Source organism: Oncorhynchus keta, chromosome 9 (assembly GCF_023373465.1).
Source record: "Oncorhynchus keta strain PuntledgeMale-10-30-2019 chromosome 9, Oket_V2, whole genome shotgun sequence".
Lineage (NCBI taxonomy): Eukaryota > Metazoa > Chordata > Actinopteri > Salmoniformes > Salmonidae > Oncorhynchus > Oncorhynchus keta.
This window is the reverse complement of record NC_068429.1, coordinates 2,616,480-2,760,658: the sequence shown is the minus strand read 5'-3', so window position 1 is coordinate 2,760,658 and position 144,179 is coordinate 2,616,480. Positions and strand designations below refer to the sequence as shown.

The 144,179-nt window shown below is 45.2% G+C and overlaps 3 protein-coding genes and 2 long non-coding RNA genes across 50 annotated transcripts; 2 read left to right on the top strand and 3 right to left on the bottom strand.

The window, feature by feature from the left end:
- The first annotated feature begins 15,081 nt into the window (after window positions 1-15,081).
- On the top strand, window positions 15,082-15,567 carry LOC127931890 (uncharacterized). The gene is made up of 3 exons (XR_008143370.1): window positions 15,082-15,145; window positions 15,184-15,373; window positions 15,412-15,567. It is a non-coding gene; the product is annotated as an uncharacterized LOC127931890 (long non-coding RNA).
- Window positions 15,568-43,621: 28,054 nt separating this feature from the next.
- rassf6 (Ras association domain family member 6) lies at window positions 43,622-83,457 on the top strand. Its single transcript, XM_052524889.1, is given in 12 exon segments — window positions 43,622-43,770; window positions 44,973-45,048; window positions 46,164-46,242; window positions 65,109-65,263; window positions 65,364-65,380; window positions 65,383-65,466; window positions 72,483-72,685; window positions 80,373-80,474; window positions 80,589-80,640; window positions 80,838-80,956; window positions 81,066-81,163; window positions 83,057-83,457. Coding segments are annotated over 11 exon segments (1,029 nt in total). The 5' UTR covers window positions 43,622-43,770; window positions 44,973-45,001; the 3' UTR covers window positions 83,130-83,457.
- A 499-nt stretch (window positions 83,458-83,956) lies between these two features.
- On the bottom strand, window positions 83,957-89,378 carry LOC127931632 (uncharacterized). Of its 43 annotated transcripts, XR_008141967.1 has the most exons (14): window positions 89,259-89,378; window positions 88,571-88,794; window positions 88,315-88,538; window positions 88,187-88,282; window positions 87,707-88,122; window positions 87,355-87,418; window positions 87,195-87,290; window positions 87,067-87,130; window positions 86,939-87,002; window positions 85,708-86,795; window positions 85,388-85,643; window positions 85,291-85,354; window positions 84,619-85,098; window positions 84,408-84,522 (listed from the first exon to the last, which is right to left on the bottom strand). It is a non-coding gene; the product is annotated as an uncharacterized LOC127931632 (long non-coding RNA). The 43 variants fall into 43 exon arrangements; XR_008141990.1 differs by lacking the exons at window positions 87,067-87,130; window positions 87,195-87,290; window positions 87,355-87,418 and having other exon boundaries at window positions 85,708-86,123; window positions 86,188-86,219; window positions 86,252-86,795; window positions 86,939-87,066; XR_008141995.1 differs by lacking the exons at window positions 87,067-87,130; window positions 87,195-87,290; window positions 87,355-87,418 and having other exon boundaries at window positions 85,708-86,251; window positions 86,316-86,379; window positions 86,476-86,795; window positions 86,939-87,066.
- A 6,599-nt stretch (window positions 89,379-95,977) lies between these two features.
- On the bottom strand, window positions 95,978-124,421 carry si:busm1-57f23.1 (uncharacterized protein LOC368621 homolog). Of its 3 annotated transcripts, none has more exons than XM_052524887.1 (5): window positions 124,216-124,421; window positions 119,332-119,469; window positions 97,832-97,983; window positions 97,296-97,400; window positions 95,978-96,295 (listed from the first exon to the last, which is right to left on the bottom strand). In XM_052524887.1, exons 2-5 carry the CDS (start codon window positions 119,435-119,437, stop codon window positions 96,209-96,211), a joined length of 450 nt encoding a protein of 149 aa, XP_052380847.1. In that variant the 5' UTR covers window positions 119,438-119,469; window positions 124,216-124,421; the 3' UTR covers window positions 95,978-96,208. The 3 variants fall into 3 exon arrangements, with proteins under 3 accessions (XP_052380847.1, XP_052380846.1, XP_052380845.1); XM_052524886.1 differs by having other exon boundaries at window positions 119,332-119,451; window positions 124,216-124,420; XM_052524885.1 differs by lacking the exon at window positions 124,216-124,421 and adding an exon at window positions 119,640-119,794 and having other exon boundaries at window positions 119,332-119,451.
- Window positions 119,962-124,208, bottom strand: LOC127931631 (uncharacterized). 2 transcript variants are annotated; one of them, XM_052524884.1, is made up of 2 exons: window positions 120,998-124,208; window positions 119,962-120,941 (listed from the first exon to the last, which is right to left on the bottom strand). In XM_052524884.1, the coding sequence occupies exon 1, from the start codon at window positions 123,722-123,724 to the stop codon at window positions 122,819-122,821; it is 906 nt and encodes a 301-aa protein (XP_052380844.1). In that variant the 5' UTR covers window positions 123,725-124,208; the 3' UTR covers window positions 119,962-120,941; window positions 120,998-122,818. The 2 variants fall into 2 exon arrangements, with proteins under 2 accessions (XP_052380844.1, XP_052380843.1); XM_052524883.1 differs by having other exon boundaries at window positions 119,962-121,025; window positions 121,082-124,208.
- Window positions 124,422-144,179: the final 19,758 nt, after the last annotated feature.

Genomic DNA, 144,179 nt, shown 5'->3' with positions numbered 1-144,179 from the left:
GCCCAGCACTATACGCCCTGCTACAGCCCAGCCCTGATACAGCCCAGCACTATACACCCTGCTACAGCCCAGCACTATACACCCTGCTACAGCCCAGCACTATACACCCTGCTACAGCCCAGCACTATACAGCCCAGCACTATACACCCTGCTACAGCCCAGCACTATACACCCTGCTACAGCCCAGCACTATGCTACAGCCCAGCACTATACCCTGCTACAGCCCAGCACTATACACCCTGCTACAGCCCAGCACTATACACCCTGCTACAGCCCAGCCCTGCTACAGCCCAGCACTATACACCCTGCTACAGCCCAGCACTATACGCCCTGCTACAGCCCAGCACTATACGCCCTGCTACAGCCCAGCCCCTACAGCCCAGCACTATACACCCTGCTACAGCCCAGCACTATACGCCCTGCTACAGCCCAGCACTATACACCCTGCTACAGCCCAGCACTATACACCCTGCTACAGCCCAGCACTATACACCCTGCTACAGCCCAGCACTATACGCCCTGCTACAGCCCAGCACTATACACCCTGCTACAGCCCAGCACTATACACCCTGCTACAGCCCAGCACTATACACCCTGCTACAGCCCAGCACTATACACCCTGCTACAGCCCAGCACTATACGCCCTGCTACAGCCCAGCCCTGATACAGCCCAGCACTATACACCCTGCTACAGCCCAGCACTATACACCCTGCTACAGCCCAGCACTATACACCCTGCTACAGCCCAGCACTATACACCCTGCTACAGCCCAGCACTATACGCCCTGCTACAGCCCAGCCCTGCTACAGCCCAGCACTATACACCCTGCTACAGCCCAGCACTATACACCCTGCTACAGCCCAGCACTATACACCCTGCTACAGCCCAGCCCTGCTACAGCCCAGCACTATACACCCTGCTACAGCCCAGCACTATACACCCTGCTACAGCCCAGCACTATACACCCTGCTACAGCCCAGCACTATACACCCTGCTACAGCCCAGCACTATACGCCCTGCTACAGCCCAGCCCTGATACAGCCCAGCACTATACACCCTGCTACAGCCCAGCACTATACACCCTGCTACAGCCCAGCCCTGCTACAGCCCAGCACTATACACCCTGCTACAGCCCAGCACTATACACCCTGCTACAGCCCAGCACTATACACCCTGCTACAGCCCAGCACTGCTACAGCCCAGCACTATACACCCTGCTACAGCCCAGCACTATACACCCTGCTACAGCCCAGCACTATACGCCCTGCTACAGCCCAGCACTATACGCCCTGCTACAGCCCAGCCCTGATACAGCCCAGCACTATACACCCTGCTACAGCCCAGCACTATACGCCCTGCTACAGCCCAGCACTATACACCCTGCTACAGCCCAGCACTATACACCCTGCTACAGCCCAGCACTATACACCCTGCTACAGCCCAGCACTATACACCCTGCTACAGCCCAGCACTATACACCCTGCTACAGCCCAGCACTATACACCCTGCTACAGCCCAGCACTATATACAGCCCAGCCCTGCTACAGCCCAGCACTATACGCCCTGCTACAGCCCAGCACTATACACCCTGCTACAGCCCAGCACTATACACCCTGCTACAGCCCAGCACTATACACCCTGCTACAGCCCAGCACTATACACCCTGCTACAGCCCAGCACTATACACCCTGCTACAGCCCAGCACTATACACCCTGCTACAGCCCAGCACTATACACCCTGCTACAGCCCAGCACAGCCCTGCTACAGCCCAGCACTATACACCCTGCTACAGCCCAGCACTATACACCCTGCTACAGCCCAGCACTATACGCCCTGCTACAGCCCAGCACTATACACCCTGCTACAGCCCAGCACTATACACCCTGCTACAGCCCAGCACTATACGCCCTGCTACAGCCCAGCCCTGCTACAGCCCAGCACTATACACCCTGCTACAGCCCAGCACTATACACCCTGCTACAGCCCAGCACTATACACCCTGCTACAGCCCAGCACTATACACCCTGCTACAGCCCAGCACTATACACCCTGCTACAGCCCAGCACTATACACCCTGCTACAGCCCAGCACTATACACCCTGCTACAGCCCAGCCCTGCTACAGCCCAGCACTATACACCCTGCTACAGCCCAGCACTATACACCCTGCTACAGCCCAGCACTATACGCCCTGCTACAGCCCAGCACTATACGCCCTGCTACAGCCCAGCACTATACGCCCTGCTACAGCCCAGCACTATACACCCTGCTACAGCCCAGCACTATACACCCTGCTACAGCCCAGCACTATACACCCTGCTACAGCCCAGCACTATACACCCTGCTACAGCCCAGCACTATACACCCTGCTACAGCCCAGCACTATACACCCTGCTACAGCCCAGCACTATACACCCTGCTACAGCCCAGCACTATACACCCTGCTACAGCCCAGCACTATACACCCTGCTACAGCCCAGCACTATACGCCCTGCTACAGCCCAGCACTATACGCCCTGCTACAGCCCAGCCCTGCTACAGCCCAGCACTATACGCCCTGCTACAGCCCAGCACTATACGCCCTGCTACAGCCCAGCACTATACGCCCTGCTACAGCCCAGCACTATACACCCTGCTACAGCCCAGCACTATACACCCTGCTACAGCCCAGCACTATACACCCTGCTACAGCCCAGCACTATACACCCTGCTACAGCCCAGCACTATACACCCTGCTACAGCCCAGCACTATACACCCTGCTACAGCCCAGCACTATACACCCTGCTACAGCCCAGCACTATACACCCTGCTACAGCCCAGCACTATACACCCTGCTACAGCCCAGCACTATACACCCTGCTACAGCCCAGCACTATACACCCTGCTACAGCCCAGCACTATACGCCCTGCTACAGCCCAGCACTATACGCCCTGCAGCCCAGCCCATACACCCTGCTACAGCCCAGCACTATACGCCCTGCTACAGCAGCCCAGCACTATACACCCTGCTACAGCCCAGCACTATACGCCCTGCTACAGCCCAGCACTATACACCCTGCTACAGCCCAGCACTATACACCCTGCTACAGCCCAGCACTATACACCCTGCTACAGCCCAGCACTATACGCCCTGCTACAGCCCAGCACTATACGCCCTGCTACAGCCCAGCACTATACACCCTGCTACAGCCCAGCACTATACGCCCCTGCTACAGCCCAGCACTATACGCCCTGCTACAGCCCAGCACTATACACCCTGCTACAGCCCAGCACTATACACCCTGCTACAGCCCAGCACTATACGCCCTGCTACAGCCCAGCACTATACGCCCTGCTACAGCCCAGCCCTGCTACAGCCCAGCACTATACACCCTGCTACAGCCCAGCACTATACGCCCTGCTACAGCCCAGCACTATACACCCTGCTACAGCCCAGCACTATACGCCCTGCTACAGCCCAGCACTATACACCCTGCTACAGCCCAGCACTATACACCCTGCTACAGCCCAGCACTATACACCCTGCTACAGCCCAGCACTATACGCCCTGCTACAGCCCAGCACTATACACCCTGCTACAGCCCAGCCCTGATACAGCCCAGCACTATAAACCCTGCTACAGCCCAGCACTATACACCCTGCTACAGCCCAGCACTATACGCCCTGCTACAGCCCAGCACTATACACCCTGCTACAGCCCAGCACTATACACCCTGCTACAGCCCAGCACTATACACCCTGCTACAGCCCAGCACTATACGCCCTGCTACAGCCCAGCCCTGCTACAGCCCAGCACTATACACCCTGCTACAGCCCAGCACTATACACCCTGCTACAGCCCAGCCCTGATACAGCCCAGCACTATACACCCTGCTACAGCCCAGCACTATACACCCTGCTACAGCCCAGCACTATACACCCTGCTACAGCCCAGCACTATACACCCTGCTACAGCCCAGCACTATACGCCCTGCTACAGCCCAGCACTATACACCCTGCTACAGCCCAGCACTATACACCCTGCTACAGCCCAGCCCTGCTACAGCCCAGCACTATACACCCTGCTACAGCCCAGCACTATACGCCCTGCTACAGCCCAGCACTATACACCCTGCTACAGCCCAGCACTATACACCCTGCTACAGCCCAGCACTATACGCCCTGCTACAGCCCAGCCCTGCTACAGCCCAGCACTATACACCCTGCTACAGCCCAGCACTATACACCCTGCTACAGCCCAGCACTATACACCCTGCTACAGCCCAGCCCTGCTACAGCCCAGCACTATACACCCTGCTACAGCCCAGCACAGCCCCTACAGCCCAGCACTATACACCCTGCTACAGCCCAGCACTATACACCCTGCTACAGCCCAGCACTATACACCCTGCTACAGCCCAGCCCTGCTACAGCCCAGCACTATACACCCTGCTACAGCCCAGCACTATACACCCTGCTACAGCCCAGCACTATACACCCTGCTACAGCCCAGCCCTGCTACAGCCCAGCACTATACGCCCTGCTACAGCCCAGCACTATACGCCCTGCTACAGCCCAGCACTATACACCCTGCTACAGCCCAGCACTATACACCCTGCTACAGCCCAGCACTATACACCCTGCTACAGCCCAGCACTATACACCCTGCTACAGCCCAGCACTATACACCCTGCTACAGCCCAGCACTATACACCCTGCTACAGCCCAGCACTATACGCCCTGCTACAGCCCAGCACTATACAGCCCAGCACAGCCCACCCTGCTACAGCCCAGCACTATACACCCTGCTACAGCCCAGCACTATACGCCCTGCTACAGCCCAGCACTATACACCCTGCTACAGCCCAGCACTATACACCCTGCTACAGCCCAGCACTATACACCCTGCTACAGCCCAGCACTATACACCCTGCTACAGCCCAGCACTATACACCCTGCTACAGCCCAGCACTATACACCCTGCTACAGCCCAGCACTATACGCCCTGCTACAGCCCAGCCCTGCTACAGCCCAGCACTATACACCCTGCTACAGCCCAGCACTATACACCCTGCTACAGCCCAGCACAGCCCTGCTACAGCCCAGCACTATACACCCTGCTACAGCCCAGCACTATACACCCTGCTACAGCCCAGCACTATACACCCTGCTACAGCCCAGCACTATACACCCTGCTACAGCCCAGCACAGCCCTGCTACAGCCCAGCACTATACACCCTGCTACAGCCCAGCACTATACGCCCTGCTACAGCCCAGCACTATACACCCTGCTACAGCCCAGCACTATACACCCTGCTACAGCCCAGCACTATACGCCCTGCTACAGCCCAGCCCCCTGCTACAGCCCAGCACTATACACCCTGCTACAGCCCAGCACTATACACCCTGCTACAGCCCAGCACTATACACCCTGCTACAGCCCAGCTATACACCCTGCTACAGCCCAGCACTATACACCCTGCTACAGCCCAGCAGCCCTATACACCCTGCTACAGCCCAGCACTATACACCCTGCTACAGCCCAGCACTATACACCCTGCTACAGCCCAGCACTATACGCCCTGCTACAGCCCAGCCCTGCTACAGCCCAGCACTATACACCCTGCTACAGCCCAGCACTATACACCCTGCTACAGCCCAGCACTATACACCCTGCTACAGCCCAGCACTATACACCCTGCTACAGCCCAGCACTATACGCCCTGCTACAGCCCAGCACTATACACCCTGCTACAGCCCAGCACTATACACCCTGCTACAGCCCAGCACTATACACCCTGCTACAGCCCAGCACTATACACCCTGCTACAGCCCAGCCCTGCTACAGCCCAGCACTATACACCCTGCTACAGCCCAGCACTATACGCCCTGCTACAGCCCAGCACTATACACCCTGCTACAGCCCAGCACTATACGCCCTGCTACAGCCCAGCACTATACGCCCTGCTACAGCCCAGCCCTGATACAGCCCAGCACTATACACCCTGCTACAGCCCAGCACTATACACCCTGCTACAGCCCAGCTACAGCCCAGCACTATACACCCTGCTACAGCCCAGCACTATACACCCCCTGCTACAGCCCAGCACTATACACCCTGCTACAGCCCAGCACTATACGCCCTGCTACAGCCCAGCACTATACACCCTGCTACAGCCCAGCACTATACGCCCTGCTACAGCCCAGCACTATACACCCTGCTACAGCCCAGCCCTGCTACAGCCCAGCACTATACACCCTGCTACAGCCCAGCACTATACACCCTGCTACAGCCCAGCACTATACACCCTGCTACAGCCCAGCACTATACACCCTGCTACAGCCCAGCACTATACACCCTGCTACAGCCCAGCCCTGCTACAGCCCAGCACTATACACCCTGCTACAGCCCAGCACTATACGCCCTGCTACAGCCCAGCCCTGATACAGCCCAGCACTATACACCCTGCTACAGCCCAGCACTATACGCCCTGCTACAGCCCAGCACTATACACCCTGCTACAGCCCAGCCCACTACAGCCCAGCCCTGCTACAGCCCAGCACTATACACCCTGCTACAGCCCAGCACTATACGCCCTGCTACAGCCCAGCACTATACACCCTGCTACAGCCCAGCACTATACACCCTGCTACAGCCCAGCACTATACACCCTGCTACAGCCCAGCACTATACACCCTGCTACAGCCCAGCACTATACACCCTGCTACAGCCCAGCACTATACACCCTGCTACAGCCCAGCACTATACACCCTGCTACAGCCCAGCACTATACGCCCTGCTACAGCCCAGCACTATACGCCCAGCACTAGCCCAGCCCTGCTACAGCCCAGCACTATACGCCCTGCTACAGCCCAGCACTATACGCCCTGCTACAGCCCAGCACTATACACCCTGCTACAGCCCAGCACTATACACCCTGCTACAGCCCAGCACTATACACCCTGCTACAGCCCAGCACTATACACCCTGCTACAGCCCAGCACTATACACCCTGCTACAGCCCAGCACTATACGCCCTGCTACAGCCCAGCACTGATACACCCAGCAGCCCAGCAATATCCACCCTGCTACAGCCCAGCACTATACACCCTGCTACAGCCCAGCACTATACACCCTGCTACAGCCCAGCACTATACACCCTGCTACAGCCCAGCACTATACGCCCTGCTACAGCCCAGCACTATACACCCTGCTACAGCCCAGCACTATACACCCTGCTACAGCCCAGCACTATACACCCTGCTACAGCCCAGCACTATGCTACAGCCCACACCCTGCTACAGCCCAGCACTATACACCCTGCTACAGCCCAGCACTATACGCCCTGCTACAGCCCAGCCCTGCTACAGCCCAGCACTATACGCCCTGCTACAGCCCAGCACTATACACCCTGCTACAGCCCAGCACTATACGCCCTGCTACAGCCCAGCACTATACACCCTGCTACAGCCCAGCACTATACACCCTGCTACAGCCCAGCACTATACGCCCTGCTACAGCCCAGCACTATACGCCCTGCTACAGCCCAGCACTATACGCCCTGCTACAGCCCAGCACAATACACCCTGCTACAGCCCAGCACTATACACCCTGCTACAGCCCAGCACTATACGCCCTGCTACAGCCCAGCCCTGCTACAGCCCAGCACTATACACCCTGCTACAGCCCAGCACTATACACCCTGCTACAGCCCAGCACTATACACCCTGCTACAGCCCAGCCCTGCTACAGCCCAGCACTATACACCCTGCTACAGCCCAGCACTATACACCCTGCTACAGCCCAGCACTATACACCCTGCTACAGCCCAGCCCTGCTACAGCCCAGCACTATACACCCTGCTACAGCCCAGCACTATACACCCTGCTACAGCCCAGCACTATACACCCTGCTACAGCCCAGCACTATACACCCTGCTACAGCCCAGCACTATACACCCTGCTACAGCCCAGCACTATACACCCTGCTACAGCCCAGCCCTGCTACAGCCCAGCACTATACGCCCTGCTACAGCCCAGCACTATACGCCCTGCTACAGCCCAGCCCTGATACAGCCCAGCACTATACACCCTGCTACAGCCCAGCACTATACACCCTGCTACAGCCCAGCACTATACACCCTGCTACAGCCCAGCACTATACACCCTGCTACAGCCCAGCACTATACACCCTGCTACAGCCCAGCACTATACACCCTGCTACAGCCCAGCACTATACGCCCTGCTACAGCCCAGCACTATACACCCTGCTACAGCCCAGCACTATACGCCCTGCTACAGCCCAGCACTATACGCCCTGCTACAGCCCAGCACTATACACCCTGCTACAGCCCAGCACAATACACCCTGCTACAGCCCAGCACTATACACCCTGATACAGCCCAGCACTATACACCCTGCTACAGCCCAGCACTATACACCCTGCTACAGCCCAGCCCTGATACAGCCCAGCACTATACACCCTGCTACAGCCCAGCACTATACACCCTGCTACAGCCCAGCACTATACACCCTGCTACAGCCCAGCACTATACACCCTGCCCAGCCCTGCTACAGCCCAGCACTATACACCCTGCTACAGCCCAGCACTATACACCCTGCTACAGCCCAGCACTATACACCCTGCTACAGCCCAGCACTATACACCCAGCTACAGCCCAGCACTATACGCCCTGCTACAGCCCATCACTATACACCCTGCTACAGCCCAGCCCTGCTACAGCCCAGCACTATACGCCCCTCCTACAGCCCAGCACTATACGCCCTGCTACAGCCCAGCACTATACGCCCTGCTACAGCCCAGCACTATACCCTGCTACAGCCCAGCACTATACACCCTGCTACAGCCCAGCACTATACACCCTGCTACAGCCCAGCACTATACACCCTGCTACAGCCCAGCCCTGCTACAGCCCAGCACAATACACCCTGCTACAGCCCAGCACTATACACCCTGCTACAGCCCAGCACTATACACCCTGCTACAGCCCAGCCCTGCTACAGCCCAGCACTATACGCCCTGCTACAGCCCAGCACTATACGCCCTGCTACAGCCCAGCACTATACACCCTGCTACAGCCCAGCACTATACACCCTGCTACAGCCCAGCACTATACACCCTGCTACAGCCCAGCACTATACGCCCTGCTACAGCCCAGCACTATACACCCTGCTACAGCCCAGCACTATACACCCTGCTACAGCCCAGCACTATACACCCTACACTACAGCCCAGCACTATACGCCCTGCTACAGCCCAGCACTATACAGCCCACAGCCTGCCCTACAGCCCAGCACTATACACCCTGCTACAGCCCAGCACTATACACCCTGATACAGCCCAGCACTATACACCCTGCTACAGCCCAGCACTATACACCCTGCTACAGCCCAGCACTATACACCCTGCTACAGCCCAGCACTATACACCCTGCTACAGCCCAGCACTATACACCCTGCTACAGCCCAGCACTATACGCCCTGCTACAGCCCAGAACTATGCACCCTGCTACAGCCCAGAACTATGCACCCTGCTACAGCCCAGCACTATACACCCTACTACAGCCCAGCACTATACACCCTGCTACAGCCCAGCACTATACACCCTGCTACAGCCCAGCACTATACACCCTGCTACAGCCCAGCACTATACACCCTGCTACAGCCCAGCACTATACACCCTGCTACAGCCCAGCACTATACACCCTGCTACAGCCCAGCACTATACACCCTGCTACAGCCCAGCCCTGCTACAGCCCAGCACTATACGCCCTGCTACAGCCCAGCACTATACGCCCTGATACAGCCCAGCACTATACGCCCTGCTACAGCCCAGCCCTGCTACAGCCCAGCACTATACACCCTGCTACAGCCCAGCACTATACACCCTGCTACAGCCCAGCACTATACACCCTGCTACAGCCCAGCACTATACACCCTGCTACAGCCCAGCCCTGCTACAGCCCAGCACAATACACCCTGCTACAGCCCAGCACTATACGCCCTGCTACAGCCCAGCACTATACACCCTGCTACAGCCCAGCCCTGCTACAGCCCAGCACTATACGCCCTGCTACAGCCCAGCACTATACGCCCTGCTACAGCCCAGCACTATACACCCTGCTACAGCCCAGCACTATACACCCTGCTACAGCCCAGCACTATACACCCTGCTACAGCCCAGCACTATACACCCTGCTACAGCCCAGCACTATACACCCTGCTACAGCCCAGAACTATACAGCCCACCCTGCTACAGCCCAGCACTATACACCCTGCTACAGCCCAGCACTATACACCCTGCTACAGCCCAGCACTATACGCCCTGCTACAGCCCAGCACTATACACCCTACAGCCCAGCACTATACAGCCCAGCACTATACACCCTGCTACAGCCCAGCACTATACACCCTGCTACAGCCCAGCACTATACACCCTGCTACAGCCCAGCACTATACACCCTGCTACAGCCCAGCACTATACGCCCTGCTACAGCCCAGAACTATGCACCCTGCTACAGCCCAGCACTATACACCCTGCTACAGCCCAGCACTATACACCCTGCTACAGCCCAGCACTATACACCCTGCTACAGCCCAGCACTATACACCCTGCTACAGCCCAGCACTATACACCCTGCTACAGCCCAGCACTATACAGCCCAGCACTATAGCCCAGCTACAGCCCAGCACTATACACCCTGATACAGCCCAGCACTATACACCCTGCTACAGCCCAGCACTATACACCCTGCTACAGCCCAGCACTATACAGCCCTGCACAGCCCACCCTGCTACAGCCCAGCACTATACACCCTGCTACAGCCCAGCACTATACACCCTGCTACAGCCCAGCACTATACACCCTGCTACAGCCCAGCACTATACAGCCCAGCACAGCCCAGCCCTGCTACAGCCCAGCACTATACACCCTGCTACAGCCCAGCACTATACAGCCCAGCACAATACACCCTGCTACAGCCCAGCACTATACACCCTGCTACAGCCCAGCACTATACGCCCTGCTACAGCCCAGCCCTGCTACAGCCCAGCACTATACACCCTGCTACAGCCCAGCACTATACACCCTGCTACAGCCCAGCACTATACACCCTGCTACAGCCCAGCCCTGCTACAGCCCAGCACTATACACCCTGCTACAGCCCAGCACTATACACCCTGCTACAAGCCCAGCACTATACACCCTGCTACAGCCCAGCCCTGCTACAGCCCAGCACTATACGCCCTGCTACAGCCCAGCACTATACGCCCTGCTACAGCCCAGCACTATACACCCTGCTACAGCCCAGCACTATACACCCTGCTACAGCCCAGCACTATACGCCCTGCTACAGCCCAGCCCTGCTACAGCCCAGCACTATACACCCTGCTACAGCCCAGCACTATACACCCTGCTACAGCCCAGCACTATACACCCTGCTACAGCCCAGCCCTGCTACAGCCCAGCACTATACACCCTGCTACAGCCCAGCACTATACACCCTGCTACAGCCCAGCACTATACACCCTGCTACAGCCCAGCCCTGCTACAGCCCAGCACTATACACCCTGCTACAGCCCAGCACTATACGCCCTGCTACAGCCCAGCACTATACACCCTGCTACAGCCCAGCACTATACACCCTGAAACAGCCCAGCACTATAGCCCAGCCCTGCTACAGCCCAGCCCTGCTACAGCCCAGCACTATACACCCTGCTACAGCCCAGCACTATACACCCTGCTACAGCCCAGCACTATACACCCCTACAGCCCAGCCCTGCTACAGCCCAGCACTATACACCCTGCTACAGCCCAGCACTATACACCCTGCTACAGCCCAGCACTATACGCCCTGCTACAGCAGCCAGCCCCCAGCCCAGCACTATACACCCTGCTACAGCCCAGCACTATACACCCTGCTACAGCCCAGCACTATACACCCTGCTACAGCCCAGCCCTGCTACAGCCCAGCACTATACACCCTGCTACAGCCCAGCACTATACGCCCTGCTACAGCCCAGCCCTGATACAGCCCAGCACTATACACCCTGCTACAGCCCAGCACTATACACCCTGCTACAGCCCAGCACTATACACCCTGCTACAGCCCAGCACTATACACCCTGCTACAGCCCAGCACTATACACCCTGCTACAGCCCAGCACTATACGCCCTGCTACAGCCCAGCACTATACACCCTGCTACAGCCCAGCACTATACACCCTGCTACAGCCCAGCACTATACACCCTGCTACAGCCCAGCACTATACACCCTGCTACAGCCCAGCACTATACACCCTGCTACAGCCCAGCACTATACACCCTGCTACAGCCCAGCACTATACACCCTGCTACAGCCCAGCACTATACACCCTGCTACAGCCCAGCACTATACACCCTGCTACAGCCCAGCCACTATACGCCCTGCTACAGCCCACTATACAGCCCTGCTACAGCCCAGCACTATACACCCTGCTACAGCCCAGCACTATACACCCTGCTACAGCCCAGCACTATACACCCTGCTACAGCCCAGCCCTGCTACAGCCCAGCACTATACACCCTGCTACAGCCCAGCACTATACACCCTGCTACAGCCCAGCACTATACGCCCTGCTACAGCCCAGCCCTGCTACAGCCCAGCACTATACACCCTGCTACAGCCCAGCACTATACACCCTGCTACAGCCCAGCACTATACACCCTGCTACAGCCCAGCCCTGCTACAGCCCAGCACTATACGCCCTGCTACAGCCCAGCACTATACGCCCTGCTACAGCCCAGCCCTGATACAGCCCAGCACTATACACCCTGCTACAGCCCAGCACTATACACCCTGATACAGCCCAGCACTATACACCCTGCTACAGCCCAGCACTATACACCCTGCTACAGCCCAGCACTATACACCCTGCTACAGCCCAGCACTATACACCCTGCTACAGCCCAGCACTATACTGCTACAGCCCAGCACTATACACCCTGCTACAGCCCAGCACTATACACCCTGCTACAGCCCACTATACATACAGCCCAGCACTATACAGCCCAGCCCTGCTACAGCCCAGCACTATACACCCTGCTACAGCCCAGCACTATACAGCCCTGCTACAGCCCAGCCCAGATACAGCCAGCCTAGCACTATACACCCTGCTACAGCCCAGCACTATACACCCTGCCTACAGCCCAGCACTATACACCCTGCTACAGCCCAGCACTATACACCCTGCTACAGCCCAGCACTATACACCCTGCTACAGCCCAGCACTATACACCCTGCTACAGCCCAGCCCTGCTACAGCCCAGCACTATACACCCTGCTACAGCCCAGCACTATACACCCTGCTACAGCCCAGCACTATACGCCATGCTACAGCCCAGCCCTGCTACAGCCCAGCACTATACACCCTGCTACAGCCCAGCACTATACACCCTGCTACAGCCCAGCACTATACGCCCTGCTACAGCCCAGCCCTGCTACAGCCCAGCACTATACACCCTGCTACAGCCCAGCACAATACACCCTGCTACAGCCCAGCACTATACACCCTGCTACAGCCCAGCACTATACGCCCTGCTACAGCCCAGCCCTGCTACAGCCCAGCACTATACACCCTGCTACAGCCCAGCACTATACACCCTGCTACAGCCCAGCACTATACCCTGCACAGCCCAGCCAGCCCTGCTACAGCCCAGCACTATACACCCTGCTACAGCCCAGCACTATACGCCCTGCTACAGCCCAGCCTATACAGCCCAGCACTATACACCCTGCTACAGCCCAGCACTATACACCCTGCTACAGCCCAGCACTATACACCCTGATACAGCCCAGCCCAGCTACAGCCCAGCACTATACACCCTGCTACAGCCCAGCACTATACACCCTGCTACAGCCCAGCACTATACGCCCTGCTACAGCCCAGCCCTGATACAGCCCAGCACTATACACCCTGCTACAGCCCAGCACTATACACCCTGCTACAGCCCAGCACTATACACCCTGCTACAGCCCAGAACTATACACCCTGCTACAGCCCAGCACTATACACCCTGCTACAGCCCAGCACTATACACCCTGCTACAGCCCAGCACTATACACCCTGCTACAGCCCAGCACTATACACCCTGCTACAGCCCAGCACTATACACCCTGCTACAGCCCAGCACTATACACCCTGCTACAGCCCAGCACTATACACCCTGCTACAGCCCAGCACTATACACCCTGCTACAGCCCAGCACTATACACCCTGCTACAGCCCAGCACTATACGCCCTGCTACAGCCCAGCACTATACACCCTGCTACAGCCCAGCACCACCCTGCTACAGCCCAGCAATATACACCCTGCTACAGCCCAGCACTATACACCCTGCTACAGCCCAGAACTATACACCCTGCTACAGCCCAGCAATATACACCCTGCTACAGCCACGCAGTCCAGCACTGGCCAGTCTTCTATACGTATAGTGCTCTGTTAGTGTGTGAGATCTAGGTACTATATACCGTTATTGATGCAAGTACCGCTTCGCATTTTATGACGGTATTTCACTGTTTGATTTGTTAAATGTAATACACAACTCTGGCTGGTATAATGTACATTGTTATAGTTTACTACATACATTACTTGAGTCTCTCCTCCTGCTGCTGCATTCCACTAACCACACCAAGCCCTGCCCCCTGGTACTCAAGGAGAGAACAGTGGCTCGACCAGAGAGTCATGAGCACTTTCTTGTCATTCACTCTATTTGGTCATATAGATCAAGTGTTGGTGACACGCTGCTTTCCAGAAGCGCTCTATAATTACACTTAGTTTTGTGTATTTTGTTGTCTGTTAGTTTATTTTCTTGCTAAAATAATTTGTTAGTCAATAATACTAATCATTAGTTAGCTGGCTAGCTGGATTGATAAATGTACAGAAATTCTGCACTGCCCTCTAGTGTTATAGAAGGTAACAACACCCTGCACTGCCCTCCAGTGTTATAGAAGGTTACTACACCCTGCACTGCCCTCTAGTGTTATAGAAGGTAACTACACCCTGCACTGCCCTCTAGTGTTATAGAAGGTTACTACACCCTGCACTGCCCTCTAGTGTTATAGAAGGTAACTACACCCTGCACTGCCCTCTAGTGTTATAGAAGGTAACGACACCCTGCACTGCCCTCTAGTGTCATAGAAGGTAACTACACCCTGCACTGCCCTCTAGTGTTATAGAAGGTAACTACACCCTGCACTGCCCTCTAGTGTTATAGAAGGTAACTACACCCTGCACTGCCCTCTAGTGTTATAGAAGGTAACTACACCCTGCACTGCCCTCTAGTGTTATAGAAGGTAACTACACCCTGCACTGCCCTCTAGTGTTATAGAAGGTAACGACACCCTGCACTGCCCTCTAGTGTCATAGAAGGTAACTACACCCTGCACTGCCCTCTAGTGTTATAGAAGGTAACTACACCCTGCACTGCCCTCTAGTGTTATAGAAGGTAACTACACCCTGCACTGCCCTCTAGTGTTATAGAAGGTAACTACACCCTGCACTGCCCTCTAGTGTTATAGAAGGTAACTACACCCTGCACTGCCCTCTAGTGTTATGTACTGAACATGTTGTCTTTTACTGACCAAAAATATATATGCAACATGTAAATTGTTGGTCCCATGTTTCATGAACCAAAATAAAAGCTCCCTGAAATGTTCAATGTACAAAAAGCGAATTTCTCTCAAATGTTGTGCACAATTGTTTTTACATCCCTGTTAGTGAGCATTTCTGATTTACCTAGATAATCCATCCACCTGACAGGTGAACATATCAAGAAGCTGATTTAACAGCATGATATTTACATAGGTTCGCCTTGTGCCGTGAACTATAAAATAACCCAGAAATGTGCAGTTTTGTCACACAACACAATGCCACAGATATCTCAAGTTTTGAGGGAGCGATTAACATGCTGACTGGAGGAATGTCCACCAGAGCTATTTTCCATATCCAGCCTCCAACGTCTTTTTCGAGAATGTGGCAGTATATTTCAAAATGGTCACACAACTGCAAACCACGTGTAACCACGGCAGCCTAGGACCTCCACATCCTGCTTCTTCACCTGTGAGATCGGCTGAGACCAGCCATCCGGACAGCTGATGAAATTGTGGGTTTGCTCAACTGAAGAATTTCTGCATTTCACATTCTTAAAATAAAGTGGTGATCCTAACTGACCTATGACATGGAATTTATACTAGGATTAAATATCAGGAATTGTGAATTACTGAGTTTAAATGTACTTGCCTAAGGTGTATGTAAACTTCCGACTTCAACTGTATATACAGGGTGTACCGGTACAGAGTCAATGTGCGGAGAGTCAATTTAACCAGGGGCACCAGTTAGTCACCAGTTAGTCAAGGTAATTAAGGTAATATGTACATGTAGGTAGAGTTATTAAAGTGACTATGCATAGATAATAACAGAGAGTAGCAGCAGCGTAAAGGGAGGGCAATGCAAATAATCTTGGTAGCCATTTGATTAGATGTTCAGGAGTCTCATGGCTTGGGGGTAGAAGCTGTTTATGAGCATCTTGGACCTAGACTTAGCACTCTGCTACCGCTTGCCATGCGGAAGCAGAGAGAACAGTCTATGACCAGGTTGGCTGTAGTCTTTGACACTTTTTAGGGCATTCCTCTGACACCACATAGTTTAGAGGTCCTGGATGGCAGGAAGCTTTTCCCCAGTGATGTACTGGGCCGTACACACTACCCTCTGTAGTGCCTTGCGGTCGGAGGGCGAGTAGTTGTCATACCAGGCGGTGATGCAACCCGTCAGGATGCTCTCGATTGCGCAGCTGTAAAACCTTTTGAGGATCTGATGACCCACGACAAATCTTTTCAGTCTCCTGAAGGGGAAAAGGCTTTCTTCGCCACTGTCTTAGTGTGTTTGTTGGTGATGTGGACACCAAAGAACTTGAAGTTCTCAATCTTTTCCACTGCAGCCCCGTCAATGAGAATGGGAGCGTGCTCGTTCCTCCTATAGTCCACAATCATCTTCTTTGCCTTGATCAGGTTGAGCTGGTTGTTGTCCTAGTTCCACACAGCCAGGTTTTGACCTCCTCCCTATAGGCTGTCTCATCGCTGTTGGTGATCAGGCCTACCACTGCTGTGTCATCGGCAAACTTGATGATGATGTTGGAGTCGTGCCTGGTCGTGCAGTCATGAGTGAACAGAGAGTATAGGAGGGGACTGAGCACTCCAAAGTGGCCCCTGTGTTGAGGATCAGCGTGGCGGATGTGTTGTTACCTACCCTTACCATCTGTGTGGAGTGCAATAGAGATTGCATCATCTGTGGATCTGTTGGGGCGGTATGCAAATTGGAGTGGGTCTAGGGTTTCTGGGATAATGGTGTTGATGTGAGCCATGACCAGCCTTTCAAAGCACTTTATGGCTACAGACATGAGTGCTACGGGTCGGTAGTCATTTAGGCAGGTTGCCTTAGTGTTCCTGAGCACAGCGACTATGGTGGTCAGGTTGAAAATGAAGACACTTTTTAAAAAATGTTGTGATTTAACTAGGCAAGTCAGTTAAGAACAGATTATTATTTACAATGACAGCCTAACCCAGCCAAACCCGGACAATTGTGAGCCGCCCTATGGGACTCTCAATCACAGCCAGATGTGATTCAGCCTGGATTTGAACCAGGAACTGTAGAGATGCCTCTTGCACTGAGATACAGTGCCTTAGACCACTGTCCCACTTGGGAACCCAGTTGGTTAGCGCATGCATTTACACATAGTACACGTCCTGGTGATTCGTCTGGCCCTGCAGCCCTGTGAATGATGACCTGTTTAAAGGTCTTACTCACATTGGCTATAGAAAGTGTGATCACACAGTTTTCCGTAACAGCTGATGCTCTCATGCATGCTTCAGTGTTACTTACCTTGAGGTGAGCATAGAAGTAATTTAGCTTGTCTTGTAGGCTCTCTTGTAGCTTTCAGCTGTGCTTCCCTTTGTAGTCTGTAGTAGTTTGCAAGCCCTGCCACATCCGACGAACGACAGAGCCGATGTAGTATGATTCAATCTTATTCCTGTACTGAAGCTTTGCCTGTTTGATGGTTCGTCAGAGGGCATAGAGGGATTTCTTATAAGCTTCCGGGTTTTGTCCCCCTCCGTGAAAGCGGCAGCTCTACCATTTAGCTCAGTGCGAATGTTGCCTGTAATCCACGGCTTCTGTACATGCGGTCACTGTGGGGACGACGTCATCGATGCAGTTATTGATGAAGCCAGTCACTCCTCAATGCCATTGGAAGAATCCGGGAACATTTTCCAGTCTGTGCTAGCAAAACAGTCCTGTAGTTTAGCATCTGCTTCATCTGACCAATTTCTTATTGACCGAGTCACTGGTGCTTCCTGCTTTGATTTTTGTTTGTAAGCATGAATCAGGAGGATATAATTATGGTCAGATTTGCCAAATGGAGGGTGAGGGAGAGCTTTATATGCTTCTCTGTGTGTGGAGTAAAGGTGGTCTACAGTTTTTCCCCCTCTGGTTGCACATTTACCATGCTGGTAGAAATGAGGTAAAACGGATTTGAGTTTCCCTGCATTAAAATTCCCGGCTACTAAGAGTTCCGCCTCTGGGTTTGGCGTTACCTTTTGATGAACGTTTTCCTGGTTACTTCCTGTTTACAGCTCATTGAGTCTTAAGTGCCAGCATCGGTTTGTGGTGGTATGTAAACAGCTACGAAAAGATGAAACTCTCTTGGTAAATAATGTGGTCTACAGCTTATCATGAGATACCTCTACCTCAGACAGGCAAAACCTTGAGACTTCCTTAGATTTCGATCACCAGCTGCTGTTTACAAATATACATAGACCTCCACCCCTTGTCTAACAAGAGGCTGCTGTTCTATGCTGCAGAAAAAGTTTAAAACCCACCAGCTGTATGTTAATCATGTCGTCATTCAGCCACGACTCGGTGAAACATAAGATATTACAGTTTTTAATGTCCCGTTGGTAAGATAGTCTTTGGATATACTTCTCGTAGTTAGTTTGTTTTACAATAGATTGATTATACGTTGACTAGGTAGATTACCCTCTCGGCGACGGATCCTAACAAGGCACCCGGATCTTTGTCCACGATACCTCCGTCTCTTTCTGCTGCAAATGACAGGGGTGAGGGCCTTGTCGGGCGTCGGAAGTAAATCCCATCCGACTCGTTGAAGTAAAAGTATTCCTCCAGTACGGGGTCGCTGTCCTGATATCTATAATCTCTTTTCGGTGGCAGAAACATTATGTACAAAATAACTTACAAATTACGCGAAAAAAATATACACAATAGCACAATTGGTTACAGGATCAAAAAAAACATTCTCGTTCACGGATGAATCCCTGTTTCAACTGTTTCAACTGTACGGGGCAGCTGGCAGAGTGCGTCTATGGCGTTGTGTGGGTGAGCAGTTTGCTGATGTCAACGTTGTGAACAGAGTAGGGCTGTTATGGTGATGGTTATGGTACTGCCACACCGGCGGTCACGAGTCATGACTGCAGTCCAATGCCATATGACCGTTTAGTCACAGTAACTAGGCTTCTCCAAGCTTTGATGCTGCTGATGGTCATTAGTAGCCTTCCAAACTTGCTAACTGTCTGCTACTCAGCACTCTATTGTCCCTCTAATCACTCTGACATCAATGCAAATGTAATGGAAAATCGAATCAAACACTTCATGAGAACCCATGAGCTCATGTTGCGCAACATTTCTATAGGCTATGCAATTGTGTGATGAAACAGTGATGGCCTCTCTTAAAAAGAGGAGGATCAGCTTTATATAGGCTATGCCTTCTATATTTATTTCTCAACTTTCCTAATATTAAGCATGTTGCTTCTCTTTACAACAGTAGAATAGCTGGCTGGCATGAAAATAAACATCAGGGAAAAGTGTCCTCCGTTTGCTATTTAAGTTTATAGATTACTTTTTGTCCCATCCTGCTCCTGTGTTGATACAGGTGCATGATAATTGGCCATTCTAAATCCAACAAATTTCACACATATATTATTTTGTAATCAAGAATAGTCTGATGGCTGACAATATTAGCCTATCACTTGTGAATTATATACTGTATTATCACTTGTGAATGATGCCCAGCATAAGAAACAATGCCTTTTCTTTGTGATTAAAAACAAATCAGAGTCACACATGTAGCCCAGCCTATAGGCCTACATGTTTTGATAAGGTTTGTATCGGAACTTAACTGCTGAAATAACTTCTTAAAATTATGCAGATTAACCTGCTTTACAACGGGTGTAGAGTCTAACTGGCATACATAGCTGCATGTGAGTTTCAAGTTTGGGGAAATCAATTTCCCCTTAAAAATGCATCATTTTATTAAAAGCATTACCTGCATAATCACATTTTGGTCACCTTTGATAATGGTGTTTTTCTGCTAATGGAACATTCACACTTATAGCCCACTGCCATATGTGCATTGCTGCGCTTATAATGTGAAGAAATAGTTTAATAGTATATCAGCATTTTTAGACAAATGTTCTGATCTGTTGCATCAGGCTCATTGCTTAAAACAGTTTTTTTTTTTACGCTAGTGGGTATAATATGGGGTACCCATATGCCATTTAGCTGGGGCTTGGAGACACCTGGTCGGGGTGGAGACAGTCATGTGTGCATACCATGGGGGGTATGGAGACACCTGGTCGGGAATGGAGAACACCTACCCTGTGGGGGTGTGAGACACCTGGTCGGGGGCCATGCTCTACCAACTGAGCCACAGAAGGACCAATGTGGGGGGGTACCCAGACTATGTTTGAATATTTTTAGAATAGAATAAGGTCAACTTTTGGACTATGGGGGATAATGGATTGACATAGGCTGGGGCTTTTGACTGTTTGTTAAACCTAGTCATCTTGTTGGTGGGGGGGAGACACCTTCCAATAGACACCTGTGCCACGGAATTGGACACCTGAATGTGAGCAGTTGGAGACACCAGATGTGTCTGGAGACACTTGTAGACTGTGGAAAGACCAGATGGGGGATGGAGAGCACCTGGAGTGAGGAAGGGAACAAAAGCAGTACTCAGGGAGACACCTGGTGGGGGGGGAACAACAGCAGGGAGGGGGAGAACAACAGCAAGGAGAAGGGAACAACAGCAGGGAGAAGGAAATTATAATTATTATATTCATCACAATGGCCACTGGCTGCAAAAGGTCTGGATTTTTTTAGCGGACATTACAAACGCACAAAGGGGATGTGCACCAGGACAATTTGGAGGCATTATCAAGTGCTTGTCAAATTGTGAATGAGAGAGACTGATAAAGTGCACAAATGACAGCAGAGCTCATGCCTTTCATGCGTCTTTTTCAAAATCATCGTTAGAGTCGCATCATGCAGCCGTAGAATGTATTAAAAATCCAAACATATGTCCCAACATTTGTATCGCAACTAAAGTTACATACAGTAGATAGTTCTAAAGGGCTAAGGGACTTAATAATATCACAACTCAGGATAAGACCCAGATGTAGACACAGGAAGCAGATGTTTATTACGCAACAGGGGGCAGGCAAATGGCAGGTCAAGGCCAGGCAGAGGTCTGTTATCCAAGGCAGCATCAATCAGGGACAGAACGGCAGGCAGGCTCAGGGCAGGCAGAATAATCAGAAATAGAAAACAGAAACTAGAGATACTGGAAAACAGGAAAATATGCTGGTAGGACTTGACAAGACAAATTGGCAACAGACAAACAGAAAACACAGGTATTAATACACAAGGGATAATGGAGGAAAATGGGAAACACCTGGTGGGGGGTGGAGACACCTCAACCCAGCAGAGAGGTGTGACCTGGCCCCAGGGTGGCACACACACCTGGTGGGGTGGAGGAGACACCTTCATAGAACACTTGGGGGTCCATGGACAGATGGGAGATCAGAATCAGAAAGATAAGTTCAGCTTCAGCACCTAGAACATCAGATTGAAAATGGACTGAGAAGAGAATACAATGAATTAGACATCCTAGAAGCAGTAATCAGAGCTGTGAGCACAGGGTTAAGATAAGGACAGTTATCTGGAGGGAAAAACACACAGTACACACTAAGACAAATCATGAGGACACACCTATGCAGAGACGGACGCCACTGAACTGTATCACCAAGTTGACTAAGGCAACACAAGAGCCGGGAGAGTCTGCCTTGAGACTTCCTGGTCCCAGTGGAGACTCCTGAGACAGAAAGTGTTACAGCCTCAGCTCGTGCCCAGTCACCTGGTATGGCACAGTTAGTCAAGAGTGGAGACACCTGGTAGGGGGGTGGAGACACCTGATTAACAAAATGATAATGTCAGGGCAGAGATTTATTTTTCATTTTTCATTTTACCTTTATTTAACTAGGCACCTGGTTAAGAACAGACCTGGTGGGGGGGTGACACCTATGAACAGTGGGTTAACTGCCTGTGGGGGGACAGAACCTGGTGGCAGATTTGTACCTTGTCAGTTCAGTTCCAGTTACTAGTCCAACGGTTTAACCACTGGCTACCATGCCGACCCCAAATGTGTCACACTCTTTGGTTCTTCCTGTCTGATAACCTTCCCTATATCCAACACCTCTTTGGTTCTTCCTGCCTGATAACCTTCCCTGTATCCATCACTCTCTTTGGTTCTTCCTGCCTGATAACCTTCCCTATATCCAGACACTCTTTGGTTCTTCCTGCCTGACTACCTTCCCTATATCCAACACTCTCTTTGGTTCTTCCAGGTGAAACAGATCAATGTGACAAATACAATTGTATCCATCACTGAAGCCCCTGGGAAATAAATTGAACAGTTTCTGGAGAGGAAGAAAAACAAACCTGCCTGATAAACCTTCCCTGACAGGATCCATTCACCTTTCACTTTGGAGTTTCTACTATAAGCTCTATATCCAACAGGGTAACACTTTGGTTCTTCCTGCCTGATAACCTTGTTGGATGAAATCGAACTGAGTTTTGGACTTTAACTGAGGACAATTTACAGAACCTATATCCATCACTCTCTTTGGTTCTTAGATGACTGATAAAACCTAAGAGTCCCTATATCCATCACAAACTGATTGAAGATTACTGTGAAATTCCTGCCAGTGATCGGAACGCTTCCCAAAAACTCTGCCAGTTGTGCCATCCATCACTCTCTTTGTACTTCCTGCCTGATAACAGGACCTATATCCTCAACCCTTTGAGTTCTTCCTGCCCCTGATAACCACCACAGAGAGAGAGTATATATGACGATTCATAAACACTTTAAAATCCATGGACAGATTCAGAATCAGAAAGATAAGTTCAGCTTCAGCATCCAGAACATCAGATTGAAAATGGACTGAGAAGAGAATACAATGATTAGACATCCTAGAAGCAGTAATCAGCTGAGCACTCTTTTAAGATTCTTCTGAGGGAAAAAACCTTCCCTAAGACAAATCATGAGTACACATTTGGTTCTTCCTGCCACTGAACTGTACCTTGACTAAGGCAACCATCAGCCGGGAGAGTCTGCCTTGGTTCTTCCTGATCCCAGTCTTCCTCCTGAGACAGAAAGTGTTATCAGCCTCAGCTCGTGCCCAGTCACGACTGAAATTCCCAGTTATCCAAGCCAATACCTTAGGCCATTGTTACATGATTAACAAATGATAATATCCATTTATTTTCTTTTTCTTTTACCTTTATTTAACTAGGCAAGTAAGTTAAGAACAGATTCTTATTTTCTTTGGCCTATGAACTGCCTGTTCAGGGACAGAACCAGATTTGTCCCTTATCAGTTCAGTTCCAGTTACTTCCAACTTCCTTTAACCACTGAGGCTAACCTTCCCCAAATCCATCACTCTCTTTGGTTCTTCCTGCCTGATAACCTTCCCTATATCCATCACTCTCTTTGGTTCTTCCTGCCTGATAACCTTCCCTATATCCATCACTCTCTTTGGTTCTTCCTGCCTGATAACCTTCCCTATATCCATCACTCTCTTTGGTTCTTCCTGCCTGATAACCTTCCCTATATCCATCACTCTCTTTGGTTCTTCCTGCCTGATAACCTTCCCTATATCCATCACTCTCTTTGGTTCTTCCTGCCTGATAACCTTCCCTATATCCATCACTCTCTTTGGTTCTTCCTGCCTGATAACCTTCCCTATATCCATCACTCTCTTTGGTTCTTCCTGCCTGATAACCTTCCCTATATCCATCACTCTCTTTGGTTCTTCCTGCCTGATAACCTTCCCTATATCCATCACTCTCTTTGGTTCTTCCTGCCTGATAACCTTCCCTATATCCATCACTCTCTTTGGTTCTTCCTGCCTGATAACCTTCCCTATATCCATCACTCTCTTTGGTTCTTCCTGCCTGATAACCTTCCCTATATCCATCACTCTCTTTGGTTCTTCCTGCCTGATAACCTTCCCTATATCCATCACTCTCTTTGGTTCTTCCTGCCTGATAACCTTCCCTATATCCATCACTCTCTTTGGTTCTTCCTGCCTGATAACCTTCCCTATATCCATCACTCTCTTTGGTTCTTCCTGCCTGATAACCTTCCCTATATCCATCACTCTCTTTGGTTCTTCCTGCCTGATAACCTTCCCTATATCCATCACTCTCTTTGGTTCTTCCTGCCTGATTACCTTCCCTATATCCATCACTCTCTTTGGTTCTTCCTGCCTGATAACCTTCCCTATATCCATCACTCTCTTTGGTTCTTCCTGCCTGATAACCTTCCCTATATCCATCACTCTCTTTGGTTCTTCCTGCCTGATAACCTTCCCTATATCCATCACTCTCTTTGGTTCTTCCTGCCTGATAACCTTCCCTATATCCATCACTCTCTTTGGTTCTTCCTGCCTGATTACCTTCCCTATATCCATCACTCTCTTTGGTTCTTCCTGCCTGATAACCTTCCCTATATCCATCACTCTCTTTGGTTCTTCCTGCCTGATAACCTTCCCTATATCCATCACTCTCTTTGGTTCTTCCTGCCTGATAACCTTCCCTATATCCATCACTCTCTTTGGTTCTTCCTGCCTGATAACCTTCCCTATATCCATCACTCTCTTTGGTTCTTCCTGCCTGATAACCTTCCCTATATCCATCACTCTCTTTGGTTCTTCCTGCCTGATAACCTTCCCTATATCCATCACTCTCTTTGGTTCTTCCTGCCTGATAACCTTCCCTATATCCATCACTCTCTTTGGTTCTTCCTGCCTGATAACCTTCCCTATATCCATCACTCTCTTTGGTTCTTCCTGCCTGATAACCTTCCCTATATCCATCACTCTCTTTGGTTCTTCCTGCCTGATAACCTTCCCTATATCCATCACTCTCTTTGGTTCTTCCTGCCTGATAACCTTCCCTATATCCATCACTCTCTTTGGTTCTTCCTGCCTGATAACCTTCCCTATATCCATCACTCTCTTTGGTTCTTCCTGCCTGATAACCTTCCCTATATCCATCACTCTCTTTGGTTCTTCCTGCCTGATAACCTTCCCTATATCCATCACTCTCTTTGGTTCTTCCTGCCTGATAACCTTCCCTATATCCATCTGATAACCTTCCCTATATCCATCACTCTCTTTGGTTCTTCCTGCCTGATTACCTTCCCTATATCCATCACTCTCTATGGTTCTTCCTGCCTGATAACCTTCCCTATATCCATCACTCTCTTTGGTTCTTCCTGCCTGATTACCTTCCCTATATCCATCACTCTCTTTGGTTCTTCCTGCCTGATAACCTTCCCTATATCCATCACTCTCTTTGGTTCTTCCTGCCTGATAACCTTCCCTATATCCATCACTCTCTTTGGTTCTTCCTGCCTGATAACCTTCCCTATATCCATCACTCTCTTTGGTTCTTCCTGCCTGATAACCTTCCCTATATCCATCACTCTCTTTGGTTCTTCCTGCCTGATAACCTTCCCTATATCCATCACTCTCTTTGGTTCTTCCTGCCTGATAACCTTCCCTATATCCATCACTCTCTTTGGTTCTTCCTGCCTGATAACCTTCCCTATATCCATCACTCTCTTTGGTTCTTCCTGCCTGATAACCTTCCCTATATCCATCACTCTCTTTGGTTCTTCCTGCCTGATAACCTTCCCTATATCCATCACTCTCTTTGGTTCTTCCTGCCTGATAACCTTCCCTATATCCATCACTCTCTTTGGTTCTTCCTGCCTGATAACCTTCCCTATATCCATCACTCTCTTTGGTTCTTCCTGCCTGATAACCTTCCCTATCCATATCCATCACTCTCTTTGGTTCTTCCTGCCTGATAACCTTCCCTATATCCATCACTCTCTTTGGTTCTTCCTGCCTGATAACCTTCCCTATATCCATCACTCTCTTTGGTTCTTCCTGCCTGATAACCTTCCCTATATCCATCACTCTCTTTGGTTCTTCCTGCCTGATAACCTTCCCTATATCCATCACTCTCCTTGGTTCTTCCTGCCTGATAACCTTCCCTATATCCATCACTCTCTTTGGTTCTTTCCCCAGGGATTTATTGGTTCTGCTGCGTTGTTTCTGTTTTGTTCCTTGTGTTATGTATTATTAAATGCACTCCCTGTACTTGCTTCCAGACTCCCAGTGTTATAATGGCGCCGGAGGTGATGGCGTTTTACGGGCTCCTAACCAACTGTGCTATTTTGTTTGTTTAAATTATTATTATTTTTTTAATACTAATTTTGTACACAATGTTGCTGCTACCGTCTCTTATGACCAAAAAGAGCTTCTGGACATCAGAACAGCGATGACAAAGTTTTTTTTCTTTAATTAGTCCGACGTGAAGGATATACTGCTTTTGTCGAGACAAAGCCCTAATCCCCGTCACCAGTATGAAGAAAAGACAGAGAAAAGGAGAGGACGGCAAGGTGCCTTGTAAGAATTTGCCAACAGTAGGTAAACCACCATTACCCTCAATAGTTTTGGCCAACATGCAATCATTGGAAAACAAACGGGACGAAACGATTAAGACTATCCTACCAACGGGACATAAGAACGTTAATATCTTGTGTTTTCACAAGAACGACGACATAGATAATATAGAGCTGGCTGGGTTGTCCATGCATCGGCAGGACAGAGCAGCTATGTCTGGTAAGATGAGTTGCGGAGGTGTGTGTCTATTTGTCAATAGTGCGCAATGACTAATATTAAATACGTCTTGAGGTATTGCTCACCTAAGGTAGAATGTATTCATCTATATTCCTCTGGTCTGGAAAAACGATAGGAGTTTAAGACTTTGTGTTGAATTTCTTTCTTTCTTTATTTTACTGTTATTTTACCAGGTAAGTTGACTGAGAACACATTCTCATTTACGACAACGACCTGGGGAATAGTTACAGGGGAGAGGGAGTGGATTGAACAATAATTTTTTTATATTATTATATATTAAGACTGTTCCGGACAGGCATCCCAAAACCCATATACCCGGAAATACTTGATGGTTTGGAGGAAACTCATGCTTTACAGTTTTACATCAATGAAAGGCATACCAAAGGCTTTGTGGGGGAGGAGTCCAGAAGTCCAGAGGGTTAGGGTTAGGGTTAGGGAGTCCAGAAAGGCATACCAAGGCTTTGTGGGGGAGGAGTCCAGAAGTCCAGAGGGTTAGGGTTAGGGTTAGGGAGTCCAGAAAGGCATACCAAAGGCTTTGTGGGGGAGGAGTCCAGAAAATACACTGCCTAAAGCATTCCTTGGATTTTTTATGAATGGATCAGAATTCTCTGTGGCTTATCAAACAGTCCATCTGCCTTGGAACGAAGCATGGAGGAAAGTCTAGAGGTAAAGGATAGAGGCAAAGTCTAGAGGTAAAGTCTAGAGGCAAAGTCTAGAGGTAAAGTCTAGAGGTAAAGTCTAGAGGCAAAGTCTAGAGGTAAAGTCTAGAGGTAAAGTCTAGAGGTAAAGGATAGAGGTAAAGTCCAGAGGTAAAGTCCAGAGGTAAAGTCCAGAGGTAAAGTCCAGAGGTAAAGTCCAGAGGTAAAGTCTAGAGGTAAAGTCTAGAGGTAAAGTCTAGAGGTAAAGTCTAGAGGTAAAGGATAGAGGTAAAGTCTAGCGGTAAAGTCTAGAGGTAAAGGATAGAGGTAAAGGATAGAGGTAAAGTCTAGAGGTAAAGTCTAGAGGTAAAGGATAGAGGTAAAGTCTAGAGGTAAAGTCTAGAGGTAAAGTCTAGAGGTAAAGTCTAGAGGTAAAGTCTAGAGGTAAAGGAGGTAAAGATAATCTGTACAATATTTGGATGATTTATTTTTATATGGGAGGATGCTCATCAGAGGTCCGCCCCACCAGGAAGTTATATGGGAGGATGCTCATCAGACAGGCTCCGCCCCACCAGGAAGTTATAGAGGATGCTAAAGGCTCCACCCCACCAGGAAGTTATATGGAGGATGCTCATCAGAGGTCCGCCCCACCAGGAAGTTATATGGGAGGATGCTAAAGTCTACCAGGAAGTTATATGGAGGATGCTCATCAGACAGGTTCCACCCCACCAGGAAGTTATATGGAGGATGCTCATAGAGGCTCCGCCCCACCAGGAAGTTATATGGAGGATGCTCACTAGACAGGCTCCACCCACCAGGAAGTTATATGGAGGATGCTCATCAGAGGTCCGCCCCACCAGGAAGTTATATGGGAGGATGCTCACCAGACAGGCTCCGCCCACCAGGAAGTTATATGGAGGATGCTCACCAGACAGGCTCCACCCCACCAGGAAGTTATATGGAGGATGCTCATCAGACAGGTCCGCCCCACCAGGACGTTATATGGAAATGCTACCAGACAGGCTCCACCCCACCAGGTAAAGTTCTATGGAGGATGCTAAAGTCTAGCCCCAGGTAAAGTTAGAGGAGGATGCTCACCAGACAGGCTCCGCCCCACCAAAGTCTATATGGAGGATGCTCACCAGACAGGCTCCACCCCACCAGGAAGTTATATGGGAGGATGCTCACCAGACAGGCTCCGCCCCACCAGGAAGGATATGGAGGATGCTCATCAGACAGGCTCCGCCCCACCAGGACGTTATATGAAGGATGCCCATCAGACAGGCTCCGCCCCACCAGGAAGTATATGGAGGATGCTCACCAGAAGGCTCCGCCCACCAGGAAGTTATATGGAGGATGCTCATCAGACAGGCTCCGCCCACCAGGAAGGTAATGGAGGATGCTAGACAGGCTCCGCCCCACCAGGAGTTAGAGGGAGGATGATCATCAGAGGTCCGCCCCACCAGGAGGTTATATGGGAGGATGATCATCAGACAGGCTCCCCCCACCAGGAAGTTATATGGGAGGATGATCATCAGACAGGCTCCGCCCCACCAGGAAGTTATATGGGAGGATGCTCACCAGACAGGCTCCGCCCCACCAGGAGGTAATGGGAGGATGCTCACCAGACAGGCTCCGCCCCACCAGGAAGTTATAGGTGGAGGATGCTCACCAGACAGGCTCCGCCCCACCAGAAGTTAATGGGAGGATGCTCACCAGAAGGCTCCGCCCCACCAGGAAGTTATATGGAGGATGCTCACCAGACAGGCTCCGCCCCACAGGAAGGTAATGGAGGATGCTCACCAGAGGTCCGCCCCACCAGGAAGTTATATGGAGGATGCTCATAGAGGCTACCAGGAAGTTATATGGGAGGATGCTCACCAGAGGCTAAAGCCCCACCAGGAAGTTATATGGAGGATGCTAAAGGCTCCGCCCCACCAGGAAGTTAGAGGAGGATGCTCATCAGAGGCTCCGCCCCACCAGGAAGTTAAAGGAGGATGCTCACCAAAGGATAGAGGTAAAGTCTATGGGGATGCTCATAGAGGTCCGCCCCCACCAGGAAGTTATATGGAGGATGCTCATAGAGGCTCCGCCCCACCAGGAAGTTATATGGAGGATAAAGATAGGCTCCGCCCCACCAGGAAGTTATATGGAATGCTCTAGACAGGTAAAGTTATATGGAGGATGCTCATCAGACAGGCTCCGCCCCACCAGGAAGTTATATGGAGGATGCTCACCAGAGGCTCCGCCCCACCAGGAAGTTATATGGGAGGATGATCATCAGACAGGCTCCCCCACCAGGAAGTTATATGGGAATGATCTAGAGGCTCCGCCCCACCAGGAAGTTATATGGGAGGATGCTCACCAGACAGGCTCCGCCCCACCAGGAAGTTATATGGGAGGATGCTCACCAGACAGGCTCCGCCCCACCAGGAAGTTATATGGAGGATGCTCACCAGACAGGCTCCGCCCCACCAGGAAGTTATATGGAGGATGCTCATCAGACAGGCTCCGCCCCACCAGGAAGTTAATTGGGAGGATGCTCACCTGACAGGCTCCGCCCCACCAGGAAGTTATATGGAGGATGCTCATCAGACAGGCTCCGCCCCACCAGGAAGTTAATTGGGAGGATGCTCACCAGACAGGCTCCGCCCCACCAGGAAGTTATATGGAGGATGCTCATCAGACAGGCTCCGCCCCACCAGGAAGTTATATGGAGGATGCTCATCAGACAGGCTCCGCCCCACCAGGAAGTTATATGGAGGACGCTCACCAGACAGGCTCCGCCCCACCAGGAAGTTATATGGAGGATGCTCATCAGACAGGCTCCGCCCCACCAGGAAGTTAATTGGGAGGATGCTCACCTGACAGGCTCCGCCCCACCAGGAAGTTATATGGAGGAAGCTCACCAGACAGGCTCCGCCCCACCAGGAAGTTATATGGAGGATGCTCATCAGACAGGCTCCGCCCCACCAGGAAGTTATATGGAGGATGCTCACCAGACAGGCTCCGCCCCACCAGGAAGTTATATGGGAGGATGATCATCAGACAGGCTCCCCCCACCAGGAAGTTATATGGGAGGATGATCATCAGACAGGCTCCGCCCCACCAGGAAGTTATATGGGAGGATGCTCACCAGACAGGCTCCGCCCCACCAGGAAGTTATATGGGAGGATGCTCACCGGACAGGCTCCGCCCCACCAGGAAGTTATATGGAGGACGCTCACCAGACAGGCTCCGCCCCACCAGGAAGTTATATGGAGGATGCTCATCAGACAGGCTCCGCCCCACCAGGAAGTTAATTGGGAGGATGCTCACCAGACAGGCTCCGCCCCACCAGGAAGTTATATGGAGGAAGCTCACCAGACAGGCTCCGCCCCACCAGGAAGTTATATGGAGGATGCTCATCAGACAGGCTCCGCCCCACCAGGAAGTTATATGGGAGGATGCTCACCAGACAGGCTCCGCCCCACCAGGAAGTTATATGGAGGAAGCTCACCAGAGAGCATTAGATCTAGATTGACTAGTCCACCTGTGCTTGCTGACCCAGATTTCCAGGACCCTTTTATTCCGCACGTTGATGCCTCTGAAGAGGGAGGTGTGTTATACCAAGGACAAAGTGGTAAACTGACAGTCATTGGATATGTCTCCTCACCCTGACACAAACAGAGAGAAACTATCACCTTCACTCTGGGAAACTGGAAGCCTTGGCCCTCAAATGGGCAGTGACTGAGCGGTTCTGAGATGACCTCCTTCACGCTCCCTCTGTGACAGTGTACAAGGATAATAACCCCTTCACATACGCTATGTAAGAACTACAGTGAGACTGAATGCCACCGGTCATCGTTGGGTAGCAAAGCTGTCTGAACTTCAATGTCTGAATTATTGTCCTGTAAAGGTGAACAGACTTTCTGTCACATTCTCTTTTTGCTGAACATTACATGGAAGAACAGAGAAACACTCACCTGAGACGATAATATATATAATATAATAATATATGCCATTTAGCAGACGCTTTTATCCAAAGCGACTTACAGTCATGTGTGCATACATTCTACGTATGGGTGGTCCCGGGAATCGAACCCACTACCCTGGCGTTACAAGCGCCATGCTCTACCAACTGAGCTACAGAAGGACCATACCACGGTAAAAGCAACACGCAATAAGGTTCAGGCACAACGGCATGACTGTGTTTCCTGGATGTCCACAGTCCCACTAAAGGCCATCAGTGCAAGAGGAGCTGTCAAGGTCGGGGTGGGGGGGGGAGTTACAGACTGACTGTCTCCATACCATCTCATAAAGGCTCAGTTAAATAATGCAGCTGTATGGAGGGGTATTGGAACTGAAAAGGCGAAGGACTCGAGCCAAAACCAACAGAATGTCAACAGCAGTTGAACAGCCAAGTTAAACAGTTACTGCAAGAGTGGAACAGGCTCCGTGTCTCCACCAGATGGATTATTACACAGGAAAACAGCCAAAAAGGACACAAGTTGACGTAGCATGTCAGTATAGAACACTGATTTTACAAGGAACTTACACACTGAAATGACCCATCTAGGAACAGGAGGAGTGTTGAGCACGAGAAGGCTTTTATTGGCCGCGCATACAACATGACATTAAACACTTTATCACTAATGTGTGTAAGCGTGTCAAGCAAAATAAACCCAGTGTAATAACTCGGGCCCCGATGCAACATGTACGAGCTACAGCTCCTTTTCAGATGATTTCTATTGACTATGTTTATTTGGAGAAAAGCAGAGGGGGCTACGAGTCTATTTGAGTTATTTTAGATCACAGGCCCCCAGCATCAAAAAGCTTTGTGGATTTTTTCCCAGAGTTATTTACTTATTTTCCACCATAATTTGCAAATAAATTCATTAAAAATCCTACAATGTGATTTTCCTAATTTTGTCTGTCATAGTTCAAGTGTACCTATGATGGAAATTACAGGCCTCTCTCATCTTTTTAAGTGGGAGAACTTGCACAATTGGTGGCTGACTAAATACTTTTTTTGCCCCACTGTACCTTAACGTAATCCTGAGGCCCATTGTCGTGCCATTCATCCGCTGCCATCACCTCATGTTTCAGCATGATAATGCACTGCCACATGGCGCAACGATGAAATACTACAACCCCCCCAAAGGGAAGCGATTCCCAAACCTTCCATTACAAAGCCATCACCTACAAAGAGATGAACCTGGGGAAGAGTCCCCTAAGCAAACTGGTCCTGGGGCTCTGTTGACAAACACAAACATACCCCACAGAGCCCCAGGACAGCAACACAATTAGACCCAATAAGAAGATCAATATTTGGCACGTTGGAAAGAATTAACAAAAAAACAAAGCAAACTAGAATGCTATTTTGCCCTAAACAGAGAGTAGACAGTGGCAGAATTCCTGACCACTGTGATTGACCCACAAATAAGGAAATCTTTGACAATGTACAGTGAGCATAGCCTTGATATTGAGAAAGGCCGTCGTAGGCAGACATGGCTCTCAAGAGAAGACAGGCTATGTGCTCACTGCCCACAAAATGAGGTGGAAACTGAGCTGCACTTCCTAACCTCCTGACCAATATATGACCATGTTAGAGACACATAATTCCCTCAGATTACACAGACCCACCAAGAATTAGAAAACAAATCCAAAATGAATAAACTTCCTTATCTACTGAGTGAAATTTAGAAGGTAACTACACCCTGCACTGCCCTCTAGTGTTAGAGAAGGTAACTACACCTCCACTGTCCTCTAGTGTTATAGAAGGTAAGAAGGTAACTACACCCTGCACTGCCCTCTAGTGTTAGAGAAGGTAACTACACCCTGCACTACCCTCTAGTGTTATAGAAGGTAACTACACCCTGCACTGCCCTCTAGTGTTATAGAAGGTAACTACACCCTGCACTGCCCTCTAGTGTTATAGAAGGTAACTACACCCTGCACTGCCCTCAGCCTGCACTACCCTCTAGTGTTATAGAAGGTAACTACACCGTGCATTGCCCTCTAGTGTTATAGAAGATGGTCCTTCTGTAGCTCAGTTGGTAGAGCATGGTGGTCAGGGTAGTGGGTTCGATCCCCGGGACCACCCATACGTAGAATGTATGCACACATGACTGTAAGTCCTATTGGATAAAAGCGAATCTGTAAATGGCATATATACATATATATATATATATATATATATATATATATAAGATCACTACACCCTGCACTGCCCTCTAGTGTTATAGAAGGTAACTACACCTGCACTGCCCTCTAGTGTTATAGAAGGTCACTACACCCTGCACAACCCCTAGTGTTATAGAATGTAACTATACCCTGCACTGCCCTCAGTGTTATAGAATGTAACTATACCCTGCACTGCCCTCTAGTGTTATAGAATGTAACTATACCCTGCACTGCCTAGTGTTATAGAATGTAACTATACCCTGCACTGCCCTCTAGTGTTATAGAATGTAACTATACCCTGCACTGCCCTCTAGTGTTATAGAATGTAACTATACCGCACTGCCCTCTAGTGTTATAGAATGTAACTATACCCTGCACTGCCCTCTAGTGTTATAGAATGTAACTATACCCTGCACTGCCCTCTAGTGTTATAGAATGTAACTATACCCTGCACTTCCCTCTAGTGTTATAGAATGTAACTATACCCTGCACTGCCCTCTAGTGTTATAGAATGTAACTATACCCTGCACTGCCCTTTTTTTCAATAAGAAGATCAATACTTGGCACGTTGGAAAGAATTAACAAAAAAACAAAGCAAACTAGAATGCTATTTTGCCCTAAACATAGACAGTGGCAGAATTCCTGACCACTGTGATTCTTCCACAAATAAGGAAATCTTTGACAAGGTACAGTGAGCATAGCCTTTTTCCTAGGCAGACATGGCTCTCAACAGAAGACATGCTGTGTGCACACTGCCCACAAAATGAGGTGGTTTTGAGCTGCACTTCCTAACCTCCTGCCCAATATATGACCATGTTAGAGACACATAATTCCCTCAGATTACACAGACCCACCAAGAATTAGAAAACAAATCCAAAATTAATAAACTTCCTTATCTACTGAGTGAAATTTAGAAGGGTAACTACACCCTGCACTGCCCTCTAGTGTTAGAGAAGGTAACTACACCTCCACTGTCCTCTAGTGTTATAGAAGGTAAGTAGGTAACTACACCCTGCACTGCCCTCTAGTGTTAGAGAAGGTAACTACACCCTGCACAACCCTCTAGTGTTATAGAAGGTAACTACACCCTGCACTGCCCTCTAGTGTTAGAGAAGGTAACTACACCCTGCGCTACCCTCTAGTGTTATAGAATGTAACTACACCCTGCACTACCCTCTAGTGTTATAGAAGGTAACTACACCGTGCATTGCCCTCTAGTGTTATAGAAGGTAACTACACCCTGCACTGCCCTCTAGTGTTATAGAAGGTAACTACACCCGGCACTACCCTCTAGTGTTATAGAAGGTAACTACACCGTGCATTGCCCTCTAGTGTTATAGAAGATCACTACACCCTGCACTGCCCTCTAGTGTTATAGAAGGTAACTACACCCTGCACTGCCCTCTAGTGTTATAGAAGGTCACTACACCCTGCACAACCCTCTAGTGTTATAGAATGTAACTATACCCTGCACTGCCCTCTAGTGTTATAGAATGTAACTATACCCTGCACTGCCCTCTAGTGTTATAGAATGTAACTATACCCTGCACTGCCCTCTAGTGTTATAGAATGTAACTATACCCTGCACTGCCCTCTAGTGTTATAGAATGTAACTATACCCTGCACTGCCCTTTTCTATCTCAGACTTTAATCACATAATCGGTACTATATATGAGGAAATTATTCTAGCTGTTAAAGAACATGTTCTTCCTTCTCTCCCAGGTCGTTACTCCCAGTACTGGACACCAGACAACCATATTGGTACATGATTGGTAGTGTCTGAAGCACAACCCTAATATTTATGAGAAGTACGTTATTGAGAGGACTGTTACTGAGAGGACTGTTACTCAGAGGAATGTTACTGCCAGTGGGGACATGTTACTGAGAGGACTGTTACTGAGAGGACTGTTACTGAGGGGATGGTACTGAGGGGACTGTTACTGAGAGGACTGTTACTGAGGGGACTGTTACTGAGGGGATGGTACTGAGGGGACTGTTACTGAGAGGACTGTTACTGAGAGGACTGTTACTGAGAGGACTGTTACTGAGGGGATGGTACTGAGGGGACTGTTACTGAGAGGACTGTTACTGAGGGGACTGTTACTGAGAGGACTGTTACTGAGAGGACTGTTACTGAGGGGATGGTACTGAGGGGACTGTTACTGAGAGGACTGTTACTGAGAGGACTGTTACTGAGAGGACTGTTACTGAGGGGATGGTACTGAGGGGACTGTTACTGAGAGGACTGTTACTGAGAGGACTGTTACTGAGGGGATGGTACTGAGGGGACTGTTACTGAGAGGACTGTTACTGAGGGGACTGTTACTGAGAGGACTGTTACTGAGAGGACTGTTACTGAGGGGATGGTACTGAGGGGACTGTTACTGAGAGGACTGTTACTGAGAGGACTGTTACTGAGAGGACTGTTACTGAGGGGATGGTACTGAGGGGACTGTTACTGAGAGGACTGTTACTGAGGGGACTGTTACTGAGAGGACTGTTACTGAGAGGACTGTTACTGAGGGGATGGTACTGAGGGGACTGTTACTGAGGGGACTGTTACTGAGAGGACTGTTACTGAGAGGACTGTTACTGAGAGGACTGTTACTGAGAGGACTGTTACTGAGAGGACTGTTACTGAGAGGACTGTTACTGAGAGGACTGTTACTGAGAGGACTGTTACTGAGAGGACTGTTACTGAGGGGATGGTACTGAGGGGACTGTTACTGAGGGGACTGTTACTGAGAGGACTGTTACTGAGAGGACTGTTACTGAGAGGACTGTTACTGAGAGGACTGTTACTGAGAGGACTGTTACTGAGGGGATGGTACTGAGGGGACTGTTACTGAGGGGACTGTTACTGAGAGGACTGTTACTGAGAGGACTGTTCCTGAGAGGACTGTTACTGAGAGGACTGTTCCTGAGAGGACTGTTACTGAGAGGACTGTTACTGAGAGGACTGTTACTGAGGGGACTGTTACTGAGCGGACTGTTACTGAGAGGACTGTTACTGAGAGGACTGTTACTGAGGGGACTGTTACTGAGGGGACTGTTACTGAGGGGACTGTTCCTGAGAGGACTGTTACTGAGGGGACTGTTACTGAGGGGACTGTTCCTGAGGGGACTGTTCCTGAGATGACTGTTACTGAGGGGACTGTTACTGAGGGGACTGTTCCTGAGAGGACTGTTACTGAGGGCACTGTTACTGAGGGGACTGTTCCTGAGAGGACTGTTACTGAGGGGATGGTACTGAGGGGACTGTTACTGAGGGGACTGTTACTGAGAGGACTGTTACTGAGAGGACTGTTCCTGAGAGGACTGTTACTGAGGGGACTGTTACTGAGGGGACTGTTACTGAGAGGACTGTTACTGAGAGGACTGTTACTGAGAGGACTGTTACTGAGGGGATGGTACTGAGGGGACTGTTACTGAGAGGACTGTTACTGAGAGGACTGTTACTGAGGGGACTGTTACTGAGAGGACTGTTACTGAGAGGACTGTTACTGAGAGGACTGTTACTGAGGGGATGGTACTGAGGGGACTGTTACTGAGAGGACTGTTACTGAGGGGACTGTTACTGAGAGGACTGTTACTGAGAGGACTGTTACTGAGGGGATGGTACTGAGGGGACTGTTACTGAGAGGACTGTTACTGAGAGGACTGTTACTGAGAGGACTGTTACTGAGGGGATGGTACTGAGGGGACTGTTACTGAGAGGACTGTTACTGAGAGGACTGTTACTGAGGGGATGGTACTGAGGGGACTGTTACTGAGAGGACTGTTACTGAGGGGACTGTTACTGAGAGGACTGTTACTGAGAGGACTGTTACTGAGGGGATGGTACTGAGGGGACTGTTACTGAGAGGACTGTTACTGAGAGGACTGTTACTGAGAGGACTGTTACTGAGGGGATGGTACTGAGGGGACTGTTACTGAGAGGACTGTTACTGAGGGGACTGTTACTGAGAGGACTGTTACTGAGAGGACTGTTACTGAGGGGATGGTACTGAGGGGACTGTTACTGAGGGGACTGTTACTGAGAGGACTGTTACTGAGAGGACTGTTACTGAGAGGACTGTTACTGAGAGGACTGTTACTGAGAGGACTGTTACTGAGAGGACTGTTACTGAGAGGACTGTTACTGAGAGGACTGTTACTGAGAGGACTGTTACTGAGGGGATGGTACTGAGGGGACTGTTACTGAGGGGACTGTTACTGAGAGGACTGTTACTGAGAGGACTGTTACTGAGAGGACTGTTACTGAGAGGACTGTTACTGAGAGGACTGTTACTGAGAGGACTGTTACTGAGGGGATGGTACTGAGGGGACTGTTACTGAGGGGACTGTTACTGAGAGGACTGTTACTGAGAGGACTGTTCCTGGGAGGACTGTTACTGAGAGGACTGTTACTGAGGGGACTGTTCCTGAGAGGACTGTTACTGAGAGGACTGTTACTGAGAGGACTGTTACTGAGGGGACTGTTACTGAGCGGACTGTTACTGAGAGGACTGTTACTGAGAGGACTGTTACTGAGGGGACTGTTACTGAGGGGACTGTTACTGAGGGGACTGTTACTGAGAGGACTGTTACTGAGGGGACTGTTACTGAGGGGACTGTTCCTGAGGGGACTGTTCCTGAGATGACTGTTACTGAGGGGACTGTTACTGAGGGGACTGTTCCTGAGAGGACTGTTACTGAGGGCACTGTTACTGAGGGGACTGTTCCTGAGAGGACTGTTACTGAGGGGATGGTACTGAGGGGACTGTTACTGAGGGGACTGTTACTGAGAGGACTGTTACTGAGAGGACTGTTCCTGAGAGGACTGTTACTGAGGGGACTGTTACTGAGGGGACTGTTCCTGAGAGGACTGTTACTGAGAGGACTGTTACTGAGGGGACTGTTACTGAGAGGACTGTTACTGAGAGGACTGTTCCTGAGAGGACTGTTCCTGAGAGGACTGTTACTGAGAGGACTGTTACTGAGAGGACTGTTACTGAGAGGACTGTTACTGAGGGGACTGTTACTGAGCGGACTGTTACTGAGAGGACTGTTACTGAGGGGACTGTTACTGAGGGGACTGTTCCTGAGAGGACTGTTACTGAGGGGACTGTTACTGAGGGGACTGTTACTGAGGGGACTGTTACTGAGGGGACTGTTCCTGAGAGGACTGTTCCTGAGAGGACTGTTACTGAGAGGACTGTTACTGAGAGGACTGTTACTGAGAGGACTGTTACTGAGGGGACTGTTACTGAGCGGACTGTTACTGAGAGGACTGTTACTGAGAGGACTGTTACTGAGAGGACTGTTACTGAGGGGACTGTTACTGAGGGGACTGTTACTGAGAGGACTGTTACTGAGAGGACTGTTACTGAGGGGACTGTTACTGAGGGGACTGTTACTGAGGGGACTGTTACTGAGAGGACTGTTACTGAGAGGACTGTTACTGAGGGGACTGTTACTTAGGGGACGGTTCCTGAGAGGACTGTTACTGAGGGGACTGTTCCTGAGGGGACTGTTACTGAGGGGACTGTTCCTGAGAGGACTGTTCCTGAGAGGACTGTTCCTGAGAGGACTGTTACTGAGGGGACTGTTACTGAGGGGACTGTTACTGAGGGGACTGTTACTGAGGGACTGTTACTGAGGGGACGGTTCCTGAGAGGACTGTTACTGAGGGGACTGTTCCTGAGGGACTGTTACTGAGGGACTGTTACTGAGGGGACTGTTACTGAGGGGACTGTTCCTGAGAGGACTGTTACTGGGACTGTTACTGAGGGGACTGTTACTGAGGGGACTGTTACTGAGGGGACTGTTACTGAGAGGACTGTTCCTGAGGGGACTGTTACTGAGGGGACTGTTACTGAGGGGACTGTTATTGAGGGGACTGTTACTGAGGGGACTGTTACTGAGGGACTGTTACTGAGAGGACTGTTACTGAGAGGACTGTTACTGAGAGGACTGTTACTGAGCGGACTGTTACTGAGAGGACTGTTCCTGAGAGGACTGTTACTGAGGGGACTGTTACTGAGAGGACTGTTACTGAGAGGACTGTTACTGAGAGGACTGTTACTGAGAGGACTGTTACTGAGGGGACTGTTCCTGAGAGGACTGTTACTGAGAGGACTGTTACTGAGAGGACTGTTCCTGAGGGGACTGTTACTGAGGGGACTGTTACTGAGGGGACTGTTACTGAGAGGACTGTTCCTGAGAGGACTGTTACTGAGGGGACTGTTACTGAGGGGACTGTTCCTGAGAGGACTGTTACTGAGGGGACTGTTCCTGAGAGGACTGTTACTGAGGGGACTGTTACTGAGGGGACTGTTCCTGAGAGGACTGTTACTGAGAGGACTGTTACTGAGAGGACTGTTACTGAGGGGACTGTTACTGAGGGGACTGTTACTGAGAGGACTGTTACTGAGAGGACTGTTACTGAGGGGACTGTTACTGAGGGGACTGTTACTGAGGGACTGTTACTGAGAGGACTGTTACTGAGGGACTGTTACTTAGGGGACGGTTCCTGAGAGGACTGTTACTGAGGGGACTGTTCCTGAGGGACTGTTACTGAGGGGACTGTTCCTGAGAGGACTGTTATTGAGGGACTGTTCCTGAGAGGACTGTTACTGAGGGGACTGTTACTGAGGGGACTGTTACTGAGGGGACTGTTACTTAGGGGACGGTTCCTGAGAGGACTGTTACTGAGGGGACTGTTCCTGAGGGGACTGTTACTGAGGGGACTGTTCCTGAGAGGACTGTTACTGAGGGGACTGTTCCTGAGGGGACTGTTACTGAGGGGACTGTTACTGAGGGGACTGTTACTGAGGGGACTGTTACTGAGGGGACTGTTACTGAGAGGACTGTTCCTGAGGTGACTGTTACTGAGGGGACTGTTACTGAGGGGACTGTTATTGAGGGGACTGTTACTGAGGGGACTGTTACTGAGGGGACTGTTACTGAGGGGACTGTTACTGAGAGGACTGTTACTGAGAGGACTGTTACTGAGAGGACTGTTACTGAGCGGACTGTTACTGAGAGGACTGTTACTGAGGGGACTGTTACTGAGAGGACTGTTACTGAGAGGACTGTTACTGAGAGGACTGTTACTGAGAGGACTGTTACTGAGGGGACTGTTACTGAGAGGACTGTTACTGAGAGGACTGTTACTGAGAGGACTGTTCCTGAGAGGACTGTTACTGAGGGGACTGTTACTGAGAGGACTGTTACTGAGGGGACTGTTACTGAGGGGACTGTTACTGAGGGGACTGTTCCTGAGAGGACTGTTACTGAGGGGACTGTTCCTGAGAGGACTGTTACTGAGAGGACTGTTACTGAGAGGACTGTTCCTGAGGGACTGTTACTGAGGGGAAGAGGACTGTTACTGAGGGGACTGTTCCTGAGAGGACTGTTACTGAGGGGACTGTTACTGAGGGGACTGTTCCTGAGAGGACTGTTACTGAGGGGACTGTTCCTGAGAGGACTGTTACTGAGGGGACTGTTACTGAGGGGACTGTTCCTGAGAGGACTGTTACTGAGAGGACTGTTACTGAGAGGACTGTTCCTGAGGGGACTGTTACTGAGGGGACTGTTACTGAGGGGACTGTTCCTGAGAGGACTGTTCCTGAGAGGACTGTTACTGAGGGGACTGTTACTGAGGGGACTGTTCCTGAGAGGACTGTTACTGAGGGGACTGTTCCTGAGAGGACTGTTACTGAGGGGACTGTTACTGAGGGGACTGTTCCTGAGAGGACTGTTACTGAGGGGACTGTTCCTGAGAGGACTGTTACTGAGGGGACTGTTCCTGAGAGGACTGTTACTGAGAGGACTGTTACTGAGAGGACTGTTACTGAGGGGACTGTTACTGAGAGGACTGTTACTGAGGGGACTGTTACTGTCGATGTGGACGTGTAATTGCCATGTTACTGAGTCCTGGTAGCTCAACTGTTACTGTTTGTTGGGACATATCTTTTGTCACACTGTAAACACCTAGAACCAGTCTGAACCAGTCAGAACCAGTCAGAACATGGGCTCTCATCCTCCATTTCATAGTCTAATGTCCCAGCCTTTATTTTATGTATGTATCTTAAAGACACATTGATACCAAAAGTCTTAAGGGGTGAGCTAATTGTGATTTTAATTGCTTCACTGTCTAGATCTGTGTCCACTTGAAAGAAATGTGTTCAGAGTTTTTAACCTCTACACCTGTCTAACAATTTGGGGACAATCATAATGAGTAGAAGATCAGGACAAAGAACGCATGTCAGCACCATGTATAAACGGGGAGTAAAGGATAACAAGGATTCTAACATAGTTATTGATCACATTAGCCACATTACATCTTACACAGTATTTTATACAACGGAACAGTGTTGTGGTGTATTAGCAACGCATGGCCTTCTGGGTAAACAGGTGATCTGAGGTGGTTGAGTGTTGATTGGCCCTCTGGGTAAACAGATGATCTGAGGTGGTTGAGTGGTGATTGGCCTTCTGGGTAAACAGGTGATCTGAGGTGGTTGAGTGGTGATTGGCCCTCTGGGTAAACAGGTGATCTGAGGTGGTTGAGTGGTGTCTGGCCTCCTGGGTAAATAGGTGATCTGAGGTGGTTGAGTGGTGATTGGCCCTCTGGGTAAACAGGTGATCTGAGGTGGTTGAGTGGTGTCTGGCCTCCTGGGTAAATAGGTGATCTGAGGTGGTTGAGTGGTGATTGGCCTTCTGGGTAAACAGGTGATCTGAGGTGGTTGAGTGGTGATTGGCCCTCTGGGTAAACAGGTGATCTGAGGTGGTTGAGTGGTGTCTGGCCTCCTGGGTAAATAGGTGACCTGAGGTGGTTGAGTGGTGATTGGCCCTCTGGGTAAACAGGTGATCTGAGGTGGTTGAGTGGTGAAGTGTTGTTCCTGGAGGTAAAAGTGTTTTAATTCATACACACTCTACCCTGTGGTGTGCCACACACACACACACACACACACACACACACACACACACACACACACACACACACACACACACACACACACACACACACCTCCCTCTCTCACCGTCTGCCTCTACATGTTCTGTAATGATTAACTCCTTTTCTGCCTTCACGCTCTTCTCTTTCACTTCACAACGTCAACGTGCTTCTCATTCTGGACACGCAGGAAGAGACACAGGAAGAGACACAGGAACACACGCAGGAAGAGACACAGGAAGAGACACAGGAAGAGACACAGGAACACACGCAGGAAGAGACACAGGAAGAGACACAGGAAGAGACACAGGAAGAGACACAGGAAGAGACACAGGAAAAGACACAGGAACACACGCAGGAAGAGACACAGGAAGAGACACAGGAAGAGACACAGGAAGAGACACAGGAACACACACAGGAACACACACAGGAAGAGACACAGGAAGAGACACAGGAAGAGACACAGGAAGAGACACAGGAACACACACAGGAAGAGACACAGGAAGAGACACAGGAAGAGACACAGGAAGAGACACAGGAAGAGACACAGGAAGAGACACAGGAACACACACAGGAAGAGACACAGGAAGAGACACAGGAAGAGACACAGGAAGAGACACAGGAAGAGACACAGGAAGAGACACAGGAAGAGACACAGGAAGAGACACAGGAAGAGACACAGGAAGAGACACAGGAACACACACAGGAAGAGACACAGGAAGAGACACAGGAAGAGACACAGGAAGAGACACAGGAACACACACAGGACGAGACACAGGAAGAGACACAGGAAGAGACACAGGAAGAGACACAGGAACACACACAGGAAGAGACACAGGAACACACACAGGACGAGACACAGGGAATTATAACACCAGTATGGAGGGATGATGACCTGGCTAGCAGCTCAACATCATTCAGGCTGAAGGTGAGTTATTATTGTACTGTATATGTGTGCTTCGTAAACAAATAATGAATCGGCCAGAGTTCGTATTCCTGACGTAATCAAATGCTTCTCATTTGCATGTGTTTGAGTAGGAAAAAGTCAGTCTGTAAAAGTGTAGACAAAGACTTGAATTTATAACTTGTCTCATTAATGATGTGAATAAAGTGAGGGCTTCTCATGTTGTTTTGAAAGAGTCTATCCTTTAAACTGGTGTGGTGTGGAGCACGGCAGGCAGGCAGGCAGGCAGGCAGGCAGGCAGGCAGGCAGGCAGGCAGGCAGGCAGGCAGGCAGGCAGACAGGCAGGCAGGCAGGCAGGCAGGCAGGCAGGCAGGCAGGCAGGCAGGCAGGCAGGCAGGCAGACCAGTATAACGCCCCTCCGGCTACATGTTATTAAGAGCTCACAGGATTGGATGTTACAAACAGGGACAATTCATTTCTGCTGAAAGTACTGCTGCTGTTGACTCTGGAATGTTTCCGTTGGGTCCCAAGGTCTTTTCTCTCTGCTGAGAGGACGCACTGTGACTCTGAGAACACCCAGTCCAAAGTTACAACACACAGGTTCAGGCAGAGCCAGGCAGAGCCAGGCCACTCCCTCTGAAGTAGTCTACCGACTGAGGCACGTATTAAATCTCTCAGCAGAGACAATATTTAGAGAAAGAGAGAGAGATAAAGAGAGGGAATGTGTGAGAGGGAGAGTTAAGAGGCTTCATCTGGGTTAGTGTTTAGTGGGTTGCTCTATTCACTATGTTTAAGCATGGTCTGACTGACTGACTGAATGTCTGATTGACTGTCTGACTGACTGACTGTCTGACTGACTGTATCGCTGGCAGCTGTTGGTTTTAAATACTTTGGATTCCTTTCCAACAACCAGCACATGTTTAGACAGAGAGGGGAGGCATTAGGACACTGTTTTAGCATCCCAAATGGCACCCTGTTCCCTATAAAGTGTGTAGGTCTAGGTCAAAAGTAGTGCACTATAGAGGGAATAACATGCCATTTGGGAGAGTCTCAACTATCAGAACGCTGTCTGACACAACAACATTACTCTGACCAACTAGAATACAGATGATTTCTGAAGTGGAAACATGTTACAATGAAATGCACTGCGGCCATTTTTTTCAGACGTAGAAAGATTGTTAACGTGTTTACTGGGTTAATAACACGGTTAATATTTGTCCTTGCAGGTGACTATCGGGTTTGAATCCATGACTCCATGATGAATACACATGTAGTTATGAGAGACGGGCGAGTGCTGTCAAGGTACGTCATTACTGTGTTTTACTGACTCTGTTGATTGTTCCATGACGATAGAATACATGAAGGTCCGTACAGAAGGCTTGAGAAGGAATGAGAAGTCTAAATTAGAGTTCAAAAGTCCAAGCGAGATACTGTATATACATAACAGCTAAGTGCGCTATAACAAAGGAGAGCTTTCAATTTTCACACTGTATATCTCAGGTGTGTATTATCTTGTGCTTTATATCCAAACTAATATCTTGGATGTTATTCCAGAATTGTTTCTTACAATTCACTATTAAACATACACTGTAAAATTGCAAGAGTTAATTCAACTTCTATGGAGTTAAATGAAACAGTATTTTGGGGTTTATATGGTCCAACCCTTATATTGTGTTAAAACTACTCTGGTCATGGTGTTGATATTTTTGGAGTTAAATTATAGTAAATGGAGCAAATATCAAACTCTCAGAGAGTTGATTAAATTTAACTCCAACTGCCATTTTACTATTTTCAGTGTTGTTGTTGTTTTCAATGTAACCATCATTTAACTAAGAAAGTCAGTTAAGAACAAGTTCTTAATAACAATGACTGCCCCGGCCAACGCTGGGCCAATTGTTCGCCACCCTATGGGACTCCCAATCACGGCCGGATGTGATACAGGCTGGAATCGAACCAGGGTCTGTAGTGACGCCTCTTGCACTGAGATGCAGTGGCTTAGACTTCCACGCCAATCAACTGGTCCTTCTGTAGCTCAGTTGGTAGAGCATGGCGCTTGTAACGCCAGGGTAGTGGGTTCGATTCCTGGGACCACCCATACGTAGAATGTATGCACACATGACTGTAAGTCGCTTTGGATAAAAGCGTCTGCTAAATGGCATATAGATATAGATAGAACTCCCTTGCCATTTTACATTTTTCTGTGCCGTTTTAAATTAGGAATTAACACCAACAGAGTACATTTCTGTTTTTTCTTAACTGACTTGCCTAGTTAAATAAAGGTAAAATAAAGAACTCCAGGCAATGTACCACTCTCTTGAGGGATTGGATAACTCCCAATAGAGTCAATTTAACAATATTTTTTTAAAACTCTGATTTCAACTATCCTTGATTTACTGTGTACCTTGTGTTTCTGACAGAGCTGAGTTCTTGTCATTGCTGAACACGTACAACTGTTTTCTGAAAGACAAGACCCAGCAGCATCTTGTCTTCTATGAGGTAGGTTGACCCTCGCTGCTCCGTTGAATTATTTATTTGCACCAAAGAAAACAAGTAATAAAAACAAATCAAATATTTACTAATTGAAATGAAACTTCGAAACTTCTGCAGTTTACATTTTAGTTAAAGTTTAATTTATTTGCACTTATTTGAAAACACCGGTGTGTTGATATGAAACCAAACCACAAAAAACTATATACACAAGTACAACAATTAAACACGTGTTTTACAACAGATAACACAAACAACTCATTATAAATGTATAATTTTTGATTTATTTATTTATGTGAATGTGAGAGTTAGGTTATATGGAGGATATTACTGAGTAGTTTGGTCCATCAGGCTGACCTCCAGTCTTCATGGAGAAGATTACTGAGTAGTTTGGTTCATCAGGCTGACCTCCAGTCTTCATTGAGGAGATTACTGAGTAGTTTGGTTCATCAGGCTGACCTCCAGTCTTCATTGAGGAGATTACTGAGTAGTTTGGTCCATCAGGCTGACCTCCAGTCTCAATGGAGATTACTGAGTAGTTTGGTCCATCAGGCTGACCTCCAGTCTCAATGGAGATTACTGAGTAGTTTGGTTCATCAGGCTGACCTCCAGTCTCAATGGATATTACTGAGTAGTTTGGTTCATCAGGCTGACCTCCAGTCTCCATGGAGGAGATTACTGAGTAGTTTGGTTCATCAGGCTGACCTCCAGTCTCCATGGAGGAGATTACTGAGTAGTTTGGTTCATCAGGCTGACCCCAGTCTTCATGGAGGAGATTACTGAGTAGTTTGGTCCATCAGGCTGACCTCCAGTCTCAATGGATATTACTGAGTAGTTTGGTTCATCAGGCTGACCTCCAGTCTCCATGGAGGAGATTACTGAGTAGTTTGGTTCATCAGGCTGACCCCAGTCTCCATGGAGGAGATTACTGAGTAGTTTGGTCCATCAGGCTGACCTCCAGTCTCCATGGAGGAGATTACTGAGTAGTTTGGTCCATCAGGCTGACCTCCAGTCTCCATGGAGGAGATTACTGAGTAGTTTGGTTCATCAGGCTGACCCCAGTCTCCATGGAGGAGATTACTGAGTAGTTTGGTTCATCAGGCTGACCCCAGTCTTCATGGAGGAGATTACTGAGTAGTTTGGTCCATCAGGCTGACCTCCAGTCTTCATGGAGGAGATTACTGAGTAGTTTGGTCCATCAGGCTGACCTCCAGTCTCAATGGATATTACTGAGTAGTTTGGTCCATCAGGCTGACCTCCAGTCTCAATGGATATTACTGAGTAGTTTGGTCCATCAGGCTGACCTCCAGTCTCAATGGATATTACTGAGTAGTTTGGTTCATCAGGCTGACCTCCAGTCTCCATGGAGGAGATTACTGAGTAGTTTGGTTCATCAGGCTGACCCCAGTCTTCATGGAGGAGATTACTGAGTAGTTTGGTCCATCAGGCTGACCTCCAGTCTTCATGGAGGAGATTACTGAGTAGTTTGGTCCATCAGGCTGACCTCCAGTCTCAATGGATATTACTGAGTAGTTTGGTCCATCAGGCTGACCTCCAGTCTCAATGGATATTACTGAGTAGTTTGGTCCATCAGGCTGACCTCCAGTCTCAATGGATATTACTGAGTAGTTTGGTTCATCAGGCTGACCTCCAGTCTCATGGATATTACTGAGTAGTTTGGTCCATCAGGCTGACCTCCAGTCTCAATGGATATTACTGAGTAGTTTGGTTCATAAGGCTGACCTCCAGTCTCAATGGATATTACTGAGTAGTTTGGTCCATCAGGCTGACCTCCAGTCTCCATGGATATTACTGAGTAGTTTGGTCCATCAGGCTGACCTCCAGTCTCAATGGATATTACTGAGTAGTTTGGTTCATAAGGCTGACCTCCAGTCTCATGGATATTACTGAGTAGTTTGGTCCATCAGGCTGACCTCCAGTCTCCATGGATATTACTGAGTAGTTTGGTCCATCAGGCTGACCTCCAGTCTCAATGGATATTACTGAGTAGTTTGGTTCATAAGGCTGACCTCCAGTCTCAATGGATATTACTGAGTAGTTTGGTTCATAAGGCTGACCTCCAGTCTCCATGGAGATTACTGAGTAGTTTGGTTCATCAGGCTGACCCCAGTCTTCATGGAGGAGATTAATGAGTAGTTTGGTTCATCAGGCTGACCTCCAGTCTCAATGGATATTACTGAGTAGTTTGGTTCATCAGGCTGACCTCCAGTCTCAATGGATATTACTGAGTAGTTTGGTTCATAAGGCTGACCTCCAGTCTCAATGGAGATTACTGAGTAGTTTGGTCCATCAGGCTGACCTCCAGTCTCAATGGATATTACTGAGTAGTTTGGTTCATAAGGCTGACCTCCAGTCTCAATGGAGATTACTGAGTAGTTTGGTTCATAAGGCTGACCTCCAGTCTCAATGGAGATTACTGAGTAGTTTGGTCCATCAGGCTGACCTCCAGTCTCAATGGATATTACTGAGTAGTTTGGTTCATCAGGCTGACCTCCAATCTCAATGGATATTACGGAGTAGTTTGGTTCATAAGGCTGACCTCCAGTCTCCATGGAGATTACTGAGTAGTTTGGTTCATCAGGCTGACCTCCAGTCTCAATGGATATTACGGAGTAGTTTGGTTCATAAGGCTGACCTCCAGTCTCAATGGATATTACTGAGTAGTTTGGTTCATAAGGCTGACCTCCAGTCTCCATGGAGATTACTGAGTAGTTTGGTTCATCAGGCTGACCCCCAGTCTTCATGGAGGAGATTACTGAGTAGTTTGGTTCATCAGGCTGACCTCCAGTCTCAATGGAGATTACTGAGTAGTTTGGTTCATAAGGCTGACCTCCAGTCTCCATGGAGATTACTGAGTAGTTTGGTTCATCAGGCTGACCCCCAGTCTTCGTGGAGGAGATTAATGAGTAGTTTGGTTCATCAGGCTGACCTCCAGTCTCAATGGATATTACTGAGTAGTTTGGTTCATCAGGCTGACCTCCAGTCTCAATGGATATTACTGAGTAGTTTGGTTCATAAGGCTGACCTCCAGTCTCAATGGAGATTACTGAGTAGTTTGGTCCATCAGGCTGACCTCCAGTCTCAATGGATATTACTGAGTAGTTTGGTCCATCAGGCTGACCTCCAGTCTCAATGGATATTACTGAGTAGTTTGGTTCATAAGGCTGACCTCCAATCTCAATGGATATTACGGAGTAGTTTGGTTCATAAGGCTGACCTCCAGTCTCCATGGAGATTACTGAGTAGTTTGGTCCATCAGGCTGACCCCCAGTCTCAATGGATATTACTGAGTAGTTTGGTTCATCAGGCTGACCTCCAGTCTCAATGGATATTACTGAGTAGTTTGGTTCATCAGGCTGACCTCCAGTCTACATGGAGGAGATTACTGAGTAGTTTGGTTCATCAGGCTGACCCCCAGTCTACATGGAGGAGATTACTGAGTAGTTTGGTTCATCAGGCTGACCCCAGTCTTCATTGGAGGAGATTACTGAGTAGTTTGGTTCATCAGGCTGACCCCAGTCTTCATTGAGGAGATTACTGAGTAGTTTGGTAACCTGTCTGGGAGGTATAAGTATAATAATAATAATTGGCGTACATTAATGTCGTAAATAGGCGAGATAGAGTTTCTTAAACAAAGGTGCAGATGGAGCCACATAATTAGAGGTGGCTTGTCTTGCAAATGTATTTTGATGATGAGTTTTGTGTAGGTAGGAGGCAAATGTACTGTCCCAGACAATCTTACAGTAAATGAGATATGGGTAAATTAGCTACAGTAAAGAGTTAGGAAGCAAGCCTGATGAACCAAACCAGTAATCTTTCTGAAGAAACCAACACATCAGACTGAATGAGAATGATTTTTCCAGGATACCTTCTCATCGATTACAACTCAGACGAATCTAGTGGATGTGCCTTGGTCCATTTCATTGGCAATTGAGATTCTGGCTCTTTTTTTACAATCTTTCTTATTCTTACTAGTGAATACAATACAGTTAGATCTGTTTTATATTTAAATATCATTTGTTTTTCTGGAACCATTCAGAGTTGGTTTCTTTCATTTTAGTGTGTTAAATCCAGTTGGCTTCATTAATTTTAGTGTGATAAATCCAGTTGGTTTCATTAATTTTAGTGTGATAAATCCAGTTGGCTTCATTAATTTTAGTGTGATAAACCAGTTGGTTTCATTCGTTTTAGTGTGATAAATCCAGTTGGCTTCATTAATTTTAGCGTGATAAATGCAGTTGGCTTCATTCATTTTGGTGTGATAAATGCAGTTGGCTTCATTAATTTTAGTGTGATAAATCCAGTTGGCTTCATTAATTTTAGTGTGATAAATCTAGTTGGCTTCATTCATTTTAGTGTGATAAATCTAGTTGGTTTCATTAATTTTAGTGTGATAAATCCAGTTGGTTTCATTCATTTTAGTGTGATAAATCCAGTTGGTCATTCATTTTAGTGTGATAAATCCAGTTGGCTTCATTAATTTTACTGAGATAAGTCCAGTTGGCTTCATTCATTTTAGTGTGATAAATCCAGTTGGCTTCATTCATTTTAGTGTGATAAATCCAGTTGGCTTCATTAATTTTATGTGATAAATCCAGTTGGCTTCATTCATTTTAGTGTGATAAATCCAGTTGGTTTCATTCATTTTAGGTGATAAATCCAGTTGGTTTCATTCATTTTAGTGTGATAAATCCAGTTGGTTTCATTCATTTTAGTGTGATAAATCCAGTTGGTTTCATTAATTTTAGGTGATAAATCTAGTTGGCTTCATTCATTTTAGTAATTCAGTTGGTTTCATTAATTTTAGTGTGATAAATCTAGTTGGCTTCATTCATTTTAGTGTGATAAATCCAGTTGGCTTCATTCATTTTAGTGATAAATCCAGTTGGTTTCATTCATTTTAGTGTGATAAATTTGGCTTCATTCATTTTAGGTGATAAATCTAGTTGGCTTCATTCATTTTAGTGTGATAAATCCAGTTGGCTTCATTCATTTTAGTGTGATAAATCCAGTTGGTTTCATTCATTTTAGTGTGATAAATCCAGTTGGCTTCATTAATTTTAGTGTGATAAATCAGTTGGTTTCATTCATTTTAGTGTGATAAATCCAGTTGGTTTCATTCATTTTACTGAGATAAATCCAGTTGGTTTCATTAATTTTAGTGTGATAAATCTAGTTCTTCATTCATTTTAGTGTGATAAATCCAGTTGGTTTCATTCATTTTAGTGTGATAAATCCAGTTGGTTTCATTCATTTTAGTGCTGATAAATCCAGTTGGTTTCATTCATTTTAGTGTGATAAATCCAGTTGGTTTCATTCATTTTAGTGTGATAAATCCAGTTGGCTTCATTAATTTTAGTGTGATAAATCCAGTTGGTTTCATTCGTTTTAGTGTGATAAATCCAGTTGGTTTCATTAATTTTAGTGTGATAAATCTAGTTGGCTTCATTCATTTTTAGTGTGATAAATCCAGTTGGTTTCATTCATTTTAGTGTGATAAATCCAGTTGGTTTCATTCATTTTAGTGTGATAAATCCAGTTGGTTTCATTCATTTTAGTGTGATAAATCCAGTTGGTTTCATTCATTTTAGTGTGATAAACCAGTTGGCTTCATTAATTTTAGTGTGATAAATCCAGTTGGTTTCATTCGTTTTAGTGTGATAAATCCAGTTGGCTTCATTAATTTTGTGATAAATCCAGTTGGTTTCATTCATTTTAGTGATAAACCAGTTGGCTTCATTAATTTTAGTGTGATAAATCCAGTTGGCTTCATTAATTTTAGTGATAAATCTAGTTGGCTTCATTCATTTTAGTGTGATAAATCCAGTTGGTTTCATTCATTTTAGTGTGATAAATCCAGTTGGTTTCATTCATTTTAGTGTGATAAATCCAGTTGGTTTCATTCATTTTAATGTGATAAATCCAGTTGGTTTCATTCATTTTAGTGTGATAAATCCAGTTGGCTTCATTAATTTTAGTGTGATAAATGCAGTTGGCTTCATTCATTTTAGTGTGATAAATCCAGTTGGTTTCATTCATTTTAGTGTGATAAATCCAGTTGGTTTCATTCATTTTAGTGTGATAAATCCAGTTGGTTTCATTAATTTTAGTGTGATAAATCCAGTTGGCTTCATTAATTTTAGTGTGATAAATCCAGTTGGCTTCATTAATTTTAGTGTGATAAATCTAGTTGGCTTCATTCATTTTAGTGTGATAAGTTTGGTTTCATTCATTTTAGTGTGATAAATCCAGTTGGTTTCATTCATTTAGTGATAAATCCAGTTGGTTTCATTCATTTTTAGTGTGATAAATCCAGTTGGTTTCATTCATTTTAGTGTGATAAATCCAGTTGGCTTCATTAATTTTAGTGTGATAAATGCAGTTGGCTTCATTCATTTTGTGATAAATCCAGTTGGTTTCATTCAGGTGTGATAAATCCAGTTGGTTTCATTCATTTTAGTGTGATAAATCCAGTTGGTTTCATTCATTTTAGTGTGATAAATCCAGTTGGCTTCATTAATTTTGGTGATAATCAGTTGGCTTCATTAATTTTAGTGTGATAACCCCAGTTGGCTTCATTAATTTTAGTGTGATAAACAGTTGGTTTCATTAATTTTAGTGTGATAAATCCAGTTGGCTTCATTAATTTTAGTGTGATAAATCCAGTTGGCTTCATTAATTTTAGTGTGATAAATCCAGTTGGTTTCATTAATTTTAGTGTGATAAATCTAGTTGGTTCATTCATTTTAGTGTGATAACCCCAGTTGGTTTCATTCATTTTAGTGTGATTCCAGTTGTTTCATTAATTTTAGTGTGATAAATCCAGTTGGTTTCATTCATTTTAGTGTGATCCCCAGTTGGTTTCATTAATTTTAGTGTGATAAATCTAGTTGGCTTCATTCATTTTAGTGTGATAAATCCAGTTGGTTTCATTCATTTTAGTGTGATAAATCCAGTTGGTTTCATTCATTTTAGTGTGATAAATCCAGTTGGCTTCATTAATTTTAGTGATAAATCCAGTTGGCTTCATTCATTTTAGTGTGATAAATCTAGTTGGCTTCATTCAGAGTGTGATAAATCCAGTTGGCTTCATTAATTTTAGTGTGATAAATCCAGTTGGCTTCATTAATTTTAGTGTGATAAACCAGTTGGTTTCATTAATTTTAGTGTGATAAATCCAGTTGGTTTCATTAATTTTAGTGTGATAAATCTAGTTGGCTTCATTAATTTTAGTGTGATAAATCCAGTTGGTTTCATTCATTTTAGTGTGATACCCCCAGTTGGTTTCATTCATTTTAGTGTGATAAATCCAGTTGGTTTCATTAATTTTGTGTGATAAATCTAGTTGGCTTCATTAATTTTAGTGTGATAAATCCAGTTGGCTTCATTCATTTTAGTGTGATAAATCCAGTTGGTTTCATTCATTTTAGTGTGATAAATCCAGTTGGTTTCATTCATTTTAGTGTGATAAATCCAGTTGGTTTCATTCATTTTAGTGTGATAAATCCAGTTGGTTTCATTAATTTTAGTGTGATAAATCTAGTTGGCTTCATTCATTTTAGTGTAATAAATCCAGTTGGTTTCATTAATTTTAGTGTGATAAATCTAGTTGGCTTCATTCATTTTAGTGTGATAAATCCAGTTGGCTTCATTCATTTTTAGTGATAAACCAGTTGGTTTCATTCATTTTAGTGTGATAAATCCAGTTGGCTTCATTCATTTTTAGTGTGATAAATCTAGTTGGCTTCATTCATTTTAGTGTGATAAATCCAGTTGGCTTCATTCATTTTAGTGTGATAAATCCAGTTGGTTTCATTCATTTTAGTGTGATAAATCCAGTTGGCTTCATTAATTTTAGTGTGATAAATCTAGTTGGTTTCATTCATTTTAGTGTGATAAATCCAGTTGGTTTCATTCATTTTAGTGTGATAAATCCAGTTGGTTTCATTAATTTTAGTGTGATAAATCTAGTTGGCTTCATTCATTTTAGTGTGATAAATCCAGTTGGTTTCATTCATTTTAGTGTGATAAATCCAGTTGGTTTCATTCATTTTAGTGTGATAAATCCAGTTGGTTTCATTCATTTTAGTGATAAATCCAGTTGGTTTCATTCATTTAGTGTGATAAATCCAGTTGGCTTCATTAATTTTAGTGTGATAAATCCAGTTGGTTTCATTCGTTTTAGTGTGATAAATCCAGTTGGTTTCATTAATTTTAGTGTGATAAATCTAGTTGGCTTCATTCATTTTAGTGTGATAAATCCAGTTGGTTTCATTCATTTTAGTGTGATAAATCCAGTTGGTTTCATTCATTTTAGTGTGATAAATCCAGTTGGTTTCATTCATTTTAGTGTGATAAATCCAGTTGGTTTCATTCATTTTAGTGTGATAAATCCAGTTGGCTTCATTAATTTTAGTGTGATAAATCCAGTTGGTTTCATTCGTTTTAGTGTGATAAATCCAGTTGGCTTCATTAATTTTAGTGTGATAAATCCAGTTGGTTTCATTCATTTTAGTGTGATAAATCCAGTTGGCTTCATTAATTTTAGTGTGATAAATCCAGTTGGCTTCATTAATTTTAGTGTGATAAATCTAGTTGGCTTCATTCATTTTAGTGTGATAAATCCAGTTGGTTTCATTCATTTTAGTGTGATAAATCCAGTTGGTTTCATTCATTTTAGTGTGATAAATCCAGTTGGTTTCATTCATTTTAGTGTGATAAATCCAGTTGGTTTCATTCATTTTAGTGTGATAAATCCAGTTGGCTTCATTAATTTTAGTGTGATAAATGCAGTTGGCTTCATTCATTTTAGTGTGATAAATCCAGTTGGTTTCATTCATTTTAGTGTGATAAATCCAGTTGGTTTCATTCATTTTAGTGTGATAAATCCAGTTGGTTTCATTAATTTTAGTGTGATAAATCCAGTTGGCTTCATTAATTTTAGTGTGATAAATCCAGTTGGCTTCATTAATTTTAGTGTGATAAATCTAGTTGGCTTCATTCATTTTAGTGTGATAAATCCAGTTGGTTTCATTCATTTTAGTGTGATAAATCCAGTTGGTTTCATTCATTTTAGTGTGATAAACCAGTTGGTTTCATTCATTTTAGTGTGATAAATCCAGTTGGTTTCATTCATTTTAGTGTGATAAATCCAGTTGGCTTCATTAATTTTAGTGTGATAAATGCAGTTGGCTTCATTCATTTTAGTGTGATAAATCCAGTTGGTTTCATTCATTTTAGTGTGATAAATCCAGTTGGTTTCATTCATTTTAGTGTGATAAATCCAGTTGGTTTCATTCATTTTAGTGTGATAAATCCAGTTGGCTTCATTAATTTTAGTGTGATAAATCAGTTGGCTTCATTAATTTTAGTGTGATAAATCCAGTTGGCTTCATTAATTTTAGTGTGATAAATCCAGTTGGTTTCATTAATTTTAGTGTGATAAATCCAGTTGGCTTCATTAATTTTAGTGTGATAAATCCAGTTGGCTTCATTAATTTTAGTGTGATAAATCCAGTTGGTTTCATTAATTTTAGTGTGATAAATCTAGTTGGCTTCATTCATTTTAGTGTGATAAATCCAGTTGGTTTCATTCATTTTAGTGTGATAAATCCAGTTGGTTTCATTAATTTTAGTGTGATAAATCCAGTTGGTTTCATTCATTTTAGTGTGATAAATCCAGTTGGTTTCATTAATTTTAGTGTGATAAATCTAGTTGGCTTCATTCATTTTAGTGTGATAAATCCAGTTGGTTTCATTCATTTTAGTGTGATAAATCCAGTTGGTTTCATTAATTTTAGTGTGATAAATCTAGTTGGCTTCATTAATTTTGGTGTGATAAATCCAGTTGGCTTCATTCATTTTAGTGTGATAAATCCAGTTGGTTTCATTAATTTTAGTGTGATAAATCTAGTTGGCTTCACTAATTTTGGTGTGATAAATCCAGTTGGCTTCATTAATTTTAGTGTGATAAATCTAGTTGGCTTTATTAATTTTGGTGTGATAAATCCATTTGGTTTCATTAATTTTAGTGTGATAAATCTAGTTGGCTTCATTCATTTTAGTGTGATAAATCCAGTTGGTTTCCTCAGCAAAGAGAATGGGAAGTACGGTAGAAGATACAGCAGCAAGGTCATGGAGATTAGGAATAACTAAGGTCCAATGATCACACCCTGTGGGACGCCACAGGATATCTTGGCCCTGGTACATGCACTACCATTTGCATAAACAAATGGTTCTCTATCATAAACATAACGACAGTGCATTCGGAAAGTATTCAGACCACATTTTGTTACATTACGGCCTTATTCTAAAATGGATTCAATATGTTTTTTTCCCCTCATCAATCTACACACAATACCCTATAATGACTAAGCAAAAACAAGTTTAGAATTTTAGTGCTAATTTATATATATATAAAAAGCTGAAATATCTCATTTACATAAGTATTCAGACCCTTTACTCAGTACTTTGTTGAAGCACCTTTGACAGGGATTACAGCCTCCAGTCTTCTTGGGTATGACGCTACAAGCTTGGTACACCTGTATTTGGAGAGTTTCACCCATTCTTCTCTGCAGATCCTCTCAAGCTCTGTCTGGTTGGATGGGGAGCGTCGCTGCACAGCTATTTTCAAGTCTCTCCAGAGATGTTAGATGTTAGAAGTCTGGGCTCTGAGTTGGCCACTCAAGGACATTAAGGAATACCTAGGATAGGATAAGTAATCCTTCTCACCCCCCTTTTTTAAGATTTAGATGCACTATTGTAAAGTGACTGTTCCACTGGATGTCATAAGGTGAATGCACCAATTTGTAAGTCGCTCTGGATAAGAGCGTCTGCTAAATGACTTAAATGTAAATGTAAATGTAAATTCAGAGACTTGTCCCGAAACCACTATTGCGTTGTCTTGGCTGTGTGTTTAGGGTCGTTGTCCTGTTGGAAGGTGAACCTTCACCCCAGTCTGAGGTCCTGTGCGCTCTGGGGCAGGTTTTCATCAAGTTTCTCTCTGTACATTGCACTTTTCATCTTTCCCTTGATCCTGACTAGTCTCCCAGTCCCCATCACTGAAAAACATCCCCACAGCATGATGCTGCCACCACCACGCTTCACCGTAGGGATGGTGCCAGGTTTCCTCTAGATGTGATGCTTGGCATTCAAGCCAAAGAGTTCCATCTTGGTTTCATCAGACCAGAGAATATTATTTCACATAGTCTGAGAGTCCTTTAGGTACCTTTTTTGCAAACTCCAAGCGGGCTGTCATGTGCCTTTTACTGAAGAGCGGCTTACGTCTGGCCACTCAACCATAAAGGCCTGATTGATGGAGTACTGCAGAGATGGTTGTCCTTCTGGAATGTTTTCCCATCTTCACAGAGGAACTCTGTGAGAGTGACTATCGGTTTCTTGGTCACCGCCTTGACCAAGGCCCTTCTCCCCCGATTACTAAGTTTGGCCGGGCGACCAGCTCTAGGAAGAGTCTTGGTGGTTCCAAACTTCTGTCGTTTAATAATGACGGAGACCACTGTGTTCTTGAGGACCTTCAATGCGGCAGAACATTGTTGGTACCCTTCCCCAGATCTCTGCTTTGTGGTTTCAAGACCCGACTCGATAGGGGTACCACAACACTAACCAAAGTGGACTGACTCTGTTAACTATTTCTGTTTAATGCAGTACATTGTTTAATGCAGTCATTTACTAGATGCTCTTATCCAAAGGACTGGAGCAATTAGGTTTAAGTGTATCTCTCTGTTGAATTAATGAAGTACGTCTGATGATGATGATGAACAGAATCCTGTCTCGGAGCTCTACGGACGATTCCTTCGACATTGCATGGTGTTTGCTCTGACATGCGCTATCAAATGTGGAAGCTTATAAAGACAACAGTGTGCCTTTACAAATCATATCCTACTAATTGAATTTACCACAGGTTGGACTCCAATCAAGTTGTAGAAACATCTCAAGGATGATCAGTGGAAACAGGATGCACCTGAGCTCAATTTCGAGTCTCATAGCAAAGGGTCTGAATTATTATGTAAATACGTTTTTAATTTTTGTAATTTTTATAAATGTTAAACAAATTATTTAAACCTGTTTTCGCTTTGTCATTTTCGGGTATTGTGTGTAAATTGATGAGGATTTTCTTTTTTAAATGTAAAAAAATGATTGACTCCATTTTTAAATAAGGAAATTTAAATAAACAAAATGTGGGAAGGGAAGGGTTCAGAATACTTTCAGAATGAGCTGTATAATTATCTGTATAACCATGAAACTGTAGTAATGCAATTTGGAAAGTCATATTTCATGACCAACCAAACGCTTTGGATCAATATCAAAATATGCCAAGAGCGTATTCATTGTTTTAAAGGGCAGTAAAGATTTGATCAACGAGTTGCAAAAGAGCCACATCTGTGGAGTGGTTTTTATCAAAACCATATGGGTTCTCATATAGAATACAGGGTTGATTTAAATGCTTCAACATTCTCTTAAATTCATTATAATCAATATTCTCTTATACACCATGTTTCTAAGATTTTAGAAAAACATAGCACTGATATGGGGAGGTAATTTGTAAAAAACAATCTGGCATCCCCAAAATCTATAGAGGGGGATAACTTTGGCAATTTTTAAATCTTTAGGAGCATTACCAGTTTTTGCAATGATTTGGTGAAAATATACATTTGAGGCTCAGCAAAGAGGCACCGATTTCACCAAAGAGGCACCAATCTCATCATGACCTGCTGCTGATATCTCTAAGTTACCAATTAGCTCCATCCCCTCCATTACACCAGGAGGATCAAACGGAAACAGAGGAGGGACATGTCCCTTAATGTAATCCAGGAGATTTACATCAGTGCTCTATTTTCTGTCCCTTAATGTAATCCAGGAGATTTACATCAGTGCTCTATTTTCTGTCCCTTAATGTAATCCAGGAGATTTACATCAGTGCTCTATTTTCTGTCCCTTAATGTAATACCAGGCTCTATTTTCTGTCCCTTAATGTAATCCAGGAGATTTACATCAGTGCTCTATTTTCTGTCCCTTAATGTAATCCAGGAGATTTACATCAGTGCTCTATTTTCTGTCCCTTAATGTAATCCAGGAGATTTACATCAGTGCTCTATTTTCTGTCCCTTAATTAATGTAATCCAGGAGATTTACATCAGTGCTCTATTTTCTGTCCCTTAATGTAAACCAGGAGATTTACATCAGTGCTCTATTTTCTGTCCCTTAATGTAATCCAGGAGATTTATATCAGTGCTCTATTTTCTGTCCCTTAATGTAATCCAGGAGATTTATATCAGTGCTCTATTTTCTGTCCCTTAATGTAATCCAGAGATTTACATCAGTGCTCTATTTTCTGTCCCTTAATGTAATCCAGGAGATTTACATCAGTGCTCTATTTTCTGTCCCTTAATGTAAACCAGGAGATTTACATCAGTGCTCTATTTTCTGTCCCTTAATGTAATCCAGGAGATTTACATCAGTGCTCTATTTTCTGTCCCTTAATGTAATCCAGGAGATTTACATCAGTGCTCTATTTTCTGTCCCTTAATGTAATCCAGGAGATTTACATCAGTGCTCTATTTTCTGTCCCTTAATGTAATCCAGGAGATTTACATCAGTGCTCTATTTTCTGTCCCTTAATGTAATCCAGGAGATTTACATCAGTGCTCTATTTTCTGTCCCTTAATGTAATCCAGAGATTTACATCAGTGCTCTATTTTCTGTCCCTTAATGTAATCCAGGAGATTTACATCAGTGCTCTATTTTCTGTCCCTTAATGTAATCCAGGAGATTTACATCAGTGCTCTATTTTCTGTCCCTTAATGTAATCCAGGAGATTTACATCAGTGCTCTATTTTCTGTCCCTTAATGTAATCCAGGAGATTTACATCAGTGCTCTATTTTCTGTCCCTTAATTTCCAGGAGATTTACATCAGTCCTATTTTCTGTTAATGTAATCCAGGAGATTTACATCAGTGCTCTATTTTCTGTCCCTTAATGTAATCCAGGAGATTTACATCAGTGCTCTATTTTCTGTCCTTAATGTAATCCAGGAGATTTACATCAGTGCTCTATTTTCTGTCCCTTAATGTAATCCAGGAGATTTACATCAGTGCTCTATTTTCTGTCCCTTAATGTAATCCAGGAGATTTACATCAGTGCTCTATTTTCTGTCCCTTAATGTAATCCAGAGATTTACATCAGTGCTCTATTTTCTGTCCCTTAATGTAATCCAGGAGATTTACATCAGTGCTCTATTTTCTGTCCCTTAATGTAATCCAGAGATTTACATCAGTGCTCTATTTTCTGTCCCTTAATGTAATCCAGGAGATTTACATCAGTGCTCTATTTTCTGTCCCTTAATGTAATCCAGAGATTTACATCAGTGCTCTATTTTCTGTCCCTTAATGTAATCCAGGAGATTTACATCAGTGCTCTATTTTCTGTCCCTTAATGTAATCCAGGAGATTTACATCAGTGCTCTATTTTCTGTCCCTTAATGTAATCCAGGAGATTTACATCAGTGCTCTATTTTCTGTCCCTTAATGTAATCCAGGAGATTTACATCAGTGCTCTATTTTCTGTCCCTTAATGTAATCCAGGAGATTTACATCAGTGCTCTATTTTCTGTCCCTTAATGTAATCCAGGAGATTTACATCAGTGCTCTATTTTCTGTCCCTTAATGTAATCCAGGAGATTTACATCAGTGCTCTATTTTCTGTCCCTTAATGTAATCCAGGAGATTTACATCAGTGCTCTATTTTCTGTCCCTTAATGTAATCCAGGAGATTTACATCAGTGCTCTATTTTCTGTCCCTTAATGTAATCCAGGAGATTTACATCAGTGCTCTATTTTCTGTCCCTTAATGTAATCCAGGAGATTTACATCAGTGCTCTATTTTCTGTCCCTTAATGTAATCCAGGAGATTTATCATCAGTGCTCTATTTTCTGTCCCTTAATGTAATCCAGGAGATTTACATCAGTGCTCTATTTTCTGTCCCTTAATGTAATCCAGAGATTTACATCAGTGCTCTATTTTCTGTCCCTTAATGTAATCCAGGAGATTTACATCAGTGCTCTATTTTCTGTCCCTTAATGTAATCCAGGAGATTTACATCAGTGCTCTATTTTCTGTCCCTTAATGTAATCCAGGAGATTTACATCAGTGCTCTATTTTTCTTAATGTAATCCAGGAGATTTACATCAGTGCTCTATTTTCTTAATGTAATCCAGGAGATTTACATCAGTGCTCTATTTTCTGTCCCTTAATGTAATCCAGGAGATTTACATCAGTGCTCTATTTTCTGTCCCTTAATGTAATCCAGGAGATTTACATCAGTGCTCTATTTTCTGTCCCTTAATGTAATCCAGGAGATTTACATCAGTGCTCTATTTTCTGTCCCTTAATGTAATCCAGGAGATTTACATCAGTGCTCTATTTTCTGCCCCTTAATGTAATCCAGGAGATTTACATCAGTGCTCTATTTTCTGTCCCTTAATGTAATCCAGGAGATTTACATCAGTGCTCTATTTTCTGTCCCTTAATGTAATCCAGGAGATTTACATCAGTGCTCTATTTTCTGTCCCTTAATGTAATCCAGGAGATTTACATCAGTGCTCTATTTTCTGTCCCTTAATGTAATCCAGGAGATTTACATCAGTGCTCTATTTTCTGTCCCTTAATGTAATCCAGGAGATTTACATCAGTGCTCTATTTTCTTTGACAGAGAGGAACCAACATTCACAAAAAAGTTTTTAAATTAACATGAAATACAGTCAAGATCACTATAGGTCTTATTTCCCACAATACATTGAGATGGAATAGTTGTAGATGCCTAACAGTTGATTGATGATTTTCCAAGTTGAATTTATATATTATTTAAGGATTCTTGGAATATGTTAGGAATATATATTTTTGGGGATATCTGAAGTAGGAGATTAAATTTGCTCATACACTTTTGTAATTTGCAGAATTCAGAGGAGAGGAACTGCTTTTTTTTATTTTACAGAGAACGTTTTGTAAACCAAGGTTTCCTGAACCCTTCTGATGCTCTCTTACATGGTTTAACTAAGGGAAAGCAGTGGGGAAATACACAATTAAATGATGTGAGAAAAGTCAGGTAAAGCAGACTCCACATCAGCCTGACTATAAACATTTTACCATGAAATATCATCAATCAACATCTTAATGAGCTCACAATTACTTTAGTTAAATATTCTACCCTTAACGCTACTGATCTTTCCCATCTGTTCATGTCCAACTGCCAAAGAGAAGTGGGAAATTGGAAAGTGGTCATTAATGTCAAAATAAAGTATACCTGTATTAGCCACATTATTCAAAGAATTAGTACAAATATGATCAATTAGGGTGTCATATGAACGGGTTGTCTGTGGTCTTATAGATGAGGGGATACAGGTGAACTGGTCAGTCTGTGGTCTTATAGATGAGGGGATACAGGTGAACTGGTCAGTCTGTGGTCTTATAGATGAGAAGATACAGGTGAACTGGTCAGTCTGTGGTCTTCTAGATGAGGGGATACAGAACTGGTCAGTCTGTGGTCTTATAGATGAGGGGATACAGGTAAACTGGTCAGTCTGTGGTCTTATAGATGAGGGGATACAGATTAACTGGTCAGTCTGTGGTCTTATAGATGAGGGGATACAGGTGAACTGGTCAGTCTGTGGTCTTATAGATGAGGGGATACAGGTGAACTGGTCAGTCTGTGGTCTTATAGATGAGGGGATACAGGTGAACTGGTCAGTCTGTGGTCTTATAGATGAGGGGATACAGGTGAACTGGTCAGTCTGTGGTCTTATAGATGAGGGGATACAGGTGAACTGGTCAGTCTGTGGTCTTATAGATGAGGAGATACAGGTGAACTGGTCAGTCTGTGGTCTTCTAGATGAGGGGATACAGAACTGGTCAGTCTGTGGTCTTATAGATGAGGGGATACAGGTAAACTGGTCAGTCTGTGGTCTTATAGATGAGGGGATACAGATTAACTGGTCAGTCTGTGGTCTTATAGATGAGGGGATACAGATGAACTGGTCAGTCTGTGGTCTTATAGATGAGGGGATACAGGTGAACTGGTCAGTCTGTGGTCTTATAGATGAGGGGATACAGGTGAACTGGTCAGTCTGTGGTCTTATAGATGAGGGGATACAGGTGAACTGGTCAGTCTGTGGTCTTATAGATGAGGGGATACAGGTGAACTGGTCAGTCTGTGGTCTTATAGATGAGGGGATACAGGTGAACTGGTCAGTCTGTGGTCTTATAGATGAGGGGATACAGGTGAACTGGTCAGTCTGTGGTCTTATAGATGAGGGGATACAGGTGAACTGGTCAGTCTGTGGTCTTATAGATGAGGGGATACAGGTGAACTGGTCAGTCTGTGGTCTTATAGATGAGGGGATACAGATGAACTGGTCAGTCTGTGGTCTTATAGATGAGGGGATACAGGTGAACTGGTCAGTCTGTGGTCTTATAGATGAGGGGATACAGATGAACTGGTCAGTCTGTGGTCTTATAGATGAGGGGACACAGATGAACTGGTCAGTCTGTGGTCTTATAGATGAGGGGATACAGATGAACTAGTCAGTCTGTGGTCTTATAGATGAGGGGATACAGGTGAACTGGTCAGTCTGTGGTCTTATAGATGAGGGGATACAGGTGAACTGGTCAGTCTATGGTCTTATAGATGAGGGGATACAGATGAACTGGTCAGTCTGTGGTCTTATAGATGAGGGGACACAGATGAACTGGTCAGTCTGTGGTCTTATAGATGAGGGGATACAGGTGAACTGGTCAGTCTGTGGTCTTATGGATGAGGGGATACAGGTGAACTGGTCAGTCTGTGGTCTTATAGATGAGGGGATACAGATACTGTAGATGGAGTATCAAGTATTCAACAAGTCAGGTGTCAGTGAGTGGTTCTAATTTTTAATTTAACTTATGTTGAAAACACCCAATAGAAATGAATCACCCAAAGCTCTGTACCGTTAAAACCTAACCAACGTGTTTACAGCTCTGTACCGTTAACCTAACCAACGTGTTTACAGCTCTGTACCGTTAAAACCTAACCAACGTGTTTACAGCTCTGTACCGTTAACCTAACCAACGTGTTTACAGCTCTGTACCGTTAAAACCTAACCAACGTGTTTACAGCTCTGTACCGTTAAAACCTAACCAACGTGTTTACAGCTCTGTACCGTTAACCTAACCAACGTGTTTACAGCTCTGTACCGTTAAAACCTAACCAACGTGTTTACAGCTCTGTACCGTTAAAACCTAACCAACGTGTTTACAGCTCTGTACCGTTAACCTAACCAACGTGTTTACAGCTCTGTACCGTTAAAACCTAACCAACGTGTTTACAGCTCTGTACCGTTAAAACCTAACCAACATGTTTACAGCTCTGTACCGTTAAAACCTAACCAACGTGTTTACAGCTCTGTACCGTTAAAACCTAACCAACATGTTTACAGCTCTGTACCGTTAAAACCTAACCAACGTGTTTACAGCTCTGTACCGTTAACCTAACCAACGTGTTTACAGCTCTGTACCGTTAAAACCTAACCAACGTGTTTACAGCTCTGTACCGTTAAAACCTAACCAACATGTTTACAGCTCTGTACCGTTAAAACCTAACCAACGTGTTTACAGCTCTGTACCGTTAAAACCTAACCAACATGTTTACAGCTCTGTACCGTTAAAACCTAACCAACGTGTTTACAGCTCTGTACCGTTAAAACCTAACCAACGTGTTTACAGCTCTGTACCGTTAACCTAACCAACGTGTTCTGTACTGTTGTACCGTTGTATCAAATGTTAAGACCTGTGTTTATGTCCACTAGAGAGATGGAGAGGTGGTGTTTGAGGGATTCCTGAATATCTCCTGGGGAGTACGGCAGCCCATCAGGCTCAAAATACAGGATGACAAACAACAACCGATCACCAGCCTACTGTCACCTGACCCAGTCAGTCCAGTCAGTCCTCATGGACGCAAGAGGTTACCTTTGACCTTTATCATGCATTATGTCAATACCACAGTCATAGTTCAAATGGAGTAATACAAGCATCACTCAGGCTAAACCCTCTCTGTCTGTCAGGGGGATGACACGATGGGGGAGTTTGAAGACCTCCATCAGATCAATGAGACAGAGGAGACCAACAAGCAGCATCCTGCAGAGGAGACCAGCAATCACACTACAGGTAACCTCACCTTAACTATAACAACCACACTACAGGTAACCTCACCTTAACTATAACAACCACACTACAGGTAACCTCACCTTAACTATAACAACCACACTACAGGTAACATCACCTTAACTATAACAACCACACTACAGGTAACATCACCTTAACTATAACAACCACACTACAGGTAACATCACCTTAACTATAACAACCACACTACAGGTAACATCACCTTAACTATAACAACCACACTACAGGTAACATCACCTTAACTATAACAACCACACTACAGGTAACATCACCTTAACTATAACAACCACACTACAGGTAACATCACCTTAACTATAACAACCACACTACAGGTAACATCACCTTAACTATAACAACCACACTACAGGTAACATCACCTTAACTATAACAACCACACTACAGGTAACATCACCTTAACTATAACAACCACACTACAGGTAACATCACCTTAACTATAACAACCACACTACAGGTAACCTCACCTTAACTATAACAACCACACTACAGGTAACATCACCTTAACTATAACAACCACACTACAGGTAACCTCACCTTAACTATAACAACCACACTACAGGTAACATCACCTTAACTATAACAACCACACTACAGGTAACATCACCTTAACTATAACAACCACATTACAGGTAACCTCACCTTAACTATAGCAACCACACTACAGGTAACATCACCTTAACTATAACAACCACACTACAGGTAACATCACCTTAACTATAACAACCACACTACAGGTAACCTCACCTTAACAACCACACTACAGGTAACATCACCTTAACTATAACAACCACACTACAGGTAACCTCACCTTAACTATAACAACCACACTACAGGTAACCTCACCTTAACAACCACATTACAGGTAACCTCACCTTAACAACCACACTACAGGTAACCTCACCTTAACTATAACAACCACACTACAGGTAACCTCACCTTAACTATAGCAACCACACTACAGGTAACCTCACCTTAACTATAACAACCACACTACAGGTAACCTCACCTTAACTATAACAACCACACTACAGGTAACATCACCTTAACTATAACAACCACACTACAGGTAACCTCACCTTAACTATAACAACCACACTACAGGTAACATCACCTTAACAACCACATTACAGGTAACCTCACCTTAACAACCACACTACAGGTAACATCACCTTAACTATAACAACCACACTACAGGTAACCTCACCTTAACTATAACAACCACACTACAGGTAACATCACCTTAACTATAACAACCACACTACAGGTAACATCACCTTAACTATAACAACCACATTACAGGTAACATCACCTTAACTATAACAACCACATTACAGGTAACATCACCTTAACAACCACATTACAGGTAACCTCACCTTAACAACCACATTACAGGTAACATCACCTTAACTATAACAACCACATTACAGGTAACCTCACCTTAACTATAACAACCACACTACAGGTAACATCACCTTAACTATAACAACCACACTACAGGTAACCTCACCTTAACAACCACACTACAGGTAACATCACCTTAACTATAGCAACCACATTACAGGTAACCTCACCTTAACTATAGCAACCACACTACAGGTAACATCACCTTAACTATAACAACCACATTACAGGTAACATCACCTTAACTATAACAACCACACTACAGGTAACCTCACCTTAACAACCACACTACAGGTAACATCACCTTAACAACCACACTACAGGTAACATCACCTTAACAACCACACTACAGGTAACCTCACCTTAACAACCACACTACAGGTAACATCACCTTAACTATAACAACCACATTACAGGTAACATCACCTTAACTATAACAACCACATTACAGGTAACATCACCTTAACTATAACAACCACACTACAGGTAACATCACCTTAACTATAACAACCACACTACAGGTAACCTCACCTTAACTATAACAACCACACTACAGGTAACATCACCTTAACTATAACAACCACACTACAGGTAACATCACCTTAACTATAACAACCACACTACAGGTAACCTCACCTTAACTATAACAACCACACTACAGGTAACATCACCTTAACTATAACAACCACATTACAGGTAACCTCACCTTAACTATAACAACCACACTACAGGTAACATCACCTTAACTATAACAACCACATTACAGGTAACCTCACCTTAACTATAACAACCACACGACAGGTAACATCACCTTAACAACCACACTACAGGTAACATCACCTTAACTATAACAACCACACTACAGGTAACATCACCTTAACTATAACAACCACACTACAGGTAACCTCACCTTAACTATAACAACCACACTACAGGTAACATCACCTTAACTATAACAACCACACTACAGGTAACATCACCTTAACAACCACACTACAGGTAACATCACCTTAACAACCACACTACAGGTAACATCACCTTAACTATAACAACCACATTACAGGTAACATCACCTTAACTATAACAACCACACTACAGGTAACATCACCTTAACTATAACAACCACACTACAGGTAACATCACCTTAACTATAACAACCACACTACAGGTAACATCACCTTAACTATAACAACCACATTACAGGTAACATCACCTTAACTATAACAACCACACTACAGGTAACATCACCTTAACTATAACAACCACACTACAGGTAACATCACCTTAACTATAACAACCACACTACAGGTAACCTCACCTTAACTATAACAACCACACTACAGGTAACATCACCTTAACTATAACAACCACACTACAGGTAACCTCACCTTAACTATAACAACCACATTACAGGTAACCTCACCTTAACTATAACAACCACACTACAGGTAACCTCACCTTAACTATAACAACCACACTACAGGTAACCTCACCTTAACTATAACAACCACACTACAGGTAACATCACCTTAACTATAACAACCACACTACAGGTAACATCACCTTAACTATAACAACCACATTACAGGTAACATCACCTTAACAACCACATTACAGGTAACCTCACCTTAACAACCACATTACAGGTAACATCACCTTAACTATAACAACCACACTACAGGTAACATCACCTTAACAACCACACTACAGGTAACCTCACCTTAACTATAACACTACAGGTAACATCACCTTAACTATAACACTACAGGTAACATCACCTTAACTATAACAACCACACTACAGGTAACATCACCTTAACAACCACACTACAGGTAACCTCACCTTAACTATAACAACCACACTACAGGTAACATCACCTTAACTATAACAACCACACTACAGGTAACCTCACCTTAACTATAACAACCACATTACAGGTAACATCACCTTAACTATAACAACCACACTACAGGTAACCTCACCTTAACTATAACAACCACACTACAGGTAACCTCACCTTAACTATAACAACCACACTACAGGTAACATCACCTTAACAACCACACTACAGGTAACCTCACCTAACCACATTACAGGGTGCCCCACCTTAACCACATTATAGGTAACCTCACCTTGACAACTTCATTACAGGGTGCCTCACCCTAACCACATTACAGGTAAACTCACCTTAACAACCACACTACAGGTAACCTCACGTTAACAACCACATTACAGGTAAACTCACCTTAACAACCACACTACAGGTAACCTCACGTTAACAACCACATTACAGGTAAACTCACCTTAACAACCACACTGCAGGTAACCTCACGTTAACAACCACACTGCAGGTGTCCCCTTCAGTTCATTGCCACTAAAGCCATCAGTTGAATGAATAGTTGATTGAAGGTCTAAATTAATCTCCCCATTGAGAAATGAACTAAATTTGCTGTATGGTGTCCATATTAGGACAACGTCATTTTAACGAATGACACATGAGACAGTTGCAACTCCTGCTGAGACTAAAACAACTCCTGCTGAGACTAAAACAACTCCTGCTGAGACTGAAACATCTCTTGCTGAGACTAAAACAACTCCTGCTGAGACTGAAACATCTCTTGCTGAGACTAAAACAACTCCTGCTGAGACTGTCCTAATATGGATACCGTACACCTATTCTGTCTCAGGATACAGGGGTTATTGAAAGCTCTCTATTATAAGGTTGTGATATGTCAACCCTTGTCCGATCGTGATTATTTGCCCATAAAACATTATGATGTGTAATATATATATGTTTATTTCGTACCAGTCAAAAGTTGTAGAACACCTACTCAATCATGGGCTGTTCTTTATTTTTACTATTTTCTACATTGTAGAATAACAACGAAGACATCAATGCTATGAAATAACACATATGGAGTTATGTAGTAACCAAAAAAGTGTTAAAACAAAACCAAATATATTTTAAATTCTTCAATGTAGCCACCTTTTGCCTTGGTGACAGCTTAGCACACTCTTGCATTCACATTCTCTCAACCAGCTTCACCTGGAATGCTTTTCAAACAGTCTTGAAGGAGTTCCCACATATGCTGAGCACTTTTTGACTGCTTTTCCTTCACTCTGCGGTCCAATTCATCCCAAACCATCTCAATTGGGTTGAGGTCGGGTGATTGTGGAGGCCAGGTCATCTGATGCAGAGCTCAATCACTCTCCTTCTTGGTCAAACTGCCCTTTCAAGGACTGGAGGTGTGTTTGGGGTCATTGTCCTGTTGAAAAACAAATAGTAGTCCCACTAAGCGCAAACCAGATGGGATGGCATATTGCTGCAGAATTCTGTGGTAGCCATGCTTAATAAGTGTGCCTTGAATTCTAAATAAATCACTGTGCCACCATCAAAGCACCCCCACACCTCCACCTCCATGCTTCACAGTGGGAACCACACATGTGGAGATCATCTGTCCACCTACTCTGCGTCTCACAAAGACTCTGCGGTGAACCAACATTTTTTTATTTGGACTCATCAGACCAAATGACAGGTTTTCACAGGTCTAATGTCCATTGTTTGTGTTTCTTGGCCCAAGCAAGTCTCTTTTTATTATTGGAGTCCTTTAGTAGTGGTTTCTTTGCAGCAATTCGACCATGAGATGTTGAGATGTATCTGTTAATTGAACTCTGAAAAGCATTTATTTGGGCTGCAATCTGAGGCTGGTAACTCTAATGAACTTATCCTCAACAGCAGAGTTAACTCTGCATCTTCCTTTCCTGTGACGGACCTCATGAGAGCCAGTTTCATCATAGCACTTGATGGTTTTTGTGAATGACCTTTAAGAAACTTTCAAAGTTCTTGACATTTTCCGTATTGACTGACCTTCATGTCTTAAAGTAATGATGGTCTGTCGTTTCTCTTTGCTTATTTGAGCTGTTCTCACCATAATATGGACTTGGTATTTTACCAAATAGGGCTATCTTCTGTATACCACCCCTACCTTATCACAAGTCAACTGATTGGCTCAAATGAATTAAGAAGGAAAGAAATTCCACAAAATAACTTAACGGCACACCTCTTAATTAAAATGCATTTCAGGTGAATTTCTACCTCATGAAGCTGGTTGAGAGAATGCCAAGAGTGTGCAAAGCTGACATCAAGGCTACTTTGAAGAACCTAATTATTATATTATTTTTTGTTTCCATTTTTTTGGTTACTACATGATTCGGTGTGTTATTTCATAGTTTTGATATCTACACTATTGTTCTACAATGTAGAACATAAAGAAACCCTTGAATGAGTAGGTGCATTTTAACTGGTACTGTATATTTACAGCAAAATGGAGTCGTGGTCAGCTTTCCCGAAAGGGGCGGGGCAGGGCCTTATATGCGTCGCGGAGTAGGTGCATTTTAACTGGTACTGTATATTTACACCACTAGTCAAACGTTTAAGAACAACTAAAAGGTCAGAGGGGACGCAACCACTGGTCAGGGATGAGTTTGCTGAGGGAAGTGAGGAATGGGGGAAGGTCTCCAGAGATGGTCTGGAGAAGAGAGGAGGGGATGATCTGTGTGAGTGGACTCAATAGGATGTGAACGAGTAAAAGATAGCGTCAATCTTTTTTTTCAAAGTCATTGACTAAAAGTCACCTGCAGAGAGGGAGGGGGATTAAGGATGGAGGAGAAGGGAAGCGACGTAGCGGAAGGCCAGCCGGGAGGAAAGGGGAGAGTGCGAGTCATAAGATGCGGAATGGGAGTGGAGTAGGGTCGAAACAGAGAACAGGGACCTGGAGGGGTTACAGTGAGTTTAGTAGGAGAACAGAGACCTGGAGGGGGTTACAGTGAGATTAGTAGGAGAACAGAGACCTGGAGGGGTTACAGTGAGTTTAGTAGGAGAACAGAGACCTGGAGGGGGTTACAGTGAGATTAATAGGAGAACAGAGACCTGGAGGGGTTATAGTGAGATTAGCAGGAGAACAGAGACCTGGAGGGGTTACAGTGAGATTAGTAGGAGAACAGAGACCTGGAGGGGTTACAGTGAGATTAGTAGGAGAACAGAGAGACCTGGAGGGGTTACAGTGAGATTAGTAGGAGAACAGAGACCTGGAGGAGGTCACAGTGAGATTAGTAGGAGAACAGAGACCTGGAGGAGGTCACAGTGAGATTAGTAGGAGAACAGAGACCTGGAGGGGGTTACAGTGAGATTAGTAGGAGAACAGAGACCTGGAGGAGGTGACAGTGAGATTAGTAGGAGAACAGAGACCTGGAGGAGGTTACAGTGAGATTAGTAGGAGAACAGAGACCTGGAGGAGGTGACAGTGAGATTAGTAGGAGAACAGAGACCTGGAGGGGGTTACAGTGAGATTAGTAGGAGAACAGAGACCTGGAGGAGGTGACAGTGAGATTAGTAGGAGAACAGAGACCTGGAGGGGGTTACAGTGAGATTAGTAGGAGAACAGAGACCTGGAGGGGGTTACAGTGAGATTAGTAGGAGAACAGCCTCTAGTAGAGATGAGGTTAAGAGAATTGCCTGTCTTGTGAGTTGGAGGGGATTGGGAAAGGGTGAGGTAATATCGCCCAACTCTACTGTCCAGGGAGCTACAGGAGTTATGAAAGCTGTACGCTGCGTCCCACCCCCACAAAGCAGAAGACGGAGGTGGAGGAGGAGCAGTCCAACCTGATCCGCTGTATGAGTGATGCTTCCTTGGTGAAGAGGAGGGTGAAGAGGAGTCCCTCACAGAGAGAGAGGAACAGGCAACACTGCTTCTCCATCAACGGACACTTCTATAACTACAAGGTAACGTCAATGAGAGAACTGACCTGATCATTACCTATCTAGGAAATGATTTGATCCATCAAATGTCTTTCTTTCTTTCTATCTTTCTATCTTTCTTTCTTTCTTTCTTTCTTTCTTTCTTTCTTTCTTTCTTTCTTTCTTTCTTTCTTTCTTTGCATGCTGGGAGTGTTTAGTGCATGCTGGGAATTTTTTGAGCGGTGTCTGGAGTTAGATCGCCTGTGTTATCTTTCTTGTTTTCTTTTCTTGTTTCTTTTCTTTTCTATGAATGGTGATGTTTTTGTGGTAGAGGCTTTTGGGAGATGCACAGAGGGTCCTCGTAACGCCTGACCCACTAATGTAGGGAGAGGTGGGCCTCATAACACCTGGGCCCACTGATGTAGGGAGAGGTGGTCCTCGTAACACCTGGGCCCTATGATGTAGGGAGAGGTGGGCCTCATAACACCTGGGCCCACTGATGTAGGGAGAGGTGGTCCTCGTAACGCCTGGGCCCACTGATGTAGGGAGAGGTGGTCCTCGTAACGCCTGGGCCCACTGATGTAGGGAGAGGTGGGCCTCATAACACCTGGGCCCACTGATGTAGGGAGAGGTGGGCCTCATAACACCTGGGCCCACTGATGTAGGGAGAGGTGGTCCTCGTAACGCCTGGGCCCACTGATGTAGGGAGAGGTGGTCCTCATAACACCTGGGCCCACTGATGTAGGGAGAGGTGGGCCTCGTAACACCTGGGCCCACTGATGTAGGGAGAGGTGGTCCTCATAACACCTGGGCCCACTGATGTAGGGAGAGGTGGTCCTCGTAACACCTGGGCCCACTGATGTAGGGAGAGGTGGTCCTCGTAACGCCTGGGCCCACTGATGTAGGGAGAGGTGGTCCTCGTAACGCCTGGGCCCACTGATGTAGGGAGAGGTGGTCCTCGTAACGCCTGGGCCCACTAATGTAGGGAGAGGTGGTCCTCTTAACGCCTGGGCCCACTGATGTAGGGAGAGGTGGTCCTCGTAACGCCTGGGCCCACTGATGTAGGGAGAGGTGGTCCTCGTAACGCCTGGGCCCACTGATGTAGGGAGAGGTGGTCCTCGTAACACCTGGGCCCACTGATGTAGGGAGAGGTGGGCCTCATAACGCCTGGGCCCACTGATGTAGGGAGAGGTGGTCCTCGTAACGCCTGGGCCCACTGATGTAGGGAGAGGTGGGGATCCTAACGCCTTGTAACGCCTGGGCCCACTGACGTAGGGAGAGGTGGTCCTCATAACGCCTGGGCCCACTGATGTAGGGAGAGGTGGTCCTCGTAACGCCTGGGCCCACTGATGTAGGGAGAGGTGGTCCTCGTGAAGCCTGGGCCCACTAATGTAGGGAGAGGTGGTCCTCGTAACGCCTGGGCCCACTGATGTAGGGAGAGGTGGTTTTCGTAACACCTGGGCCCACTGATGTAGGGAGAGGTGGGCCTCGTAACACCTGACCCACTGATGTAGGGAGAGGTGGTCCTCGTAACACCTGGGCCCACTGATGTAGGGAGAGGTGGTCCTCGTAAATCCTGACCCACTGATGTAGGGAGAGGTGGTCCTCGTAACGCCTGGGCCCACTGATGTAGCGAGAGGTGGTCCTCGTAAAGCCTGGGCCCACTGATGTAGGGAGAGGTGGTCCTCGTAAAGCCTGGGCCCACTGATGTAGGGAGAGGTGGGGCCAACAGTGGTAGAGCAGCCACAAGCACCTGTTGCTGAGAAACAAGTTGTCCATATTGAGGGTACTGAATTGCTGCTTGTACCAGAGGGGAACATAGTGTCTTATGTTCAGCAGAAAAATATTGTTGGAGGAGGTAAGGAAGGATCTTGGGAGCCATTTCCCCAGACTGGTGAGGAGATGCCCAGTACAAGTGATGGGGTACAGAAGAGGGTTCAGGTGGAGCTCGTCTCCCAGGTAGTGGAGGAGATGCCCAGTACGAGTGACGAGAAGAGTGTTCAGGTTCAGAGAAATGAGAACAATGATGTTGATCCTTTTAGGGTGGGTTTTTTCTTCTGGCTTCTGGTTGACAATCAATTGCAAGGATCCTTAATCAACGTGGACAAACCAAGTGTGATATATAATAATCGTATAGTACATAGCAAACTCACTTGGAGTATAGTGGCTTTGAGACGAGCCTTGCTTTTCGTTTTCAAACTGGGTGACCGAAGCAAAACGGCTATCTTTTACCTAGATGTGCTCGGCATGAAGATTTTGGGTCACAAAGAGTTTGAAGAAGGATGTAAGGCAGCTTGTAAGGGCCCTTATGATGGAGAATAGAGCAAGGCTTTGGGCCAGAGAATGATGATGACTTTGTGGATGAACTGATCTACAATTATGAAGTGGGAGAATATCGCCTGGGCAATGACTTCCTGGGTTTGACTCTGCAGTCTAGCCAGGCTGTCAGCAATGCTAAGCAGCTTGGTTGGTCCCTCACTGAGGGGATCTGCTTGGCTGGCCCCTCACTGAGGGGATCTTCTTGGTTGGCCCCTCACTGAGAGGATCTTCTTGGTTGGCCCCTCACTGAGGGGATCTGCTTGGTTGGCCCCTCACTGAGAGGATCTGCTTGGTTGGCCCCTCACTGAGAGGATCTGCTTGGTTGGCCCCTCACTGAGAGGATCTGCTTGGTTGGCCCCTCACTGAGGGGATCTGCATGGTTGGCCCCTCACTGAGAGGATCTGCTAACACCTGGCCCCTCACTGAGAGGATCTGTTTGGCCTGGCCCCTCACTGAGAGGATCTGCTAAGCCTTGGCCCCTCACTGAGGGGATCTGCTTGGTTCCTCACTGAGAGGATCTGCATGGTTGGCCCTCACTGAGAGGATCTGCTTGGTTCCTCACTGAGAGGATCTGCTTGGTTGGCCCCTCACTGAGGGGATCTGGTGGTTCCTCACTGAGAGGATCTGCTTCTTTGGCCCCTCACTGAGAGGATCTGCTTGGTTCCTCACTGAGAGGATCCGCTTGCCTGGCCCCTCACTGAGGGGACTTGCCCCTGATGAGGGGATCTGCATGGTGGCCCCTCACTGAGAGGATCTGTTTGGTTGGCCCTCACTGAGAGGATCTGCTTGGTTGGCCCCTCACTGAGGGGATCTGCTTGGTTCCTCACTGAGAGGATCTGTTTGGTTGGCCCCTCACTGAGGGGATCTGCTTGTTGGCCCCTCATGAGAGGATCTGCATGGTTGGCCCCTCACTGAGGGGATCTGTTTGGCTGGCCCCTCACTGAGGGGATCTGCTTGGTTCCTCACTGAGAGGATCTGTTTAACACCTGGCCCCTCACTGAGAGGATGGTCCTTAACACCTTGGCCCCTCACTGAGGGGATCTGCATGGCTGGCCCCTCACTGAGAGGGGATCTGTTTGGTTGGCCCCTCACTGAGGGGATCTGCATAACACCTGGCCCCTCACTGAGAGGATCTGCTTGGTTGGCCCCTCACTGAGGGGATCTGCTTGGTTGGCCCCTCACTGAGAGGATCTTCTTGGTTGGCCCCTCACTGAGAGGATCTGCTTGGTGGCCCCTCACTGAGGGGATCTGCTAACGCCTGGCCCCTCACTGAGAGGATCTTCTTGGTTGGCCCCTCACTGAGGGGATCTGTTTGGTTGGCCCCTCACTGAGGGGATCTGTTTGGTTGGCCCCTCACTGAGGGGAACACCTGGCCCCTCACTGAGAGGATCTTCTTGGTTGGCCCCTCACTGAGGGGATCTGTTTGGTTGGCCCCTCACTGAGGGGATCTGTTTGGTTGGCCCCTCACTGAGAGGATATGTTTGGTTGGCCCCTCACTGAGGGGATCTGCTTGGTTGGCCCTCACTGAGGGGATCTGCTTGGTTGGCCCCTCACTGAGAGGATCTGCTTGGTTGGCCCCTCACTGAGAAGATCTGCTTGGTTGGCCCCTCACTGAGAGGATCTGCTTGGTTGGCCCCTCACTGAGAGGATCTGCTTGGTTGGCCCCTCACTGAGGGGATCTGCTTGGTTGGCCCTCACTGAGGGGATCTGCTTGGTTGGCCCCTCACTGAGGGATCTGCTTGGTTGGCCCCTCACTGAGGGATCTGCTTGGTTGGCCCCTCACTGAGGGGATCTGTTTGGTTGGCCCCTCACTGAGGGGATCTGCTTGGTTGGCCCCTCACTGAGAGGATCTGCTTGGTTGGCCCCTCACTGAGAGGATCTGCTTGGTTGGCCCCTCACTGAGAGGATCTGCTTGGTTGGCCCCTCACTGAGAGGATCTGCTTGGTTGGCCCCTCACTGAGAGGATCTGCTTGGTTGGCCCCTCACTGAGAGGATCTGCTTGGTTGGCCCCTCACTGAGGGATCTGTTTGGTTGGCCCCTCACTGAGGGATCTTCTTGGTTGGCCCCTCACTGAGAGGATCTGTTTGGTTGGCCCCTCACTGAGGGATCTGCTTGGTTGGCCCCTCACTGAGAGGATCTGCATGGTTGGCCCCTCACTGAGGGGATCTGTTTGGTTGGCCCCTCACTGAGAGGATCTGCATGGTTGGCCCCTCACTGAGGGGATCTGTTTGGTTGGCCCCTCACTGAGAGGATCTGCATGGCTGGCCCCTCACTGAGGGGATCTGTTTGGTTGGCCCCTCACTGAGGGGATCTGCTTGGTTGGCCCCTCACTGAGAGGATCTTCTTGGTTGGCCCTCACTGAGGGGATCTGTTTGGTTGGCCCCTCACTGAGGGGATCTGTTTGGTTGGCCCCTCACTGAGGGGATCTGTTTGGTTGGCCCCTCACTGAGAGGATCTGCTTGGTTGGCCCCTCACTGAGGGATCTGCATGGTTGGCCCCTCACTGAGAGGATCTGTTTGGTTGGCCCCTCACTGAGGGGATCTGCTTGGTTGGCCCCTCACTGAGGGGATCTGCTTGGTTCCTCACTGAGAGGATCTGTTTGGCTGGCCCCTCACTGAGGGGATCTGCTTGGTTGGCCCCTCACTGAGAGGATCTGCATGGCTGGCCCCTCACTGAGGGGATCTGTTTGGTTGGCCCCTCACTGAGGGGATCTGCTTGGTTGGCCCTCACTGAGAGGATCTGTTTGGTTGGCCCCTCACTGAGAGGATCTGCTTGGTTGGCCCCTCACTGAGGGGATCTGCATGGTTGGCCCCTCACTGAGAGGATCTGTTTAGTTGGCCCCTCACTGAGGGGATCTGCATGGTTGGCCCTCACTGAGAGGATCTTCTTGGTTGGCCCCTCACTGAGGGGATCTGTTTGGTTGGCCCCTCACTGAGGGGATCTGTTTGGTTGGCCCCTCACTGAGAGGATATGTTTGGTTGGCCCCTCACTGAGGGGATCTGCTTGGTTGGCCCCTCACTGAGGGGATCTGCTTGGTTGGCCCCTCACTGAGAGGATCTGCTTGGTTGGCCCCTCACTGAGAGGATCTGCTTGGTTGGCCCCTCACTGAGAGGATCTGCTTGGTTGGCCCCTCACTGAGAGGATCTGCTTGGTTGGCCCCTCACTGAGGGGATCTGCTTGGTTGGCCCCTCACTGAGGGGATCTGCTTGGTTGGCCCCTCACTGAGGGGATCTGCTTGGTTGGCCCCTCACTGAGAGGATCTGCTTGGTTGGCCCCTCACTGAGAGGATCTGCTTGGTTGGCCCCTCACTGAGGGGATCTGTTTGGTTGGCCCCTCACTGAGAGGATCTGCTTGGTTGGCCCCTCACTGAGAGGATCTGCTTGGTTGGCCCCTCACTGAGAGGATCTGCTTGGTTGGCCCCTCACTGAGAGGATCTGCTTGGTTGGCCCCTCACTGAGAGGATCTGCTTGGTTGGCCCCTCACTGAGAGGATCTGCTTGGTTGGCCCCTCACTGAGAGGATCTGCTTGGTTGGCCCCTCACTGAGAGGATCTGTTTGGTTGGCCCCTCACTGAGGGGATCTTCTTGGCTGGCCCCTCACTGAGAGGATCTGTTTGGTTGGCCCCTCACTGAGGGGATCTGCTTGGCTGGCCCTCACTGAGAGGATCTGCATGGTTGGCCCTCACTGAGGGGATCTGTTTGGCTGGCCCCTCACAGAGAGGATCTGCATGGTTGGCCCCTCACTGAGGGGATCTGTTTGGTTGGCCCCTCACTGAGAGGATCTGCATGGTTGGCCCCTCACTGAGGGGATCTGAACTGGCCCTCACTGAGAGGATTGCATGGTTGGCCCCTCACTGAGGGGATCTGTTTGGTTGGCCCCTCACTGAGGGGATCTGCTTGGTTCCTCACTGAGAGGATCTGTTTGGTTGGCCCCTCACTGAGAGGATCTCTTGGTTGGCCCTCACTGAGGGGATCTGCATGGTTGGCCCTCACTGAGAGGATCTGTTTGGTTGGCCCCTCACTGAGGGGATCTGCATGGTTGGCCCCTCACTGAGAGGATCTTCTTGGTTGGCCCCTCACTGAGGGATCTGTTTGGTTGGCCCTCACTGAGGGGATCTGTTTGGTTGGCCCTCACTGAGAGGATATGTTTGGTTGGCCCCTCACTGAGGGATCTGTTTGGTTGGCCCCTCACTGAGGGGATCTGCTTGGTTGGCCCCTCACTGAGAGGATCTGTTTGGTTGGCCCCTCACTGAGAGGATCTGCTTGGTTGGCCCCTCACTGAGAGGATCTGCTTGGTTGGCCCCTCACTGAGGGGATCTGCTTGGTTGGCCCCTCACTGAGGGGATCTGCTTGGTTGGCCCCTCACTGAGGGGATCTTTTGGTTGGCCCCTCACTGAGGGGATCTGCTTGGTTGGCCCCTCACTGAGGGGATCTGCTTGGTTGGCCCCTCACTGAGAGGATCTGTTTGGTTGGCCCCTCACTGAGGGGATCTGTTTGGTTGGCCCCTCACTGAGAGGATCTGCTTGGTTGGCCCCTCACTGAGAGGATCTGCTTGGTTGGCCCCTCACTGAGAGGATCTGCTTGGTTGGCCCCTCACTGAGAGGATCTGCATGGTTGGCCCTCACTGAGAGGATCTGCATGGTTGGCCCCTCACTGAGAGGATCTGCTTGGTTGGCCCTCACTGAGAGGATCTGCTTGGTTGGCCCCTCACTGAGGGATCTGTTTGGTTGGCCCCTCACTGAGGGGATCTTCTTGGCTGGCCCCTCACTGAGAGGATCTGTTTGGTTGGCCCCTCACTGAGGGGATCTGCTTGGTTGGCCCCTCACTGAGAGGATCAGCTTGGTTGGCCCCTCACTGAGGGGATCTGTTTGGTTGGCCCCTCACTGAGAGGATCAGCATGGTTGGCCCCTCACTGAGGGATCTGTTTGGTTGGCCCCTCACTGAGAGGATCTGCATGGTTGGCCCCTCACTGAGGGATCTGCTTGGTTGGCCCCTCACTGAGGGATCTGCTTGGTTGGCCCTCACTGAGAGGATCTGCTTGGTTGGCCCCTCACTGAGAGGATCTGCTTGGTTGGCCCCTCACTGAGAGGATCTGCTTGGTTGGCCCCTCACTGAGAGGATCTGCTTGGTTGTTTGAGTGTTTATTGTGTTGTGGGTTCCCAGACCCAATAAAGTTGTTTTTTAAACTGTCTCTGTCTCTCTCCTCTGTTTCTCTCCTCTGTATCTCTCTCTCTCTCTCTCTCTCTCTCTCTCTCTCATCTCTCTCCCTTTCTCTGTCTCTCTCTCTGTCTCTGTCTCTCTCGTCTCTCTCTTTCTCTGTCTCTTTCTCTGTCTTTGTTTCTCTCTCTTTCTCTGTCTTTGTTTCTCTCTCTTTGTGTCTCTTGTCTCTGTCTGTTTCTCTCTCTCTCTCTCTAGACTTCCATATTCACTCCAACCTACGGAACATCCACTAACGTCCGTATCAACAGCAAAATGACAACACATCAGGTCATATCACAGCTCCTTCAGAAATTCAAGGTGAATTATGTCAAATTACCAGGTTGTATTGTTGTTAGATACCTTGGGGGAAGTCTTCTGGTTTGGTTTTAACGTGAGTCTGGTTCACCGCTGTGCTTTCACGTTGTGTTGCAGATAGAAAATGATCCTAATGAGTTTGCCCTCTACTGTGTCCATCAAAGTGGAGGTACGTGGAGCCATTCTCTTCCAGAACACAACTGATGCTGCAATCCTTCTGACATCATTAACACGTTGGACGGGGTATAATTGGTGTAAACCGGGGCTCTCCAGGGTTCTCCATTGTTAGGGTTCTCCAAGGTTATGGTTTTCCAGGGTTTAGGGTTCTCCAGGGTTAGAATTAATAGTGTCTGTTTCGTCCTATAGAGAAGAAGAAGCTGTCTGACTCAGATCTGCCGCTGTGGGAGAGGCTTGTTCAGGGCCCAGCAGAGAACATCATGAAGATGTTCCTCATGGACAGAGATGAAGAGGAAGTGAGCAACGATGTGAGTGTCTGCCCTTCAGCAGGGTTTTGAGGCCAGAATGAGTTTTGGACACTAGCCACACGCAGTGCACTAACCCCCTTGCCTATGACTAGCTCTGCTCTGTCCCCAGGTGGCCCAGTACCTTAACCTGGAGCTGCCCATCCTGGAGGGGGTTCTAGTGAAGCTGGAGGAAGAGGAGAACAGAGCGGTGCAGAGAATCACCACCAAGTGAGTTATGAAGGAGTTCAACTACCCTAACTGTTACCTAAAGTAGAGGGGGACCGAAACATTCAGACTAGGTTCTGGGTTAATGTATACTGAATCAACTCTGTCAGGTCAACTGGGTCAATCTGGAATCTAAACCGTACTGTGTTTACTCTGTGTCACCTGTAGCTAAACGGTGATGTGTCACCTGTAGCTAAACGGTGACGTGTCACCTGTAGTTAAACAGTGATGTGTCACCTGTAGCTAAACGGTGATGTGTCACCTGTAGCATAACGGTGATGTGTCACCTGTAGCATAACGGTGATGTGTCACCTGTAGCATAACGGTGATGTGTCACCTGTAGCTAAACGGTGATGTGTCACCTGTAGCTAAACGGTGATGTGTCACCTGTAGCTAAACGGTGATGTGTCACCTGTAGCTAAACGGTGATGTGTCACCTGTAGTTAAACAGTGATGTGTCACCTGTAGCTAAACGGTGATGTGTCACCTGTAGCTAAACGGTGATGTGTCACCTGTAGCTAAACAGTGATGTGTCACCTGTAGCTAAACGGTGATGTGTCACCTGTAGCATAACGGTGATGTGTCACCTGTAGCATAACGGTGATGTGTCACCTGTAGCATAATGGTGATGTGTCACCTGTAGCTAAACGGTGATGTGTCACCTGTAGCTAAACAGTGATGTGTCACCTGTAGTTAAACAGTGATGTGTCACCTGTAGCATAACGGTGATGTGTCACCTGTAGTTAAACGGTGATGTGTCACCTGTAGTTAAACGGTGATGTGTCACCTGTAGCATAACGGTGATGTGTCACCTGTAGTTAAACGGTGATGTGTCACCTGTAGTTAAATGGTGATGTGTCACCTGTAGAATAATGGTGATGTGTCACCTGTAGTTAAACAGTGAAGTGTCACCTGTAGCTAAACAGTGATGTGTCACCTGTAGTTAAACAGTGATGTGTCACCTGTAGCTAAACAGTGATGTGTCACCTGTAGTTAAACAGTGATGTGTCACCTGTAGTTAAACAGTGATGTGTCACCTGTAGTTAAACGGTGATGTGTCACCTGTAGCATAACAGTGATGTGTCACCTGTAGCATAATGGTGATGTGTCACCTGTAGCATAACGGTGATGTGTCACCTGTAGTTAAACAGTGATGTGTCACCTGTAGCATAATGGTGATGTGTCACCTGTAGCTAAACAGTGATGTGTCACCTGTAGTTAAACAGTGATGTGTCACCTGTAGTTAAACGGTGATGTGTCACCTGTAGCTAAACGGTGATGTGTCACCTGTAGTTAAACAGTGATGTGTCACCTGTAGTTAAATGGTGATGTGTCACCTGTATTTAAACAGTGATGTGTCACCTGTAGCATAACAGTGATGTGTCACCTGTAGTTAAACAGTGATGTGTCACCTGTAGTTAAACGGTGATGTGTCACCTGTAGCTAAACAGTGATGTGTCACCTGTAGTTAAACAGTGATGTGTCACCTGTAGTTAAACGGTGATGTGTCACCTGTAGCTTAACGGTGATGTGTCACCTGTAGCATAACGGTGATGTGTCACCTGTAGTTAAACAGTGATGTGTCACCTGTAGTTAAACAGTGATGTGTCACCTGTAGTTAAACAGTGATGTGTCACCTGTAGTTAAACGAAGTGATGTGTCACCTGTAGTTAAACAACAGTGATGTGTCAACAGTGATGTGTCACCTGTAGTTAAACAGTGATGTGTCACCTGTAGCATAACGGTGATGTGTCTCCTGTAGCTAAACGGTGATGTGTCACCTGTAGTTAAACAGTGATGTGTCACCTGTAGTTAAACGGTGATGTGTCTCCTGTAGCTAAACGGTGATGTGTCACCTGTAGTTAAACAGTGATGGGCTGTTTTTGTGTCCTATAGGTACAACCAGCTGCAAATAGTCTTGTCTCAGCTTCTCAGCTCCAAGATCACCAAGACCGAGACAGAGGTGTGAGGAGTGGACATCTCACAGACTGGACTTCACACAACACATACCAGAACAACAGTACACAGAATACATGAAGGGACATACTGTCCAGGGAAGAGGATGTTCAAGATGAAACTAATACCTGTGTCCCAAATGGCACCCTATTCCCTATATAGTACACTACTTTAGACCAGGGCCTATTCCCTATATAGTGCACTACTTTAGACCAGAGCCCTATTCCCTATATAGTACACTACTTTAGACCAGAGCCCTATTCCCTACATAGTGCACTACTTTAGACCAGAGCCCTATTCCCTACATAGTGCACTACCTTAGACCAGAGCCCTATTCCCTATATAGTCACTACACAGACCAGAGCCCTATTCCCTATATAGTGCACTACTTTAGACCAGTAGTCATCCTATTCACCTACACAGTGAACAGTCTACCTCTAGACCAGGAACGTAGTCATCCCTGTATAGGGAATAGGTTGCCATTTGGGACTCAGGCATACTACACCATAACTAAACCTGAAAGACTACAGGAGGATGTCCAGGGAAGGTATTGTTGAATGTCAACCTGAAAGCATACAGGAGGACACAGATGTCCAGGGAAGGTATTGTTGAATGTCAACCTGAAAGCATACAGGAGGACACAGATGTCCAGGGAAGGTTCAATGTCAACCTGAAAGCATACAGGAGGACACAGATGTCCAGGGAAGGTATTGTTGAATGTCAACCTGAAAGCATACAGGAGGACACAGATGTCCAGGGAAGGTTCAATGTCAACCTGAAAGCATACAGGAGGACACAGATGTCCAGGGAAGGTTCAATGTCAACCTGAAAGATGATGATCAGTGATGAACTGAAAGCAACAAGTAGAAAAAAGTTAAATATGGAAATATTTTTCAATGAACCTGATGCATCTAATAGAAAGCCCTTTTGGTACCAGAAGGACTAGTCATCCCTCTACCTACACAGCTGAACTAGTAGTCATCCCTCTACCTACACAGCTGAACTAGTAGTCATCCCTCTACCTACACAGCTAAACTAGTAGTCATCCCTCTACCTACACAGCTAAACTAGTAGTCATCCCTCTACCTACACAGCTGAACTAGTAGTCATCCCTTCACCTACACAGCTGAACTAGTAGTCATCCCTCTACCTACACAGCTGAACTAGTAGTCATCCCTCTACCTACACAGCTGAACTAGTAGTCATCCCTTCACCTACACAGCTGAACTAGTAGTCATCCCTCTACCTACACAGCTGAACTAGTAGTCATCCCTCTACCTACACAGCTGAACTGGTAGTCATCCCTCTACCTACACAGCTGAACTAGTAGTCATCCCTCTACCTACACAGCTGAACTAGTAGTCATCCCTCTACCTACACAGCTGAACTAGTAGTCATCCCTCTACCTACACAGCTGAACTGGTAGTCATCCCTCCATCTACACAGCTGAACTAGTAGTCATCCCTCCATCTACACAGCTGAACTAGTAGTCATCCCTCTACCTACACAGCTGAACTAGTAGTCATCCCTCTACCTACACAGCTGAACTAGTAGTCATCCCTCCATCTACACAGCTGAACTAGTAGTCATCCCTCTACCTACACAGCTGAACTGGTAGTCATCCCTCTACCTACACAGCTGAACTAGTAGTCATCCCTCTACCTACACAGCTGAACTAGTAGTCATCCCTCCACCTAGACAGCTGAACTGGTAGTCATCCCTCCACCTACACAGCTGAACTAGTAGTCATCCCTCCACCTACACAGCTGAACTAGTAGTCATCCCTTCACCTACACAGCTGAACTAGTAGTCATCCCTCTACCTACACAGCTGAACTAGTAGTCATCCCTTCACCTACACAGCTGAACTAGTAGTCATCCCTTCACCTACACAGCTGAACTAGTAGTCATCCCTCTACCTACACAGCTGAACTAGTAGTCATCCCTCCACCTACACAGCTGAACTAGTAGTCATCCCTCCACCTACACTGCTGAACTAGTAGTCATCCCTTCACCTACACAGCTGAACTAGTAGTCATCCCTCTACCTAGACAGCTGAACTGGTAGTCATCCCTCTACCTACACAGCTGAACTAGTAGTCATCCCTCTACCTAGACAGCTGAACTGGTAGTCATCCCTCCATCTACACTGCTGAACTAGTAGTCATCCCTCCACCTACACAGCTGAACTGGTAGTCATCCCTCCACCTACACAGCTGAACTAGTAGTCATCCCTCTACCTACACAGCTGAACTAGTAGTCATCCTTTCCACCTACACAGCTGAACTAGTAGTCATCCCTCCACCTACACAGCTGAACTAGTAGTCATCCCTCTACCTACACAGCTGAACTAGTAGTCATCCCTCTACCTACACAGCTGAACTAGTAGTCATCCCTCTACCTACACAGCTGAACTAGTAGTCATCCCTCCACCTACACAGCTGAACTAGTAGTCATCCCTCCACCTACACAGCTGAACTAGTAGTCATCCCTCCACCTACACAGCTGAACTAGTAGTCATCCCTCCATCTACACAGCTGAACTAGTAGTCATCCCTCCATCTACACAGCTGAACTAGTAGTCATCCCTCCACCTACACAGCTGAACTAGTAGTCATCCCTCCACCTACACAGCTGAACTAGTAGTCATCCCTCCACCTACACAGCTGAACTAGTAGTCATCCCTCTACCTACACAGCTGAACTAGTAGTCATCCCTCCACCTACACAGCTGAACTGGTAGTCATCCCTCCACCTACACAGCTGAACTAGTAGTCATCCCTCCACCTACACAGCTGAACTAGTAGTCATCCCTCCACCTACACAGCTGAACTAGTAGTCATCCCTCCACCTACACAGCTGAACTAGTAGTCATCCCTCCACCTACACAGCTGAACTGGTAGTCATCCCTCCACCTAGACAGCTGAACTAGTAGTCATCCCTCCACCTACACAGCTGAACTAGTAGTCATCCCTCCACCTACACAGCTGAACTAGTAGTCATCCCTCCACCTACACAGCTGAACTGGTAGTCATCCCTCCACCTAGACAGCTGAACTAGTAGTCATCCCTCCACCTACACAGCTGAACTAGTAGTCATCCCTCCACCTACACAGCTGAACTGGTAGTCATCCCTCCACCTACACAGCTGAACTGGTAGTCATCCCTCTACCTACACAGCTGAACTGGTAGTCATCCCTCCACCTACACAGCTGAACTAGTAGTCATCCCTCCACCTACACAGCTGAACTAGTAGTCATCCCTCCACCTACACAGCTGAACTAGTAGTCATCCCTCCACCTACACTGCTGAACTAGTAGTCATCCCTCCACCTACACAGCTGAACTAGTAGTCATCCCTCTACCTACACAGCTGAACTAGTAGTCATCCCTCTACCTACACAGCTGAACTAGTAGTCATCCCTCCACCTACACAGCTGAACTAGTAGTCATCCCTCCACCTACACAGCTGAACTAGTAGTCATCCCTCCACCTACACAGCTGAACTAGTAGTCATCCCTCCACCTACACAGCTGAACTAGTAGTCATCCCTCCACCTACACAGCTGAACTAGTAGTCATCCCTCCACCTACACAGCTGAACTAGTAGTCATCCCTCCACCTACACAGCTGAACTAGTAGTCATCCCTCTACCTACACAGCTGAACTAGTAGTCATCCCTCCACCTACACAGCTGAACTAGTAGTCATCCCTCCACCTACACAGCTGAACTAGTAGTCATCCCTCCTCCACAGCTGAACTAGTAGTCATCCCTGAACTAGTAGTCATCCCTCCACCTACACAGCTGAACTAGTAGTCATCCCTCCACCTACACAGCTGAACTAGTAGTCATCCCTCTACCTACACAGCTGAACTAGTAGTCATCCCTCCACCTACACAGCTGAACTAGTAGTCATCCCTCTACCTACACAGCTGAACTAGTAGTCATCCCTCCACCTACACAGCTGAACTAGTAGTCATCCCTCCACCTACACAGCTGAACTGGTAGTCATCCCTCCACCTACACAGCTGAACTGGTAGTCATCCCTCCACTAAGACAGCTGAACTGGTAGTCATCCCTCCACCTACACAGCTGAACTAGTAGTCATCCCTCCACCTACACAGCTGAACTAGTAGTCATCCCTCCACTAAGACAGCTGAACTGGTAGTCATCCCTCCACCTACACAGCTGAACTAGTAGTCATCCCTCCACTAAGACAGCTGAACTGGTAGTCATCCCTCCACCTACACAGCTGAACTAGTAGTCATCCCTCCACTAAGACAGCTGAACTAGTAGTCATCCCTCCACCTACACAGCTGAACTAGTAGTCATCCCTCCACTAAGACAGCTGAACTGGTAGTCATCCCTCCACCTACACAGCTGAACTAGTAGTCATCCCTCCACTAAGACAGCTGAACTAGTAGTCATCCCTCCACTAAGACAGCTGAACTAGTAGTCATCCCTCCACTAAGACAGCTGAACTGGTAGTCATCCCTCTACCTACACAGCTGAACTGGTAGTCATCCCTCCACCTACACAACTGAACTGGTAGTCATCCCTCCACTAAGACAGCTGAACTGGTAGTCATCCCTCCACCTACACAGCTGAACTGGTAGTCATCCCTCCACCTACACAGCTGAACTAGTAGTCATCCCTCCACCTACACAGCTGAACTAGTAGTCATCCCTCCACCTACACAGCTGAACTAGTAGTCATCCCTCCACCTACACAGCTGAACTAGTAGTCATCCCTCCACCTACACAGCTGAACTAGTAGTCATCCCTCCACCTACACAGCTGAACTAGTAGTCATCCCTCCACCTACACAGCTGAACTGGTAGTCATCCCTCCACCTACACAGCTGAACTGGTAGTCATCCCTCCACTAAGACAGCTGAACTAGTAGTCATCCCTCCACCTACACAGCTGAACTAGTAGTCATCCCTCCACCTACACAGCTGAACTAGTAGTCATCCCTCCACTAAGACAGCTGAACTGGTAGTCATCCCTCCACCTACACAACTGAACTAGTAGTCATCCCTCCACTAAGACAGCTGAACTGGTAGTCATCCCTCCACCTACACAGCTGAACTAGTAGTCATCCCTCCACCTACACAGCTGAACTAGTAGTCATCCCTCTACCTACACAGCTGAACTAGTAGTCATCCCTCCACCTACACAGCTGAACTAGTAGTCATCCCTCCACCTACACAGCTGAACTAGTAGTCATCCCTCTACCTACACAGCTGAACTAGTAGTCATCCCTCCACCTACACAGCTGAACTAGTAGTCATCCCTCCATCTACACAGCTGAACTAGTAGTCATCCCTCCACCTACACAGCTGAACTAGTAGTCATCCCTCCACCTACACAGCTGAACTAGTAGTCATCCCTCTACCTACACAGCTGAACTAGTAGTCATCCCTCCACCTACACAGCTGAACTAGTAGTCATCCCTCCACCTACACAGCTGAACTAGTAGTCATCCCTCTACCTACACAGCTGAACTAGTAGTCATCCCTCCACCTACACAGCTGAACTAGTAGTCATCCCTCCACCTACACAGCTGAACTAGTAGTCATCCCTCCACCTACACAGCTGAACTAGTAGTCATCCCTCCACCTACACAGCTGAACTAGTAGTCATCCCTCCACCTACACAGCTGAACTAGTAGTCATCCCTCTACCTACACAGCTGAACTAGTAGTCAGCTGAACTAGTAGTCATCCCTCCACCTACACAGCTGAACTGGTAGTCATCCCTCCACCTACACAGCTGAACTAGTAGTCATCCCTCCACCTACACAGCTGAACTAGTAGTCATCCCTCCACCTACACAGCTGAACTAGTAGTCATCCCTCCACCTACACAGCTGAACTAGTAGTCATCCCTCCACCTACACAGCTGAACTAGTAGTCATCCCTCCACCTACACAGCTGAACTAGTAGTCATCCCTCCACCTAGACAGCTGAACTAGTAGTCATCCCTCCACCTACACAGCTGAACTAGTAGTCATCCCTCCACCTACACAGCTGAACTAGTAGTCATCCCTCCACCTACACAGCTGAACTAGTAGTCATCCCTCCACCTACACAGCTGAACTAGTAGTCATCCCTCCACCTACACAGCTGAACTAGTAGTCATCCCTCCACCTACACAGCTGAACTAGTAGTCATCCCTCCACCTACACAGCTGAACTAGTAGTCATCCCTCCACCTACACAGCTGAACTGGTAGTCATCCCTCCACCTACACAGCTGAACTAGTAGTCATCCCTTCACCTACACAGCTAACAGCTAGCTCCTGAATGAGTTGTCATCCCTCCACCTAGACAGCTAACTCCTGTTTCTGTAATAGAGTCTTGACAACACAACAAATAAGTGCTAGCTAGCTGCCAGTTTGTACACTGGTTTGTTACTGTTGAATCATGAAGTGATTCAGTCATTTTTCAATAACACGCGGCTAGCTAACTAACTGGCTAGTGGAGGTGTTATGATCACTAACATCATTGCTGGAATGTACTTCTGACCAATCAGATTACTTGTCCCGTACTAACTGTTTAATAAGCCCTATAAAGTGATTGCCTGATCATAGCAAAGATTATAATTACCCAAGATTGGCCAGCGGCGCCATTGACATTGGGAGGTTCCTCCAGATGCTTCATGTTTTTCTGGAGGCCGTATATATATTTTCAGCTTCCTGTGATTACAGGACGTGACTTAACTGGGGGTCATAGGGGTGGTTTTGAGGAGTTTAAAATATTTGTGACCAGGGGACAGTTTTGACCCGGCATATGCAGTCTGAATTCAATCTGCCCAAAAGGATTGTTGATCTCCATTGGTCTTAATTGTCTTACAGTACCAGAGGCGTCTATACTGTATGTCCCCACCACCTTCTTCTAAATAGTTTCCATTCGTAACCAAAATCCTGGAGAAATTGGTTTTCAAACAGCTGAATGATTTTTAAAGTGCCAACTGTATTTTTGACAAATACCAATCTGGTTTTGCAGCCCACCACAGCACAGAGACAGCGTTAGTTCAAGTGGTAAATGATCCTAGAGCCAACAGAGAGACAGCCTTAGTTGGAAGCAAATGATCCTAGCAAATGATCCTAGAGCCAAAACAGATGCCAAACAGCTCTATGTCCTTTTGCTCTTGTATTTAAATGGTGCATTCCTCACTGTTGACCATGATGTCCTTCTGGACTGACCGGAGAGGAGGGGTTGGACTCTCCAGTACAGAGGTGGGTTTAGCACCTTGTGTACCGGTCAATAATTTTTCGTCAACCTTGGTGAACATAACTCAGAGAATATACAAACTGTGTTCGTGATTTAAATACTTGGATGGCTCAACTTCCTACAGCTAAATCAAGACAGGTTGTAGACAAAGCACAGAGAGAATCTCAACGCACATTTTAATTCACAGGCAATAAAGACAAAACACCAGTTAAAAAAACTAGCTGTTATTTTAGATTCTGAACTCCGTTTTGAATCACAGGAATGTGACCAAAATAGCTTTTTACCACCTGAGGAACATTGCCAAGGTGCAGTCGTTTCTCTCAGGCTGATACAGAGAGACTCATCCATGCTTTTATTACAAGCAGGCTTGACTACTGTAATGCTCTCCTGTCTGGTCTACTCAAGAAAGCCATTGGTCAACTGCAAAACATACAGAATGCTGCAGCGCGGGTACTGACCAAGACCAGACAGAGAACACATTACACCTGTTCTAAGGTCTCTGCACTGTAAAACATAGAGAATGCTGCAGCGCGGCTACTGACCAAGACCAGACAGAGAGCACACACTACACCAGTTCTAAGGTCTCTGCACTGGCTGCCTGTGAGTTTTAGAATTAATTTAAAGATTATTCTAACCCCAATACACACATGCACTTAAGTTATGTACCCAGTAGGTCCCTCAGGTCCTCTGGTACTGGCCTTTTAACTATCCCAAAGCCTTGGACCAAGAGACAAGGAGAGGCAGCCTTTAGTTATTATGCCCTCAGTCTCTGGAATAGTCTGCCACTGTGGACATTTTTAAAAGAGATCAAAACACACAATTTTAGCTTTGATTTTCCTTAGGGTGATTTTTGAGTCGTTCAGGTGATATTGTTATTCTTTAGTTGTTTTAAATAGCACATTGTGTTGCATTCCACGTCTGAAATGTGCTGTATAAATAAAGTTTGATTTAGATTTGACCTGTCTGTCTCTGTGTCCGTCTGTCTGACTGAGACTTTCACCAATTTCAGCTTTATCGACATTATTTTGTTGCCTTGAATGCAATGTATTGATGAGAGAAAAGTCGTGGGAATATAGAGGATAGTTTGAGGAAATAAATAAATAAAATAATAAAACAGAAGTTTGAAGTTTAATTAGTGACACACATGGTATACATATTCTAACAAAATGTTCCTTCAGAAATAGTAAAAGATGAGAATAGGAACATGAAGCTAGTTCCATTCATCCCGGATAAAAAGAGTCCTATTCAGACTCAGGAGGTGTGGCGTCACTTGAGGAGGCGTCACTTGAGTGGGTTGAGTCTGACGTGCTCTTCCTGTCCGGGTTAGGCCTGTATGGATGGGAGCACGGTCCCAGTGATGTACTGGGCCGTCTTCACTACCCGCTGGAGGGCCACGGTCCCAGTGATGTACTGGGCCGTCTTCACTACCCGCTGGAGGGCCACGGTCTCAGTGATGTACTGGGCCGTCTTCACTACCCGCTGGAGGGCCACGGTCTCAGTGATGTACTGGGCCGTCTTACACGCTGGAGGGCCACGGCTGGAGGGCCACGGTCCCAGTGATGTACTGGGCCGCCGCTGGAGGGTCACGGTCCCAGTGATGTACCTGCTGGAGGGCCACGGTCCCAGTGATGTACTGGGCCGTCTTCACCACCCGCTGGAGGGCCACGGTCCCAGTGATGTCACCACCCGCTGGAGGGGCTGGGCAGTCTTCACCACCCGCTGGAGGGCCACGGTCCCAGTGATGTCACCACCCGCTGGAGGGCCACGGTCCCAGTGATGTACTGGGCCGTCTTCACCACCCGCTGGAGGGCCACGGTCCCAGTGATGTACTGGTCCGTCTTCACCACCCGCTGGAGGGCCACGGTCCCAGTGATGTACTGGGCCGTCTTCACCACCCGCTGGAAGGCCTTGCGGTCATGGACAGAGCATTTCCTGTACCAGGTCGTGATGCAACTGGTCAGGACTCTCTCGATGGTGCAGGGATAGTATTTGGAGATGAACCTGGGGTGAATTTCTTCAGCTGCCTTCGGAAGTAGAGACATTGTTGCGCCATCTTGACCAGAGTGGTGGTGTTGCTGGTCCATGTAAAGCCCTCTGTGATGTGGACGACCAGGAACTTCAAACTGCTGACTCTCTCTACTGCAGAGAGTGGATCGAGGCATGTTCCCTCCTCTGCTTCCTGAAGTCAACAATCAACTCCTTTGTTTTGTTGACATTGAGGGAGAGGTTGTCCACAATGCCAGTTTACTTACCTCCTTCCTGTAGGCTGACTCTTCGTTGTTGGTTATCAGGCCTAAAACTGTGGTGTTGTCAGCAAACTTAAACTGGCATTGTGGTGCCATGACAACCTCTCCCTCAATGTCAACAAAACAAAGGAGTTGATTGAATCACACTTTAGGAATGTGACCAAAATAGCTTTTTACCACCTGAGCCTATCTCTTAAAGGCCCCTAGGATCCATGAGTACAGGGATGGTCAGCCAGTCACTGGGAGGACAACTCAATTTGGGGAGATTATAACACGGTTTTAAATACCTCAATGGACCTTACAGGAAATCAAATCAAATCAAATTTATTTATATAGCCCTTCGTACATCAGCTGATATCTCAAAGTGCTGTACAGAAACCCAGCCTAAAACCCCAAACAGCAAACAATGCAGGTGTAAAAGCACAGGTGTAATCACACTACAAACTATCACCCTCGGGCACTTATGGAAATTACAAAAGTCATGGATATATTGGAATTAGTGGATATATGGAGACTTAAATATCCTGACCTAGTGAGAGATACATTGCCGAGGCTTTAATGAAGCTAGTCGTCTTGCCTGCTTTCTCATGTTAACCAAAAGTTTCAAATGTGTTGACAGAGGACAGAATGCGGTCAGACCATCAAATAACTGGTATACACATTACTCTTACAGAATTTCCGCAAGGATATTGGAAATGTAATCAAAGCCTGTTATGAACTAACATATATTAAATAGTAACCAAAAAAGTGTTAAACGGATATGAATATAGCTAAATATATTTAAAATAGCCACCCTTTGCCTTGATGACAGCTTTGCACACTCTTGGCATTCTCTCAACCAGCAACACCTGGAATGCTTTTCCAACAGTCTTGAAGGAGTTCCCACATATGTTGAGCACTTGTTGGCTGCTTTCCCCTCACTCTGCAGTCCTCAGACTCATCCCAAACCATCTCAATTTGGTTGAGGTCGGGTGATTGTGGAGGCCAGGTCATCTGATGCAGCACTCCATCACTCTCCTTAGTCAAATAGCCCTTACACAGCCTGGAGGTGTGTTGGGTCAATGTCCTGTTGAAAAACAAATGATAGTCCCACTAAGCCCAAACCAGATGGGATGGAGTATCGCTGCAGAATACTGTGGCAGCCATGCTGGTTAAGTGTGTCTTGAATTCTAAATAAATCACAGACAGGTTCAGCAGCAAATCACCCCCAAACCATATCACCTCCTCACTGCTTTATGGTGGGAAATATACATGCGGAGATTATCCGTTCACCTTCGTCTCACAAAGACACAGCGGTTGGAACAAAAAATCTCCAATTTGGATTTCAGACCAAAGGACACATTTCCATCGTTATAATGTCCATTGCTCTTGTTTCTTGGCCCAAGCAAGTCTCTTCTTATTATTGGTGTCCTTTAGTAATGGTTTCTTTGCAGCAATTCAACCATGAAGGCCTGATTCAGTCTCCTCTGAACAGTTGATGTTGAGATGTATCTGTTACTTGAACTATGTGAAGCATTTATTTGGGCTGCAATTTCTAATGCTGGTAACTCTAATGAACTTATCCTCTGCAGCAAAGGTAACTCTGGGTCTTCCTTTCCTGTGGTGGTCCTCATGAGAGACAGTTTCATCATAGCGCTTGGTGGTTTTTGAGACTGCACTTGAAGAAATGTCAAAGTTCTTGAAATGTTCCGCACTGACCGACCTTCATGTCTTAAAGTAATGATGGACTGTCTTTGCTTATTTGATCTGTTCTCACCATAATATGGACTTGGTCTTTTGCTAAATAGGGCTGTCTTCTGTATACCACCCCTACCTTGTCACAAGTCAACTGATTGTCTCAAACGCATTAAGAAGGAAATAAATTCCACAAATGAACTTGTATGAAGGCACACCTCTTAATTAAAATGCTTTCCAGGTGACTACCTCATGAAGCTGGTTGAGAGAATGCCAAGCCAGTGCAAAGCTTTCATCAAGGCAAAGGGTGGCTACTTGAAGAATCTCAAATATAAAATATATTTTGATTTGTTTAACACTGTGTTGGATATAACATGATTCCATGTGTGTAGTTTGATCGTTTTGATGTCTTCACTATTATTCTACAATGTAGAAAATAATAAAAATGAAGAAAAACCCTGGGATGAGTAGGTGTGTCCACACTTGACTGGTACTGTTTATTTTGACTGTTTTTTTTATTTTTATTTGTATTTATTTATTATTTTACTTCAGTTTATTTGAGAAAATACTTTCTTAACACGTATTTTTCTTAACTGCATTGTTGGTTAATACGGGCTTTTAAGTAAGAATTTCACTGTAAGGTCAAAATAGTGCTGGTTTTTGTTGGTCACCCAACAGTGCTCTTGGCTGAACATATCAGCCTCTGAAGTGCATTGCAGTCCGCAGGGGAGTTGCCGTACCTTGATGTGATGCATCCCAACAGTATGCTCTCGCTGGTGCTCCTGTAGATCAATGTGAGGCCCTCGGGACAATGGTTGAAGAGTCGCTGTCGTGCCTTCTTCACCACAGTGTCCGTGTGGTTTGACCATTTCAGCTTCTCTAAGATGTGTACACCGAAGAATTTGAAGTTATTGACGGTCTCCACGGTGATGAGGATGAGGTTGAGTCCAGCCTGGTTCCTCCTGAAGTCCACAATAAGCTCCTTTGTTTTGCTAACGTTGAGGGAGAGGCTGTTTATCTGGCACGACCCCATCAGAGTGCCTACCTCCTCATTGTAGGCCGCCTCGTCGCTGTTGGTAATCAGGCCTACTACTGTTGTGTTGTCAGCGAACTTGGTGATGGAACTGTCTGAGGCCACGCAGTCCTACCGAGTGGGCATCTCTGTCCCAGTAGGGAACTATGTCATCTCTGTCCCAGTAGGGAACCATGTCATCTCTGTCCCAGTAGGGATCTATGTCATCTCTGTCCCAGTAGGGATCTATGTCATCTCTGTCCCAGTAGGGAACTATGTCATCTCTGTCCCAGTAGGGAACTATGTCATCTCTGTCCCAGTAGGGAACTATGTCATCTCTGTCCCAGTAGGGAACTATGTCATCTCTGTCCCAGTAGGGAACTATGTCATCTCTGTCCCAGTAGGGAACTATGTCATCTCTGTCCCAGTAGGGAACTATGTCATCTCTGTCCCAGTAGGGAACTATGTCATCTCTGTCCCAGTAGGGAACTATGTCATCTCTGTCCCAGTAGGGAACTATGTCATCTCTGTCCCAGTAGGGAACTATGTCATCTCTGTCCAAGTAGGGAACTCTGTCATCTCTGTCCAAGTAGGGAACTCTGTCATCTCTGTCCAAGAGTCAAATGAATCTGGTCATCCACTGATAACATTTCCCCCAAAATCATATAATTTAAAACTACAAAAAATAGGTCCTTAAATAATGTCAGTTGAAAACAATTTTATTAGAAACAAAATCACATCAAATCCTAAAAGAAATCTAAGCAGTTTTGAAAAGTCAAGTCATTCAACGATGAACCATTTCGTTGTAGCGTAACTCTGTAGATAGTCATCGTCATGTTCAGGTAGTCAGTGATGACTGGTCTAGAGTCAGTGTTACATATTACAGGAGGAAGAGGACAGATCATGTAGTTGGTTGGTTGAAACTGATCTGGAGTCAGATTTGCTTCTGGCAAGAGGAGTTGGAGATCTCGTACTTTTCATTGCGAGGGTTAAACCACACCTCAAACGTACATGTCAGGCGCTGTAAAACAAACGATTACGTCACATTAATGTCAATAAACTGTATAGACACTGTGATCTATGAGGTCAATATTACATGGTGTACTGTATGTATAGCCTGAGTACCAGACCTGTCTGTGCTATTGTTACAAACGTGTCTGGGACAGGACATGGAGCGGAATGAAAACACAAACCGCTCTGGTACCACCAGGTCACTCACTATATGTACTGCATACTATAAAATGGTCATTTTGTTTTACTTACGTAATTATAAGGCTCTAAAAGCCCAGCTCAGTATCTGCATTAAGTGCTTAAATCTCTCCATTAAAGGAAAGAACTGCTAAATCTGGAGCTTTCCAATGCAGAAGCACTTATTTCAGAATTACACTTATGTAACACCACATGGCACCCTATTCCCTAAGTAGTGCACTACTCTGGTCAATAGTAGTGCACTACTCTGGTCAATAGTAGTGCACTACTCTGGTCAATAGTAGTGCACTACTCTGGTCAATAGTAGTGCACTACTCTGGTCAATAGTAGTGCACTACTCTGGTCAATAGTAGTGCACTACTCTGGTCAATAGTAGTGCACTACTCTGGTCAATAGTAGTGCACTACTCTGGTCAATAGTAGTGCACTACTCTGGTCAATAGTAGTGCACTACTCTGGTCAATAGTAGTGCACTACTCTGGTCAATAGTAGTGCACTACTCTGGTCAATAGTAGTGCACTACTCTGGTCAATAGTAGTGCACTACTCTGGTCAATAGTAGTGCACTACTCTGGTCAATAGTAGTGCACTACTCTGGTCAATAGTAGTGCACTACTCTGGTCAATAGTAGTGCACTACTCTGGTCAATAGTAGTGCACTACTCTGGTCAATAGTAGTGCACTACTCTGGTCAATAGTAGTGCACTGTATAGAGAATAGGGTGCCATGTGGGACATACGTCCAGTTTCTAAATCCCATACAGTATATCCGTATAATCTTTGCTCTGTATATCCATGAGCATCAGAAAAAGTAACCTTTTTCCCCAGGACACAGGACTCCACATCTGAGTTGTGCTCCGTCTTGAGGCACTTGGTCTTCCCGATGATCACCTCGATCCTATAGTTGATCACGTTAGTCACCTGTTTGGGTCATAGAGCCTTAGTAAGAAACAACCATACCACCTGTTGACATCATCTTTTTAGTTTAATAAATTAACTAATAATAAGAGATGTTTGTACAATTATATACAAGTAATGTTATATATGAATTGCAGAAGTTGTGTAAATGACTTTACCACTTAAAGGGAGGTAGTTAGAAGTATAGGACAATGTCCCAAATGAAAAAGGCAGTGCACTCTAGGGTTAATAGGAGGGCATTTAGGATGTAGCCTAGAGGAAATAGGGGACCATTTAGGATGTAGCCTAGAGGAAATAGGGGACCATTTAGGATGTAGCCTAGAGGAAATAGGGGACCATTTAGGATGTAGCCTAGAGGAAATAGGGGACCATTTAGGATGTACCCTAGAGGAAATAGGGGACCATTTAGGATGTAGCCTGGATAATACTGTCACCTGAGTCTCAGCGGAGATGACATTGATCAGTCTGAAGAATTTCCTGGCATTAGACTGGGTGTTAAAGTGGTCCACAGCAGCTTTAGCAGTGGTCTGCACCTCCAGGCTCTCTGGGTCTCTGCTGAACCAGCCACCCAGAAGCTGGATGTTCTCTACAACCACAACACTCAGTTACATGGAGCTGAACATGTCGAGCAGCAAGTGGAACACCGTCACTGCGCTCACTTAGCAGTATTGCTCATTCCGGAAGATGTTTGTTGGTGCGGTGGACCGATAGCAGACCGTTATACAGAGGCTATAATCACTACAGGACTAGTAAAGGGTTAGGGTTAGTACTACTCTAGTACAGGACTAGTAAAGGGTTAGTACTACTCTAATACAGGACTAGTAAAGGGTTAGTACTACTCTAATACAGGACTAGTAAAGGGTTAGTACTACTCTAATACAGGACTAGTAAAGGGTTAGGGTTAGTACTACTCTAATACAGGACTAGTAAAGGGTTAGTACTACTCTAATACAGGACTAGTAAAGGGTTAGTACTACTCTAATACAGGACTAGTAAAGGGTTAGTACTACTCTAATACAGGACTGGTAAAGGGTTAGTACTACTCTAATACAGGACTAGTAAAGGGTTAGTACTACTCTAATACAGGACTAGTAAAGGGTTAGTACTACTCTAATACAGGACTAGTAAAGGGTTAGTACTACTCTAATACAGGACTAGTAAAGGGTTAGTACTACTCTAATACAGGACTAGTAAAGGGTTAGGGTTAGTACTACTCTAATACAGGACTAGTAAAGGGTTAGTACTACTCTAATACAGGACTAGTAAAGGGTTAGTACTACTCTAATACAGGACTAGTAAAGGGTTAGGGTTAGTACTACTCTAATACAGGACTAGTAAAGGGTTAGTACTACTCTAATACAGGACTAGTAAAGGGTTAGTACTACTCTAATACAGGACTGGTAAAGGGTTAGTACTACTCTAATACAGGACTAGTAAAGGGTTAGTACTACTCTAATACAGGACTAGTAAAGGGTTAGTACTACTCTAATACAGGACTAGTAAAGGGTTAGTACTACTCTAATACAGGACTAGTAAAGGGTTAGTACTACTCTAATACAGGACTAGTAAAGGGTTAGTACTACTCTAATACAGGACTAGTAAAGGGTTAGTACTACTCTAATACAGGACTAGTAAAGGGTTAGGGTTAGTACTACTCTAATACAGGACTAGTAAAGGGTTAGGGTTAGTACTACTCTAATACAGGACTAGTAAAGGGTTAGTACTACTCTAATACAGGACTAGTAAAGGGTTAGTACTACTCTAATACAGGACTAGTAAAGGGTTAGTACTACTCTAATACAGGACTAGTAAAGGGTTAGTACTACTCTAATACAGGACTAGTAAAGGGTTAGTACTACTCTAATACAGGACTAGTAAAGGGTTAGTACTACTCTAATACAGGACTAGTAAAGGGTTAGTACTACTCTAATACAGGACTAGTAAAGGGTTAGTACTACTCTAATACAGGACTAGTAAAGGGTTAGTACTACTCTAATACAGGACTAGTAAAGGGTTAGTACTACTCTAATACAGGACTAGTAAAGGGTTAGGGTTAGTACTACTCTAATACAGGACTAGTAAAGGGTTAGTACTACTCTAATACAGGACTAGTAAAGGGTTAGGGTTAGTACTACTCTAATACAGGACTAGTAAAGGGTTAGTACTACTCTAATACAGGACTAGTAAAGGGTTAGTACTACTCTAATACAGGACTAGTAAAGGGTTAGTACTACTCTAATACAGGACTAGTAAAGGGTTAGTACTACTCTAATACAGGACTAGTAAAGGGTTAGTACTACTCTAATACAGGACTAGTAAAGGGTTAGTACTACTCTAATACAGGACTAGTAAAGGGTTAGTACTACTCTAATACAGGACTAGTAAAGGGTTAGTACTACTCTAATACAGGACTAGTAAAGGGTTAGTACTACTGTAATACAGGACTAGTAAAGGGTTAGTACTACTCTAATACAGGACTAGTAAAGGGTTAGGGTTAGTACTACTCTAATACAGGACTAGTAAAGGGTTAGTACTACTCTAATACAGGACTAGTAAAGGGTTAGGGTTAGTACTACTCTAATACAGGACTAGTAAAGGGTTAGGGTTAGTACTACTCTAATACAGGACTAGTAAAGGGTTAGTACTACTCTAATACAGGACTAGTAAAGGGTTAGTACTACTCTAATACAGGACTAGTAAAGGGTTAGTACTACTCTAATACAGGACTAGTAAAGGGTTAGTACTACTCTAATACAGGACTAGTAAAGGGTTAGTACTACTCTAATACAGGACTAGTAAAGGGTTAGTACTACTCTAATACAGGACTAGTAAAGGGTTAGTACTACTCTAATACAGGACTAGTAAAGGGTTAGTACTACTCTAATACAGGACTAGTAAAGGGTTAGTACTACTCTAATATAGGACTAGTAAAGGGTTAGTACTACTCTAATACAGGACTAGTAAAGGGTTAGTACTACTCTAATACAGGACTAGTAAAGGGTTAGGGTTAGTACTACTCTAATACAGGACTAGTAAAGGGTTAGTACTACTCTAATACAGGACTAGTAAAGGGTTAGTACTACTCTAATACAGGACTAGTAAAGGGTTAGTACTACTCTAATACAGGACTAGTAAAGGGTTAGTACTACTCTAATACAGGACTAGTAAAGGGTTAGTACTACTCTAATACAGGACTAGTAAAGGGTTAGTACTACTCTAATACAGGACTAGTAAAGGGTTAGTACTACTCTAATACAGGACTAGTAAAGGGTTAGGGTTAGTACTACTCTAATACAGGACTAGTAAAGGGTTAGTACTACTCTAATACAGGACTAGTAAAGGGTTAGTACTACTCTAATACAGGACTAGTAAAGGGTTAGTACTACTCTAATACAGGACTAGTAAAGGGTTAGTACTACTCTAATACAGGACTAGTAAAGGGTTAGTACTACTCTAATACAGGACTAGTAAAGGGTTAGGGTTAGTACTACTCTAATACAGGACTAGTAAAGGGTTAGTACTACTCTAATACAGGACTAGTAAAGGGTTAGTACTACTCTAATACAGGACTAGTAAAGGGTTAGTACTACTCTAATACAGGACTAGTAAAGGGTTAGTACTACTCTAATACAGGACTAGTAAAGGGTTAGTACTACTCTAATACAGGACTAGTAAAGGGTTAGTACTACTCTAATACAGGACTAGTAAAGGGTTAGTACTACTCTAATACAGGACTAGTAAAGGGTTAGGGTTAGTACTACTCTAATACAGGACTAGTAAAGGGTTAGTACTACTCTAATACAGGACTAGTAAAGGGTTAGTACTACTCTAATACAGGACTAGTAAAGGGTTAGTACTACTCTAATACAGGACTAGTAAAGGGTTAGTACTACTCTAATACAGGACTAGTAAAGGGTTAGTACTACTCTAATACAGGACTAGTAAAGGGTTAGTACTACTCTAATACAGGACTAGTAAAGGGTTAGTACTACTCTAATACAGGACTAGTAAAGGGTTAGGGTTAGTACTACTCTAATACAGGACTAGTAAAGGGTTAGTACTACTCTAATACAGGACTAGTAAAGGGTTAGTACTACTCTAATACAGGACTAGTAAAGGGTTAGTACTACTCTAATACAGGACTAGTAAAGGGTTAGTACTACTCTAATACAGGACTAGTAAAGGGTTAGTACTACTCTAATACAGGACTAGTAAAGGGTTAGTACTACTCTAATACAGGACTAGTAAAGGGTTAGTACTACTCTAATACAGGACTAGTAAGGGTTAGGGTTAGTACTACTCTAATACAGGACTGGTAAAGGGTTAGGGTTAGTACTACTCTAATACAGGACTAGTAAAGGGTTAGTACTACTCTAATACAGGACTAGTAAAGGGTTAGTACTACTCTAATACAGGACTAGTAAAGGGTTAGTACTACTCTAATACAGGACTAGTAAAGGGTTAGGGTTAGTACTACTCTAATACAGGACTAGTAAAGGGTTAGTACTACTCTAATACAGGACTAGTAAAGGGTTAGTACTACTCTAATACAGGACTAGTAAAGGGTTAGTACTACTGTAATACAGGACTAGTAAAGGGTTAGTACTACTCTAATACAGGACTAGTAAAGGGTTAGTACTACTCTAATACAGGACTAGTAAAGGGTTAGTACTACTCTAATACAGGACTAGTAAAGGGTTAGTACTACTCTAATACAGGACTAGTAAAGGGTTAGGGTTAGTACTACTCTAATACAGGACTAGTAAAGGGTTAGTACTACTCTAATACAGGACTAGTAAAGGGTTAGTACTACTCTAATACAGGACTAGTAAAGGGTTAGTACTACTCTAATACAGGACTAGTAAAGGGTTAGTACTACTCTAATACAGGACTAGTAAAGGGTTAGTACTACTCTAATACAGGACTAGTAAAGGGTTAGTACTACTCTAATACAGGACTAGTAAAGGGTTAGTACTACTCTAATACAGGACTAGTAAAGGGTTAGTACTACTCTAATACAGGACTAGTAAAGGGTTAGTACTACTCTAATACAGGACTAGTAAAGGGTTAGTAGCACTACTCTAATACAGGACTAGTAAAGGGTTAGTACTACTGTAATACAGGACTAGTAAAGGGTTAGTACTACTCTAATACAGGACAAGTAAAGGGTTAGTACTACTCTAATACAGGACTAGTAAAGGGTTAGTACTACTCTAATACAGGACTAGTAAAGGGTTAGTACTACTCTAATACAGGACTAGTAAAGGGTTAGTACTACTCTAATACAGGACTAGTAAAGGGTTAGTACTACTCTAATACAGGACTAGTAAAGGGTTAGTTAGTACTACTCTAATACAGGACTAGTAAAGGGTTAGTACTACTCTAATACAGGACTAGTAAAGGGTTAGTACTACTCTAATACAGGACTAGTAAAGGGTTAGTACTACTCTAATACAGGACTAGTAAAGGGTTAGTACTACTCTAATACAGGACTAGTAAGGGTTAGGGTTAGTACTACTCTAATACAGGACTAGTAAAGGGTTAGGGTTAGTACTACTCTAATACAGGACTAGTAAAGGGTTAGTACTACTCTAATACAGGACTAGTAAAGGGTTAGTACTACTCTAATACAGGACTAGTAAAGGGTTAGTACTACTCTAATACAGGACTAGTAAAGGGTTAGTACTACTCTAATACAGGACTAGTAAAGGGTTAGGGTTAGTACTACTCTAATACAGGACTAGTAAAGGGTTAGTACTACTCTAATACAGGACTAGTAAAGGGTTAGGGTTAGTACTACTCTAATACAGGACAAGTAAAGGGTTAGTACTACTCTAATACAGGACTAGTAAAGGGTTAGTACTACTCTAATACAGGACTAGTAAAGGGTTAGTACTACTCTAATACAGGACTAGTAAAGGGTTAGTACTACTCTAATACAGGACTAGTAAAGGGTTAGTACTACTCTAATACAGGACTAGTAAAGGGTTAGGGTTAGTACTACTCTAATACAGGACTGGTAAAGGGTTAGTACTACTCTAATACAGGACTAGTAAAGGGTTAGTACTACTCTAATACAGGACTAGTAAAGGGTTAGTACTACTCTAATACAGGACTAGTAAAGGGTTAGTACTACTCTAATACAGGACTAGTAAAGGGTTAGTACTACTCTAATACAGGACTAGTAAAGGGTTAGTACTACTCTAATACAGGACTAGTAAAGGGTTAGTACTACTCTAATACAGGACTAGTAAAGGGTTAGTACTACTCTAATACAGGACTAGTAAAGGGTTAGGGTACTACTCTAATACAGGACTAGTAAAGGGTTAGTACTACTCTAATACAGGACTAGTAAAGGGTTAGTACTACTCTAATACAGGACTAGTAAAGGGTTAGTACTACTCTAATACAGGACTAGTAAAGGGTTAGTACTACTCTAATACAGGACTAGTAAAGGGTTAGTACTACTCTAATACAGGACTAGTAAAGGGTTAGTACTACTCTAATACAGGACTAGTAAAGGGTTAGTACTACTCTAATACAGGACTAGTAAAGGGTTAGTACTACTCTAATACAGGACTAGTAAAGGGTTAGTACTACTCTAATACAGGACTAGTAAAGGGTTAGTACTACTCTAATACAGGACTAGTAAAGGGTTAGGGTTAGTACTACTCTAATACAGGACTAGTAAAGGGTTAGGGTTAGTACTACTCTAATACAGGACTAGTAAAGGGTTAGTACTACTCTAATACAGGACTAGTAAAGGGTTAGTACTACTCTAATACAGGACTAGTAAAGGGTTAGTACTACTCTAATACAGGACTAGTAAAGGGTTAGTACTACTCTAATACAGGACTAGTAAAGGGTTAGTACTACTCTAATACAGGACTAGTAAAGGGTTAGTACTACTCTAATACAGGACTAGTAAAGGGTTAGTACTACTCTAATACAGGACTAGTAAAGGGTTAGGGTTAGTACTACTCTAATACAGGACTAGTAAAGGGTTAGTACTACTCTAATACAGGACTAGTAAAGGGTTAGTACTACTCTAATACAGGACTAGTAAAGGGTTAGTACTACTCTAATACAGGACTAGTAAAGGGTTAGTACTACTCTAATACAGGACTAGTAAAGGGTTAGTACTACTCTAATACAGGACTAGTAAAGGGTTAGTACTACTCTAATACAGGACTAATAAAGGGTTAGTACTACTCTAATACAGGACTAGTAAAGGGTTAGTACTACTCTAATACAGGACTAGTAAAGGGTTAGTACTACTCTAATACAGGACTAGTAAGGGTTAGTACTACTCTAATACAGGACTAGTAAAGGGTTAGTACTACTCTAATACAGGACTAGTAAAGGGTTAGTACTACTCTAATACAGGACTAGTAAAGGGTTAGTACTACTCTAATACAGGACTAGTAAAGGGTTAGTACTACTCTAATACAGGACTAGTAAAGGGTTAGTACTACTCTAATACAGGACTAGTAAAGGGTTAGTACTACTCTAATACAGGACTAGTAAAGGGTTAGTACTACTCTAATACAGGACTAGTAAAGGGTTAGGGTTAGTACTACTCTAATACAGGACTAGTAAAGGGTTAGTACTACTCTAATACAGGACTAGTAAAGGGTTAGGGTTAGTACTACTCTAATACAGGACTAGTAAAGGGTTAGTACTACTCTAATACAGGACTAGTAAAGGGTTAGTACTACTCTAATACAGGACTAGTAAAGGGTTAGTACTACTCTAATACAGGACTAGTAAAGGGTTAGTACTACTCTAATACAGGACTAGTAAAGGGTTAGTACTACTCTAATACAGGACTAGTAAAGGGTTAGGGTTAGTACTACTCTAATACAGGACTAGTAAAGGGTTAGTACTACTCTAATACAGGACTAGTAAAGGGTTAGGGTTAGTACTACTCTAATACAGGACTAGTAAAGGGTTAGTACTACTCTAATACAGGACTAGTAAAGGGTTAGTACTACTCTAATACAGGACTAGTAAAGGGTTAGTACTACTCTAATACAGGACTAGTAAAGGGTTAGTACTACTCTAATACAGGACTAGTAAAGGGTTAGGGTTAGTACTACTCTAATACAGGACTAGTAAAGGGTTAGTACTACTCTAATACAGGACTAGTAAAGGGTTAGGGTTAGTACTACTCTAATACAGGACTAGTAAAGGGTTAGTACTACTCTAATACAGGACTAGTAAAGGGTTAGTACTACTCTAATACAGGACTAGTAAAGGGTTAGTACTACTCTAATACAGGACTAGTAAAGGGTTAGGGTTAGTACTACTCTAATACAGGACTAGTAAAGGGTTAGTACTACTCTAATACAGGACTAGTAAAGGGTTAGTACTACTCTAATACAGGACTAGTAAAGGGTTAGTACTACTCTAATACAGGACTAGTAAAGGGTTAGTACTACTCTAATACAGGACTAGTAAAGGGTTAGTACTACTCTAATACAGGACTAGTAAAGGGTTAGTACTACTCTAATACAGGACTAGTAAAGGGTTAGTACTACTCTAATACAGGACTAGTAAAGGGTTAGTACTACTCTAATACAGGACTAGTAAAGGGTTAGTACTACTCTAATACAGGACTAGTAAAGGGTTAGTACTACTCTAATACAGGACTAGTAAAGGGTTAGTACTACTCTAATACAGGACTAGTAAAGGGTTAGTACTACTCTAATACAGGTTAGTACTACTCTAATACAGGACTAGTAAAGGGTTAGTACTACTCTAATACAGGACTAGTAAAGGGTTAGTACTACTCTAATACAGGACTAGTAAAGGGTTAGTACTACTCTAATACAGGACTAGTAAAGGGTTAGTACTACTCTAATACAGGACTAGTAAAGGGTTAGTACTACTCTAATACAGGACTAGTAAAGGGTTAGGGTTAGTACTACTCTAATACAGGACTAGTAAAGGGTTAGGGTTAGTACTACTCTAATACAGGACTAGTAAAGGGTTAGTACTACTCTAATACAGGACTAGTAAAGGGTTAGTACTACTCTAATACAGGACTAGTAAAGGGTTAGTACTACTCTAATACAGGACTAGTAAAGGGTTAGTACTACTCTAATACAGGACAAGTAAAGGGTTAGTACTACTCTAATACAGGACTAGTAAAGGGTTAGGGTTAGTACTACTCTAATACAGGACTAGTAAAGGGTTAGGGTTACTACTCTAATACAGGACTAGTAAAGGGTTAGTACTACTCTAATACAGGACTAGTAAAGGGTTAGTACTACTCTAATACAGGACTAGTAAAGGGTTAGTACTACTCTAATACAGGACTAGTAAAGGGTTAGTACTACTCTAATACAGGACTAGTAAAGGGTTAGTACTACTCTAATACAGGACTAGTAAAGGGTTAGTACTACTCTAATACAGGACTAGTAAAGGGTTAGGGTTAGTACTACTCTAATACAGGACTAGTAAAGGGTTAGTACTACTCTAATACAGGACTAGTAAAGGGTTAGGGTTAGTACTACTCTAATACAGGACTAGTAAAGGGTTAGTACTACTCTAATACAGGACTAGTAAAGGGTTAGTACTACTCTAATACAGGACTAGTAAAGGGTTAGTACTACTCTAATACAGGACTAGTAAAGGGTTAGTACTACTCTAATACAGGACTAGTAAAGGGTTAGTACTACTCTAATACAGGACTAGTAAAGGGTTAGTACTACTCTAATACAGGACTAGTAAAGGGTTAGGGTTAGTACTACTCTAATACAGGACTAGTAAAGGGTTAGTACTACTCTAATACAGGACTAGTAAAGGGTTAGTACTACTCTAATACAGGACTAGTAAAGGGTTAGGGTTAGTACTACTCTAATACAGGACTAGTAAAGGGTTAGTACTACTCTAATACAGGACTAGTAAAGGGTTAGTACTACTCTAATACAGGACTAGTAAAGGGTTAGTACTACTCTAATACAGGACTAGTAAAGGGTTAGTACTACTCTAATACAGGACTAGTAAAGGGTTAGTACTACTCTAATACAGGACTAGTAAAGGGTTAGTACTACTCTAATACAGGACTAGTAAAGGGTTAGTACTACTCTAATACAGGACTAGTAAAGGGTTAGTACTACTCTAATACAGGACTAGTAAAGGGTTAGTACTACTCTAATACAGGACTAGTAAAGGGTTAGTACTACTCTAATACAGGACTAGTAAAGGGTTAGTACTACTCTAATACAGGACTAGTAAAGGGTTAGGGTTAGTAGTACTCTAATACAGGACTAGTAAAGGGTTAGTACTACTCTAATACAGGACTAGTAAAGGGTTAGTACTACTGTAATACAGGACTAGTAAAGGGTTAGTACTACTCTAATACAGGACTAGTAAAGGGTTAGTACTACTCTAATACAGGACTAGTAAAGGGTTAGTACTACTCTAATACAGGACTAGTAAAGGGTTAGTACTACTCTAATACAGGACTAGTAAAGGGTTAGTACTACTCTAATACAGGACTAGTAAAGGGTTAGTACTACTCTAATACAGGACTAGTAAAGGGTTAGTACTACTCTAATACAGGACTAGTAAAGGGTTAGTACTACTCTAATACAGGACTAGTAAAGGGTTAGTACTACTCTAATACAGGACTAGTAAAGGGTTAGTACTACTCTAATACAGGACTAGTAAAGGGTTAGTACTACTCTAATACAGGACTAGTAAAGGGTTAGTACTACTCTAATACAGGACTAGTAAAGGGTTAGGGTTAGTACTACTCTAATACAGGACTAGTAAAGGGTTAGTACTACTCTAATACAGGACTAGTAAAGGGTTAGTACTACTCTAATACAGGACTAGTAAAGGGTTAGTACTACTCTAATACAGGACTAGTAAAGGGTTAGTACTACTCTAATACAGGACTAGTAAAGGGTTAGTACTACTCTAATACAGGACTAGTAAAGGGTTAGTACTACTCTAATACAGGACTAGTAAAGGGTTAGTACTACTCTAATACAGGACTAGTAAAGGGTTAGTACTACTCTAATACAGGACTAGTAAAGGGTTAGTACTACTCTAATACAGGACTAGTAAAGGGTTAGTACTACTCTAATACAGGACTAGTAAAGGGTTAGGGTTAGTACTACTCTAATACAGGACTAGTAAAGGGTTAGTACTACTCTAATACAGGACTAGTAAAGGGTTAGGGTTAGTACTACTCTAATACAGGACTAGTAAAGGGTTAGTACTACTCTAATACAGGACTAGTAAAGGGTTAGGGTTAGTACTACTCTAATACAGGACTAGTAAAGGGTTAGTACTACTCTAATACAGGACTAGTAAAGGGTTAGTACTACTCTAATACAGGACTAGTAAAGGGTTAGTACTACTCTAATACAGGACTAGTAAAGGGTTAGTACTACTCTAATACAGGACTAGTAAAGGGTTAGGGTTAGTACTACTCTAATACAGGACTAGTAAAGGGTTAGTACTACTCTAATACAGGACTAGTAAAGGGTTAGTACTACTCTAATACAGGACTAGTAAAGGGTTAGTACTACTCTAATACAGGACTAGTAAAGGGTTAGGGTTAGTACTACTCTAATACAGGACTAGTAATTAGGGTTAGTACTACTCTAATACAGGACTAGTAAAGGGTTAGTACTACTCTAATACAGGACTAGTAAAGGGTTAGTACTACTCTAATACAGGACTAGTAAAGGGTTAGTACTACTCTAATACAGGACTAGTAAAGGGTTAGTACTACTCTAATACAGGACTAGTAAAGGGTTAGTACTACTCTAATACAGGACTAGTAAAGGGTTAGTACTACTCTAATACAGGACTAGTAAAGGGTTAGTACTACTCTAATACAGGACTAGTAAAGGGTTAGTACTAATACAGGACTAGTAAAGGGTTAGTACTACTCTAATACAGGACTAGTAAAGGGTTAGGGTTAGTACTACTCTAATACAGGACTAGTAAAGGGTTAGTACTACTCTAATACAGGACTAGTAAAGGGTTAGTACTACTCTAATACAGGACTAGTAAAGGGTTAGGGTTAGTACTACTCTAATACAGGACTAGTAAAGGGTTGGGGTTAGTACTACTCTAATCTAATACAGGACTAGTAAAGGGTTAGTACTACTCTAATACAGGACTAGTAAAGGGTTAGTACTACTCTAATACAGGACTAGTAAAGGGGGTTAGTACTACTCTAATACAGGACTAGTAAAGGGTTAGTACTACTCTAATACAGGACTAGTAAAGGGGGTTAGTACTACTCTAATACAGGACTAGTAAAGGGTTAGTACTACTCTAATACAGGACTAGTAAAGGGTTAGTACTACTCTAATACAGGACTAGTAAAGGGTTAGTAAATACAGGACTAGTAAAGGGTTAGTACTACTCTAATACAGGACTAGTAAAGGGTTAGTACTACTCTAATACAGGACTAGTAAAGGGGGTTAGTACTACTCTAATACAGGACTAGTAAAGGGTTAGTACTACTCTAATACAGGACTAGTAAAGGGTTAGTACTACTCTAATACAGGACTAGTAAAGGGGGTTAGTACTACTCTAATACAGGACTAGTAAAGGGTTAGGGTTAGTACTACTCTAATACAGGACTAGTAAAGGGTTAGGTTAGTACTCTAATACAGGACTAGTAAAGGGTTAGTACTACTCTAATACAGGACTAGTAAAGGGTTAGTACTACTCTAATACAGGACTAGTAAAGGGTTAGTACTACTCTAATACAGGACTAGTAAAGGGTTAGTACTACTCTAATACAGGACTAGTAAAGGGTTAGTACTACTCTAATACAGGACTAGTAAAGGGTTAGTACTACTCTAATACAGGACTAGTAAAGGGTTAGTACTACTCTAATACAGGACTAGTAAAGGGTTAGTACTACTCTAATACAGGACTAGTAAAGGGTTAGTACTACTCTAATACAGGACTAGTAAAGGGTTAGTACTACTCTAATACAGGACTAGTAAAGGGTTAGTACTACTCTAATACAGGACTAGTAAAGGGTTAGTACTACTCTAATACAGGACTAGTAAAGGGTTAGTACTACTCTAATACAGGACTAGTAAAGGGTTAGTACTACTCTAATACAGGACTAGTAAAGGGTTAGTACTACTCTAATACAGGACTAGTAAAGGGTTAGGGTTAGTACTACTCTAATACAGGACTAGTAAAGGGTTAGTACTACTCTAATACAGGACTAGTAAAGGGTTAGTACTACTCTAATACAGGACTAGTAAAGGGTTAGTACTACTCTAATACAGGACTAGTAAAGGGTTAGTACTACTCTAATACAGGACTAGTAAAGGGTTAGTACTACTCTAATACAGGACTAGTAAAGGGTTAGTACTACTCTAATACAGGACTAGTAAAGGGTTAGTACTACTCTAATACAGGACTAGTAAAGGGTTAGTACTACTCTAATACAGGACTAGTAAAGGGTTAGTACTACTCTAATACAGGACTAGTAAAGGGTTAGTACTACTCTAATACAGGACTAGTAAAGGGTTAGTACTACTCTAATACAGGACTAGTAAAGGGTTAGTACTACTCTAATACAGGACTAGTAAAGGGTTAGTACTACTCTAATACAGGACTAGTAAAGGGTTAGTACTACTCTAATACAGGACTAGTAAAGGGTTAGTACTACTCTAATACAGGACTAGTAAAGGGTTAGTACTACTCTAATACAGGACTAGTAAAGGGTTAGTACTACTCTAATACAGGACTAGTAAAGGGTTAGGTTAGTACTACTCTAATACAGGACTAGTAAAGGGTTAGTACTACTCTAATACAGGACTAGTAAAGGGTTAGTACTACTCTAATACAGGACTAGTAAAGGGTTAGGGTTAGTACTACTCTAATACAGGACTAGTAAAGGGTTAGTACTACTCTAATACAGGACTAGTAAAGGGTTAGTACTACTCTAATACAGGACTAGGGTAAAGGGTTAGTACTACTCTAATACAGGACTAGTAAAGGGTTAGTACTACTCTAATACAGGACTAGTAAAGGGTTAGTACTACTCTAATACAGGACTAGTAAAGGGTTAGTACTACTCTAATACAGGACTAGTAAAGGGTTAGTACTACTCTAATACAGGACTAGTAAAGGGTTAGTACTACTCTAATACAGGACTAGTAAAGGGTTAGTACTACTCTAATACAGGACTAGTAAAGGGTTAGTACTACTCTAATACAGGACTAGTAAAGGGTTAGTACTACTCTAATACAGGACTAGTAAAGGGTTAGGTTAGTACTCTAATACAGGACTAGTAAAGGGTTAGTACTACTCTAATACAGGACTAGTAAAGGGTTAGTACTACTCTAATACAGGACTAGTAAAGGGTTAGTACTACTCTAATACAGGACTAGTAAAGGGTTAGTACTACTCTAATACAGGACTAGTAAAGGGTTAGTACTACTCTAATACAGGACTAGTAAAGGGTTAGTAAAGGGTTAGTACTACTCTAATACAGGACTAGTAAAGGGTTAGTACTACTCTAATACAGGACTAGTAAAGGGTTAGTACTACTCTAATACAGGACTAGTAAAGGGTTAGTACTACTCTAATACAGGACTAGTAAAGGGGGTTAGTACTACTCTAATACAGGACTAGTAAAGGGTTAGTACTACTCTAATACAGGACTAGTAAAGGGTTAGTACTACTCTAATACAGGACTAGTAAAGGGTTAGTACTACTCTAATACAGGACTAGTAAAGGGTTAGTACTACTCTAATACAGGACTAGTAAAGGGTTAGTACTACTCTAATACAGGACTAGTAAAGGGTTAGTACTACTCTAATACAGGACTAGTAAAGGGTTAGTACTACTCTAATACAGGACTAGTAAAGGGTTAGTACTACTCTAATACAGGACTAGTAAAGGGTTAGTACTACTGTAATACAGGACTAGTAAAGGGTTAGTACTACTCTAATACAGGACTAGTAAAGGGTTAGTACTACTCTAATACAGGACTAGTAAAGGGTTAGTACTACTCTAATACAGGACTAGTAAAGGGTTAGTACTACTCTAATACAGGACTAGTAAAGGGTTAGGGTTAGTACTACTCTAATACAGGACTAGTAAAGGGTTAGTACTACTCTAATACAGGACTAGTAAAGGGTTAGTACTACTCTAATACAGGACTAGTAAAGGGTTAGTACTACTCTAATACAGGACTAGTAAAGGGTTAGTACTACTCTAATACAGGACTAGGGTAAAGGGTTAGTACTACTCTAATACAGGACTAGTAAAGGGTTAGTACTACTCTAATACAGGACTAGTAAAGGGTTAGTACTACTCTAATACAGGACTAGTAAAGGGTTAGTACTACTCTAATACAGGACTAGTAAAGGGTTAGTACTACTCTAATACAGGACTAGTAAAGGGTTAGTACTACTCTAATACAGGACTAGTAAAGGGGGTTAGTACTACTCTAATACAGGACTAGTAAAGGGTTAGTACTACTCTAATACAGGACTAGTAAAGGGTTAGTACTACTCTAATACAGGACTAGTAAAGGGTTAGTACTACTCTAATACAGGACTAGTAAAGGGTTAGTACTACTCTAATACAGGACTAGTAAAGGGTTAGTACTACTCTAATACAGGACTAGTAAAGGGTTAGTACTACTCTAATACAGGACTAGTAAAGGGTTAGTACTACTCTAATACAGGACTAGTAAAGGGTTAGTACTACTCTAATACAGGACTAGTAAAGGGTTAGTACTACTCTAATACAGGACTAGTAAAGGGTTAGTACTACTCTAATACAGGACTAGTAAAGGGGGTTAGTACTACTCTAATACAGGACTAGTAAAGGGTTAGTACTACTCTAATACAGGACTAGTAAAGGGTTAGTACTACTCTAATACAGGACTAGTAAAGGGTTAGTACTACTCTAATACAGGACTAGTAAAGGGTTAGTACTACTCTAATACAGGACTAGTAAAGGGTTAGTACTACTCTAATACAGGACTAGTAAAGGGTTAGGGTTAGTACTACTCTAATACAGGACTAGTAAAGGGTTAGTACTACTCTAATACAGGACTAGTAAAGGGTTAGTACTACTCTAATACAGGACTAGTAAAGGGTTAGTACTACTCTAATACAGGACTAGTAAAGGGTTAGTACTACTCTAATACAGGACTAGTAAAGGGTTAGTACTACTCTAATACAGGACTAGTAAAGGGTTAGTACTACTCTAATACAGGACTAGTAAAGGGTTAGTACTACTCTAATACAGGACTAGTAAAGGGTTAGTACTACTCTAATACAGGACTAGTAAAGGGTTAGTACTACTCTAATACAGGACTAGTAAAGGGTTAGTACTACTCTAATACAGGACTAGTAAAAGTACTACTCTAATACAGGACTAGTAAAGGGTTAGTACTACTCTAATACAGGACTAGTAAAGGGGGTTAGTACTACTCTAATACAGGACTAGTAAAGGGTTAGTACTACTCTAATACAGGACTAGTAAAGGGTTAGTACTACTCTAATACAGGACTAGTAAAGGGTTAGTACTACTCTAATACAGGACTAGTAAAGGGTTAGTACTACTCTAATACAGGACTAGTAAAGGGTTAGTACTACTCTAATACAGGACTAGTAAAGGGTTAGTACTACTCTAATACAGGACTAGTAAAGGGTTAGTACTACTCTAATACAGGACTAGTAAAGGGTTAGTACTACTCTAATACAGGACTAGTAAAGGGTTAGTACTACTCTAATACAGGACTAGTAAAGGGTTAGTACTACTCTAATACAGGACTAGTAAAGGGTTAGTACTACTCTAATACAGGACTAGTAAAGGGTTAGTACTACTCTAATACAGGACTAGTAAAGGGTTAGTACTACTCTAATACAGGACTAGTAAAGGGTTAGTACTACTCTAATACAGGACTAGTAAAGGGTTAGTACTACTCTAATACAGGACTAGTAAAGGGTTAGTACTACTCTAATACAGGACTAGTAAAGGGTTAGTACTACTCTAATACAGGACTAGTAAAGGGTTAGTACTACTCTAATACAGGACTAGTAAAGGGTTAGTACTACTCTAATACAGGACTAGTAAAGGGTTAGGGTTAGTACTACAGGACTAATACAGGACTAGTAAAGGGTTAGTACTACTCTAATACAGGACTAGTAAAGGGTTAGTACTACTCTAATACAGGACTAGTAAAGGGTTAGTACTACTCTAATACAGGACTAGTAAAGGGTTAGTACTACTCTAATACAGGACTAGTAAAGGGTTAGTACTACTCTAATACAGGACTAGTAAAGGGTTAGTACTACTCTAATACAGGACTAGTAAAGGGTTAGTACTACTCTAATACAGGACTAGTAAAGGGTTAGTACTACTCTAATACAGGACTAGTAAAGGGTTAGTACTACTCTAATACAGGACTAGTAAAGGGTTAGGGTTAGTACTACTCTAATACAGGACTAGTAAAGGGTTAGTACTACTCTAATACAGGACTAGTAAAGGGTTAGTACTACTCTAATACAGGACTAGTAAAGGGTTAGTACTACTCTAATACAGGACTAGTAAAGGGTTAGTACTACTCTAATACAGGACTAGTAAAGGGTTAGTACTCTAATACAGGACTAGTAAAGGGTTAGTAATACAGGACTAGTAAAGGGTTAGTACTACTCTAATACAGGACTAGTAAAGGGTTAGTACTACTCTAATACAGGACTAGTAAAGGGTTAGTACTACTCTAATACAGGACTAGTAAAGGGTTAGTACTACTCTAATACAGGACTAGTAAAGGGTTAGTACTACTCTAATACAGGACTAGTAAAGGGTTAGTACTACTCTAATACAGGACTAGTAAAGGGTTAGTACTACTCTAATACAGGACTAGTAAAGGGTTAGTACTACTCTAATACAGGACTAGTAAAGGGTTAGTACTACTCTAATACAGGACTAGTAAAGGGTTAGTACTACTCTAATACAGGACTAGTAAAGGGTTAGTACTACTCTAATACAGGACTAGTAAAGGGTTAGTACTACTCTAATACAGGACTAGTAAAGGGTTAGTACTACTCTAATACAGGACTAGTAAAGGGTTAGTACTACTCTAATACAGGACTAGTAAAGGGTTAGTACTACTCTAATACAGGACTAGTAAAGGGTTAGTACTACTCTAATACAGGACTAGTAAAGGGTTAGTACTACTCTAATACAGGACTAGTAAAGGGTTAGTACTACTCTAATACAGGACTAGTAAAGGGTTAGTACTACTCTAATACAGGACTAGTAAAGGGTTAGTACTACTCTAATACAGGACTAGTAAAGGGTTAGGGTTAGTACTACTCTAATACAGGACTAGTAAAGGGTTAGTACTACTCTAATACAGGACTAGTAAAGGGTTAGTACTACTCTAATACAGGACTAGTAAAGGGTTAGTACTACTACAGGACTAATACAGGACTAGTAAAGGGTTAGTACTACTCTAATACAGGACTAGTAAAGGGTTAGTACTACTCTAATACAGGACTAGTAAAGGGTTAGTACTACTCTAATACAGGACTAGTAAAGTTAGTACTACTCTAATACAGGTTAGGGTTAGTACTACTCTAATACAGGACTAGTAAAGGGTTAGTACTACTCTAATACAGGACTAGTAAAGGGTTAGTACTACTCTAATACAGGACTAGTAAAGGGTTAGTACTACTCTAATACAGGACTAGTAAAGGGTTAGTACTACTCTAATACAGGACTAGTAAAGGGTTAGTACTACTCTAATACAGGACTAGTAAAGGGTTAGTACTACTCTAATACAGGACTAGTAAAGGGTTACAGGACTAATAAAGGGTTAGTACTACTCTAATACAGGACTAGTAAAGGGTTAGTACTACTCTAATACAGGACTAGTAAAGGGTTAGGGTTAGTACTACTCTAATACAGGACTAGTAAAGGGTTAGTACTACTCTAATACAGGACTAGTAAAGGGTTAGTACTACTCTAATACAGGACTAGTAAAGGGTTAGTACTACTCTAATACAGGACTAGTAAAGGGTTAGTACTACTCTAATACAGGACTAGTAAAAGGGTTAGTACTACTCTAATACAGGACTAGTAAAGGGTTAGTACTACTCTAATACAGGACTAGTAAAGGGTTAGGGTTACTACTCTAATACAGGACTAGTAAAGGGTTAGGGGTTAGTACTACTCTAATACAGGACTAGTAAAGGGTTAGGGTTAGTACTACTCTAATACAGGACTAGTAAAGGGTTAGTACTACTCTAATACAGGACTAGTAAAGGGGGTTAGTACTACTCTAATACAGGACTAGTAAAGGGTTAGTACTACTCTAATACAGGACTAGTAAAGGGTTAGTACTACTCTAATACAGGACTAGTAAAGGGTTAGTACTACTCTAATACAGGACTAGTAAAGGGTTAGTACTACTCTAATACAGGACTAGTAAAGGGTTAGTACTACTCTAATACAGGACTAGTAAAGGGTTAGTACTACTCTAATACAGGACTAGTAAAGGGTTAGTACTACTCTAATACAGGACTAGTAAAGGGTTAGTACTACTCTAATACAGGACTAGTAAAGGGTTAGTACTACTCTAATACAGGACTAGTAAAGGGTTAGTACTACTCTAATACAGGACTAGTAAAGGGTAATAGGACTAGTAAAGTTAGTACTACTCTAATACAGGACTAGTAAAGGGTTAGTACTACTCTAATACAGGACTAGTAAAGGGTTAGTACTACTCTAATACAGGACTAGTAAAGGGTTAGTACTACTCTAATACAGGACTAGTAAAGGGTTAGTACTACTCTAATACAGGACTAGTAAAGGGTTAGTACTACTCTAATACAGGACTAGTAAAGGGTTAGTACTACTCTAATACAGGACTAGTAAGGGTTAGTACTACTCTAATACAGGTTAAAGGGTTAGTACTACTCTAATACAGGACTAGTAAAGGGTTAGTACTACTCTAATACAGGACTAGTAAAGGGTTAGTACTACTCTAATACAGGACTAGTAAAGGGTTAGTACTACTCTAATACAGGACTAGTAAAGGGTTAGTACTACTCTAATACAGGACTAGTAAAGGGTTAGTACTACTCTAATACAGGACTAGTAAAGGGTTAGTACTACTCTAATACAGGACTAGTAAAGGGTTAGTACTACTCTAATACAGGACTAGTAAAGGGTTAGTACTACTCTAATACAGGACTAGTAAAGGGTTAGTACTACTCTAATACAGGACTAGTAAAGGGTTAGGGTTAGTACTACTCTAATACAGGACTAGTAACGGCCCCAGAGCATTAGTTTTTTTTTAAATGTTGATATATTTTGGGGGAATCCAGCACCCTCAGCACCCCTACTTCCCAAGGCTGTGGTATTGTTTCCCTCTTTTTCCCTGTCCCTTACTGGGCTCGAACCAAGGATCTTCTGTCTCACAAACACATGTGACTGCCCGTTTGACATCATAGTCAATTACACTAAAGAAAACGTAACGCTTGGAAAACATGATTGGAGACATTTCAAGCAGTGAGGTTAGGAAGCCAACTCCTGTACTAAAGTAGGAGCAGTCAGTAGAAACAGAACAACAACACAGTCCAACTCCTCTGACTCATAGGAACCAGAGTGCTGAGTGGGCAGGATGGCGTCAAATATTGCGGTAAAAAGAGAAAATAACCAGCCGCAAATTGAGTCACTTCTGCCTTCTGCCCAACTCAACATATGACATCAACTGCTCTGATATTTCTGAGACTCATTCATGTCTGGACAACAGACAGTTTTTTTTAAGCACCTTAGATTTGGGGATTTGGGGATTCGAAAAAAGTGGAGGCCAAAAATGTATGTACCAATTGTTTGTTATATATTTTTCTTAAAGTCCAAATTGGCACCAATTCCAGATTGCCCCATTAAATGTTTCACGTCCACCAGAGCAAAGCAGACTTTTAACACACTATGTCTTGTTAGTTCTGTTGACATCAACATTTTTAATGAATCATCAAATGAACTGGGTTTGGATGAAGGAATTCAACCATGTCATGCCTGTTTGGGGTTCATTAGTAAAGTACACAATCATTCCAATGTCAAGTTTTCTGTTACATTTCCTATAGCATCATTCATAACTACAAAAATCTCTGAAACTGGAAACACTTATCTCCCTCACTAGCTTTAAGCACCAACTGTCAGAGCAGCTCACAGATTACTGCACCTGTACATAGCCCACCTATAATTTAGCCCAAACAACTACCTCTTTCCCTACTGTATTTAATTAATTAATTTATTTTGCTCCTTTGCACCCCATTATTTTTATTTCTACTTTGCACATTCTTCCATTGCAAAACTACCATTCCAGTGTTTTACTTGCTACATTGTATTTACTTTGCCACCATGGCCTTTTTTGCCTTTACCTCCCTTTTCAGCTCATTTGCTCACATTGTATATAGACTTGTTTATACTGTATTATTGACTGTATGTTTGTTTTACTCCATGTGTAACTCTGTGTCGTATCTGTCGAACTGCTTTGCTTTATCTTGGCCAGGTCGCAATTGTAAATGAGAACTTGTTCTCAACTTACCTACCTGGTTAAATAAAGGTGTTCTCAACTTGCCTACCTGGTTAAATAAAGGTGTTCTCAACTTGCCTACCTGGTTAAATAAAGGTGTTCTCAACTAGCCTACCTAGTTAAATAAAGGTGAAATAAATAAATAAAATAAAAATAACGCATTGTTACAACTTCAAACAGACACGATCACAACACACTAAAAGACATTACGCAGTTTGAGTTTATCATACACAAAAAGCAACAACTTTGGATTGGATGCAGAATTATCTTAAAATGGAATCTAGCCCACAGTAGGACCAGTTAGTGAACAGGGATTAACTGAGGTAAATAACAGTAAGGTAAGATAAGCTAGTCCACAGTACTTACTCGCTGTGATAGGTTCCTCCTCTATGGGTTGAGGCTGCTCCTGTCCCTGGGCCACCAGGTAGAGAGTTGAGACCAGAGACAACAACGGCAACAACTGGGGAGCCATGGTGTTATGGTATCCTGGGGAGTTAGATGAAGCTGTTAGCTCGAAACAGAGACAGAGAGAGAGACACAGAGACAGAGACAGAGAGAGAGAGAGAGAGAGAGAGACAGAGAGAGAGAGAGAGCGAGAGAGAGAGACAGAGAGAGAGACAGAGACAGAGAGAGAGACACGGAGACAGAGAGAGACACAGAGACAGCTGTATTACCAGTAGCTATCCTCTGTGGTCTGAGTCAGTTTGCTGTTGAATGAGAGAAAGGAAGGGTTCTGTATTTAGGCAGTGGAATGTTTAACCAGCCAGTTAAGTCCACACCCTCTTCCTGGCAGTAACAGCAGTAAGAGCTGAGTACTCAGTCAGCAGGGCTTTAATATAGATGACTGAGTACTGGGCATTGGGTGGGTGGTTATTATGCCAGTCAGCAGGGCTTTAATATAGATGACTGGGCATTGGGTGGATGGGTATTGTGTGGGTGTGTGTATTGTGTGGGTGTGTATTTTGTGGGTGTGTGTATTTTGTGTGTGTAGGGGTTTTCAAAGGTGTGGATGTTTCTATGTGAACCTAAATCACATTGTATTTGTCACATGCACCGAATACAACAGACTTTACCATCACGGACTGACTGACTAGCCCTTCCCAACGATGCAGAGTCTAAATATATATAAATATTGACACACCCTACATTCACCAATGCTGTTCTTCATGTTCTACTGTAGGTGACAGGCCAACATGTGTGGACTAAAACAACAGAAAACTGGCTGTATCACAAAGCATGATCAAATTCATTAGCCAGCGACAGTAATTGAGAAACATTGACAAATAGTTTGAACGATTTTTTGGGTGTCAAATTAACTAGTTATCAACCTTTCATAAGCAGCTAGCTAATATCTAGCTGGTAGCATGCTAGCTAGTTAGATCCCAAATCTTTCTAAACTAATATCTGACTAACTCAGAAATATGAAGTAATTTCTGAATGAAAGTTAACTATAAATAATAATGATAATAATAAATAATAATAATAATAAATGAATAAATTCAAATATACAGTTGAAGTCGGAAGTTTACATAAACTTAGGTTGGAGTCATTAAAACTCGTTTTTTCAACAAATTTCTTGTTATTAACTATAGTTTTGGCAAGTCAGTTAGGACATCTATTTTGTGCATGACACAAGTCATTTTTCCAACAATTGTTTACAGACAGCTTATTTCAATTATAATTGTCGCGCCCTGACCTTAGAGATCCTTTTTATGTCTCTATTTTGGTTCTGTCAGGGCGTGACTTGGGGTGGGCATGTTTTTTTTGTGATCTATGTTTTCTATTTCTGTGTGTTTGGCCGGGTGTGGTTCCCAATCAGAGGCAGCTGTCTATCGTTGTCTCTGATTGAGAACCATACTTAGGTAGCCTTTTCCCACCTGTGTCTTGTGGGTAGTTATTTTCTGTTTAGTGTTTATGCACCTTACATGACTGTTTAGTGTTTATGCACCTTACAGGACTGTTTAGTGTTTATGCACCTTACATGACTGTTTAGTGTTTATGCACCTTACAGGACTGTTTAGTGTTTATGCACCTTACAGGACTGTTTAGTGTTTATGCACCTTACAGGACTGTTTAGTGTTTATGCACTTTACAGGACTGTTTAGTGTTTATGCACCTTACAGGACTGTTTAGTGTTTATGCACTTTACAGGACTGTTTAGTGTTTCGTTTATTCAAGTTGTTGTTGTGTTTTAGTGTTCAGTCAAATACAAATCATGAACAACGCTGTGCTTTGGTCCACACCTCCTTCCAACAGCTGTTACAATAATTCACTTAATATTCAATGTATCACAATTCCAGTGGGTCAGTAGTTTACATACACTAAGTTGACTGTTTACATACACTAAGTTCACTGTGCCTTTAAACAGCTTGTAAAATTCCAGAAAATTGTGTCATGGCTTTAGAAGCTTCTGATAGGCTAATTGACATAATTTGAGTCAATTGGAGGTGTACCTGTGGATGTATTTCAAGGCCTACTTTCAAACTCAGTGCCTCTTTGCTTGACATCATGGGAAAATCAAAAGAAATCAGCCAAGAAAAATTGTAGACCTCCACACGTCTGGTTCATCCATGGGAGCAATTTCCAAATGCCTGAATGTATCACGTTCATCTGTACAAACAATAGTACGCAAGTATAAACACCATGGGACCACGCAGCCGTCTTACCGCTCAGGAAGGAGACGCGTTCTGTCTCCGAGAGATCAACGTACTTTGGTGCGAAAAGTGCAAATTAATCCCAGAACAACAGCAAAGGACCTTGTGAAGATGCTGGAGGAAACAGGCACAAAAGTATCTATATCCACAGTAAAACGAGTCCTATATCGTCATAACCTGAAAGGCCGCTCAGCAAGGAAGAAGCCACTGCTCCAAAACCACCATAAAAAAGCCAGACTACGGTTTGCAACTGCACATGGGGACAAAGATTATACTTTTTAGATAAATGTCCGCTGGTCTGATGATACAAAAATAGAACTGTTTGACCATAATGACCATCATTATGTTTGGAGGAAAAAGGGGGAGGCTTGCAAGCCCAAGAACACCATCCCAACCGTGAAGCAAGGGGGTGGCAGCATCATGTTGTGGGGGTGTTTTTCTGCAGGAGGGTCTGGTGCACTTCACAAAATAGATGGCATCATGAGGGAGGAAAATGATGTGGACATATTGAAGCAACATCTCACGACATCAGTCAGGAAGTTAAAGCTTGGTCGCAAATGGGTCTTCCAAATGAACAATGACCCCAAGCATACTTCCAAAGTTGTGACAAAATTGAAGGACAACAAAGTCAAGGTATGGGAGTGGCCATCACAAAGCCCTGACCTCAATCTTATAGAAAATATGTGGGCAGAACTGAAAAAGTATGTGCGAGCAAGGAGGCCTACAAACCTGACTCAGTTACACCAGCTCTGTCAGGAGGAATGGGCCAAAATTCACCCAACTTATTGTGGGAAGCTTGTGGAAGGCTAACCAAAATGTTTGACCCAAGTTAAACAATTTAAAGGCAATGCTACCAAATTGAGTGTATGTATGTAAAGGACTAGACTCTTCTGGCTTCCATATGCAGACAACTACGGACCAGATCCTTGGGCTGAACAGAGGTGTACTGTTCCAGGTAATAGAGCCTATCCTGGTGGCTGCTTGTCTTATCTTCTATTCCATGCTCAAATGCACGCATAAATGGCCTAAAGTTTAGAGGTTCACCGACAAACATAGGTATCTCCCTAACTGGGAGTGTGGCCTGTTTGTGCTGTAGTACAAGGAGGTCAGCAATTTCATTCTGCCTTTGCATAACAGTAGAGAGGTTATCATGGCTGGTATTATGGCTGATACCCGCAGTGTTGATTCTGTGTTGATTGCTAGACCTTGATGTTGGCTGCTGAAGGGTGTGGTTTATGACTGTTTTCTGAATAGGTTTTGATGGCTTTGTGGTCGGTTGTTGTAAAACTTTGTAGTGGGGTCTTTGGAACTGCACCTAATGCAGCAAACTCAACAGGTGATGGTTCAGGTTCCTTATAGACCTCGGGTTCCTGGTTCTCAAAATAAGAGTTCATTCCATCTTCTTGGCTTAGAAAATGGACTGCCACAGAATGGGATTGAGAAGTTGACTCAACACTCTCCAGAACCTTCAGTTTGGCATTATATGCTGCTATGTCCGTTTCCAGTGTAATTTTTTCCATCCTAACATTCAGTTGAGCTTTCTGTTGTTCCAGTTGAGCTTTCTGTTGTTCCAGTTGAGCTTTCTCCAGTTCCAATGCATGCTTGTCCTGTAATGATGCTTGGCAAGCTAGTAGAGCTGCTCGTTCTGCCTCAGCTTTTAGGCGTGCAGAGGACACTGAGGAAGCAGTTTTAGAAGACTTTGTTTTACTTGATGTTTTTGACACGTTGGAAATGCTGTCGTGTGGTTCAATGAGCGTTTGTGGCTCGGTTTCAGCTTTTTTCCATATTTCCACCTCTTTCAGGAAATGTTCATAAGTTCTCATTCTTGGTTGATAATAGTTAATGCTCTCCTGTTCGTGTTCCTCCTCTGTGACCAGCTCTAGCACAGAATTATGAGCATTCTTAAAGTCATTGAGAACAGCATGGAATGCTTCAAGACTCTCATCCACAGTTTCAATGTTTCCTCCATCAACAAGAAGGGCTTTTATTTCATTCATTTTGCGTGTACACACTCCAAGTTTGCCTCTCCGGGCTGCATAGAGTGAATTTAGATGCTCCTCTGCCCTCTCCAGTGGAGTCTTATTTGGGATTTCATCCTCCATCATTCACTTTTAGTTCACTCAATTTACAATGATACAGTTGTTGGTTTTTGATTGTTAAACGTAATGCCCCTTTAGACCTCCTTTAATGCTTTAAAACACAGTCCTCCATTTCAGCATATTGACCCATTTGAATTGAACATGTGCAAGTTCGGCATTTTAGATGCGTTTTAAACATTTCATCCCATTATAAGTTGTCCCTTTAATGAAGCTTAAACACGCAGTATCTTCAGATCCTTAGATTGCATTCGTTGCGTTGATGCATTGCATTTCCACGTTAGGCCAAATATTAGACATACGATTAGGCTACATTGTGCGTAGGATCTCAGTGTTTCCCAAACTTAAACTTCTTAATTGTTTTCACAACGCTGTGTTTTGAATTCCATTCCCAAGTTTATCAAACATTCCAATTAAAAGCACATTTGCGCTTCCATAATATGCATGATCAAATGATCGCATTGAACAGGGCAGCTCATTCATTCGCAGTGGTTACTCACGGCTGGCGAATTCTAGGAGTTCAAATCCTTCAAAGCGAGCTGTCCTTAGGATCCGGATGCAATTACAAATAGAACAATATCCAGCGTGTGTCTGAACCGGAGATTTCCTTCCGATAGAAATCCTTCACGGAGTTTTTTTAACTTGAATGTAGTGGCTTCCTTTCGTCTTTACTGCTACACCCCTCGTATCTGCCTTCAGAGATCTAAATCTATATCTTCCTTCAATGTGCAGGATAGTGGGGTGCTTTCTTTGACATTTCTGACAGGTCATCCTTCTTTTACATTCTTTGCTTAAGTGTCCTCTCATCAAACAGCCAAAACAAAGGCCTTTTGATCTCAGAAACTCAACCTTGGCTTCGTGTGGCTGTGCCTTCACCTGTTGGCAGTCGACCAGGAAATGCTCACCAGCAAAATACACATGAGATACTGGGAGCATCAGAAGGGTAGGTGCCTGGTTTCTTGACTTTGAATGTCAAATCAAATCAAATCAAATTTTATTTGTCACATACACATGTTATTGGTCACATGGTTAGCAGATGTTAATGCGAGTGTAGCGAAATGCTTGTGCTTCTAGTTCCGACAATGCAGTAATAACCAACAAGTAATCTAGCTAACAATTCCAAAACTACTGTCTTATACACAGTGTAAGGGGATAAAGAATATGTACATAAAGATATATGAATGAGTGATGGTACAGAGCAGCATAGGCAAGATACAGTAGATGGTATCGAGTACAGTATATACATATGAGATGAGTATGTAAACAAAGTGGCATAGTTAAAGTGGCTAGTGATACATGTATTACATAACGATGCAGTCGATGATATAGAGTACAGTATATACGTATACATATGACATGAATAATGTAGGGAACATTATATTAGGTAGCATTGTTTAAAGAGGCTAGTGATATATTTTACATCATTTCCCATCAATTCCCATTATTAAAGTGGCTAGAGTTGAGTCAGTGTGTTGGCAGCAGCCACTCAATGTTAGTGGTGCCTGTTTAACAGTCTGGTGGCCTTGAGATAGAAGCTGCTTTTCAGTCTCTCGGTCCCAGCTTTGATGCATCTGTACTGACCTCGCCTTCTGGATGATAGCGGGGTGAACAGGCAGTGGCTCGGGTGGTTGTTGTCTTTGATGATCTTTATGGCCTTCCTGTGACATCGGGTGGTGTAGGTGTCCTGGAGGGCAGGTAGTTTGCCCCCGGTGATGCGTTGTGCAGACCTCACTACCCTCTGGAGAGCCTTACGGTTGTGGGCGGAGCAGTTGCCGTACCAGGCGGTGATACAGCCCGACAGGATGCTCTCGATTGTGCATCTGTAGAAGTTTGTGAGTGCTTTTGGTGACAAGCCAAATTTCTTCAGCCTCCTGAGGTTGAAGAGGCGCTGTTGCGCCTTCTTCACAATGCTGTCTGTGTGGGTGGACCAATTCAGTTTGTCTGTGATGTGTACGCCAAGGAACTTAAAACTTACTACCCTCTCCACTACTGTTCCCTCGTTGTGGATAGGGGGGTGTTCCCTCTGCTGTTTCCTGAAGTCCACAATCATCTCCTTAGTTTTGTTGATGTTGAGTGTGAGGTTATTTTCCTGACACCACACTCCGAGGGCCCTCACCTCCTCCCTGTAGGCCGTCTCGTCGTTGTTGGTAATCAAGCCTACCACTGTTGTGTCGTCCGCAAACTTGATGATTGAGTTGGGGGCGTGCGTGGCCACGCAGTCATGGGTGAACAGGGAGTACAGGAGAGGGCTCAGAAAGCACCCTTGTGGGGCCCCAGTGTTGAGGATCAGCGGGGTGGAGATGTTGTTGCCTACCCTCACCACCTGGGGGCGGCCCGTCAGGAAGTCCAGTACCCAGTTGCACAGGGCGGGGTCGAGACCCAGGGTCTCGAGCTTGATGACGAGCTTGGAGGGCACTATGGTGTTAAATGCCGAGCTGTAGTCGATGAACAGCATTCTCACATAGGTATTCCTCTTGTCCAGATGGGTTAGGGCAGTGTGCAGTGTGGTTGAGATTGCATCGTCTGTGGACCTATTTGGGCGGTAAGCAAATTGGAGTGGGTCTAGGGTGTCAGGTAGGGTGGAGGTGATATGGTCCTTGACTAGTCTCTCAAAGCACTTCATGATGACGGAAGTGAGTGCTACGGGGCGGTAGTCGTTTAGCTCAGTTACCTTAGCTTTCTTGGGAACAGGAACAATGGTGGCCCTCTTGAAGCATGTGGGAACAACAGACTGGGATAGGGATTGATTGAATATGTCCGTAAACACACCAGCCAGCTGGTCTGCGCATGTTCTGAGGGCGCGGCTGGGGATGCCACCTGGGCCTGCAGCCTTGCGAGGGTTGACAAGTTTAAATGTTTTCCTCACGTCGGCTGCAGTGAAGGAGAGTCCGCATGTTTTAGTTGCGGGCAGTATCAGTGGCACTGTATTGTCCTCAAAGCGGGCAAAAAAGTTATTTAGTCTGCCTGGGAGCAAGACATCCTGGTCCGTGACGGTGCTGGTTTTCTTTTTGTAATCCGTGATTGACTGTAGACCCTGCCACATACCTCTTGTGTCTGAGCCGTTGAATTGAGATTCTACTTTGTCTCTATACTGACGCTTAGCTTGTTTGATTGCCTTGCGGAGGGAATAGTTACACTGTTTCTATTTGGTCATGTTTCCAGTCGCCTTGCCCTGATTAAAAGCAGTGGTTCGCGCTTTCAGTTTCACGCGAATGCTGGCATCAATCCATGGTTTCTGGTTTGGGAATGTTTTAATCATTGCTATGGGAACGACATCTACAACACACGTTCTAATGAACTCGCACACCGAATCAGCGTATTCGTCAATGTTGTTGTCTGACGCAATACAGAACATATCCCAGTCCACGTGATGGAAGCAGTCTTGGAGTGTGGAATCAGATTGGTCGGACCAGCGTTGAACAGACCTCAGCGCGGGAGCTTCTTGTTTTAGTTTCTGTCTGTAGGCAGGGATCAACAAAATGGATTCGTGGTCAGCTTTTCTGAAAGGAGGGCGGGGCAGGGCCTTATATGCATCGCGGTAGTTGGAATCGCAATGATCCAAGGTTTTTCCAGCCCTGGTTGAGCAAACGATATGCTGATCAAATTTAGGGAGTCTTGTTTTCAGATTAGCCTTGTTAAAATCCCCAGCTACAATGAATGCAGCCTCCGGATATATGGATTCCAGTTTGCAAAGAGTCAAATAAAGTTCGTTCAGAGCCATCGATGTGTCTGCTTGTGGGGGAATATACACGGCTGTGATTATAAACGAAGAGAATTCCCTTGGTAGATAATGTGGTCTACATTTGATTGTGAGGAATTCTAAATCAGGTGAACAGAAGGACTTGAGTTCCTGTATGTTGTTGTGGCCACACCACGTCACGTTAACCATAAAGCATAACGCCCCCGCCCCTCTTCTTACCAGAAAGATGTTTGTTTCTGTCGGCACGATCCATGGAGAAACCAGCTGGCTGCACAGTCTCCGATAGCGTCTCTCCAGTGAGCCATGTTTCCGTGAAGCAAAGAACGTTACAGTCTCTGATGTCCCTCTGGAATGCTACCCTTGCTCGGATTTCATCAACCTTGTTGTCAAGAGACTGGACATTGGCGAGGAGAATGCTAGGGAGTGGTGCACGATGTGCCCGTCTCCGGAGTCTGACCAGAAGACCACTTCGTTTTCCGCTTTTTCAAGTCGTTTTTCGGGGTCGCCGGGTGGGATCCATTCCATTGTCCATTGGTGAAAGGCAGAACACAGGATCCGCTTCGCGAAAGTCATATTCTTGGTCGTACTGATGGTGAGTTGACGCTGCTCCTATGTTCAGTAGTTCTTCTCGACTGTATGTAATGAAACCTAAGATGACCTGGGGTACTAATGTAAGAAATAACACGTAAAAAAACAAAAAACTGCATAGTTTCCTAGGAACGCGAAGCGAGGCGGCCATCTCATCTCTGTCGGCGTCGGAAGTAGGAATGTTTGTTCTTTTAGAGGTTTTTCCGAGTCACAATCTGCCACTACAGCTACTGCAGTGGCAAAGCTGCTTCCCCTACTCTTGGATTTGAACTGCTGTTTAAAGTCAGCTTCTGTTTTGGTTTTAAAAAACTGCTATGTACTGCTAGGTACTGCTATAGGATCCCCCTTTGCTCCTAACGTTGCTAATTTGTATGTGGGTTACATGGAGAAACAGTCTATTTTCAATCCTCTCAAAAATGTTTTCTTGCCTCACATCGTTATTTGGAAACAGTATATTGATGATATTTTTGTTCTATGGAGGAGTGATGCAAAACAGCTCCAGGCGTTCCATGCTTTTCTTAACTCCTGTTCTGAGCATCTGAGATTTACTATGCAATCTGATACACGTCAAATCAGTTTTCTTGATCTTCTGATCTTGTGTGAAGATAATGTTCTATACACTGATCTTTACAGGAAGCCTACTGATCGTAACAGTTTGTTGAGGGCTGATAGTTGTCACCCACTTCCCTTGAAAAATAGTTTGCCCTACAGCCAATTCTGTCGACTCAAAATAATCTGCAAAAAACGATCCAACAGAAATATGGCTGAGATGCAAAGAAAGTTCAAGGAGACAAGAATGATCAGATTAATATTGCCATTGAGAAAATTAACAACAAAACGAGACATCAGTCTCGCAAAAAGATGCATTCTTGCGTTCTAACTACCCACTCTTCAAAGTGCTCTGAACACAAATTAATAACTTGTTTACAAACATTGGCACATCCTAAAAGTCCGATGATAGTCTCGGTAATGTTTTTCCCAAAATTCCCTAATATATGCATATATTATTATTGGGGCAGAAATCTAAAGTTTCTAAAACCGTTTAAATGATGTCTGGTAAACTCTCAGGGCAGCCTTTCTCCCACCCCAAGAACAAGGTGTATTGACGCCCCTACTGGATGGAAATTACAAATGTAATGGCTGTGCTCAATGCACTTATAAATGTAGATCCTTCAAACACCCACAAACAGGAAATCGATCCCAATAAAAGGTGTTATTACGTGCTCCACTAAGGCAGTTATTTATCTTATAACTTGTCCTTGTGGAAAAAATGATGTTTTAAAACAAAGGGCAAATTAAAAGTACGTATTTCAGCATTTGAAGCACCATTAGGTGTAAAAACTTTACTTATCTTTGTTCCCACTTCTAAAAACAGCCCAGCTCGATTTTCACATTGTTTGACCAGTTTAGTGGACATATAACATGTCACCCTCCCTAGTTTTGAGCGGGGTGACCTTGATAATTTATTGTTAAAATGAGAGGCTGCCTGGATCTTTAATTTAAAGACCCTTGCGATGTATTGGTCTCAACGTAGACTTTGTCTTCTGAAGAACATTCAAAGGTGATTATTTGACTTTGCCATTGTAATTGTTTGAAAACTTGTGACATTGTTAAATTAATCTATGATCATAGTATGCTATCCATTTGTTGTTTGTATGCTGTTCTTTGTATGACATTTTAATATTTGATTATTAACCAATGATATTAGGCCACTCTTGGCCATGATTACAGACACCTGTGTCTTTTGACACTATATAAACAGAGATTCATGGATATAAATGGCATGATTATTGAAAAAAACAAATTACTGTGTAAATGTAATATTATTACATTTTTGCATCTGAGCTATTTATTTTGTGCCTACTTTTTTATTTTTTCAAATCAAAAGCCCTTTTGACCTCAATCCTAATATAAAATGTGCTGTGGGCAGAACTGAAAAAGCATGTGCGAGCAAGGAGGCCTACAAACCTGACTCAGTTACACAAGCTCTGTCAGGAGGAATGGTTAAAATTTTCAGGAAACTTATTGTGGGAAGCTTGTGGAAGGCTAAGAATGTTTGATCCCCCAAGTTAAACAATTTAAAGGCAATGCTACCAAATACTAATTGAGTGTATGTAAACTTCTGACCCACTTGGAATGTGTTGAAAGAAATTAAAGCTGAAATCACTCTGACATTTCACATTCTTAAAATAAAGTGGTGATATAAACCGACCTAAGACAGGTCATTTTTACTAGGATCAAATGTCAGGAACTGTGAAACTGAGTTTAAATGTATTTGGCTAAGGTGTATTAATCTTACGACTTCAACTGTATAAGTCAAAATGAGTGCAGAGGACAAGGGCAAACTTGATGACAAGCGTATGATCAGAGCTGATGCCCATTAGGTGTAAAAACTCCTCAGTTGGATCCACTTCATAAAATAAAATCTGGCATCGAATCCTCACAACCACCACACCCAGAGGGATGCCTGATAATTTATTGTTAAAGTGGAAGCTGCCTGGATCAACCACCAGACCCAGCAGTGGAACTTTGACAACCACCACACCATTATTGGACTTTGCCATTGTAATTGTTTGAAAACCAGCAGTGGAAGCCTTAAATTAACCACCACACTATCCAGTTTGGAAGCTTTCCCACAACCACCACATTTTAATATTTGATTAGCCTCCACAACCACCACACCAGCATGGAAGCCTCCATGACCACACACACAGCAGTGTCTTCCACAACCACATGGAACACCAGCAGTGTTTGTGACCAGCATGTGGACAGATTCCACGAAACGTTGGTATTACATTTTTGCATCCAGCTCAGTGGAAGCCTCTTTTATTTTCAAATCACAAACCTGACCTCAATCCTATAGCATTTTGTGGCAGAACTCCCCAACCACCACACCAGCAGTGGAAGCCTCCAAACCACCAGTTACACAAGCTCAACCACCACACCAGAATGGAAGCCTCCACAAATTCCAAACTTAGCAGGGGCAGCCTCCACAACCATGTTTGACACCAGCAGTGGAAGCAATTTAAAGGCAACCACCAACCATACATTGGTATATGTAAACCTGACCCACTTGGAATGTCCACAACCACCCACCCGCAGTGGAAGCCTCTGACAACCATTCCAAAATAAAGTGGTGATATAAACACCTAAGACAGTCATTTTTACTAGGACCAAATGTCAGGAACTGTGAAACCAGTTTACATGTAGTGGAAGGTCCACAACCACCACACCAGCAGTGGAAGCCTCCACAACCATCACACCAGCAATGGGCAGCCTCCACAACCACCACACCAGCAGTGGAAGCCTCCACAACCACCACACCAAAGGGGCAGCCTCCACAACCACCACACCAGCAGTGGAAGCCTCCACAACCACCACACCAGCAGTGGAAGCCTCCACAACCACCACACCAGCAGTGGAAGCCTCCACAACCACCACACCAGCAGTGGAAGCCTCCACAACCACCACACCAGCAGTGGAAGCCTCCACAACCACCACACCAGCAGTGGAAGCCTCCCCAACCACCACACCAGCAGTGGAAGCCTCCACAACCACCACACCAGCAGGGGCAGCCTCCACAAATCAAATCAAATCAAATCAAATTTATTTATATAGCCCTTCGTACATCAGCTGATATCTCAAAGTGCTGTACAGAAACCCAGCCTAAAACCCCAAACAGCAAACAATGCAGGTGTAAAAGCACGGTGGCTAGGAAAAACTCCCTAGAAAGGCCAAAACCTAGGAAGAAACCTAGAGAGGAACGGGCTATGTGGGGTGGCCAGTCCTCTTCTGGCTGTGCCGGGTAGAGATTATAACAGAACATGACCAAGATGTTCAAATGTTCATAAATGACCAGCATGGTCGAATAATAATAAGGCAGAACAGTTTAAACTGGAGCTGCAGCACAGTCAGGTGGACTGGGGACTGGGGACAGCAAGGAGCCATCATGTCAGGTAGGCACGGTCCTAGGGCTCAGGTCCTCCGAGAGAGAAAGAAAGAGAGAATTAGAGAGAGCATATGTGGGGTGGCCAGTCCTCTTCTGGCTGTGCCGGGTGGAGATTATAACAGAACGTGGCCAAGATGTTCAAATGTTCATAAATGACCAGCATGGTTGAATAATAGTAAGGCAGAACAGTTGAAACTGGAGCAGCAGCATGGCCAGGTGGACTGGGGACAGCAAGGAGTCATCATTTCAGGTAGTCCTGGGACATGGTCCTAGGGCCCAGGCCAGTTGAAACTGGAGCAGCAGCATGGCCAGGTGGACTGGGGACAGCAAGGAGTCATCATGTCAGGTAGTCCTGGGGCATGGTCCTAGGGCTCAGGTCCTCCGAGAGAGAGAAAGAAAAGAGAAGGAGAGAATTAGAGAACGCACACTTAGATTCACACAGGACACCGAATAGGACAGGAGAAGTACTCCAGATATAACAAACTGACCCTAGCCCCCGACACATAAACTACTGCAGCATAAATACTGGAGGCTGAGACAGGAGGGGTCAGGAGACACTGTGGCCCCATCCGAGGACACCCCCGGACAGGGCCAAACAGGAAGGATATAACCCCACCCACTTTGCCAAAGCACAGCCCCACACCACTAGAGGATATCTTCAACCACCAACTTACCATCCTGAGACAAGGCCGAGTATAGCCCACAAAGATCTCCGCCACGGTACAACCCAAGGGGCGCCAACCCAGACAGGCCGACCACAACAGTGAATCAACCCACCCAGGTGACGCACCCCCCAGAGACGGCATGAGAGAGCCCCAGCAAGCCAGTGACTCAGCCCCCGTAACAGGGTTAGGGCAGAGAATCCCAGTGGAAAGAGGGGAACCGGCCAGGCAGAGACAGCAAGGGCGGTTCGTTGCTCCAGAGCCTTTCCGTTCACCTTCCCACTCCTGGGCCAGACTACACTCAATCATATGACCCACTGAAGAGATGAGTCTTCAGTAAAGACTTAAAGGTTGAGACCGAGTTTGCGTCTCTGACATGGGTAGGCAGACCGTTCCATAAAAATGGAGCTCTATAGGAGAAAGCCCTGCCTCCAGCTGTTTGCTTAGAAATTCTAGGGACAATTAGGAGGCCTGCGTCTTGTGACCGTAGCGTACGTGTAGGTATGTACGGCAGGACCAAATCAGAGAGGTAGGTAGGAGCAAGTCCATGTAATGCTTTGTAGGTTAGCAGTAAAACCTTGAAATCAGCCCTTGCTTTGACAGGAAGCCAGTGTAGAGAGGCTAGCACTGGAGTAATATGATCAAATGTTTTGGTTCTAGTCAAGATTCTAGCAGCCGTATTTAGCACTAACTGAAGTTTATTTAGTGCTTTATCTGGGTAGCCGGAAAATAGAGCATTGCAGTAGTCTAACCTAGAAGTGACAAAAGCATGGATTAATTTTTCTGCATACTTTTTGGACAGAAAGTTTCTGATTTTTGCAATGTTACGTAGATGGAAAAAAGCTGTCCTCGAAATGGTCTTGATATGTTCTTCAAAAGAGAGATCAGGGTCCAGAGTAACGCCGAGGTCCTTCACAGTTTTATTTGAGACGACTGTACAACCATTAAGATTAATTGTCAGATTCAACAGAATCTGACAGTGGAAGCCTCCACACCAGCAGTGGAAGCCTCCACAACCACCACACAAGCAGTGGAAGCCTCCACAACCACCACACCAGCAGTGGAAGCCTCCCCAACCACCGCACCAGCAGTGGAAGCCTCCACAATCACCACACCAGCAGTGGAAGCCTCCCCAACCACCACACAAGCAGTGGAAGCCTCCACAACCACCACACCAGCAGTGGAAGCCTCCACAACGACCACACCAGCAGGGGCAGCCTCCACAACCACCACACCAGCAGTGGAAGCCTCCACAACCATCACACAAGCAGTGGAAGCCTCCCACAACCACCACACAAGCAGTGGAAGCCTCCCAACCACCACACAAGCAGTGGAAGCCTCCACAACCACCACACCAGCAGTGGAAGCCTCCCCAAACCACCACACCAGCAGGGCAGACCTCCACAACCACCACACACGCAGTGGAAGCCTCCCCAACCACCACACCAGCAGTGGAAGCCTCCACAACCACCACACAAGCAGGGGCAGCCTCCACAACCACCACACCAGCAGGGGCAGCCTCCACAACCACCACACCAGCAGGGCAGCCTCCACAACCACCACACCAGCAGTGGAAGCCTCCACAACCACCACACCAGCAGTGGAAGCCTCCACAACCACCACACCCGCAGTGGAAGCCTCCACAAACCACCACACCAGCAGTGGAAGCCTCCCACAACCACCACACCAGCAGTGGAAGCCTCCACAACCACCACACCAGCAGTGGAAGCCTCCCCAACCACCACACCAGCAGTGGAAGCCTCCACAACCACCACACCAGCAGGGGCAGCCTCCACAAATCAAATCAAATCAAATCAAATTTATTTATATAGCCCTTCGTACATCAGCTGATATCTCAAAGTGCTGTACAGAAACCCAGCCTAAAACCCCAAACAGCAAACAATGCAGGTGTAAAAAGCACGGTGGCTAGGAAAACTCCCTAGAAAGGCCAAAACCTAGGAAGAAACCTAGAGAGGAACCGGGCTATGTGGGGTGGCCAGTCCTCTTCTGGCTGTGCCGGGTAGAGATTATAACAGAACATGACCAAGATGTTCAAATGTTCATAAATGACCAGCATGGTCGAATAATAATAAGGCAGAACAGTTTAAACTGGAGCTGCAGCACAGTCAGGTGGACTGGGGACTGGGGACAGCAAGGAGCCATCATGTCAGGTAGGCACGGTCCTAGGGCTCAGGTCCTCCGAGAGAGAGAAAGAAAGAGAGAATTAGAGAGAGCATATGTGGGGTGGCCAGTCCTCTTCTGACTGTGCCGGGTGGAGATTATAACAGAACGTGGCCAAGATGTTCAAATGTTCATAAATGACCAGCATGGTTGAATAATAGTAAGGCAGAACAGTTGAAACTGGAGCAGCAGCATGGCCAGGTGGACTGGGGACAGCAAGGAGTCATCATGTCAGGTAGTCCTGGGACATGGTCCTAGGGGCCCAGGCCAGTTGAAACTGGAGCAGCAGCATGGCCAGGTGGACTGGGGACAGCAAGGAGTCATCATGTCAGGTAGTCCTGGGGCATGGTCCTAGGGCTCAGGTCCTCCGAGAGAGAGAAAGAAAGAGAGAAGGAGAGAATTAGAGAACGCACACTTAGATTCACACAGGACACCGAATAGGACAGGAGAAGTACTCCAGATATAACAAACTGACCCTAGCCCCGACACATAAACTACTGCAGCATAAATACTGGAGGCTGAGACAGGAGGGGTCAGGAGACACTGTGGCCCCATCCGAGGACACCCGGACAGGGCCAAACAGGAAGGATATAACCCCACCCACTTTGCCAAAGCACAGCCCCCACACCACTATCTTCAACCACCAACTTACCATCCTGAGACAAGGCCGAGTATAGCCCACAAAGATCTCGCCACGGTACAACCCAGGGGGGCGCCAACCCAGACAGGCCGACCACAACAGTGAATCAACCCACCCAGGTGACGCACCCCCCCAGAGACGGCATGAGAGAGCCCCAGCAAGCCAGTGACTCAGCCCCCGTAACAGGGTTAGGGGCAGAGAATCCCAGTGGAAAGAGGGGAACCGGCCAGGCAGAGACAGCAAGGGCGGTTCGTTGCTCCAGAGCCTTTCCGTTCACCTTCCCACTCCTGGGCCAGACTACACTCAATCATATGACCCACTGAAGAGATGAGTCTTCAGTAAAGACTTAAAGGTTGAGACCGAGTTTGCGTCTCTGACATGGGTAGGCAGACCGTTCCATAAAAATGGAGCTCTATAGGAGAAAGCCCTGCCTCCAGCTGTTTGCTTAGAAATTCTAGGGACAATTAGGAGGCCTGCGTCTTGTGACCGTAGCGTACGTGTAGGTATGCGGCAGGACCAAATCAGAGAGGTAGGTAGGAGCAAGTCCATGTAATGCTTTGTAGGTTAGCAGTAAAACCTTGAAATCAGCCCTTGCTTTGACAGGAAGCCAGTGTAGAGAGGCTAGCACTGGAGTAATATGATCAAATGTTTTGGTTCTAGTCAAGATTCTAGCAGCCGTATTTAGCACTAACTGAAGTTTATTTAGTGCTTTATCTGGGTAGCCGGAAAATAGAGCATTGCAGTAGTCTAACCTAGAAGTGACAAAAGCATGGATTAATTTTTCTGCATACTTTTTTGGACAGAAAGTTTCTGATTTTTGCAATGTTACGTAGATGGAAAAAAGCTGTCCTCGAAATGGTCTTGATATGTTCTTCAAAAGAGAGATCAGGGTCCAGAGTAACGCGAGGTCCTTCACAGTTTTATTTGAGACGACTGTACAACCATTAAGATTAATTGTCAGATTCAACAGAATCTGACAGTGGAAGCCTCCACACCAGCAGTGGAAGCCTCCACAACCACCACACCAGCAGTGGAAGCCTCCACAACCACCACACCAGCAGTGGAAGCCTCCACAACCACCACACCAGCAGTGGAAGCCTCCACAACCACCACACCAGCAGTGGAAGCCTCCACAACCACCACACCAGCAGTGGAAGCCTCCACAACCACCACACCAGCAGTGGAAGCCTCCACAACCACCACACCAGCAGGGGCAGCCTCCACAACCACCACACCAGCAGTGGAAGCCTCCACAACCACCACACCAGCAGGGGCAGCCTCCACAACCACCACACGAGCAGTGGAAGCCTCCACAACCACCACACCAGCAGTGGAAGCCTCCACAACCACCACACCAGCAGGGGCAGCCTCCACAACCACCACACCAGCAGTGGAAGCCTCCACAACCACCACACCAACAGGTGTAGCCTCCACAACCACCACACCAACAGTCTCCACAACCACCACACCAACAGGTGCAGCCTCCACAACCACCACACCAACAGTCTCCACAACCACCACACCAACAGGTGCAGCCTCCATAACCACCACACCAACAGCCTCCACAACCACCACACCAACAGCCTCCACAACCACCACACCAGCAGTGGAAGCCTCCACAACCACCACACCAGCAGTGGAAGCCTCCACAACCACCACACCAACAGCTGCAGCCTCCATAACCACCACACCAACAGCCTCCACAACCACCACACCAGCAGTGGAAGCCTCCACAACCACCACACCAGCAGTGGAAGCCTCCACAACCACCACACCAGCAGGGGCAGCAGCTACTGATATAAACAAATGTATGTTTGTAATCTTGTCAGGTTGATCCATGTATATATCTCAGTACACTTACAGGTATATTTTTCCAGGAGTTGCAGAGGCTTGGGAAGGAAAATATGTATTTATGCTGTTGTCTAGAATCGGCACATATAACATATTTTTTCAGGATCTCAACAGAACTGGTCCAAATATGGAAAGTGAGGTAAGACTGTGTTGCACATACAGTACATGTTAAACTATATGTGTGATTAATCTGTATTTATAAGGAAAACCTAAATTGTGGTTTTCAATTGTGGGGTGGCAGCGTAGCCTATTGGTTAGAGCGTTGGACTAGTAACCGGAAGGTTGCGAGTTCAAACCCCCGAGCTGACAAGGTACAAATCTGTTGTTCTGCCCCTGAACAGGCAGTTAACCCACTGTTCCCAGGCCGTCATTGAAAAATAAGAATGTGTTCTTAACTGACTTGCCTAGTTAAATAAAGGTAAAATAAAAAAATAAAATTGTATTTTTTTCTGTCAGAAAACATGAGTGCCCTCATGTTCCATCTGGTGTGGAATTTGAACAGGCAGTTTTCTACATGGACACTTTTTACATTTCATTACATTTTTATTTACTGATAGCCAGGGGAACACTCCAACACAGACATAATTTACAAATGAAGCATGTGTGTTTAGTGAGTGCGCCAGATCAGAGGCAGTAGGGACGACCAGGGATGTTCTCTGTTTAGTGAGTCCTCCAGATCAGAGGCAGTAGGGATGACCAGGGATGTTCTCTGTTTAGTGAGTCCTCCAGATCAGAGGCAGTAGGGATGACCAGGGATGTTCTCTGTTTAGTAAGTCCTCCAGATCAGAGGCAGTAGGGACGACCAGGGATGTTCTCTGTTTAGTGAGTCCTCCAGATCAGAGGCAGTAGGGACGACCAGGGATGTTCTCTGTTTAGTGAGTCCTCCAGATCAGAGGCAGTAGGGACGACCAGGGATGTTCTCTGTTTAGTGAGTCCTCCAGATCAGAGGCAGTAGAGATGACCAGGGATGTTCTCTGTTTAGTGAGTCCTCCAGATCAGAGGCAGTAGGGATGACCAGGGATGTTCTCTGTTTAGTGAGTCCTCCAGATCAGAGGCAGTAGGGATGGCCAGGGATGTTCTCAGTTGAGTGAGCCTATCAGATCAGAGGCTGTAGGGACGACCAGGGATGTTCTCTGTTTAGTGAGTCCTCCAGATCAGAGGCAGTAGGGATGACCAGGGATGTTCTCTGTTTAGTGAGTCCTCCAGATCAGAGGCAGTAGGGATGACTAAGGATGTTCTCTTGATGGGTGCGTGAACTGGACAATTTTCCTGTCCTGCAAAGCGTTCTAAATTTTGTGTGTCAGAGGAAACGTATGGAGTAAAAAGTACCTTATTTTCTTTAGGAATTTAGTGGAGTAAGTTGTCAAAAATATAAAATAGTATATTACAGTACAAAGTCCCCCGAAAACCTACTTAAGTAGTACTTTAAGGGATTGTTTGGTGCTACCTCTGAGATCACCACACAATGTTACAAATGAAAAACATGTCCTATTTGATCTACATTTGACATGTTTTGGTGGGGAGGAGGTTTCCGCTATTGCAACAATTTCAGAATGTTACAATTTCAGGTAAAAACTCAATAACAAGTCTCAAATATTAGGAAAATGTCTGTAGGCTGTTTTCAAAAACTTGCTCTGGTCTTACCATCTATACAACGACTGTGGTGCTATACCTCTGGGGGTAGCGTTCGAGACGTAGCAAGTATGCAAGTTTACATTTGAGTGATGTGTAGCCATCGGTCTTTCCACAAAAAGTAAGTGTTTCTGGGGATTAGGGAGATCTTTTAGCTACGGTAAATAGATCCCTAGCAACAATGGAAAACCATTTACTATGTATCATCATATTCATCTATCTCCACCAAGGATCAACTTTAAAGCATCATCATCATCTATCTCCACCAAGGATCAACTTTAAAACATCATCATCATCTATCACCACCATGCTTGAGGATCAACTTTAAAACATCATCATCATCTATCACCACCATGCTACGGATCAACTTTAAAAGATCATCAGAGAGCTCCATTGTGCTGACATTTGGCTTTCATTCAAAGACAATAGCTGATATTCAGTCCTTTATAATGATTTATTACTAAAAACACAAGGAAGGGGTAACATTAAAGTATTAGAGCATGGAGGACAAACAATACAGCATCAAGACACTATCAAACATGTATCAGTCTTTCTGCAACAGAGCCATCCTTATGTGTGAGGGTGCGTGTGCATGATAGTGATATAAAATATATGTCATAGTTTTCTTATTCGTGATTACAATATAGTGGAACCCGAACCCTCCGAGACCCCTCCCACAGCCCCACCCCCACCCCCCAATGCACCAACAACCAAGAGAATGAACCCCTAACCCCAAGAACCCCCCCAAAGCACCAACAACCAAGAGAATGAACCCCCACCCCCAATAACCCACCCCCCCCAATGCACCAACAACCAAGAGAATGAATCCCCACCCCCAAGAACCCCCAATGCACCAACAACCAAGAGAATGAACCGCCACCCCCAAGAACCCCCAATGCACCAACAACCATGAGAATGAACCCCCACCCCAAGAACCCCCAATGCACCAACAACCAAGAGAATGAACCCCCACCCCCAATAACCCCCCTCCCCCCAATGCACCAACAACCAAGAGAATGAACCCCCACCCCCAAGAACCCCCAATGCACCAACAACCAAGAGAATGAACCCCCACCCCCAAGAACCCCCAATGCACCAACAACCAAGAGAATGAACCCCCACCCCCAAGAACCCCCCAATGCACCAACAACCAAGAGAATGAACCCCCACCCCCAAGAACCCCCAATGCACCAACAACCAAGAGAATGAACCCCCACCCCCAAGAACCCCCAATGCACCAACAACCAAGAGAATGAACCCCCACCCCCAAGAACCCCCAATGCACCAACAACCAAGAGAATGAACCCCCACCCCCAAGAACCCCCAATGCACCAAGAGAATGAACCCACCCAATGCACCAAGAGAATGAACCCCCAATGCACCAAGAGAATGAACCCCCAATGCACCAAGAGAATGAACCCCCAATGCACCAAGAGAATGAACCCCCAATGCACCAAGAGAATGAACCCCCAATGCACCAAGAGAATGAACCCCCCAATGCACCAAGAGAATGAACCCCCCAAAGCACCAAGAGAATGAACCCCCCCAATGCACCAAGAGAATGAACCCCCCAATGCACCAAGAGAATGAACCCCCCAATGCACCAAGAGAATGAACCCCCCAATGCACCAAGAGAATGAACCCCCCCAATGCACCAAGAGAAGGAACCCCCCAATGCACCAAGAGAATGAACCCCCCCAATGCACCAAGAGAATGAACCCCCAATGCACCAAGAGAATGAACCCCCAATGCACCAAGAGAATGAACCCCCCAATGCACCAAGAGAATGAACCCCCCAATGCACCAAGAGAATGAACCCCCCCAATGCACCAAGATAATGAACCCCCCCAATGCACCAACAGCCAAGATAATGAACTTAAGAGAAAAAGGAAAAGACCGAAGAAAACAGCAAACAACAATGCAAAAATTATAATATATTTTTATCATATATTTTTTTAAACAAAGGACATCAAGGACAACTAAAATCTTAACAGCAATGCCTACTGTATCTGTTTGTGTAATAGTGCATGTCTGGCACTATTCCATGTGTGTGGGTGTTCTTGTATGTGTTTATTTGAATGAGAGTGTGTGTATATGCATGTGTACAAACACCTGCATGGCATCAGCCTCAGGCAAACCGCCATTAGTTGTAAAAACACGGCCACTTAGTGTCATTCAAATGTACTTTTATTATGATTTATTTAGAATTTTCTTTCCTTTATCTTTTGACCGTCATTCTCTCTCTCACACAGCAACTCCAATTCCACATCCCAACCCTCAGCTTCCCTCAGCCCATCCCATCTATCTCCAGTTCCACATCCCAACCCTCAGCTTCCCTCAGCCCATCCCATCTATCTCCAATTCCACATCCCAACCCTCAGCTTCCCTCAGGCCATCCCATCTATCTCCAATTCCACATCCCAACCCTCAGCTTCCCTCAGCCCATCCCATCTATCTCCAATTCCACATCCCAACCCTCAGCTTCCCTCAGCCCATCCCATCTATCTCCAGTTCCACATCCCAACCCTCAGCTTCCCTCAGCCCATCCCATCTATCTCCAGTTCCACATCCCAACCCTCAGCTTCCCTCAGCCCATCCCATCTATCTCCAGTTCCACATCCCAACCCTCAGCTTCCCTCAGCCCATCCCATCTATCTCCAGTTCCACATCCCAACACAGCTTCCCTCAGCCCCTCCCATCTATCTCCAGTTCCACATGCCAACCCTCAGCTTCCCTCAGCCCATCCCATCTATCTCCAGTTCCACATACCAACACAGCTTCCCTCAGCCCATCCCATCTATCTCCAGTTCCACATGCCAACCCTCAGCTTCCCTCAGCCCATCCCATCTATCTCCAGTTCCACATGCCAACCCTCAGCTTCTCTCAGCCCATCCCATCTATCTCCAGTTCCACATGCCAAACCTCAGCTTCCCTCAGCCCCTCCCATCTATCTCACATTTACATTTACATTTAAGTCATTTAGCAGACGCTCTTATCCAGAGCGACTTACAAATTGGTGCATTCACCTTATGACATCCAGTGGAACAGTCACTTTACAATAGTGCATCTAAATCTTAAAAGGGGGGGGTGAGAAGGATTATAATAATAATAATAATAATATATGCCATTTAGCAGACGCTTTTATCCAAAGCGACTTACAGTCATGTGTGCATACATTCTACGTATGGGTGGTCCCGGGAATCGAACCCACTACCCTGGCGTTACAAGCACCATGCTCTACCAACTGAGCTTATCCTATCCTAGGTATTCCTTAAAGAGGTGGGGTTTCAGGTGTCTCCGGAAGGTGGTGATTGACTCCGCTGTCCTGGCGTCGTGAGGGAGTTTGTTCCACCATTGGGGGGCCAGAGCAGCGAACAGTTTTGACTGGGCTGAGCGGGAACTGTGCTTCCTCAGTGGTAGGGAGGCGAGCAGGCCAGAGGTGGATGAACGCAGTGCCCTTGTTTGGGTGTAGGGCCTGATCAGAGCCTGGAGGTACTGAGGTGCCATTCCCCTCACAGCTCCGTAGGCAAGCACCATGGTCTTGTAGCGGATGCGAGCTTCAACTGGAAGCCAGTGGAGAGAGCGGAGGAGCGGGGTGACGTGAGAGAACTTGGGAAGGTTGAACACCAGACGGGCTGCGGCGTTCTGGATGAGTTGTAGGGGTTTAATGGCACAGGCAGGGAGCCCAGCCAACAGCGAGTTGCAGTAATCCAGACGGGAGATGACAAGTGCCTAGATTAGGACCTGCGCCGCTTCCTGTGTGAGGCAGGGTCGTACTCTGCGGATGTTGTAGAGCATGAACCTACAGGAACGGGCCACCGCCTTGATGTTAGTTGAGAACGACAGGGTGTTGTCCAGGATCACGCCAAGGTTCTTAGCGCTCTGGGAGGAGGACACAATGGAGTTGTCAACCGTGATGGCGAGATCATGGAACGGGCAGTCCTTCCCGGGAGGAAGAGCAGCTCCGTCTTGCCGAGGTTCAGCTTGAGGTGGTGATCCGTCATCCACACTGATATGTCTGCCAGACATGCAGAGATGCGATTCGCCACCTGGTCATCAGAAGGGGAAAGGAGCAGATTAATTGTGTGTCGTCTGCATAGCAATGATAGGAGAGACCATGTGAGGTTATGACAGAGCCAAGTGACTTGGTGTATAGCGAGAATAGGAGAGGGCCTAGAACAGAGCCCTGGGGACACCAGTGGTGAGAGCGCGTGGTGAGGAGACAGATTCTCGCCACGCCACCTGGTAGGAGCGACCTGTCAGGTAGGACGCAATCCAAGCGTGGGCCGCGCCGGAGATGCCCAACTCGGAGAGGGTGGAGAGGAGGATCTGATGGTTCACAGTATTGAAGGCAGCCGATAGGTCTAGAAGGATGAGAGCAGAGGAGAGAGCGTTAGCTTTAGCGGTGCGGAGCGCCTCCGTGATACAGAGAAGAGCAGTCTCAGTTGAATGACTAGTCTTGAAACCTGACTGATTTGGATCAAGAAGGTCATTCTGAGAGAGATAGCGGTAGAGCTGGCCAAGGACGGCACGTTCAAGAGTTTTGGAGAGAAAAGAAAGAAGGGATACTGGTCTGTAGTTGTTGACATCGGAGGGATCGAGTGTAGGTTTTTTCAGAAGGGGTGCAACTCTCGCTCTCTTGAAGACGGAAGGGACGTAGCCAGCGGTCAGGGATGAGTTGATGAGCGAGGTGAGGTAAGGGAGAAGGTCTCCGGAAATGGTCTGGAGAAGAGAGGAGGGGATAGGGTCAAGCGGGCAGGTTGTTGGGCGGCCGGCCGTCACAAGACGCGAGATTTCATCTGGAGAGAGAGGGGAGAAAGAGGTCAGAGCACAGGGTAGGGCAGTGTGAGCAGAACCAGCGGTGTCGTTTGACTTAGCAAACGAGGATCGGATGTCGTTGACCTTCTTTTCAAAATGGATGACGAAGTCATCTGCAGAGAGGAGGAGGGGGGGAGGATTCAGGAGGGAGGAGAAGGTGGCAAAGAGCTTCCTAGGGTTAGAGGCAGAAGCTTGGAATTTAGAGTGGTAGAAAGTGGCTTTAGCAGCAGAGACAGAAGAGGAAAATGTAGAGAGGAGGGAGCGAAAGGATGCCAGGTCCGCAGAGAGGCGAGTTTTCCTCCATTTCCGCTCGGCTGCCCGGAGCCCTGTTCTGTGAGCTCGCAATGAGTCGTCGAGCCACAGAGCGGGAGGGGAGGACCGAGCCGGCCTGGAGGATAGGGGGCATAGAGAGTCAAAGGATGCAGAAAGGGAGGAGAGGAGGG

Coding starts and splice junctions, on each gene's coding strand:
- si:busm1-57f23.1 (XM_052524887.1), bottom strand. CDS start 119,437: ATGGCTCCCCAGTTGTTGCCGTTGTTGTCTCTGGTCTCAACTCTCTAC. Junction 97,984..119,331: donor GGAGGAACCTATCACAGCGA/GTAAGTACTGTG, acceptor TTGTGGTTGTAG/AGAACATCCAGCTTCTGGGT. Junction 96,296..97,295: donor CCTGTGTCCTGGGGAAAAAG/GTTACTTTTTCT, acceptor TTTGTTTTACAG/CGCCTGACATGTACGTTTGA.
- LOC127931631 (XM_052524884.1), bottom strand. CDS start 123,724: ATGATGGAGGATGAAATCCCAAATAAGACTCCACTGGAGAGGGCAGAG.